Source organism: Megascapheus bottae, chromosome 18 (assembly GCF_031878675.1).
Source record: "Megascapheus bottae isolate mThoBot1 chromosome 18, mThoBot2.hap1, whole genome shotgun sequence".
Taxonomy (NCBI): domain Eukaryota; kingdom Metazoa; phylum Chordata; class Mammalia; order Rodentia; family Geomyidae; genus Megascapheus; species Megascapheus bottae.
The window spans coordinates 32,538,302-32,680,411 of NC_143526.1; the positions used below are offsets into that span (position 1 = coordinate 32,538,302).

Below are 142,110 nucleotides of genomic sequence, written 5' to 3' on the forward strand. Positions count from 1 at the left end.
TCTGGTACCGCCGTGGGTGTTAAACCCCGTCGGCTCGAGTTCGCACGTGGAGGCGGCTTGAGCGGGACCGAGGACTGGCGAAGCAGGACTGTAGGGACGCTTTGTCACCTCGGGGGCAGCTGATTCCGTAGAGCTGGCCTGAAGCCAGAGACGTAACTCCATCCCTTTTCAGTAGGTGCTTCTTGTCCCAATCGACCTCCACCCTGCAGAGCTCCCGCACGCGCTCGGGCGCCACCTCGTCTACTGTATTGATCCCCTGTGTTACCTTTTACGGTGTTCCGAGATGTGAGGCTTGAGGCTCTAAGCCAGCCGGACACTTAGAGAACCAGAGATCACTAGAAAACAGGGAGGAGGGCCGAGGCTTAGGGGTAGGGTGGTAGCCTTGAGCTGAAGAGCCCAGGCTCCAGCCCCGTGACCCACGAAAGAAGAAGAAATGCCAAGATGTCAACGTGGGTTGTTTTTTTTTTGCCAGGTATTTACTTGTCTGCCCTTGGTCATTGGAGTACAGCTAAATGTCTTGGTTAGGAGGATAAGGGGAAACGAATGGAGAAACAAAAGCAGCAGAGGTACTAGACACTGTATAATTTGTGAGTTGGGGACAAGAGGAGAAAACTGAAGGGGTGACAAGTGTCTAAAATATCTACTCTTTACCTGACTGATGTAACTGTAACCCCTGTGTACATTACTTTTATAATAATAAAGATTTTTTTAAATATTACTGTGGTCTCCTTCATTTAAGGTCTGTTTTCCTTAACCCTAACATACCTAAACTGAGCTTTTAAGTAGAAAATGAAGTGTGAGTAATGAAGTAGATTTACTATGCCTTCATTTTTTAATCCAGACACAAATGAAGATGAAAATGGTTCGTTTTTATCCTATTGTGTGACTGCTGCTGATTAGACTCCCTGTTATTGTCTAATATTTCAGAGTTCCTCGAGAGCATGTGCTTTGAGCCTGATTAACACCTCTAGAGACTTCAAGGCCAAAATGATTGTAGTATACATTCTGCCAAATGTAATTCAAAACAGACAATCTGAGACCACAGAATCAGGGCTAGAAAGTACAACACAGTTCTAATTTTGTTTTCAAAGATGCTTATTACATTTTGAAGTTCTTTGAACAATATATGCTTCTGTCCCTCAATTTGCTATGCTCTAAGCAGGCACTTAATTTGCAAATGCCTTTCTTCAGAAGAACTACCCATCTAACCCGTCTTAAAAAAAAAAAAATCCAGACAACCATTGCTCACACCCCCCATCTTAGCTCCTCAGGAGACTGAGATCTGAGGATCCAGATTCAAAGCCAAAGCAACCCCAGGTACAAAAGTGCCATAGACTCATATCCAATTAACCACCCATAAAGCCAGAAGTAACTGTGGCTCAAGTGGTAGAGTAGTAGCCTTGAGCTGAAGCGCTCAGGAGGGCCCAGGCCCGGAGTTCCCAGAGTTTAAGCCCCGACTGACAAAAACAGAAAAATAGTTTATCAACTCCAAGAGGTGTTCTACCACTTGAACCACAGCTCTACTTCCTTCCTCTTTCCCTCCCCCCCTTCTTTGTTTCGGTACTTTATTATTAAATAAGAGTCTTGTGGGGACTGAGAATGTGGCTTAGTAGTAGAGTGCTTGCCTTGCATGCATGAAGGCCTGGGTTCCATTCCTCAGTACCACGTAAATAGAAAAAGCTGGAAGTAGCACTGTGACTCAAGTGGTAGACTGCTAGCCTTCAGCAAAAAGTTGCTTGGGGACAATGCCCAGGCCCAGAGTTCAAGCCCCAAATTTGGCAGAAAAAAAAACAAAAAAAAAGTGTAATGAACTTTCCTGCCTTGTTCCTGGGATGGCTTTGAGGTCCTCAGAGCTCAGCCCCCTAAGTAGTTAAAACTACAAACATAAGCCACTGACACACAGGTTGATGGTCAGTCATTAATGGGTCCTTACAGGGAAAGTAGCACCCGCTCATAGGGACCCATGCCCCTCTCAGGGATATTTCATTGTCTCCCTCCCCCCATCCCTTTAGACTTTGAGTAAGGAAATGAGAAGCCTAAAAGAACAACCTAACTTGAAATGCTAATTTAAAGGTATTTATCCATCAGAACATATGCACATTCCGTTTGGTGACAAAATATATTCAGAATAACATTTCTGAAATTTTCTTCCAAGAAACAGACCTGTGGGGTGCCAGGGGCTCATATCTTTTTTCCTAGATACTCAGGAGGCTAACAGCCAGAGGATTGCAATATCACAAAAAAAAAATTTTTTTTTGGCCAGTCCTGGGGCTTGAACTCAAGACCCTCGCACTGTCCTTGAGTTTTCTCAATGATAGCGCTCTATCACTTGAGCCACAACACCACTTCCAGCTTCTATGTATGTGGTACTGAGGAACAGGGCTTTGTGCATGCTAGGTAAGTACTCTACCACTAGGCCACACTCCCAGCTAAGGTCTCACACACACACACACACACACACACACACACACACACACACACATATATATTTTTTTTGCCAGTCCTGGGGCCTGAACTCGGGGCCTGGACACTTTCCTTGGACACTTTTTTGCCTCTTGAGCCACAGCACCACTTTTGGCTTTTTCTGTCTGTGTGGTACCAGGGAATAGAACCCAGGGCTTTGTGCATGCTAGGAGAGCATGCTACCACTAGGTCATGCTCCCGGCCCCTGTCACATAATACCTTAATGATGTTTTGCTTAGAAGTCAAAGAAACTGGACCGGGAGTTTGGCCTGCTACTCAGGAGGCTGATAGATCTGAGGATCAAGCCAGCCTGGAACTAAAGGACCACAGACTTTTTTTTTTTTTTGTGGGTCATGGGGCTTGCTTGAACTCTGCCTGGGCAATGTCCCTGAGCTGTTCAGCTCAAGGCTACCTCCCTACCCTTGAGCCAAGCCCCATTTCCTATTTTCTAGAGGTTAATTGGAGATAAGAATCTCAGTTCCTTTTGTGCCCCCTATGGCTGTAAACCTTAATCCTCAGATCTCAACCTCCTGAGTAGTTAGGATTACTGGTGTGAGCCACCACACTTGGTCCAGTTAATCTCTAGAAAATGGTACCACAGTACCACTTCCGGCTTTTTCTATGTATGTGGTACCCAGGAATGAAACCTGGGTCTTCATGCATGCTAGGCAAGCACTCTACCACTAGGCCAAACTCCTGGCCCATGCCCTAGTGCTTTCTTAAGGCTAGCATTCTACCACTTTGAGTCATAGTACCACTTTCGATTTTTTATGTGCATGCTACCATTGTGCATGCTAGGTAAGCACACTACCACTAGGCCATGCTCCTGGCCCCTGAAAAAAAAATTTGTTTTTGGCAGTCGTCGGGCTTGAACTCTGGGTTTGGATATTGTCCCTGACCTCTTCAGCTCAAGGCTACTACCCAAACTTTGGGCCTTAGTGTTGTCCCTGAGTTCAAGGCTACTGCCCTACCCCTTGAGCCACAGTTCCACTAGAGATTAATTGGACCAAGTGTGGTGGGCTCATGCCTGTAATCCTAGCTACTCAGGAGACTGAGATCTGAGGATCAGTTCTAAGCCAGCCTGGGCACAAAAGGACCTGAGACTCTTATCTCCAATTAACTTCTAGAAAACAGGAAGTGGGGCTTGGCCCAGGGGTAGCATGATAGCCTTGAGCTGAAGAACTCAGGGATAATTCCCAGGCTGAGTTCAAGCCCCATGACCCACAAAAAAAAGAAAAATTTCTTTTAAGGTCACAGACTTTGAACTGCCTACAAATTATTTTCCTTTTTAGTATCCTTCCTTTTAAAAAAATTATTTGTTTACTTATTTATTTCTGCCATTCCTGGAGTTTGAACTCAGGGCTTGGGCACTATACTTGAGCTTCTTTTGCTCAAGGCTGGCACTTTATCCCTTGATCCACAGCAGCATTCTGGCTTTTTCTGTGTAGATGGTACTGAGGAATCAAACCCAGGGCTTCATACATACTGGGCAAGCATTCTACCACTAAGCTGCATTCCCAACTCCTATCCTTCTTGACATACAAAATGTGATGTCCTTAAAACAGGAACATCTCCATCTCTCACTTTTACCTACAGTTAATCTCCTTATCCCATTTTCCTCTACTTTCTGCTTAGTGATGTTTAGCATTTCTTCATGCTTTTGTCTTCAGAACCCTATCCTGGAAGTGTAATTTCATGAAGCCTTATATTATCGATCATTTACACATAGAAACTAGTTTCTACTGTCTCGGGGCCAGGAGTTTGGCCTAGTAGTAGAGTGCTTGCCTAGCATGCATGAAGACCCGGGTTTGATTCCTTGGTACCACATACAAAGAAAAAGCTGGAAGTGGTGCTGTAGCTCAAGTGGCAGAGTGCTAGCCTTGAGAAAAGCCCAAAGACAGTGTTCAGGCCCTAAGTTCAAGCCCCATGACTAGCAAAACAACAACAACAACAAAAAACTAGTTTATCTCCAGTGAGGGAGATAGGAAAAGGAAGGAAGAGGAAGCTAGAAACTCAAACTAGCTTACAATTTTACTTAGTATGTTTTGCTTGCCAGGGCAGCTACTGAGAACTTTCCCCCTCTCCGATCTCATCTCTCATAATTTCATATTTAAATTTAAAAAGATGAATTTCCAATAAAATTGGTATTTTAATTAGGTGCCTATCTACTCAGGAGGCTGAGATCTGAGGATCAAGGTTTGAAGCCAGCCATATTTAAAAAAAGAAATCCACCAAAAAGTTGAAATTGGAGGTGATACTCATGTAGTAGAGGGCCAACCTTGAGTGAGCTAAGGAAGAGCACTCATCCTTAATATCTTAATAAAGAGGAAAAAGCAAAACTCCAAGAACTTAAAATAGGAATTTAAAATAATAAAGATAGACAGGTCAGTAGTAGATGAAGAATACTATGTTTTAACAGTAACGATGAAAATCAAAATAAAATGACATTCTATTGTGCTAAACTTTTATTTCAACATGACAAAATTAAATGTCCAGAAATTTTTGTTTTGTGTATTTTTTAAATTTACAAAATCATAAACCTGTCTGAGAAGAATCTTATGTAAAAACAATGGAGGTTTTGGATTAAGTAGGCTTGGTAATATAATCACCATTAGACACTTCTTAGCCTTTCCCAACTGTTGAGGTAGTTCAGTAAAAAGCCCTTTGTCTCTTAATGCTTCTCTATGAATTTTAATAAGCATAAATAAAATAGAATAATTATTATGTGCTTGTTACTTCCTACAAGTTGTGTTACTTAAAAAATAAAAAGTTCCCTGTGGGGAAAGGGATTACAGCATAAAATAATCAGAAAAAGGATTCATTCAATATCATATGTCACTAGAGACTTTAAACTGTATCCTAAACTCAGCCTCTGAAAGCACAAATCCCTTTTTAGATTTTAAAAAGTAAAATCACTCATTTTTAAATGCAGAAATTTAAAGACATGTATATTCCAGTCACTGAAAGTTTACTTTTGCTGTGAGACTGGAATAGTGCCTAAGATCATACCACCAAACCACATTTCGCTCTAATTCTGCCTCAGTAGTAGATGTATATTCTGACTAAAAAGCAAGGTTCACTAGCTTTAAAGAAAGAAATGTTCAATCTTGAGCTGGGAACATTGCTGAACTGGTAGAGCATCTGTTGAGCAAGTGTGAGGTCCTGAGTTCAATCCCCATTACTGCCAAAAGGGTTCAACCCTTGCTATTGATAAATATTTAAGGCTCACTTTACAGCAGAAGGTTGGAGTATGAACTCAGCAACTGAGATCAACTGTGGTAGATCTGTGTTAATTCCCTTTCTAGGGAAAGAGTAGGCTGGAGAATAACATCAGGCCAATCAAGAATGTCAGCTTTGGAGCCAAAATATTTGGGTCTGAATCCTGGCTTTCCCATTTACTACTTATATGACCCTGGTCAGGTCATTTCCATGTTTGGTTCTGCAGCTTCTCCTGCAAAATAGAGATAGCACACATGAAGTAGTTATAAACTTAAAAGAGTTCATTAGTGATGTACTTAAATCAACTCTTTATTAACACTCAATAAAATGGTATTCTTGGGCTGGGAATATGACCTAGTGGTAGCATGCATAAAATCCTGAGTTTGATTCTTTGGTATCAAACACACAGAAAAAGTAGGAAGTGGTGCTGTGGTTTAAGTGGTAAAGCACTAGCCTTGAGAAAGCTTAAGGACAGTGCCCAGGCCCTGAATTCAAGCCCCAGGACTGGTAAATAAATAAACAAACAAATAAATAAAATGGGATTCTTTTTTTTTGATAACCTAGAAAATGACTAGTTCAAAAGTGAGAATTTTGTTGGTTACATATATGGACAAGAAGAAAATGGAGGATGCATACAACCAAACTACATTTTGGACTGAAGTTTAACATAAGTGACCACTCTTTTTTTTTTTTTTTTTGCCAGTCCTGGGGCTTGAACTCAGGGCCTGAGCACTGTCCTTGGGCTTTTTCCTCAAGGCTGGCTCTCTGCCACTTGAGCCACAGCACCACTTCTGGCTTTTCTAAGTCTGTAGTACTGAGGAATCGAACCCAGGTCTTTATGGATGCAAGACAAGCCAAACTCCTGGCCCGATCAGTGTCCACTCCTAAACATACTCATCTCTGCACAAAGGTGAAGATTTACTCTACCAGGCCATTACGGCCTGCCTTTTAGGCCAAAATACCTGCTGGCCCCAGAGATGAAGACCTCTCCTGAGCAGTGAGCATCTGAAGTATACTGTTACATCCCTCAAACCATAAAAAATTATGGTACATCATGAAGAAATTCATTTCTAAATACATCTCTTTTTTTTTTTTTTTGGTCAATCTTGGGGCTTGAACTCTGGGCCTGGGTGCTGTCATTGAGCAATTCAGCTTAGGGGTACTGCCCTACCCCTAGAGCCTCAGTGCCATGTCTGGTTTTCTAGTGGTTAATTGGCGATACAAATCTCATCAACTTTAGTGTCCAGGCTGGATTTGAACTGCTGAACCACTATCCTCAGATCTCAGCCTCCTGAGTAGCTAGGATTACAGATGTGAGCCACCAAGCCTGGCTTAGTTTCTAAAGAAATCTTAGCAGAGACATAGCAGGGAGAGAAAGGATAAAAGGATAGCAATAGATTGTTGAGGAGTGGGTGAATACAATTCATATGTACTCGTAGCTACTCAGGAGGCCGAGATCTGAAATAGTTCAACACAAGTCCAGAAAGGAAACACTGTGAGACTCTTCAATTTACCACGAGAAAACTGGAAGTGGCATTGTGGCTCAAAGTGGTAGAGTACTAGCCTTGAGTAAAAGGAGCTCAGTGACAGCACCCAGGCCCTGACTCCATGACTGACCAGAAGAAAAAAAAAATACCATTCCCTATTGGACGTGTCTATTTGTCATCTGCTATTTCCATTCTCTTTCCCATGTTCCTTTTTTGTAGTAGAGAGTTCAGCTCTGATTCTCTGCTGTATGTTTCTCCACCTATTAAGGGCCAGGATTAGACACAAACTAACCATTTCTAAGTAGTACAGTGCATCTCTCAGGGATTTCTTACCTTTTTATTTTCAGTTTACCAAGATATTCACTTAACACAAAGTAATCTCTTCCTTAGAAAGTTTCTGCTTAGGAGAAAATATTCATCACATATTTTCCATTGGAACTTTATGGATGTTCTGGTACACCTCAGTGACTCATTACATTTTTCACTATATCTGAGCATTCAGACCAAGATCTGCCCTCCTGAATTACTTTAGCCACTTCCAAGTTTAATGCCAAACATGGCAATTAAGTGGATGGAGCTGGGATCATGCTGGCATTGCCTAATGGAAAAGGAAGCCTCTGTTGTTTCTGAAAGAATCACTGTTACCTGAGGTTGCTTGCTTTGCATTTCTAGGTAGGCAGACAACCCAGAAGTTTCCTCAGCCAGCAAACTGACTGCTCAGGCTCCAGTTCTCCTACCCTCTGGACTCGGAACAGAGCCTGGGAGGCAATTAGGCGCAGAGAGGGCTCAGGGTCTTGCAGCAGATCTCTCAGTTCTACATAATAAGAAATTGGAGTTTGGAGGTGAAAAGCCCTTAGGTCTCTAGAAGTGAACACTCTAGATACCCACGGCCATCACTTTTTAATAGTTGAGATGAAGGTCTCGAACTTTTGGCTTGTGATGGCCTCAAAGTACAAACTTCCCTATCTTAGTTCCCAAGCAGGTAGAGTTACAGGTGGGAGCCACACAACCCAGCTTCTGACCTTTCTTAAGAATTAGCCTCTAATTATTTCACTGGTTAAGATGTTTTTAAGCAATGAACTATTCATGGTTTTAATTTGGTTCACAAAGTAATAATTTTGGATTGTGAGACTTGGCATTTCATTTCATAACATTTCCTAATTATAAGATGACTTAAGTGAGAATTATCTTCAGTGTCAACTCTGCAGAGTTCTGCAATTAGAGAGACTTTTCACTACCAGACAATTCTGAAAATATTTGCATGACTATAAAAGAACTCTTTTAGTAAGTGCTACCTACACCTTACAGGTCAACTGCTTATGGCATGTAGTTCAGTCATCTCTATGGTACTTAAGATAGCATTAAAATTTGTTCAAACAGCATTTCCAGGCAATGTCTTATTTTCCTGACAAATTTTAGGAACTGTCTTTGAGACATTCATTAAAACAAAGGTCATGTCCTTTTCTCATAGGAGCAATTGGACTGAGACAAGACTGGCCTTTAGCTAAAGTCACCAGTGGTTTTATTGTTGTGTAAGTCAGGGTTTGGGGATGCGAGAGTCTCTAGAGATGCCTAGTTACTGGCTTAGATACGTTCCAGATTACAGGTGGCTTTCAAAACCAAAAAGGTCATCACTTACCATTCTCTATCCATTCAGTACCCGTAATCCTGAGCTCATTGTGATCCATGTACTTTGATAAAAGCCCTAAATACAGGATAAGGTCAATGAGTCTGTGATTTGGCTTTTGCTGTTAAAAATTAAAACTTGAGGGGCCGGGAGTTTGGCCTAGTGGTAGAGTGTTTGCCTAGCACGCACAAAGATTGGGTTTAATTCTTCAATACTACATACATAGAAAAAGCCAGAAGTAGTCCTGTGGCTCAAGTGGTAATGCTCTAGCCTTGAGAAACCCAAGAACAGTGTTCAGACCCTGAGTTCAAGCCCCAGGACTGGCAAAAAAAAATTAAAACAAGTATTTAGCATTAGCAAAAAGTAGACACTTGGCTAAGTTGGCCTTTCAGTAAGTAGGCAGAATCCAAAAATGACTTCTGATTTCCTGATAGTTATCTATAGATAACATAGTCCCTTTTTCCTAGAAGTATTTTCCAGGTTGGCTTCATAAAGAATGAGATAGTTGGCTGAGAATCTGGCTTAGTGGTAGAGTGCTTTCCTAGCATGCATGAAGCCCTGGGTTCAATTCTTCAATGTTACATAAACAGAAAAAGCCAGAAGTAGAGCTGTGGCTTAAGTGGTAAAATGCTAGCCTTGAGCAAAGAACAGCGCCCAGTCCTTGAGTTCAAACCCCAGGACTGGCAAAAAAAAGGGGAGGGATACTCAACAACACAATTAGACAAAATGCAGGATAAAAGTGACTCGAAATGAAAGGATTTTCTTTGTACCTACAAACAAGACTGCTGCTCTTCTGATAGGAAGTTTTATATTCCTGGAATACACCAATGTCTGGGCTAGGATGTTCATTTTCCCCTGGCATTTTTTTCCCTAAGGGAGGAAAAATGGGGGTATAAGGCAGTGAGGTAGCAGTATTATGTCAATCAGCCACACCATCATTTTCTGGGTACCTCATGCCTAAGATAGGGAGAACAGGAATTTAATTTCATAGTGCTTATGATTTAACCTGGACAGCTTGCCCTCTTATCCATTCTGAGCACCATATTTCTTGATAGAAGTATTGTTATCAGTGTCATAGTGTACCAACTATCGGTTTTTCCCAGCACAGAAACATAATCCCCAGTGGAAAGCCAGATACCAGGATACTGTGAACTTCCTAGCCTGGGAAGTGTGCTCAGAGGAGACCACTCTGGATACTACACAGGCTAGTCAACTGGAAGAATCCTAGGAATCGTCCTGGAATTTCATAGTAGGACCCAGATTGTTCTATAGAGCATTTCTAGAAAACTGTAGATGTCTTTCCTCTTGTTTTCCTGACTTAAGCCTTCTGCCATGGTTGTGAGGAAAAAAAGATGTCATCTGGATCTTGACAGAACGAGTGGCATGTTGCCATCCTGCTGCCCAACCCATCATAGCATCCCTTGCTTGGGAGTCATTAAACATGCTCTCATGAAGAGAAAGACAATGCATTTTATCAAGGAAATTATTAGAGATAATTGTAAAGACAACTCAAGCCCATTTCAGTTCAGTCCACATGAAAGCCTTTTTTTTTGGGGGGGGGGTGGTCATGGGGCTGGAACTCTGGGCCTGGGCGCTGTTCCGGAGCTCTTCAGCTCAAGGTTACCACCCTACCTTTGAGCCCACTTCCTGTTTTCTAGAGGTTAATTGGAGATAAGAGTCTCAGGTCCTTTTGTGCCAGGGCTGGCTTTTGAACCTTGATCCTCAGATCTCAGCCTCCTGAGTAGCTAGGGTTATAGGGGTGAGCTGAGCCAACCAACTGCACCCAGCCCACATGAAAAGGTTTTTAGCAGATACGTGTAGCCTCTGGCCCAAGTTAGTAGAGCCCTAAAAGTTTACCATTCTTTTCTGTGAGGGAAGCAGCAGGGAGGAGGCTAAGTAGAATATGAATTTGTGTATCTATTGGGAAGGAACTATAGAAAACATAGATACACAATGCAAAGCAGTTCACTGCTAGTGTGAAGAGGGATGGGGAATACTTTCTGTTTTCTATATTCCTCCATTAAAAACTGTCCAAAAAAATTTTTTTAAAGTACATCAGCATGTTAGAGAGTTAAAGACTTTCTTTCTTTCTTTTTTGCCAGTCTCAGGCTTGAGCTCAGAGCCTGAGCATTGTCCTTGGGCTTTTTCGAAGCTAGCACTCTGTCACTTGAGCCATAGCACCACTTCTGGCTTTTTCTATGTATGTGGTACAGAGGAATTGAACCCTTGCCTTCCTGCATGCTAGGCAAGCACTCTACCACTAGGTCAAACTCCTAGCCCAAAGCCATTATTTCTCACATACGAAGAAGTCGCAGATTGTTTCAACTTCAGCAGGCTTTATGTACAAGGGATCTTGGCAGTACACTTCTCGAGGCAGCTTCCACTTCAGGAACTGGGCACATATAGTTAAGACTCGCCTGCTCTCCTGTGGGGGGAATAAAGATTGTCATACATCAGCACTTTTAAACATGTTTTAGCTGAGGTGACCTTTCTTCAATGAAACTCAATTCTAATGGGAAGAGCCTATAAGCTCAGAATTACTCTGGTTGAAGTGAGGGAAGGGAAGGATCCAGAATCTTGCCTTCCTCCAGCTCCCCTATATAGGACCTGGAGGGGCTCCATGAGCCCTGCAGGGTTCTGGAGAGGACATAGAAAGTACTGTTCTCAGGCAAAAGTGATAGGTATCATATGTGGTCCCAGGGCAGAGATGTGGGTGGAATCCTTCTTTCCTAGGCTCTAGAGACAAGGTTCCTAGCCCTAATTGCTGCTCCCATGCTATTTTTCTCTATCTTTTCACAGGGAAGTATACCTCCTAACTCCTATCATTCTTGGGGTATCTCTGGGTTGAAGAACTCTAGTGCTGATCTATTCCTGATTGAGATACAGGAGCAAAGCTAAACAAGTGGACCTTTTTCTGTGGTTTATTGTTCTCACAAGATGGCTCATGTATATTCAATACCACTGATGAATTGCTACAAGTATTTTTATCTCAGGTCCATGAGACATTAGGATCATGACATTTTCTTTAGGGATTTGTGAAAATAAATAATGAGTTCATATCTTAATAATAGCAATATGCACACTGCATTCCAATCAATCTCAATTCCTCTGTTCATAACTATTAAGAGTTCATTTTTTCTGTTTTTTTTTAATTGAAGAGTTCAGTTTTTAAGAGTTCATCATCAATAAAATTATATATATACACATATATGTAATATATGTATATATATATATATTAGTGCCAGTTCTGGGGCTTGAACTCAGGCCCTGGGCACTTCTCCTCAGTCTAGCTACCACTAGGCCACACTCCTGTACCTGAAATTATGTATATTTTTAAAAGTCCATCATGGGGAAGGGGGTAGGAATAGGGAAAGGGGGACAAAAACAAGAGAAGGGATATCAAGGTTCAAGAAGTAATGTACCCATTACCTGACGAATGTAACTGTAACCCCCCTATACATCATCCCGACTGCTCAACTGGTAGAGCACTAGTCATAAATGAAAAAATTGTTCATCTACTTGTTTAACAATTTGAAAATGTCTAGTAAAGCTAAAAATCATTCAGATATTCTACTGTAGGCCTGTGCCCTTAATAAGAACCCACACACGGGGCCGGGGGTTTGGCCTAGTGGTTAAAGTGCTTGCCTAGCATGCATGAAGACCCGGGTTCGATTCCTTGGTACCACATACATAGAAAAAAGCCGGAAGTGGTGCTGAGGCTCAAGTGGTAGAGCTCTAGCCTTGAGAAAGTCCAAGGACAGTGCTCAGGCCCTGAGCTCAAGCCCAGGACTGGCAAAAAAAAAAAAAAAAAGAACCCACACACATACACAGGGAAATATGTACAATAATGCTCATTGTGACGTTGTAACAATACAAAACTAAAATTGTCTAAATATTCCTGTCATCCCAAATTTTGTTTGTCATTCTTTTTTGTTGGGGGTGTTCATGGAGCTTGAACTGGGCATGGGTGCTGTCTCTTGAGCTCTTCAGCTCAAGGTTGCTGCCCTATTCCTAGGCCTAGGTGCTATCCCTGAGCTCTTTAGCTCAAGGCTACCACCCTGCCCTTGAGCCAAGCCCCACTTTCCTGTTTTCTAGAGGATCATTGGAGATAAGAGTCTAGGTCTTTCTGTGCTCGGGCTGGCTTTGAACCTTGATCCTCAGATCTCAGCCTCCTGAGTAGCTAAGATTACAGGTGTGAGCTACCATGCCTAGCTATTTGTCATTCTTGTATTAATGTTTTTTATGTCTTTTCTCTTTTTTTTGTCAATCGTGGGGCTTGAACTCAAGGCCTATGGTCTGTCCCTGAGCTTTTTTGCTTGTTAACCACTTTGAGCCATAGCATCACTTTTGGTTTTCTGGTGGTTAATTGGAGATGAGTCTCACAGACTTTCCTTCCCAGGCTAGCTTCAAACTATGATCCTCAAATCTCATTCTCCTGAGTAGCTAGGATTACAGATGTGAGCCACCAGTATATATGGCTTTGCTTTTTTTTTTTAACATTGTATTTATTTTATCCATCATGTAGTGTAGCTCTAAATCACATAAGTTCACTACTATATGGAATTCCATCATCCCTTAATATATAATTATTTGTTATGTTTTCTGTGCCAGTGACTCCTAACCCAGTATATGTGAGACCTCCCCTCGCTGCTTAATACTACCCTCTGAGGAGCCTGGAGGTGGCTAGAGGTGATTTAGAGTTTGTAGGGAAATAACCTAGAACCTTGGCTACTATAGTCTTTGCCTGATTGCCAAGGGCTAGAAAGATGGAAGTGGGGATATATAAATGCTTCCACATAGTTGTAAGCCCCACGATGCATGTTTGGGAAGCTCTGTTCAATATTTGATGGGGATCTGAAATGTTTTTATTATTATTATTATTATTATTATTTCTAGCTGTAAAGCCATAAAACTTTCCTTACAACAGGTGTCAAAGATCACCATTAATCTAAGTCATGTCTCTGAACTTGAACTTTTGATTTTCATTTTAGGTACAAGAAGGCCAGAGCTCCAGCATTCTTCTAGCATCTCTGTGGTCTAAACTTACCTTCCTGGGACCCTGTAATTGATAGTTATAACATGTTGGATTTAGGCTGCTGCTGAGTATGACGGAAGTAAGATTTCAACCTTCCACCTCTTACTGGATTAAAACTAGGAAGGCTTGGGGGCCGGGAGTTTGGCCTAGTGGTAGAGTGCTTGCCTAGCATGCATGAAGACCTGGTTTCAATTCCTCGGTACCCCACATACATAGCAAAAAGCCAGAAGTGGTGCTGAGGCTCAAGTGGTAGAGTGCTAGCCTTGAGAAAGTCCAAGGACAGTGCTCAGGCCCTGAGCTCAAGCCCAGGACTGGCAAAAAAAAAAAAAACAAAAAAAAAAACCTAGGAAGGCTTAAATGAAAAACGATAGGTAAAAACCCATTGAAGATTTAGGAGAGAAAAAGTCTTCACAAGAGAAGCCTTTCTACTTAGAAAAAAATCATATTAAGTGAAGCCAGACTCAAATGAACATAGGCACAATGGTTTCCCTCACTTGTCATAAACCTTGGACTCTCCTAGCAGAGGTTTACAATAGGGCAAAACCTAGATACATAAGGCCATATAGGATAAGGCTAAATGAAAGGACCTACAAGATATAGAAATAAGAGTTTCTATATAAGGTGTGACTGTTGTTCTTAATGTACTATGTTATTTCTCATCTCTTTTGTTGTCTCTTGGTTATCTCATATTATTATAGTATCTTACCTTGTTATCTGATATATTGTATATATGTTTATTTGTTTATTTGAAATAGGATAGGGAAGGGGGAAAACAAGATGAGGGGAGGGAAATGGGGACAAAAACATGAGAAGGGGTAGCAATGATTGTTAAGTAATGCACCTTCTATCTGGCGAACATAATGTAACCCTTATATTCATTACAAAAAAAAAGATAGCCTTTCTGACCATCAACCCCAGTACAAATTGTCTCAAGGCTATGAGTTAGTCTTTGAAGTCAAAGAAGAAAGAGTATTTGTCATCAATCAAGTTTGTTGAGCTAGGCAACACACGTAGGACTAGGTAGTAGGTTGAGTATTATAGTAAATCTTCAAAGAGAGCGCCATACATGAATTTAGCCACAATGGACCAAAATTTTCAAAATTGAAATTAAGGATAAGATTCTCTACAGTTTTCTTATGCGAAATAATGAAAAGACAGCCCTGTGCCAAAGGACAATTGAATGAGATGGCAGTACAGAGTTCCAGCTGTTGAAGAAAGAACACTAATTTTCAGAGGTTGGTCTGTGTTTAAAGTTATTTGGTGCTGAAAGCAGTTGTTAGCAGTCATCACCTGAGCTATGGCATCATTTTCATCCTGAGAATACAGCAGTAGTGGGACCAGGCTTTCCAGGACTTGTTTCTCTGCGCCCTTCTTATCTGTGGGTTTCACACACTTTACAGAGGCTCCAAAGAGGGTCATGGAGAAACGATGAACATCAGGTCTCACCTATCAAGAAAGTATCCAACAGGGTTGGAACTCACAGATCCAACTCATACTCAATTTATTAGAACTCCTCCTTATTCTTAGTTAACTACTTAGCTACATGTAGTCGAGATCAAGAGACCAAAAAAAAAATTTTTTTTTTTTTTTTGCCAGTCCTGGGCTTGAGCTCAGGGCCTGAGCACTGTCCTTGGACTTTCTCAAGGCTAGAGCTCTACCACTTGAGCCTCAGCACCATTTCCGGCTTTTTTTTTTCTATGGATGTGGTACCGAGGAATCGAACCTGGGTCTTTGTGCATGCTAGGCAAGCACTCTACCACTAGGCCAAATTCCTGGCCCCCCCAAAATTTTTTTGATCAGTTGTTGGGCTTGAACTCTTGGCCTGGGCAGTGTCCCTGAGCTCTTCAGCTCAAGGTTAGCACTCTATCACTTGAGCCACAGTGCCACTTCCAGTTTTCTGGTGGTTAATTGAAGATAAGAATCTCTTAGACTTGGGTGGGGGTAGGGGGAGGGAAATGGAGACCAAGACATGTGAAAGGGTATCAATGTATGGGAATTAATGCACCATCTATCTGGCAAATATCATGTAACCCTTCTATTAATTACAATAAAAAATATATGAAAAAAAAAGAATCTCTTAGACTTTCATGCCCATGCTGGCTTTGAACCACAATCCTCAGATCTCAGCCTCTTGATTAGCTAGGATTACAGGCATGAATCACCAGTACCTGGCTGAGACCAAATATTTATGGAGGCAGCAAAATCTGCTAGAATTTACAAATAAGAAATTGGCATAGTCACATATCTGTCATTACATAAGCTTAATTAATGGTATTAATATCTATGTTACTAAATGTTCATACATGTTCTTTGGCTGAATTTCAAAATTCCAGTCTTGGCATGTTTTGCTCCTTCAAACATGCTGGTCATTATGCTTTATGTATTTCTTTTTCAAAAGTATTTGGGATTCAGGACAAGCACTCGAATGTAGTCTCAGCTGCTCCTTGAGCACAAAGACAATGTTTTCTCTTCTTTACTCTCCCCCTCCCACATGGTAGAGTAATGGCATAGTAACTTTCCATGCCTCAAGCTTCTTTTTTTATCTGAAAACTAACAATAACACCAGCTACATCAACATAATGGATTGCTTGTAAGGATTTGTTTTGTGGTTGGTGTGTGTTTGTGTGTGTGTGTGTGTGTGTGTGTGTGTGTGTGTGTGTGTGTGTTTGTGGTGCTGAGGTTTTAGCTCCAGGTATTCATATTTACAAGGCAGGCACTTTTACTACTAAGCCACACCTCTAGTTCTGTAGTTGTTTTTCTTGAGATAGAATCTTGTTTCCTGTTTGATTGTGAGCTTCCTGTTATAGCTAGGATAATAAATGTACTTTACCACACCCAGCTCTTGGTTAAGAAGGGCTTTTTGCACAGGAAGGGTTTTGAGAGAGAATATTAGAAGTTGCTACCAAACTAAAAACTTCTATATAGAATAGAATGCACTTCTTCCTATTCCACCATTCACTCCTTGGTATGCTGATTACCATCCCCCACCCCTCCACCTTCAGCTAAGGAAGTATCTCCTCTCTCATTGTCATACATCACCAAATAAAGAGAACAGGGTCCTCATCATGGTAGCCAGGGCAGTAAAGTCCATTTTCTGGACAAGCTGCTGGAGTATCTGGATGGTCAGCAAAACAATCCTCTCGTCGACTTCACATAGGCTGTCTAAGAGACAGGGCAGCAGGTTCTTGATGTTTTCCCTCTGTGGGAGGGAAAATCACAGCACATGAGCACCTCTCTTGGAAGCATAGCATCAGATTCCAAAAGGAAGACTCCTCCACCCCCTCAGAATCTAGTGCAGGCTGGATTTCTGAGGACTCAGAATAGTCCAGGGCAGAGAAGAGAAGAGGACATAATTGCCTTCAGTATTAGTTATGTAGAGGAGAAGGCAGAGAGGCTCACAAAGCACAAGTGGGATCGAATGGGAGACAAGCAGGGATATGGACTTACCTTGCTAGAAGGAGTTACCAACTCTGGTAACTTCCCTAGGAAGGAGTATCCAGAGACTTAAAAGTTTGATTAAAGACCTTTAAAAATCCTTCCCAAAACGAATTGAGACTCTGCTCTTCTGAAATGCCAAAATGATGGGAGTCTTGGGGTTTTTAAGGTTATCTAAGTTGGCGGTAGGCGTTTACTCCTATAATCCCCACACTTGGGAGGTAGAGAGGCAAGAGAAACATGAGCTCCAGTCTAGACTGGGTTATATCAGACTGGGCTGTATGATGAGACCCTTTCTCAAAATAAAACAACACACACACCTATGTGTATATGTGTATATAGATAGATGCATATGTAAGTAGAATATGTATAAATATATGTACATATCTCTAGGTATACATGTAAGTAGGCTAAAACAACAGATGTGCATATATCCAAGCAGCCAAATTTAATATAACAAATATTTAATTATATTTAATAATCAATATATTAACTAACTTTGTTGTTTGAGCTTCAAGTATACCCAAATTTATTCATTTAATTTTGATCAGTGAAGTCAGGACATGACCACTGTCCCTGAGGTATTCTACTCAAGGAAAGCACTCTACTACTTTGAGCCATGGTTCAACTTTCACTTTGTAGGTGGTTAATGAGAGTCTCACACTTTCCTGCCCAAGCTGAAAGCTTTCAATTGTGATCCTCCAGACCTCAGCCTCCTAAGTAGCTAGGATTACAGAAGTAAGACACTAGCATCCAGCTTCCAGCCACAAATTTTTAAGTAAAAGAAACAGAGTTCGAGTGGTAAAATGAGGATTACTGGTTTCTTCTTGACAGACCTGGTTTTCTAGTGAGACCTGTGTAAAAGGAGACCTCTTGTACATGGATGCTAATGATCCATCTTAGATGGCAAACATCTTGAACAAGGGACACCATAACAAGTATATCTTCTGTACAAATTATAGATTTCAAATATGATATTCATGTCTTAAACTTTTAAAATATTTCTTTTTTTTTGTGGTCATGGGGCCTGCACTCTGAGCCTGGGTGCTGTCCCTGAGGTCTTCAGCTCAAGGCTTCTGCCCTGTCCCCTGAGCCACAGCACCACTTCCCATTTTCTAGTGATTAATTGGAGATAAGATTCTCACATTCTTTAGTTTCTGGGCTGGCTTTGAACTTTGATTCTCAGGTCTCAGCCTCCTGAGTCACTAGGATTACAGGTGTGAGCCACCGTGCCCAGCCCCAAAATATTTCATTTTTAATAGTACTTGCATATTCTCAAGGTAAAATTTCCAGTGCATAAAAGGAGGCACAGTGATTTAAAAAAAAAAAAAAAGACCTCTCCTATTCACTCCTGTCCCCCGCTAGCCAATTCTCCTCTTCAGCTATTTTCAGTTCTTGGGTATCTGGGTTATTCCCTTTGTGACTTAGGAATCAGTTACCATTTCTTTGTGTCTGAGAAGGTTGTACAGTCCTCTTAAGGCGAGAATTCTAAAGACATTGTTTCCATGACACAACCAGTCTTTCAAGCGGACAGTAGAGTACATGTTGGGCAGTCTTCTAGCCACTGGACTCTGGAGGAGCTGAAAGAGCCCAGAAATCAACCAAACAAATGACGTAGAAACCCTCTTTCCTAAAGATAGCCATCTTCCCACTAGTTCCAGATTTTCCACTTGAAATCTACACTACAGCTCACACAGAGTGATGGTTATGTTGCAGGTGCACAAGAAATATTGAGTTATGTGAGAATAGAAAAAGAATTTCAATAGGTTTGAGTCTGACAAACATGTCTATTAAATGGCTGAAATGGACACTAGGCTGTACATACACTAGGCAGCAGGTTCTACTGCTTCAAGGCTTCCTGACCACACCTAGAGGGGAGTCTTACCTCCACAAAGAAGCCTGCAGCCGTGAGTTTATGTTTGTCATTCCCTCGGTTAAGAAGTGGGACTAACAAGTACAAGATCCTATGTGCTAGGATGTGATTTCTTTCCAGCAAGGCACTGCAAAACAAAGCATCAACGTGACTCTCACGCATGCTTCACCAGGAGGCACTTTGTCAGGGTGGAGGTCCTCTGAAGTTTGTGGCCAGCTCCAGGAATTCTGGAGGGTGTGGCAAGGGTCAGGACATCTGGAAAATTTTGCCTGGCCTTATGGATATCATTGTGTATTCTCTTATGAAGTTGGTGAGTTCTCACAGCTTTAGTTGCTGTGATCATTAAACAGGAGAGAAAAAATACAATGTTAATTTGGATCGGGTGAACATATCATGACAAGAAGCCTTACTTGGCAAGGAGAAATACTCCCTGAAGATGGCACTCTCCTTTCAAAAGCGTCCACCCTTTATTCTTTTCCATAATGTTGAATTCTTGCCAGCACAATGTTCTGAGGAGGAGAGTCTTGGTAGCCTGCATGGCAAAGCTAAGTCAAATAAAAATAACATGGGTGAGCAGAATAAGGACCAGTAACTCACAAGCACTCACACACTCTACACTTGCTGGAGTGGGCCATGCACAGGCAACTGCTGAATGGTTATTCTCCCTTTTCCAGATTTCCAAAAGACTTCAAATACCCTGATAACCTGAGAGACACTTTACAAAAAGTATTGGCATAGAGGATTCTAAATAGATTTTATTTCCTCAAGAGTTTGGAAGGAAACGATTCAATAAATAGTCTGAGATGCTGAACAGATACTCACTGTTTTAAAAACAAATCTTTATTGAGATACAAACAAACTCCTAAAATGTATCCCTACAGCTTTTGAAAATCACTTATTGAATTGAGCATAGCCTCAGAGAACTCTTGAAGCTGGAGGAGCTCTTATGGATTACCTGGCTTAGACTCTTCATTGATAGGTAAGGAATCAAGCATAGAACAGAAGATTTTCTCTAGGGACAGTTAATTAAATGAATGAATGAGAACTAGAACATAAGTCTAATGACTCTTTGGATTAATTATTCCATATAGTACCATTTCCACTGAAAGAAATCCATATACCATTAGCATTAAGAGATTCTAATAGTAAATCAAAAATATCTCTACATTCAACAAAGCAAAAATGAGGACTCATTTCACTGGATAAATATTAATCTGGAGGTAGGTCTAAGCTATTTTTCTTGCATTCGTTTCTATTTAATTCATTAAAAAAACTGTCATGGTATCACATTTATTTTGCAGGGCATCTGAACCCAAATAGATTTACCTTGGTACCAAGAAAACGAAAGCCTAGGATGATTCCTGAGCATGTCATCCTGATGTCTCATGAGGGCTGGGGATTCCCTGAGACATGCTCCCTCAGAGTTGGGACCACATTTTGGCTATCCTTATGTCCTAGTTTGGCTTAATGGTCATTAAAGTCAGTGAAATTGCAATGGCCAGTACCCCAAAGGCGTGATGTCTGTTGATATTTCCTTTTCTGCATACATGCCCCTAGGGATGGAGACATCAGACATGGTGAGGCCAATGCTGTGGTGGATCTGGATGAGCAGGGTCATGAGAAGCTGAGGGAAGAGTCGGAACGTAGCTGCTCGAAGCTTGTTTCCCACGAGTACCTCATAGAGGGCATCTGTTGCCTGTGATAGAAAAGCACAGAACAGAACTGTGGGTTTGCTGGCACAAATCCTTTTGTTTTGTTTCTGTTTGATCCAGAACATACTTTCCGATTCTACTATCCCATACACGGAAAATCAGTGATAATCAGCAAAGGGACCTGGAAGAAGAGATGGAATAGGAATAGAGTGGTTATTAGAAGTGGGCTAGATGTAGCTCAGTGGTAGAACAAAAAGTACACAGGCTCGGGCCGGGAGTTTGGCCTAGTGGTAGAGTGCTTGCCTAGCATGCATGAAGACCCGGGTTCGATTCCTCGGTACCACATGCACAGAAAAAAGCTGGAAGTGGTGCTGAGGCTCAAGTAGTAGAGCTCTAGCCTTGAGAAAGTCCAAGGACAGTGCTCAGGCCCTGAGCTCAAGCCCAGGACTGGCAAAAAAAAAAATACACAGGCTCTGTTTTCAATATTAAGAACTGCAAAAAGAAGTTTGTCAATGAGTAGAGATATGACCTGTAGTAATCATAAAGAAAGCTATTAATACAATTGGCTATATACAAATAAAAGTTATCATAAAGTTAGGTGATGAATAATAATTAAAAGAAGTATCCATGTCAATGTGTTAATACAGTGTGCATGAATATGAGTATCATACAGCAAGCAGCACTGGTATTACCTGGGAGGTGATTTGGAATGGGGACTCTCCAGTCCCACTCCAGGTCGTATGCATTTTACCAAGAGCCTAAGATGATTACTCAGTGTGCACAGGAAATTTGAGAAGCACTGGTATACAGGAATGAGAAGACAAGTTGCAAAGGAGAACTGAAAATGGCCAATCAAAAAAACCATATGTACCAGGTGGTGGTGGTTCACACCTGTGGTCCTAGCTATCAGGAGGCTGAGATCTGAGGATCGCAGCTTGAAGCTAGCCTGGACAGGAAAGTCCACGAGACTCTTTTCTCCAATTAACAACTGTAATGCTTGAATTCGGAATCCTTACTCAGAAACCACCAGAGACTGGAACCAGTGTAAAAGCAAAGGAACCTTATTGCAAGCTAGAGCTTGGTCTCCTGCGTACACGGCTGCCACTGGGGATGCTGAGAGCCCCGAGCCCAGAGTTACAGCACTTTTTATACACTTCTCTGGGGAAGGTAAGGGCTTTGCTGCATCATAGCATCTTGTAGTAATCCATTACATACTGCGGGAAGGTCACAGAACAAATCTAAAACATAATTGGCATATCATAAAGCGGAAAAGAACTGAAAAAGAATTATTGGCTAAATCAAAGGGACTGGGTACTTCAAACTGGTTAGGGACATCCTGCCTTAGGCAAACGTCACCTGTGGGTTATCCTGCCCTAGGCAAACTTCACCTATGGGTCATGCTGCCCTGGGCAAACTTCACCTATGGGACCTTCTGCCCTGGGAAAGCATCACCTGGGTCATCCTACCCTGGGCAAACACCATCTGTGGGACCCTCTTCCCTGGGCAAGCATCACCTGTGGGTCAGTGGGTCATCCTGCCCTGGGCAAACACCCTTGAAGCTGCTATCTCTACTGGTTTAGAACTAGTTCAGGGTGACCTTCTGGCGAGGCCTGCTTAAAAATAACTGTTTACTGAAGTTGATTGAACTTCAAAATTAATCTAGGCTTCTCACAACCACCAAAAACTGGAAGTGGTGCTGTGGCTCAAAGTGGGTAGAAGGCTAGCCTTGAGTGAAAAAGCTCAGGGACAGTGCCCGAGTTCTGAGTTTAAGCCCCACAACTGACCAAAACAACAACAAAAACAAATATCCACAACAAACATAGGCAAACACAATTATAATGAAAACATTCCTCTTTTTTTTTCAACCTAACAGCAAGGCAAAAATGATGGCCATGATCACAGACAATGTCACCTTCACACACATCTAAAGAAAGAGCAGCTTTCTGGAGGGCAATGACTTAAATTTCAAGTACACACACTGTTTGACCCAATGGGACTTAACTTTTTTCCCCTAGTCCTGTGGCTTAAAACTCAGGGCCTGAGCACTGTCCTTGGGCTTTCTCAAGGCTAGAGCTCTACCACCTGAGCCACAGCACCACTTCTGGCTTTTTTCTATGTATATGGTATTGAGGAACTGAACCCAGGTCTTCATGCGCACAGTAAGCAAACATTCTACCATTAGGCCAAATTACCAGCCCCCCAGCAGGATTTATCTTGAGAAAACATTGGGCACGTCTATATTCATACATATGAATATATATATATATGTATTTGTTTATATGCATACACACACACACACACACACACACACACACACATGATTGAACATTTTTTTTTTTTTTGGCAGGGGTATAACTTGAACCCTGGCCTGGATGCTATTCCTGAGCTCTTCAGTTCAATGTTACTGCCCTACCCCTTGAGCTACAAGGCCACCTCCCCATTTCCAGTTTTTTGGTAGTTAATTGGAGATAAGAGTCTCAGGGACTTTCCTGTGAGCTGGCATTGAATATGATTCTCAGATCTCAGCCTCCTGAGTAGCTAAGGTTACAGGTGTGAGCCACTAGTGCATGTTTTTTTTTGTTTTTGTTTTTTTGTTTTTGTTTTACCTTTTCAAATATAAAAATATTGTTTGAGGGGCCGGGATTTTGGCCCAGTGGTAGAGTGCTTGCCTAGCAAGCACAAAGACCCCACATACATAGAAAAAGCCAGAAATGGTGCTATGGCTCAAGTGGAAGAGCTCTGACCTTGAGAAAGTCCAAGTACAGGGCTCAGGCCCTGAGCTCAAGTCCCAGGACTGGCCAAAAAAAAAAAAAAGACTGTTTGAGTTGTTTGAAAGGGGAAAAAAATCCTCAAAAATATGTGTAGAAGCCAGGTGCGGTATAATTCTCATGCTTGTAATCCTAGCTACTCAGGAGGCTGAGATCTGAGGATCAAGGTTCAAAGCCATCCCAGGCACAAAAGGGACCTGAGACTCTTATCATCAGTTAACCTCTAGAAAATGGAAAGTGGGGCTTGGCTCAAGGGTAGGGTGGTAGCCTTGAGCTGAAGAGCTCAGGGACAGAGCCCAGGCTCAGTTCAAGCCCCATGACCCCCCAACACACACACACACACACACACACACACACACACACACACACACACACACACACAAATATGTGCAGAGGCTGTATACGGCCTGCAAGGCCTAAAGTACTTACCTCAGTTTTTTCCCAGTCCCTAATTAAGGAGACCTTTATTTTCTATTTTACATATTTGTGTGTATGTGTGTGTGTGTGATTTTTTCTGTTACTCTCTTGCTATGATAACTTTTTTTTAAAAGGATGGGCCAAGGAGTATTTAAAAGATATTAGTCCATACATATTCTTACACTCTCCCAGCTCCCTCTTTGACAATGCCTGGGTGGAGAGCTATTCATATTCATAAATCCATGTCTGACTCAAGCTCTGAGAGGGCCTCAAAAGAACAATCTGGAAGGGATCATGGTGGGCTCAAATTGAAGGGGCAGAGCTTAGTGACTTACAGCGACAGCCACATAGGCCATCTTCTCCCGGTTAGGTACATTATGACATTTTTGCAGCTTCCTCAGGAGCCTCCACAGGATCCAGGTTGTGCTAGGAAGCTCAACTTCCAGGGTTCTCCACAACTCAGCCAAGTGCCTACAAACCAAAAGAGGAGTCATGAACATGCCATATCTCAAGCCCATCTCGACTACAGCCCACCTGGAATCTGTTCTGGCGCCAGCCTCTAAGAGGTCTTCCTTCCTGCTCAGTTCGTCAGGGTATCAGAAGACATTCTGATTTCATAAACTCCGAAGACTTTATTGACTCAAGCCCCCATTCTCTAGGTATTGTAATATGGATAATGATAAACTCTTTCCCTCCCTTCCTTCCTTCCTTCCTTCCTTCCTTCCTTCCTTCCTTCCTTCCTTCCTTCCTTCCTTCCTTTCTCTCTCTCTCTCTTTCTTTCTCTTTTTTGTTCTTGGTCTGTTGTGAGGCTTGAATCCTGGGCCTTGGTGCTGTCTCTGAGCTCTTCAGCTCAAAACTAGCATGCTACCACTCTGAGCCACAACCCCACTTCCAGTTTTCTGGTGGTTAACTGTAGATAAGAGTCTCACGGACTTTCACTCCCTGATTCTCAGATCTCAGTCTTCTGAGTAGTTAGGGTTACAGGTGAGTCGCAGGTGCCAGACCTGTCCTTTCTTTTTGTTTTAAGACAGTTTTTTTTTCTTTTAAAGGCCTATGTTGGCTTTAAGCTTTAAATCCTCCGATTCAACCTCTCAAGATTTTCAATATTTTTAAACAAACTTTCCAGATGATTTGCTTCAAAGCAAGTGGCTCAAGTGGTAGAGCACTAGCCTTGAGAATGCACAAAGTCAGTGCCCAGGCCCCTGAGTTCAAGCCAATTTGACCACTTCAAAGACTGGCCAAAAAAAAAAAAAAAAAGAGCTCAGAAACTGTAACTAGGTCCCAAGTTCAAGACCCCCAACCCATCAAAAAAAAGTAATATAAGGCCAGAAGTTTGGCCTAGTGGTAGAGTGCTTGCCTACCATGCACGAAGACCCGGGTTTGATTCCTTGGTACCACACACATAGAAAAAAGCCAGAAGTGGTGCTGAGGCTCAAATGGTAGAGCTCTAGCCTTGAGAAAATCCAAGGACAGTGCTTATGCCCTGAACTCAAGCTCAGGACTGGCAAAAAAAAAAAGTAATGTAAGTTTGGACTGGGAATAAAAATAAATAAGTCTAGTTGAGTTACCATACTTAGATTTTCCTCAAATCTTCTTTAACAACTTTTGTTTTTAGGACCCAGCTGAGTTCACATATTTCCTTGGGTTATGTCAGTGTAGCATCTCTATATCTTCTCTATATCTAGAATAATTTCTTTCATGACATTACTTTTTTATTTTTTATCCATTGTGGGACTTGAACTCTGGGCTTGGGTGCTGTCCCTGAGCTCTTCAGCTCAAGGCTACCATCCTACACTTGACATTACCTTTTGAAGTGTCCATTTATGGGCACTTTAAGTAGACTTTTGGATAATCCCACTTATCCTATAGATATTTTTTACTGAATTGGTTGGATTATTCCTTTATGTTTATACATTGCATTCTGACGCTCATGTCAGGAATCCATTTGTATCTTATGTCCTCTACAAGATTCTCATTACACTTTTGACTACAGCAATGTCTTACAATACTCAGAGCTGTACCCCCAATTTAATCAAAAGGCTTTACAAGCTTCTCTTACCTGTCATATGGCACTGGATGATAAAGAAGATGGGTGAGTACTATATCTGTGTACCTGGGCCTGGAGATAAACAAACTCACAGTATTTATGACTTGTTGGCGGACTTTAGGCTGGCTGATTACAGATAGCCGGGCACAGATAACTCCTATGATTTCTGGCACCTAAAGAGGAAACCGATATCACCTTAATCCTATGAGACAACAATGTTTCTGAAGATTTTGTAGTCGTTGCTGAACTGTTCTAGGGCATGGCTTTTAAACAAAATGTCTTTTTTTTCTGCCAGTCCTGAGGCTTGAACTAAGAGCCTGGGCACTGCCCTTGAGCACTTGTTACTCAAAGCTAGTGCTCTACCATTTGAGCCACAGCATCACTTCTGGTTTTTTTCTGGTATGTGGTACCGAGGAATCGAACCCAGGGCTTTTGTGCATGCTAGATGAGCATTCTACCACAAGGCTACACTCCTGGCCCAAATAAAATGTCTTCTACTTCAAAACGTTTAGCCTGGTGCTGGTGGTTCACCTGTAATCCTAACTACTCAAGAGAATGAGATATGAGGATTGCAGTTTGATGCCAGCCCAAATAAGAAAGTCTGTGAGACTTTAATCACCAATCAATCACCAAAAAGCCATTCCAGAAAATTTAACAAGAGCCTGCCACAGAAACACAAGGACTGGGCGCCAGTAATCAGCATATACCTGTCATCCTAGCTACTCAAGAGGCTGAGAACAGAGGATCAAGGTTCAAAGCCAGCCAAGGCTGAGAGTTTGTGAGATTGTTTTCTCCAATTAACCACCATAAAGCTAGAAGCAGAACCTTGGTTCAAATGGTAGAGCACTAGCCTCGAGCAAAAAAGCTCAGGGAGAGTGCCTGATAGTCCCTGAGTTCAAGCCCTATGACATCCATTAAAAAGAAAAGTTGAAGGGGCTGGGATGTGGTTCAGTGGTAGAACACTAGCTTCATAGCTGTGAGGACTTCCACCACTATCAATGAAAAATACATGTTAACAGTATATCTTTGAGTGATAGAAAATTAGATTTTCTTTTTTCAAAAATTCCTTCAATAATTATATATATACATACAGACAGATATGTAGATAGATAGATAGGTAGATAGATAGATAGATAGATAGATAGATAGATAGATAGATAGATAGATAGATAGATAGATTTTATATTAAAGGAGCAAATACGTGAGTATGCTGGGTTAGTTCCACTCTGGTATGGCACGGAAGTCCGGGCCCATCAGCCCAGGTGAAGGAAGCATTTGCTACAGGGCTTGGTCTGTTTCTCTGCTTAGATTTCCCTTCCTACCCAAAGACTCATGGCTTCAGGTCTCTGTGGAACTGTCAGTTCCTTGGAGAGTCTCCTTGACAATGTGATATAAAGTGCTGTCATCACTGACAGATATAAGAATCTGGACTGAAGGATAGGCAAGTGTAACTGGCCAGTGGAAAGAGGGAAAATCTATAGGGAGCTTTTAAGAAAGATTTTCTTTTTTCAATAAAGAAACAAAAAGGAAGGCAACATCTTTCTGCATAGTCTTATCTGCTCATAAAGAGTAACACTGTTGGGCTAGGAGTTTGGCCCAATGGTAAAATGCTCGCTAACATGCACGAAGACCTGGGTTTGATTCCTTGGTACCACATACATAGGAAAAAGCCAGAAGTGGTGCTGAGGCTCAAGTGGTAGAGCTCTAGCCTTGAGAAAGTTCAAGGACAGAGCTCAGGCCCTGAACTCAAGCTCAGGACTGGCAAAAAAATAAATAAATAAAAAGAATGACATTGTTGTGATATTACATCCACATAACCAGGGAAAGCAGGAAGATTAAAAAGCACCTTGGTTTAGATACCACTATTTAACCTCTGAATCCATCCTACAAACATTCTATGTCCGAACTTCATATATATATATATATATATATATATATATATATATATATGTCATAGCCAGGTGCCAGTAATCCTATAATCCTCGATACCCTGGAGGCTGAGATCTGAGGATCATGGTTCAACGCTCGCCTGGGCACGAAAGTCCGTGAGGCTCTCATCTCCAATTAGCCACCAGAAAACTGGAAGCAGTATTGTGGCTCAAGAGTGAAGAGCTCAGGGACAGAGCCCTGGCCCAGAGTTCAAGTCCCATGGCAGACCAAAAATAAAAGGGGGGGCAGGAGGCCTAGTGGTAGAGTGCTCCCCTAGCATGCTCAAAACCCTTGGTTTGATTCTTCGGTACCACATACATAGTAAAAACCAGAATTGGCTCTGTGGCTCAAGGGTACAGCACCAGCATTGAGCAAAAGAAGCTCAGGGATAGTGCCAAGGCTCTCAGTTAAAGCCCTGTGACTGGCAAAAAAAAAAAAAAGAAGAAGAAGAAGAATGTCAGCTGGGCCTGGTGCCACCTGTCTGTTATTCTAGGCACTAGGAAGACTAGGACAGGAGGATAGTAATTTGCACAGCAGAGTGAAACCTCCCACTTCCAAAAAATACTGAAGTTCTTTATTTATATTAGGAATACATTTGATATAATATACTTAACAGATATTTAATTGCTTCATACTAAATCCTATCAGGCTTCTTACAGCTAGTCTTTTTTATTTTTCTGTCAGTCGTGAACTTGAACTCTGGGCTTGGGCACTATCCCTGAACTCTTCAGCTCAAGGTTACTGCCCTACCCCTTGAACCACAGTGCCAGTTCCAGGTTTTTTTTTTTTTTTTTTTTGCTGGCTAATTGAAAATAAGAGTCTCACGGACTTTAGTGCCTGGGCTGTGATCCTCAGATCTCAGCCTCCTGAGTAGCAAAGATTACAGGTGTGAGCCACTGGTACCAGCCTTACAGCTAGTCTTTTACCTTTAAAATTCCAAATCAGTAAGTGTTATTTTTCCATGCTGCCATTATATTGTTTATTTGTAGTTTTAGCATCTCAATGTTTAAAAAAAATGGTGTCTCATACAGAAGCAAATTTAATATACACTGAAACATGGTAAATGATTCAGGACTCTGGGCATTCACACACAGTGAGGATCAAAGGAGGATATTCTTAGAAAGGAACACAAGGGCTTGATGCTTATGTGTATCTGCTCATATAAAATAGTATTTATCTAAATGAACTACATGAAAAGGAAACAGGTTTTTTTCTTCATTGCTTGTTTTTTCCCCTCTTTTCTTTCTGTCTTGTTTGTTCACCTGCCTTTGGGAGAGTCAGTAAGAGCACAGAAATGGAAGGACAAAGGGTAAGTGACTGTAGCATTAGTACTCACTAGACATTAGGCTGAAAATGAATCCTACAATTTGTGGATGGAGATGGGTGGAAAAAGAGAGCAAGGGAAAGGGTGACACTGTCCAAAAAGAAATGTACTTGGGCTGGGTGAGGTGGGTCACACCTGTAATCCTAGCTGGTCAGGAGTCTGAGATCTGAGGATCGAGGTTCAAAGCCAGGCTGGGCACTAAAGACTATGAGACTCCTACCTCTACTTAACCATTAGAAAATGGGGAGTGGAACTGTAGGGGTAGGGTTGTAGCTTTGAGCTGAAGAGCTCAAGGACAGTGCCCAAGCCCAGAGTTCAAGCCCCATGACAGACAAAAAAAGAAAAAGAAAATGTACTCAGACCAGAAGTGTGGCCTAGTGGTAGAGTGCTTGCCTAGAATGCATGAGGCCCTGGGTTCAATTCCCCAGTACCACATATACAGAAAAAGCCAGCATTAGTGCTGTGTCTCAAGTGGTAGAGCATTAGCCTTGAGAAAGCTCAAGGACAGTACCCAGTTCAAGCCCTAGGACTGGCAAAAAGAAAAAGGAAAAGAAAAAGAAAGAAAGGAAAAGAAATGTATTCATTAACTGACTTATGTAAATGTAACTGTAACCTTTCTGTATATCATCTTTATAATAACAATAAAAATGGATTTTTGCTGGGTGCCGGTGGCTCATGATTATTATCCTAGCTACTCAGTAGTCTGAGATCTAGGATTGAAGTTCAAAGCCAGCCAGAGCAGAAAGTCATGAGACTCTTATCTCCAGTTAGCCACCAGAAAACCAGAAGTGGCACTGTGGCTTAAAGTGGTAGAGTGCACTAGCCTTAGGCTGAAGAGATCTGAACAATGCCCAGGCCCAGAGTTCAAGCCCCACAACAGACAAGTCCCAGGGCTTGAACTCAGGACCTGAACACTGCCCTTGGGGTTTCTCAAGGCTAGAGCTCTACCACTTGAGCCACAGCCCCACTTCTGACTTTTTCTATGTGTGTGGTACCAAGGAACCACACTAAGGCACCTGGGTTTTCATGCATGCTAGACAAGCACCTTACCACTAGGCCACACTCCCGGCTCCTCTACTTTTTTTTTGTTTCTTTTTCATTTTCTTTGTGTGGATTTAACAAAGGTTCCTATCTGTGCTAGGCAAGGGTTCTACCACCGAGCTCTACTCTAACCCTTACTGTTTTGTTTAAAAACAAAACAAAACAAAACATTACACAGGACAAATGCCATCAGTCACATGGTAACCTGCTCATATTTCCAGTGTCGGATGTGATGTAGTGGAAATATAACACACACATGATTTGAAAACCCAGAAGCACTTCAAGGTTTCTCCTTCCTATTTCCTAGGGCTGCTCTCCAGAGATAACTACTTTTGCCCTTTTTTGCTCTTTAAGTATGTCCCTCTAGGTTTGGCTCAATGAGATGAAGAGCTCAGGGACAGACCCAGGCTGAGTTCAAGCCCCATGGCCCACCAAAAAAAAAAAAAAAAAGTATGTCTTGTTATTTATTTGAGAAAGGGTCTATGTAGCTCAGGCTAGCCTGGAACTGACCTACTATCAGCTTCCAAGTGTAAGTACTACAGATGTATGCTACCATGTCAGCTCTATTCCTCTATATTTTATATAATTAGGGTTTTTTTCTTTTTGTTATTTCTTGGTTTATTAATTTTTGATATATTTTAGATAAATTCTGTTGATTTTAGGCTATTATTCTCTTTCTATGGCCACCTTTAATTCTACTGAACGAATTTACTGCCTTCCTATGTGTTAATTACACCTCCCCAGAGAAATCATGCTCTTCTGGGCCATTCATTAAACATAAAGCCTCCCTGCCCTGTTTGGGACTTAGGAGCTGGTTAGAATGTGCCTCCTAAAGGAGAAATGCTTATGAACTACAAGAGGGACAGACTTGGCCAGCAGTTCAAACTCAAAAAGTGCACTTGTGCTTTTACCTTCTCAAATCGGGATTCTGCATTTTTCACCAATGTTATCAGCAGCTCCCCAGCTGCCTGCTGGCTGCAAGGATGGGGCAGATTTTTCAGGCCATCCAAGGTGGTCATTACAAACTGGCAGAGCTCAGTGGAACTGAGGAAAACTTCAAAGACCTAGAGTGATTTAGAAAAAAAATGAACTTCTAGGAGATATAGTATATAGCGAAAAAAAGAAAAAACCAAGAACAATGACTTGATTTCAAGTGAACAATCAGAGATGTATACAAAGGTGTATGGGCCTTTTATTTCAGTCTTGTTGATCAAGTAGAATATTGGAAGTAACTCACACATCCACTGCTAAAGTCTGTGCATAGTTTTTTTGTTTTTTTTTTTTTGTTTTTTTGCCAGTTCTGGGACGTGAAGTCAGGGTCTCACTATTTTTGAGCTTTCTCAAGGCTCTGCCACTTAAACCATAGCACCACTTCTGGCTTTTTCTGTGTATGAGGTATTGTGGAGTCAAACCCAGGGCTTAGTGCATACGAGGCAAGCACTCTACTACTAGGCCATACTCCTGGGCCTGTGTATAGCCTTTTATTGATCTGTATTTTGGGGCAAAACTTCACTGAGACAATTAGGAGATGCTTTATAGTATCCTAGCATAAGTAAATGTTTTGTCAGGAAACAACACACCAAAAGGATGCTATGTTACTTTGTGTTGTACTTGACAGTATATAAAGTGATAAGGATAGATATAATTTATTGGGCACTTACTATGAGACAGACAAAACTAGGTATTTTTCACATAACATCTCATTTAACTCTTACAATTGAGTTGTTCCAACTTGTGCAGGACTCCAAAGGACAGACAAGGCAAAGTGATACAGTAAATGAATTATACCTTTGGACTCTACATGAGTAAGATCTGTAGCTTCTCTCTTTCCCTTGTTAATCCTTACCATGTCTGGTACCTAGAAGATGCATCAGGGTTTGTTGAGTAATTAAGGAGTACATTAATAAAAAAGCATGTGTCTGGCTCACCTACATTAGCTTGGAAGTTCCTTTGTGTAGCAAAGAGTTTCCATGTGAAACTGGCTGGTCTTCAAGGAAGGAGAACTAATCCACAAAAATCATAACAGTAACAATGGCCTCATCAATGGTAATCAAAACCACTAAACCACTAAACTAAGAGGACAAGTGTATAAGAATCAGGAACCTGGTGTTTTGTCTACAAACTATACAGAACATACTCTCAGGACAATCTCATATGTGGGGTTTTATAAGAAAGGCATAAAATTTCTTCCAAAATGATTTTTACCATTTTACATTTCCATCAGCAAACAAATGAGATTTCCTGTTGCTCCCTGCCCTGGCCAACACTTGAAGATGCCTGTCGGCTCACTTCTAGCCATCCTGAGTACCTGGGCAATTTTGGAAGGATAGCGGTAGAATCGTTTAATGCTGTGACGGTCTAGGAGTTCCCGACATTTCTTCAGTGCTCTTTTCAAGCTCTGGTGATTTCCCTTGTCATGAGTAATATCTAAACAGACAGTATGGATTATTATTATATTATTATTATGTCCTGGCTTATTTCTTTCTTCTTGATTTTAAAAGTCTTGTTGATTTCCAGCTTGAAGTGAATCCTTGGACATTTATTTATTTATTTATGTATTTATTTTGCCAGTCCTGAGCTTGAGCTCTGGACTATCCTTGGACTTTCTTAAGGCTAGAGTTCTACCACTTGAGCCACAGCACCACTTTCGGCTTTTTTCTATATATGTGGTATGGAGGAATCAAACCCTGGTCTTTGTGCATGCTAGGCAAGCACTCTACCACTAGGCCAAACTCCTGGCCCCCTGGGGCTTTAATTTTGAACAAAAATTATGATGAGAGAAGACAAGTATTAATCTGAAGGCTGACTTGTTTCTCCTTTAGTATAGAACAATCTACAAAAAGATGAACAGAAAAAGAGGTTGTTTTTTTGTTTTGTTTTGCCAGATTTGAGGCTTGAACTCTGGGCCTGGGCAGTATCCCTGAGTATTCCAGCTCAAGGCTAGCACTATACCACTTTGAGCCACAGTGCCACTTCTGGTTTTCTGGTGGTTACTTGAAGATATGAGTCTCACAGACTTTTAGGCCCAGGCTGGCATTGAACTGTGATCCTCAGATCCTCAGATCCTCAGTCTCCTGAGTAGCTAGGATTAAGGGTGTGAGCCACTGGTGCCTAGTTCATCGTGTTTCTAGTTGTACTGATAATTGAGCTGGCCAATGCTCTGCATTTTCCCTTGTTTTTCTTATGTTTTAGTGTGACTTAATCTTGCCGGAAGTCCTTGAGTTCTAGACTAAGGACACTGTCTCTCCAGCTAGAAACTAAGTTCCCTGGGGGAATCTTCCTTATTGATTTATTGAATCAATAATCAACTGTGTTTTGTTGTTGCTAGATGTTGGATGTCTTTGGTGAGCATTGCTCATTCTTAAGAGCTGCTTGGATTGGGGCTCTGAGCTTTGGAAAACAGAGTTTTCTATTCTATGAGATGAGGAAACAACTACTTTGGGGGTGATAGAGTGGACTGCGATTTTCAAGCCCTGGAGGTGCTGAGCTAGGCATCTCCTGAAGTCTCTTCTAGCTGGAAGAGTTAAAAACAGTTCCTACTTCTCAAACTCTTCCCTCTCTTCCCCCCAAAGGCCCTTGCTCATGTCGCTCTCTTCACCTCATGTTCACCTAGCTGGTTGTTTTCTATTCCTCACATCATCTTCAGAAAGGTCTTTTCCTAATGTATGGCTGCTGTAATTTCCCCTCCTCAGAATATTTATTATTCCTAATAAGAGTTATTTCTTGACTCTTCGATTATCTGGATTCCCTATTAGACTGTTCAGAATGGGGCCACTTGGGTTCCAGTTACTATTGGTTCTCAAATAAATATCAAGTAAACAGTATGTGATGAATAAAATAATGAAGGCCCAAAACAATAGCAGGAACCTACCCAGCTTCTATCTAACTAGGTTCATAGGTCCATTCAGACGAATGGGTCTCCCTTGGTTCTTTAGTTTTAAGTCAGTATTGCCTCACCGCTGCCTATGGGCTGGATACCTTTTTTTTTTTTTTTTTTTTTTGGTCATGGGGCTTGAACTCTGGGCCTGGATGCTGTCCCTGAGCTCTTCAGCTCAAGGCTACTGCCCTACTCCTGGAGCCATAGCCCCACTTCTCGTTTTTTAGTGATTAATCGGAGATAAGAGGCTCATGGCCTTTAATGCTGGCTTTGAACTGTGATCGTCAAATCTCAACCTCCTGAGTAGCTATGATTATAGGCATGAGCCACCTTACCCAGGTTGGATACCTTTCTCTTTCTGACATAGGCTATTATTATTCTTTTTTGACTACTTCTTGGGCTTGAACTCAGGGCCTGAGCACTGTCCTTGGGCTTTCTCAAGGCTAGAGCTCTACCACTTGAGCCACAGCACCATTTCTAGGAATCCAACCCAGGTCTCTGTGCATGCTGGGCAAGCATTCTATCACTAGGCCTAACACCCAGCCTGTTTTCTTTCCTTTCTTTTGTTCTTTTCTTAAAAGTCTTTCTAGGAAAAGCGGGCTGTTGCTAGTGTTGTGCTAGAGAATGGACTCAGATCTCACTGCCTTCAGCAGTGCCTTACACTTCAGCCTCATGGTGATATGTAGCAGGTAGTGTGTGCCCTCAGCAGCCTCTTCAGCCACCTCTTTCAGTGGGTCCCCACACAGCAGTGCCATCAGAGCCACTAGATGTCCAAGTCTTTGGAAATGCAGGGGAAGCTAATTGAGAAGGAAAGAGAAAAAAATGCTATCAGAATACAGGTACATGTAGTGCCTTACATTGAAGCTAAGAAGGGAAGTCACATCTTCCTCCAAGTCAAAAGAAGTTCAAGGCTCTCTTTCAGACCATAAATCTCTGAAGGGTTAATATATATACATATATATATTATAGATATACCATATTTAGCCAGTGGTATCAAGTAGGACAAAATAACAGTAATTGAAGAGGTATTAGGTATAAAAATGTTCATTGCAACCACATTTTGAAAATCATTGTGCAACAATGGCAAAAGGAATTATAGTACAGTTACTCTGTAAAAGCAAACATTAGGAAATAAAATGAAATAATATATCTAGGGGGCCGGGAGTTTAGCCTAGTGGTAGAGTGCTTGCCTAGCATGCACAGAGACCTGGGTTCGATTCCTCAGTACCACATACATAGAAAAAGCCGGAAGTGGTGCTGAGGTTCAAGTGGTAGTGGTAGAGCTCTAGCCTTGAGAAAGGCCAAGGACAGTGCTCAGGCCCTTAACTCAAGCCCAGGACTGGCACGAAAAAAAAAAAAAAGAAAGAAAGAAAGAAAAAAGAATAAGAAAGAAATCATATATCTAGGCTGGAGATGAAGGTTAATAGGTGAGTGCTTACCTAGCGTGCATGAAGCATTAAGTTCTATGTGCAACTCTGCACCCAAAAAAAGATCAAGCATCAGAGGAATTTATAGGACTGGAAAACATGTGACTCTGCTAAGCAAAAAGCAAAAGTACATAGCAAGTAATGCCATTTTAGAAATGTATAGACTGGGCCAGGAGTTTGGCCTACTGGTAAGAGTGCTTGCCTAGCATACACAAAGACCCGGGTTCGATTCCTCGGTACCACATATATAGAGAAAAGCTGGAAATGGTGCTGTGGCTCCAGTGGTAGAGCACTAGCCTTGAGAAAGCCCAAGGACAGTGCTCAGGCCCTAAGGTCAAGGCCCAGGACTGGAAGAAAAAAATGTATGGACTGATGATGCAAACATATAAGGTGGCTTGCAAAAAGTACTAGAAAGAAAAAATAAAAATAATGAAGACAATAGGGGAACAATTAAAATGAAGCTAGAAAAGATAAGTGAAAATTTTTGTTAGCATGCAGAGTGTATAACATCCTTTGCTTGTAGTCAATCATAGCCCTAGCCTCTGCGCATACACCGGCTCATGTCTCAGTGTGCACAATGTTTTGTATAATGACTCCCATTGTACATAAAAAAAAGAAGCAAGCAGATGTGCAGAGGGAGTACAATTTTTCTGTCAGATTGAGGCAGAAACAAATTTCTCCTATGCTTTTTTAGAAACAGACACAGAAACCCTATTAGCATGTTTGTACCACCTAATGTGAGTAAACAACAACATTTGCACAGAGCTATACATGTGACCTTTCATCTACTGGATCTACGACCAGCACTGGAGATGTAAACGCTGAACAAAAAAGAACATCCCAACTGGGCACTCGTGGCTCAGGCTTATAATCTTAACTACTCAGGAGGTTGAGATCTGAAGATCACCATTCCAGCCCAGGCAGGTAAATCAAAGAAACTCTCATCTCCAATCAACTACAAGAAAACAAAGTCAGAGGGGAGCTGTGGCTCAAGTGGTAGGGAGCTAGCCTTGAGCAAATAAAGCTCAAGGACAGTGACTAGGCCCTGAGTTCAAGTCCCTAGATGGCATAAACAACAACAAAAACCCCACAGAACATCCCTGCTCATCATATAGATGACAATTTAGTTGAAGAAACATTAAAGTAAGAGTTAATATTTACTATATATCAAGTGGTGATAAATACAGTGATGAAGAAAACACAGGAAAGGAATAGGTATTGCTAATTTTTCAATAGTCAGGGAACCTGCAGTGGTATTGAAATAAGGAAGTGAGCCAGGCACATTTCTAGAAGAGTGCTTCAGGCAGAGGGAGCAGCAAGTGCAAAGGACCAAGGGGTGAGTGTTTGGTATTCTATTCTATTCTATTTAGTTAGTTAGTTAGTTAGTTGGTCATGGGACTTGAACTCTGGGCCTGGGCATTGTGCCTAAGCTCTTCAGGTCAAGGCTACCACCCAACCCCTTGAACCATAGCATAGCTTTTGGTTTTCTGGTGGTTAACTGGAGCTAAGAGTCTTACAGACTTTAGTGCCCGGACTGGCTTAGAACCGCAATCCTCAGATCTCAGCCTCCTGAGTAACTAGGATTACAGGTATGAGCCACCGTGCCCAGCTAGAATCTCACATTTTTCTACCTACACTCATTTTGAGCATTGATCCTCTATATCTCTGCTTCCTGAGAGCTAAGATTACAGGTGTGAGTCAATTACCTATACTTAAAAATAAGTATTTAAGGGCTGGGAGTTTGGCCTAGTGGTAGAGTGCTTGCCTAGCATGCATGAAGACCCGGGTTCGATTCCTCAGTACCACATACGTAGCAAAAAGCCAGAAGTGGTGCTGAGGCTCAAGAGGTAGAGTGCTACCCTTGAGAAAGTCCAAGGAGAGTGCTCAGGCCCTGAGCCCAAGCCCAGGACCGGCAAAAAAAAAATAAATAAATAAAATTTAAAAAAATAAGTATTTAAAAACTTTTCTTCACTCCTGTAATCCTAGCTAGTCAGGAAGCTGAGATCTGAGGCTCAAGGTTCAAAGCCAGCCCAGCACAAAAGGACCTGAGACTTTTATCTCCAATTAACTTCTAAAAAATGGGAAGTGTGGCTCAAGGTGGTAGCCTTGAGCTGAAGAGCTCAGGGACAGCACCCAGGTGGAGTTCAAGCCCCATGACCCACAAAAAAAACCCAAAAAAACAAAAAAACAAATTTTCTAACATTATAGGCATGAGCCAACTGCTCCTGGCTTCTTCTTCTACTTAAAAGTGTTTTAAAACATTTTCTGGGGGCCAGGAGTTTGGTCTAGTGGTAGAGTGCCTGCCTAGCATGCACGAAAACCCGGGTTCGATTCCTCGGCACCACATACATAGAAAAAAGCCGGAAGTGGTGCTGAGGCTCAAGTGGTAGAGTTCCAGCCTTGAAAAAGTCCAAGGACTCAAGCCCAGGACTGGCAAAAAAAAAAAAAATTTCTGTACTAAACACACTTATGTTCATAGTTTTTTTTTTTTTTCATCAGTTGTAGGACTTGAACTCTGGGTCTGGGTGCTGTCTCTGAGCTTTTCAGCTCAAGGCTACTATCCTACCCCTTGACCCATGGTGCTACTTCCGGTTTTCTGGTGGTTAACTGGAGATGAGTATATCACGGACTTCAATGCCTGGGCTGGCTTTGAACTGCTATCCTCAGATCTCAGCTTCCTGAGTAGCTAAGATTACAGGCATGAGCCATTGTACCTAGCATATTCATATTTCTTATTTAGAAAAACTCTAAACTATGAAGAAAAAAATTGCAACAGGTGAAGTCTAGTCCAAACACTTTGACATTATTATTTTTTTTTTGCCAGTCCTGGGGCTTGAACTCAGGACCTGAGCACTGTCCTTGGACTTTCCTCAAGGCTAGAGCTCTACCACTTGAGCCACAGCACCACTTCTAGCTTTTTCTGTGTATGTGGTACTAAGAAATCCAACCCGAGTCTTTGTACATCCTAGGCAAGCACTCAGTTGCTAGGCCAAACTCCCAGCTCTCTTTTTCTTTTTAATTTGCCCTCTTTTTTTTTCCTTTGGTTTCTTAGAGAATATGAAAAAGTCAAGTCTGTACTGATTGTTAATTCATTAGTTGGCTCATTAAAGCCAGCCCTGGATAAAATGCCCCTCATTGAACTGTACTGGTAGATTTTACTGTATACAAATTATACTTCAGGTAAGTAAAGTTACAGATCTGAAAGACAACACTCACCAGTGGCCTGATTCTATTGTTGTCTCTTTAACTGTTTTTCTGACAGCATAGATCAATAACTGCTTTATGACAGGAATCCAAACTACTCTCAAGCAATTGCAAGCCTCCTAGGACATACCACCCCAAGATGAGCTCCAACTCCATATGAACCCCTGATGGAGGGGTTGCACCCAGAGGAGGAAACCAGACTGCAGTCTTTGAGTGATGATAGGAGTTACAACATCTGCAGGATTCCTTGTAGAACCAGAAGTGAGATAATGGTCAGTTAGAACCATGGGCCAGCAAGATAGCCTGCCTGCACTGTTAGCTATGAGTCCTTCACATCCCTATTTCTTTTTAAAAAAAACAAAAAACAAAACTTCAAAGGTACCATAATTAGATCCTTTTTTATTTGGTTTTCCTACTGTGGGTACATTGAGTAATCGTTCCTCTGTTCTGCTCATGGTTCACATTTTAGGAAAAGGGCAAATATACAAATAATGCTGAATGCTGTGTTGTTGGAAGTCATGAGTAGAAGGGGAAAAGGCAGTGAAGGGATAGGATAGCTCTGGATCCTTCTTCCTCAACAACAGAAGAATTGCTCACCTTCAGGCTGAGATGTCTATATAAGCACTTGAGAACTTGGGCCATGGTAACTGTGGCCCGTTTCCTCTCATGGTCTTTGATTGACTGTAACCAGGGCTCCATGTGCTACCAAAAAAAAATAATAGGAAGTGAGATGATTTATTAGGGAGTTTGGGGTAACACTTTTACTGTTTGGAAGAAAACATGGAGAAGTTCCACATTAGGTTACTCTGATGGCTGATAACCCTAATGACAAACCAAATTGGGTTGCTTAGAGAAGAAAGTGGATGGTTGACAAGTGAGGCCTAAGAATCTGGGTAGTTAGGTCTAGATCACTTAATTTCTACATTTATTCCCTTTCATCTTAATTCTTAAATGTTCCCTGGTCACTGGCTGAAACCCTTCTATACTAAGACTAGTCAATGAGGAATAATTATAAAAAACTACTTGAGCCATTTATTGAAGGCCATTTATTCAGTTCTCACAGTAAGCCAGGTATGGTGGCACATACCTGTAATAGGAGCACCTGGGAACTTGGAACAAGATGATTGTTTGAGAACTGCCTGGGTTTCCTAGTGAGTTTGAAACTGGACTGGGCTACATACTTTTTTTTTTTTTTTTTTTTTTTTTTGCCAGTTCTGGGCTTGAGCTCAGGGCCTGAGCACTGTCCTTGGATTTTCTCAAGGCTAGAGCTCTACCACTTGAGCCTCAGCACCACTTCCAGCTTTTTTTCTATGTATATGGTATCAAGGAATCGAACTTGGGTCTTCATGCATGCTAGGCAAGCACTCTACCACTAGGCCAACCTCCCAGCCCTACACAACTTCTTATTCTAGCAGACCCTGTCTCAAATAAATAGTAAAATTATTATCTCTATGGGAAGGTGTAAAAACAAGAACTCACAAAATTTATAACAGAAGAACTTCTAAGTCATAGGCAGTGTGCAAGATTTGATCCCCTGCCTCTGACTCAATGTTGATAGATGCTTCTCAGCTATATGTTGCCTCCTACACCTAATCGCCCACATTCTCCTCTTTCACTTGCACCAGTGAATAAGTTTCCCTCCTCCCCTGATAATCTCACTTACCTTAAAGATGGTGTTAAAATTTTCCAAATGTGGGTCTTTCATCACAAAACTCTGCAGCATGTCGGAGAACGCCTGGAAAGTCTGCCTGTAGAGACCCTGAAAAGTCATGGGATCAATGAAGCTCCCTCCCTAGAAGCACTACACACTCCAAGACTCCTCTCATCATCTTGACACTTCACTCAAGGTCAGTTGTTCTTTTTCGTTTGTTTGCACAAGGCTAGCATTCTACCACTTCAGCCACAGCTCCACTTCCAGCTTTTTAATTTTTTTTCACATTCAGCTTTTTTGATGCTTTATTGAAGAATCTCATGGACTTTTCCTGCTTGGGTTGGCTTTGAACTTTGATTCTCAGATCTTGGCCTCCAGAGTAACTAGGATTATAGGCGTGAGCCACAGGCACCAGGCTTAAATCTGTATTTCGAACAGATTCCTCAGCATTTCTGGGATCATGCTAACTGAAACTAATTATATGTTATCTTCATAGGGTCATCAAGGTATGTTTAAAGCTGGCTGTGACTTGCTGCCCTCAAACAGAAGGAGGTTAAATCTTCTCTGGTAAGTATCTCACTGGCCAGTTTTGCAGCCACAGAAGGAAATGAGGTTCTCTGCTCTCAGTCTCTCTCTGCCTAGAGTTCTCTTCTGTCTTTGCCCACTGTCATTCCACTGGAAATCTTTCTCTGACAACCCACCTACAGAAGCCCCCGGTTCTCCAACCACCGTACTCTTTCACTTCTTTTCCTATTTTGGTTTTTCATAATACTAAATACTTCTTATTGGTTAACATATTTCAATTGTCAGTGGTTTGTCCGTGACTCAGAATTCGTGTTGTTTATTCAATGCTTTGTATGATGTTGGCCCTTAATGAAATGACATGTAAAAGCTGAGTATTGGGGCTGGGAGTTTGGCCTAGTGGTAGAGTGCTTACCTAGCATGCACGGAGACCCAGGTTCGATTCCTCGGTACCACATACGTAGCAAAAAGCCAGAAGTGGTGCTGTGGCTCAAGTGGTAGAGCTCTAGCCTTGAGAAAATCCAGGGACAGTGCTCAGGCCCTGAGCCCAAGCCCAGGACTGGCAAAAAAAAAAAAACTAAAAAAAAAAAAAAAAAAGCTGTGTATTGTGGCACCTGCCTATATCTAGGCACTTTGGAAGGTGGGGCAGAAGGATCACAAGGTTCATGATCTAGACACAAACAATAATCAAGATAAATATATACATATTCACACACACACACACACACACACACACACACACACACACGACTACTACCTTATTTTAAAGACAAAAGCAAAGCAAAGAAAAATGAGAGAGTACAAGATTAAGGGAGAGGACCTAGAGTATGGCCTAGTGGTAGAGTGCTTGCCTAACATACACGAATTCCTGGGTTCAATTCCTTGGTGCCATATACACAGAAAAAGCCAGAAGTGGTGCTTTGGTTCAAGTGGTAGAGCGCTAGCTTTGAAAAAAGCTCAAGGACAGTGCCTAGGCTCTGAATTCAAGCCCCAGGACTTGGGGGAAAAATTAAAGGAGGAGGAAATAGTTCTCTAATTTGATTACTTATTTTTTAAGGTCAGTTAATTTATTTGGTTAATCAGTTAATAATGGAGTGAGATAAATTCAACTGGGACTATATCTTGTAATATGAAAATGCCATTAATAAATGAATGTATGCGTGTATGCAAGGGTGGAGGTGTGGCTCAATTGATGAAAGCATCAGCTACTGAGTTTGAGTCCCAGTCTCAAACCGGAAAAAAAAAAAAACAAAACAGATTTGTTTGCCTCAGCTAGCTAGCAGCCATGATCTTTAGTTTTCAACCTCCCAAATAGCTAGGATTAAGTCATGGCTGCCTGATAACTTTAATTCATTTAATTAACCTGACGAAGGTCAAGATTAACTGAACCTACTAGATGAGATGCTAACACAGTCATGTGGGCATTACCTCTGTGTTGTGGGGCCCGCTTGGCCTGGCCCCATGCAGATGGATAAGAGCCTCTATAGGAGGCAGAGTGATTACAATTCTGATGATGAGACTGAGCAGGTCATCTCTATCTTCTGAGTCAAGCAGTAGATGGATATCTTGGTAACTAAGAAAAGACAGTTTGGGAAGAACAATTTGGGAAAACAGATTGATTTGATATCAATAAACAGGTAAACTGGCTGGTCTACCACTCTGATGGGAGAGATAAATGGCAATATTGTTGATCAGTTTGTTAAAACAGGAATGTCTCTACAAGAAGTCATTGGGCTTCTCTGGGCTCTTCTCCCACTCAGCCACAAAGGGAAGTCAAAAATTTCCCAAAGATGTCCTGTTCATGTAGTAAATCAGAGTTGTGTAATTATTATCTCTAATTTCAGAACATTTTATTACCCCAAAAGCACACCTCATACCATTTGCAGTCCCTCCACACTCGCCCTCTCCACTAACCAGGTAACCACTGATGTGTATTCTGCCTTTATGGATTTGTTGACTCCAGGTATTTCCCATAAATAAAATCAAATTGCATGTGCCCCCCTCCTCCAAAAAAAAAAAAAAGAAAGAAAGAAAACCACCAGAAAACAAAACAATATGCTCTGCCAAATGTTATTTTGTGAAATAATGAGTTGAAGAGTTAAAACTGAACCAGGGGCCAGTTCAGCCTAGTGGTGGAGTGCTTGCCTAGCATACACGAAGACATGGGTTCAATTCCTTGGTACTACATACATATAAAGTGGTGCTGTGACTCAAGTGGTAGATCTCTAGCCTTGAGAAAGCCCAAGGACAGAGCTCAGGCATTGAGTTTAAGCCCCAGGACTGGCAAAAAACAAAAAACAAAAAACAAAAAAAACCTTAACCAGAAGGCAACTCATTAAGGCCAGTTTAAGCACTGCAGTAGCTATTCTCCAAGGGAAGTAACAGCAAGCAGTCTTTGCCAACTCCTGAGCCCTTGGAACGCCACACTTGGAAACATGTGCAGGAGTCACTTTCCACTGAATGTGCTTTAGACAAAACTGTGCTCTAGAGAGTCTAGATTTTAGAGGGGCTGAGCATTGGTTGCTCACACCTGTAACCCTAGCTACATGGGAAACTGAGATCTGAGGATCGTAGTTCAAAGCCAGTCTGGGCAGAAAAAGCCTGTGAGACTCTTTTATCTCCAATTAAGTACTAAAAATGCTGGAAGTGGCTAGCCACTTCTAGAAAGCTGATATAGATGATAACCTACACATGAAATCAAAATATAGGTTTGGGCTTCCTTCCCTATCTAGGTTTTAAAAATTAAATTTTGGGGTTGGGAGCGTGGTCTAGTGGTAGAGTGCGTGTCGAGTATACATGAAGACCCAGGTTTGATTCTTCGGTACCACATACATGGAAAAAAGCCAGAAGTGGTGCTGTGGTTCAAGTGGTAGAGCACGAGCCTTGAAAAAGCCCAAAGAAAGTGCCCAGACCCTGAGTTCAAGCCCCATGACTAGCAAAAAAAAGTTAAACTTTGGAACATGTTCATTGGTTCTGGCATTGGCTTGTCTCTAACTGTGGAAACAGGATGCACATGAAAGGTGCATGTGGGTGTCACCTGAGCTCAGTGACAGTGATCAAGATCTCCTGGAGCACCGGGCCGGACAGAGAATTCAGGGGCTCTTCCTGCACCAACACCTACAGTGAAAGGGAAAAAAACTGGACAGAGTTCAGAATGTACTGACTCAGGAGCCAGAGTTGGAGAAATGAAGGCCTGCAAGAACAAGAACACACTCAATAGCCAGGTACCATTTATCTTGGTTCCACGGGATGGTAGGGAAATTTATTCTATGCAGCCAGACCCCAGGCTTCTGTTCTGTCTCTTACTAGCTGTTGGGGAGGACTCAAATAGCACATCTCAGTTTCTTCATCTGTAAAATGGGATAACAGCAACTTTTGACTCCTCTTTTACTTGTTATTGTTTTTCATTATTCAGGTAGATCCCTGAATAATGTTTTTCTCCATGGAGAGGTATTCAAATGAAAATAACTCAAAAGAACTGATAACACAGTTGAAACAACTGAAAAGTAGTTGACTAAGCCACTGAATTATTTGCAAAATCACAATACTTACATTGAGGATATGTACGATGTCAGTTATGTGGCTGTGAATAAATGACTCTGTACTTTCATCATACACTATAGTTTGGCTGAGAGATGACATAGACCTTAGAAACTTCAGCTTTTCATGTTCACCCTGAATATGTGGGAAATGATAAAAACAAACAAAAATAACATTATATGGATTTTTTTTGGTGCTGTCCCTGATGCTTGAACTGAGGGCCTGAACACTGTCCCTGAGGTATTTTTTTTTTTTCTTAAGGTTAACCTTCTACCACGAGCCATAGCTCCAATTATGGCTTTTTTTTTTTTTTGGTGGTTAATTGAAGATAAGGATCTCACACTTTCCTGCCTGTGCTGGCTTTGAACCTTGATTTTTTTTTTTTTTTTTTTTTTTGGTGGGTCATGGGGCTTGAACTTTGCCTGGGCATTCTCCTTGAGCTCTTCAGCTCAAGGCTACCATGCTTCCCATTGAGCAACAGCCCCACTTCCTGTTTTCTGGTGGTTAATTGGAGATAAGAGTCTCATGGATTTTAGAGCCCAGGCTAGCTTTGAACTGCTATCCTCAGATCTCAGCCTCCTGAATAGCTAGGATTACAGGCATGAGCCACCTCGCCCGGCTTGACATTCTATTTTTTATGATTGTAAAGCCAATATTTGTTTATTATAAAAAATTTGAAAACAATACCATAAAGTAGAAAATATAAGACACAATTCCATTTGAGAAAGTTTTGAAACAATTCTTCCAATTATACATAAATGGTATAAACTGGCACACACTGTCTGCAAAGCAAGTTTCAGTGCACAGCAAGAAGCTGACTTCACAGTGTCATATTTCACATGAATTAGGATAGCCATCTATCAATAGATATCTTTGTTCCAGTTTTGTCTATAGCTACAGCCAAATTCTTCTTTCTCAAATGAATATTAGATGCAGTAACTTGCTATGCATATTCTTTCAATTGGAAGACCAATATCCCAAATGCCCTTTCAGATCATCTCTTGTCTTGCCCACCATTCTGAGCTCTAGTCAATTAATTTCCATGCTGCCCTTTCCTGCTTCTGGACCTCGGTACTTTCTGACTCTTCTATACTTTTGCTATTATCTAACTAAAAAATATTTTTGTGGGGGCAGGAGTTTGGCCTAGTGGAAGAGTGCTTGCCTAGCATGCACGAAGACCTAGGTTCGATTCCTCAGTACCACACATATAGAAAAGCTGGAAGTGGTGCTGTGGCTTAAGTGGGTAGAGTGCTTGAAGAAAGACCAAGGTCAGTGCTCAGTCCCTGAGTTCAAGCCCCAGAACTGGCAAAAAATAATTTTGTAAAGCTGGGCACTGGTATTTCACACCTATAATCCTAGCTACTCAAGAGGCTTAGATCTGAGGATAGTGGTTCAAAGTCATCCCAGGCACAAAAGTCTGTGAGACTCTTATCTCTAATTAACCACCAGAAAACTGAAAGTGTCACTGTGGCTCAAAGTGGCAAAGCACTATCTTTGAGCTGAAGAGCTCAGGGAAAGTGCCCAGGCCCAGAGTTCAATCCCTATGACTGACCAAAAAAAAAAAAAAATATATGGGCTGGGAGTTTGGCCTAGTGGTAGTGTGCTTGCCTAGCATGCACGAAGACCTGGGTTCGATTCCTCGCGCGTTCGATTCCTCGGTACCACATACATATAAAAAAAAGCCAGAAATGGTGCTGAGGCTCAAGTGACAGGGCTCTAACCTTGAGAAAGTCCAAGGACAGTGCTCAGGCCCTGAGCTCAAGCCCAGGACTGGCAAAAAAAGAAAAAACCCAAAAAACCAAAAAACCAAAAACAAAAACAACAAATATATATATGTATATATATGCATATATATATGTAACAAAGAAATAATATATGTCTGAAACATTTGTTTGCACAAAGAAATAAACCAGATTGCTCGTAAAGAGTACTGTGCATACCTTCAGCTTACCACCAAAAACTTCCTGCATGTACTGGACCAGCCTCTCAACACTGGTCTCACTGAGGGGGCTTCCATGAGTCAAGTTCCTGAGGCTATCGGTGGTCAGGGACTCTTGAGAGAATTCAGGGAAGTCAGGGATCTCCAAATCTAATACTGCAAGAAAGACACCAGATAATGTCTTGGTACCATGACATTATAACAGCTTAGTGGGAAGGACCACTGCACATCAGGACAGATAGCTTTATTATCTGCTTTGCAGCTCTAGCACTAAGGAAAGAAAGAGGGAGGTGATGAAGAGGAAGAAGGGATGGAGCAGGGGGAGAGGAGAGACTTTTCTTCCTACCCACTTAAAAAAAAATTCCTTTCCCCTTTTTACCTGTGAGATCTGTGCTACTTGGTTCTTTTTTAATATACTCTAAATCGCTTAACTGCAAGTCTACACTTCCTGAATCACTGTCAGAAGCACAAGGGATCACCAATTCTTCCTGATCATAGATCCTAGGAACAAAGAGGAGATGAAAACAATTAGAACAGCTGCTTCTGTCTGCTCATTCAGTTGAAAGCCCAAATATTCCCTTCTCAGAGAGGTATTTAGTGATCATTGGTCTGGATATGGTAAGTAACCTCTTTTCATCCCAGCCCATAGTTACTCCCCCCCCCCCATATATATATATTGCCAGTCCTGGGGCTTGGATTCAGGACTTGAGCACTGTCTTTGGGCTTTTTTCTAGGCTAGCACTCTACCACTTGAGCCAGAGCATCACTTCCGACTTTTCTATGTATGTGGTACCGAGAAATTGAAATTGGGTCTTCGTGCATGCTAGGCAAGCACTCTACCACTAGGCCAAACTCCCTGGCCCATCCCAGAGTATTTTTTTATCATCACCAGCAATGACCTTGCTCATTTGCTTGTCTCTTATCAAAATGTTAGCTCAAGGAGAAACCTTGTGTACACGTCAGAGTTGTATCTTCAGCACCTAGAAAATTGTCAGCTTTCCAAGTGGTGAAATGAATAGGTGAAAGGATAACAATCTACTATCCTACTTTGAACCCCTTGCTTTTGCCTACTTTTAATTTTCTGCATAGCACATAACATCTTATATACCAATTGTTTATTTATTGGTGCTTAGGGTGAAACCCAGAGCCTTGAATATATTGAGTGCTTCACCATGGAGCTATTTACCTAGCTCAATTCAGGTTTGTATAATGATCATTGTTTAGCCACTTACTCCTGCTAAAATGTAGGTTCTAGAAAAGCAGGAGCCTTGCTTAGTCTGCTGTGAATATATCTTAACATCCTAGAATAATGCCTCCCACATTGGTACAGTGAACCAATGAGTCTGTTGAGTGTTTAGTATAGGTTGATTAGTGAAAAACCAAGTTACCAAACAATGGTTAGCATAAGATAACATCTCAACCTGCAGAGTAGCTAGGATTACAGGTGTGAGCCAGTGGAGTCTGGAAATCTTCTGTGAATGTAGTTTTTGGTGTTCTGTTTGTTTGTTTTTTTGTTTTGTTTTTTGCGAGTCCTGGGCTTGGGCTCAGGCCCTGAGCACTGTCCTTGGGTTTTCTCAAGACTAGAGTTTTACCACTTGAGCCACAGCACCACTTGTAGCTTTTTTCTATGTATGTGGTGCTGAGGAATCACACTCCGGTCTTTGTGCATGCTAAGCAAGCACTCTACCACTAGGCCAAACTCCAGGCCCCTGTGAATGTATTTTTTAATGATAATAAAAACAATAATACTTAAAAACAAATGGTGAAGTTTGGTGGTACATATCTATAATCCCAGCACTCAGGAGATTGAGGGTTTTTTCTTTCTTTTTGAGTATTGAACATACCATGCAAACACTCTACCGCTGAAGTTACATTTCCATATCCAGACTTCTCTTTTTTTTTTTCCCCAGTTCTGGGGCTTGAACTCAGGGCCTGAGCACTGTCCTTGGGCTTTTTCCTCAAGGCTGGCTCTCAGCCACTTGAGCCACAGTACCGTTTCTGGCTTTTTCTATGTATGTGGTACCGAGGAATCGAACCCGGGTCTTTGTGCATGCTAGGCAAGCACTCTACCACTAGGCCAAACTCCCGGCCCCTCCAGACTTTTTTTCTTAATTAGATCATGGTTTTGCAGTACTTCAAGAACATTTCTTTAAACTTTGATTATTCTTAATGCAGACTCTGTAGACATGACAAAGTAATAAATCAGGCTCTGGTCTGACATGCTCTTAAAATTAAGCTGCCAAGGGGGCTGGGAGTTTGGCCTAGTGGTTAAAGTGCTTGCCTAGCATGCAGGAAGGCCCGGGTTTGATTCCTCGGCACCACATACATAGAAAAAAGCCGGAAGTGGTGCTGAGGCTCAAGTGGTAGAGCTCTAGCCTTGAGAAAGTCCAAGGACAGTGCTCAGGCCCTGAGCTCAAGCCTAGGACTGGAAAAAAAAACAAAACAAAACAAAACAAAAAAAACCCTAGTAAAAAGGCGGAAGTGGTAGAGTGCTAGCCTTGAGCAAAAACCAGGGCCTGATTTCAAAAGGAAATAGTAACAGTATACACTCACTGAACAAGGGACAGGAGTAAGTGAAATAACGTGTGTAGCCTGCTTAGGGCCATCTGGGGCTGTGCTGAAAAGGGTCAATAATAGGAGCTACATAGTTGTGCTTGTGTTCTTGGTTATATGAGTTGCTTCCACGTCCAGTCTGTTAAATCACATGTTTGCCTCTCAGATAAAACTTTACTCATACACCAGTATGAGTAAAGAACTGTGGTAATCACCTGTCATAATTTCCTAAAAGAACAAACAACAACAACAACAACTAATTTTGGTCTTTCCTCCCAAATGGTCCCTTCCGGCTCCTTTAAAATTGGCCGGGCTGCCGAGAAAGCAGTGAGTGACAGAGCGGTTGGCCAATCTCTGAGACTGGCCAATCAGAGGCGGCCCCGTCTATAGCCCACCCCCCTTCGGCCTAGTCCAACCGCATCCGGGCGGCTCCTCGAATAGGACCGTTGCCGGACGGACGGTTCCAAGTGCTCGGGGAAGAGCGGGGGGAGACCCTGGTGCGCACACGCCAACTCTGAGGCTTGCGGCGCGCCGGGACTGGAATGACTAGGCTTGGCTGCAGGTTTGAGGCTAGGCCTGTCGAAACTGCCGAGACGTACCTGTGTCGCGTGCCCATCCCAGCAAGCAGTCTTTGCCGCAAGTCGCCGAAGTCCCCTGCGGCGGGCTCTTGGAGCCACTTTCCCGAGCGGAAGTCAGGTCGCAGCTCCGGCTCCGCGGGGACCAGCTCGGAGGAATGGCGCCGCCGGGTGAGGCGTTGCGCATGGCTCAGCAGCGAGGCCCTGCGGCCCGCTCGCCTTGGGAAGACGGGCACGGCCCGCGGGAGGCTGGTGCTAGCCACTCTGGTGCTGGCCAGGCGGGATCCCCTTCCCCTGCGGGGCAAGGGCATGGACTCGGGCTCTGTCGGGGTCGAGGTCTGACGGAGGGCTGCGAACTGGTGGCAGCGCCCGCGACCGGCTGGGGTGGGGAGGGGGGTGCGTGGCGCGGGGCTACGGGAGCCCCGGAGGCCCACGGGCGCTGCGGCCGCGCCCGGCCCGGGTCAGGCCTCCCTCATTCATGTCACTTGGGGCGGGCGGCCTGAGGTCCGTGCCACACCCTCGTTTAGTCAAATCGACCACCTGAAGTTCCTCTCTGGGCTGTCGTTTTTCCCTCTTCAGTGACAGGGACCAGCGTAACGAATCAGTCAGCTCTCGCGGGACCTTTCGAGCTTTACCTTCTGAAGTCAGACATGGGTGCAAACTTTGGGGGTGGGGGTTCCATAGCTGATTGACTATGCCAGCGCCACGTCTTGTTGCACTTTCGTTTCTCATCTCTGTGTGCTTCGTAGAGTTCAGTTTCCAAGCCTGCTTTGGAACAGGGCCATGGCACTCGGAACAATGCACTTCATCCGTGTTAAGTGGGCGACTGTGGGATGCGGTCTCCCGTCTTCACCATTGGACAGTTCCCATTGGACAGTTGAGAAGTTGGGATTGTAGAGCAGGAAGGTCTTTCCCGAAGGAAAGAGCAGGACTCAGCTGCTTCACATGTCTGGCACGCGCTGCCTAGTAAAGTGGTTACAGGTCAGGTTTTAAGTTCAAACCCTCTGCTGCCTTGAGTCCTGGTGTGTACAACACAGAAAATGCCCACCTCTGTTGCCTGTTGCTAGAAAAGTCACTGCTAACATTAGCTTGAGGTAGGAAGATTAGAATCGAACAGGAGACTGTGCTAGTACTAGTCATTCACTAGCATACTCGTGTGCCCTGACTCCTCTTTCTCTTACATCTTCCGAGTCGTTAGCAATTTGATTAACTTTGAATTAATTAGCATTACTTTGAATTCTAGCAATATTCTGGTCACTTCTTAGCACCTCCTTTGCTGTGGTCCTCATTTGGACTGTTAATATACTTGGATCATGACAGTAGTCTCTTAGTATCCTGCTTTCTGTCCCTGTCCTTTGTCCTGTATTTTTGACACAGTCTTGTCCTCCACAAATAAGCCTGTTAAAATGTAATATTCTGCTCAGAACTTGTCAGTGGCTCTCATCTGAGCCCTTACATTGGCAGACAAGTCCCTTCCAAGTTGCCCCTGCTGCCTGTCACCTCATCTCTTACTTTCTACCCTCTGCATACCTCACTCTGGTCTCTCTGATCTACAAAGACACCACATGTGTTCCTGATTCAGGCTTTGCCCCAGATTTTCTCCTTGGGAAGATTTCTTCCCAAACGACTTCTTGGTGTTCTCATCCTTTTTCAGGTTTCACAGACAATATTTGTTTTTTACTTGGGACTTCACGGACCACCATAGTTAACTAGCAGCCCTTTCTAGAAACCTGTTGTATGCTCTGGGTCCATCTAACATGGTAAATCATGTTTCTTAACTGTTTTGTGTGATGTTTTTCTTTTGTCCCTAGAACTCAAGTTCTATGAGAGTGGGGGTGTCCTGCTATGTTTTTAACACCTGAAATGGTACTTGGCACACAATAGCAATTCAAAATAACTTAGATGAATAGTCCACATTATGGAGCTCTATGTTTGAGCTTCCTACCCCTCCCTTTCCTGAACTAGGCTTGAACTTGGTCTTTTTTTTTGGGGGGGGGTCATGGGGCTTGAATGCAGCCTGAGTCTTGTCCCTGAGCTCTTCAGCTCAAGGCTACCCCCTATCCCTGGGCATTGTCCCTGAGCTCTTCAGCTCAAGGCTACCGTCCTACCCTAGAGCCAAGCCCCACTTCCTGTATTCTTCAGGTTAATTGGAGAGAAGAAGTTCAGGTCCTTTTGTGCCTGGACTGGCTTTGAACTTTGATTCTCAGATCTCAGCCTCCTCATTAGCTATGATTATAGGCGTGAGCCATCTTGCCTGGCTTTGGTCTTACATTTCTAAGTAGGAACTCTACCAACTGACCCATAACTCTCAACCCATTTTGTTTTGGTTACTTATTTTTGCCAATCCTGGGCTTGCGCTCAGGGCCTGAACACTGTCCTTGGACTTTCTCAAGGCGAGAGCTCTACCTCTTGAGCCTCAGTACCACTTCTGGCTTTTTTCTATGTATGTGGTACTGAGGAATCAAACCCGGGTCTTTGTGCATGCTAGGCAAGCACCCTACAACTAGGCTAAACTCTCAGCCCCTGTTTTGGTTATTTTTGAGGTGAGTTCCACTTTTATGCCTAGACCTGCCCAGATTAATGACAAGCCCTTACCACTGGGCCCAACTTTTGTTAATTGGAGTGGGGGATCTTGTCAACTTTTTGCAATTTGGGGGGCTGGCCTTGAATCACAGTCTTTCTGGCCTGCACCTCCTGAATAGCTAGGATTACAGGCATTGAATCATTATACTTAGCAGCTTTCCCCTTATGCTATCCTTGTATTGTGATCTTCCAAGTTCTCCCAGGAGCTGGCATTGTACCCAGCCTGGTTTTTTTTTTGTTGTTGTTTTTTAAGAACTTTTACACTTAGATTAACACACACAGACTTAAATAGATCAAATGTTCATATAAGAACAGATCTCTACTGTAGGCATCTCTTTTATAACATTCTTTTTTGTCTTTTCCTTTTTGGTACTGAACTTAGGACATTGCACTTGCTAGACAAATGCTTTGTTTTTTGCCACTGACTGAGATACATCCCAGGCCTTCTTTAACATTCTTAAAAAAAAAAAATTGTAGTGTGAACTCGATAATGTTAAACCTGGCTTGTCTATGTGCAAGGTACTCTGGTCCCCCTTCTTTTGTAAAATGGGACAGTGTCTTTTTGGTGCTGGTCCTGGGTCTTGAACTCAGGTTCTAGGTTCTGTCCCTGAGCTTTTTGCTCAAGGCTAATACTTTTTTGGATTTTTGGTGACTAAACGGAGATAATAATCTCATGAGCTTTCCTGCCTGTGCTGGCTTTCAATGGTGATCTTCAGATCTCAGCTTCTAAGTACCTGGTGCCTGGCTAGAACAATGTCTTGTTTAAGAAAGTCTAGTTCAAACTGTATACGAGCTATAGGCAAAGGTGTTTAGGCCATTAATGTAAGTTGTGATTGCTCATTAGTGCTTTTAACTTGGGTAGCAGTCACCTAATATGCTTTATTCTAAGCAGCCCAACAAAGTGTTTTTGTTTAGTGTTTTACATGAAGAAAACAAATTTTATCATTCCTAACTTTTTCCTGTCCCCCATGGCAGCAGAAAGTGGGGAGTCATTTTTCTTTGCATTTATTTGACAAATATTTGACAAAATATTTTGAATGTGCCAGGCAGTTTGCAAGAATTGGAAAGATTGGGACTTCCAGCTTCACAGAGAAGTCAGGCCTCATGCTGTTATAGTTGTGAAGGACAGATTACTATAAGGGAATGTGACAGTGGCCCCAATGATGATAGGAAATGTAGCTGATACATTCCAGCACTTATGTAGCAGTCTTTCTAAGGTACTCTGAGGATGATAACGTTTGCATCCCACTTTGCTTGAGGAAACCGAGGCACCAAATAAATTTTCCATGGTCCTATGGTGAATAAGTGGCAGAGCCACGATTTCATGGTTCCAGAATCCACATTCTTGTCTGCCTTATTGTACTAGGGGCCTATCCTAAGGGAGGGCCTTTTAAGGGATACTTGAGCTGAACTCTCAGAAAAGATTAAGCAAAACTATAGTGGTGAGAAGCAAAAAAGTTGGAGCCTGGAGTGTGGCTTGGTGGTAGAATGCTCACCTAGCATGACCAAAGCCCTGGGATCGATTCCTCAGAACCACATACACAGAAAAGCCAGAGCTGGTGCTGTGGCTCAAGTGATGGAGTGCTAGTCTTGAGAAAGCTCAAGGACAGTGCTTAGGTCCTCACTTCAAGCCCTAGGACTTGCAAAAAGAGGAGGGGGGAGAGAGAAAGAGAGGGAGAGGGATGGAAAAAAGTTGTGGGTGGAAAGAATGTGGCTTCTTGGGGAAATAAACTACAGTTGGCTGACAAGACATGGTAAAGATTTAGCACTACCCCAAGAGACATAGGACCTGCACATCCTCTCAGAGGGAGTGGTGAGAGTTCTTTACTTTAGATCCCCAGAGCCTACTGGGAGGACTGTCTTCCATCAGGTGGTCTATTCTGCAGTCTCCTCTGGAAGCTAAACCTTCCAGTTCCTCCCCCTCTTTCCACATGATTGCTTTCCAGACCTTGACCTTGGTATGTGTTATCATTGGGACTATGTGTAGAACTTGAGAACAGTGTGGACTGTATTTAATAGTCATTTTCTTCTAAGGTTCAAGCACTGCCTTCCTGTTGGCCCTTACAATCATAGCCTGTACCCGGGCGCTGACACCCACTCACTACCTCACCAAGCATGATGTGGAGAGACTAAAAGCTTCACTGGACCGTCCTTTCACAAATTTGGAATCTGCCTTCTACTCCATTGTGGGACTGAGGAGCCTTGGGGCACAGGTGCCTGATGTAAAGGTAAGGCCACTTTTGTCTTGCTGGTCAGTGACTTAGGACAGCTGATTCCTTTGCTGTGTTTCTTTGTGTGCTTTAAAACAAATTTGCTCACTTGAGAATAACCAAAGTTATTTTAATATATGACTATTTCCCTCTGACAGATTTCTTTTTGAGTGCTCTTTTTAGTGGAAAGGAAGTTCAGGGTGCAGGTGCTCAGGTGTTCTAAACAGTGACAGCCATGGCATCAGACTATTCTGATATATTTTGACTTTGGGTAAAGATCATGATTAAAATCGTGTGTGTGTGTGTGTGTGTGTGTGTGTGTGTGTGTGTGTGTGTGTGTGTGTGTATACACATGCACCTATGCCTATTGTAGTCCTAGAACTCAAACTGGGTGCTGGGTGCTGTTTTGAGCTTTTGTGCTCAAGGCTAGCACTCTGCCACTTGAGCCACAGCTCCACTTCTGGCTTTTTGGTAAGACTCTCACAGACCTTTCTGCCTGGGCTTGTTTTGGAAAAGTACTGTAAGGTTTTAGCCGGGGAGCCATCTTTTCTGACTGCTTGCTACACAGTTTAGTTAGTCATTCAACATGTAGTGGGTTTTTGCTATGCTCTAGACATAATGCTAGCTATTTTGTTGAATCAAAACAAGAGCCCCTTCTGTCTTGGAGTGTACAGTGTAAAAGCAGAGGCATTCTTATCAGTTAATTAGATGACCTTTGTTATAATGGCACCTCAAGAAGGTGAAATACGCAGTTTTAACTAGGTAGCCTCCATGTCTGTAATCTGGTCAGGGAGGGCTTTCCCAAGGAAATCTTGAATTTAAATCCCACACTGCATCACTGTAAGCTACAGCTCTGTGAGGACAAAACTTATGTATTTGATTTGTAGTGTCTCGCAGGACTTTTGGTGGACACTTAATTGTTTATTCTGTGAAGGAGGAAGAGAACAATCTGAATCCTAAACTGAAGCTGATTAACCAGGTACTTAGAAGAGGAAATAGCTGGAGCAAAGGACTTGTGTTAGCTCCTTTCCAGAGAGATTAAGAGGAGGCTTTGTGGGGAGAGGAGTGAGGCTAGAGAGCAAGGCTGGGGCCAAGCCACAGGCCTAGGCCGCCTCAGTAAGGATTTTAACCTTTCTCCAAAGTGTAATTGATTTTATTTTTGTGCCAGTCCTGGGGCTTGAACTCAGGGCTTGGGCGGTCCCTGAGCTCTTTTGCTCCAGGCTAATGCTCTACTACTTGAACTACAGCCCCACCTCCTGCTGTTTTTGGTGGCTAATAGATCAGAATCTCATGGATTTTCCTGCCTAGCTTGGCTTTGAACTGTGATCAGATTTCAGCCTCCTGAGTATCTAGGATTGAAGTATGAGCCACCAGTGCCTGGCTATAATTGATTTTAAACAGCAAGTACCATCATCTAATTTGTATTTTGGAGCGATTTCTCTTCTTCTTTATGGAGGATAGACTGTGACGCTGTAAGGCAAGACTGATGCATATAGCTGCAGAAGATAACAGACAGACCAGGCAGACTACATGGATGGATGGTGGGTTATTCCATAAGGTAGGAACTCCACAGGGGAAATTGGCTGTGCAGGAAGGAACATGAATTTGGTCTTTGTGGTGCTGAGCTCATAGTACTTTGTGAGTTGCGTCAGTGGCTGGAGGTACAGATCTGAGAATTGTCTGCATGGGTTTTGGAAGAAGACCTGATTAGCGAAATTGCCTGGGAAGAGAGAGGTGAATGAGAAGGGGACGTGAGAGGACACTGCAGTAGAGACTGACAAGAGGTTGGACCAGCCAGGTGTGGTGGTTCATGCCTGTAATGCTAGCTACTCAGGAGGCTCAGATCTGAGGATTGGGGTTCAAAGTCAGCACAGGCACCTCCAATTAACCACTAGAAAACCAGAAGTGGTGCTGTGGCTCAAGGGATAGGGTGGTAGCCTTGAGCTGAAGAGCTTATGGACAGTACCCAGGCCCAGAGTTCAAGCCCCATGACCAACCAAAAAAAAAAAAAAGAGGTTGGAACTGGGATGGTTGCTGCTGAGGTAAGAGAACCAGGGGAGAGGGTAGCTCAGTGGTAGAGTGCTTACCCTGAGTTGGATGCCCTGCACCACAAAAAAAGGGCAGATGGAGAGAAAGAACAGAGGAGTGTGATAGACTTCTGGAAGTCAGTGAGAGCTAATCCTCGGAATGAGGACGTGCTCTGCTTGTGTGGTGTTGAGAAGATGTACTGGAAACGACAAGGGATATGGTGCAGAGCTCTGGCCAGGGTGGTAGAAGCACAGTGTGAGGAAATGTCAGGAAAGAACGTGAACGAGAGCAGAATGAGTCAGGTGCTGTGTTTTCTGTAGGAACCTGATTAGGCTCTGTAGAGGAGGAAAGTACAGGAAAGCATGCTCAGGAGGATGTTGGGGTACTTGAATTTTAAAACATGGGACCAAAATCAGGGACTGTGCAGGCTGGCGATGAACACGTAGGGAGTGATCTTCAGCCTTTGGTTGGGAAGATGTCTTGAAGTGGGGAGGGTGGCGGACTAGCCTTGAAAGGTCACTGAGAGCCCTTAACACTCTGCTAGTAAAACCATACTGCCAAATACCACTGAGTGCTGGATCCCTGTTCCTTGATTTGATTACAAAGAGATAGAGGTTGTGTAGCTCAGACTGGTGGTCATCCTGCTTGCATTTGAATTCTGAGTTTTCCTAGTTAAGAGCCATGTGATCTTGGATAGGTTACTTTTCCTCTCTGGTGCCTCACATTTCTTGTCTGTGATCTAAAGTGCCTAATACATAGGGTTATCTGAGAATTTGAGAAACCCATATGAAGCGCTTAGAATGTGACATATTTTAAGTGCTCAGAAAGAGATTATTTCATCATTAAAGCACCAGAGGGCGACAAAGCCTATCTTCAGCTCATTGTGTTCTACAGCAAGTATTCCACTTGTATGAAGTAGTTTTCTTCTTTGAATCTCTAATTTATGCTAGCTGAAGTACTTTGTTTCTTTCCCTTCTCCCTCAGGCTTCTTCCAGTTGTCTGATTGAAACTTGTTTTATCTGTTTTGAAACTTGTTTATAGATCTTATTTGTAGCATTTTCAGAAAGCATTTTGTTTGGAGAAACACTTTTTGGAATAGAGAAAAGCAGCAGTTGTTGCTCAGCCCACTGTGCCCTGCCCCCATCCTGTTCCCCAGGGATGTTCATTGATTTTTTTTTTTTTCCTTTTCAGTACTTGGGATTAAGCCCAGGTCTTGTGCATGTTAGGCAAGTGCTCTGCTGGGAGCCACTCTGCCACTGAACTACACTGCCAATTCTTTTTTCTTTTTCTTTTCCTATATGTATGTGGTAGTACTGGGACTTTAACTCAAGACCTGATACATTCTCTTTCGTCTTCTTCACTTATGGCTGGATGTTTTACCATTTGAGGAACACATCCATTTCTGGCTTTTTGGTAGTTCATTGGAGATTTAAAAAAAAAGTCTGTCAGACTTGTCTGCTCTGGCTGGCAACAAATTGAGTTCCTTACATCTCAGCCTCCTGAGTAGTTAGGATTGCAACTGTGAACCACCAGTGTCCAACTAAACCTACTTTTAATTGGTTTTCTTGTAATGTAATTTTATTTATTTATTTTTTGTCTATTGCCAATGTGTATCTTTTTTCTTTCCATATTTTTTATTGTAATTAATAGAAGGGTTACATTATATTCACAAGATAGAAGGTGCATTACTTCACAAACATTGATACCCTTTCTCATGTCTTGGTCCCCATTTCCCTCTCCCCATTGTAATGTAATTTTAAATAGCTGAGTTTTTATACTATTTATAGAAGTTACATTGCTAGACATTACACAAGCACCCTCTAGCTTATTTACAGTTTCCAGACTGACTTGACTTTGACAAAATCTCAGTGGAGATCCAAGAACAGTTGGAATCTGGAGCTTCTGTTACTTGCAAACTTTGTTAACTCCTACTTACCTGTTCAAGCCTCAGTTTGTTTTTCTTTTAAAGATGGGTGTGGGAATAATAATTTCTACAGAGGATAAAGTGCTTGTTTCCTTCAGGGGTCCAAAGATTCAGGTGTCTCCAAGCTTGCTGCTCTGCGTGGGCCGTCAGCGGGCGGTTATGGGTAATATAGTGTCCTATGAGAAATAACTGCTTAAAAACCTGCCTCAAGCTGTCATGGCTGCCTAGAATTGTGTTTATTGGGCCAGGAGTTTGACTTAGTTTATCACTCCAAACATCTTCACTTTGTCCATTCACTGTGTATACTACCACTTACGGTTGACTTTCTCTCTCATTTAGAAAGCATGCACCTTCATCAAATCTAACCTTGATCCCAGCAACGTGGATTCCCTCTTCTATGCTGCCCAGTCCAGCCAGGCCCTTTCAGGGTGTGAGGTGAGTCTAGGCTCCTACACAGGTTCCTAGTTTTCTGTAAAGCAAATCTTTTGAGGGTAGGAATCCATCAAGGCTTAGTGATACAACTCTGAAAGAGTTGGGCATGCCTAACATGCCCAAGACTCTGAGTTTGATCCCCTGCCACTGCCAAGCCAAAAGCGAAGTGAGATTGTTTCACAGGTTTTAAGTGGAGGGGGCTAACAATCAGACTGTCTACACTGTGTATGGTGGGACTTTTGGCTTACAGCTTAGTAGGCTGAGATCTGGAAATCTAGGTTTGAAGCCAGACAGGGAAACAAATCAGAAAGACTTTTATCTCTAGTTAACCAGCAGAAAGCTGAAAATGGAGGGGTTGCTCAGGTGATAGAGTACCAGCTTGAGTATAAAAATGCTTAGCAATGGGGCCAGGAGTTTGGCCTAGTGGTTAAAGTGCTTGCCTAGCATGCATGAAGACCCGGGTTCGATTCCTTGGTACCACATACATAGAAAAAAGCCGGAAGTGGTGCTGAGGCTCAAGTGGTAAGCTGTAGCCTTGAGAAAATCCAAGGACAGTGCTCAGGCTCTGAGCTCAAGCCCAGGACTGGCAAAAAACACTTAGTAAGAACATAAGGACCTGAGGTGTTTTTTTTTTTTTTTTTTTTTGGCCAGTCGTGGCGCTTGAACTCAGGGCCTGAGCACTGTCGTTTGGCTTTCCTCAAGTCTAGAGCTCTACCGCTTGAGCCACAGCACCACTTCCAGCTTTTTTCTATATATGTGGTACCAAGGAATCGAACCCGGGTCTTTGTGCAAGCACTCTATCACTAGGCTAAACTCCCGGCCCAAGGACCTGAGTTTTTAAGCCTTAGCTTAAAAATGCACATGCGTACACAACAAATGCAGTTTGTTTTCCCGTTGCATTTTCATGAATTATAAATAAGCTTTTCTTTCATTTGTTAACTTCTGAACTCCTTTTAACATTTAAAAGTTTGGCTTATGCCTAATGGTACCCTCCTATAATCCCAGCATTTGGGCGAGTGAGGCAAAAGGATAATAAATTCAAGACTAACGTGGGTTACATAGTGAGATCCTGTCTCAAAAACAAACAAGTAAATATAATTTAAGGGCAGAAGGTGCATCTCGGATTTCTGGGTCATGTCACTGAACATAGGAGAACTATCTCAGTAGAAGAAGTGTTGCACTGACACTGTGAACACTGCGTTCCGGGGGCCTAGGATTTAGAGAGGCAATGAGCTGGTGCTATGTAGGAGTGACTGGTGTGCATGTCACACTTTTCTGAAATCTCTGCCTGCCAATCCTTTCCTAGATCTCTATTTCCAATGACACCAAAGAGCTCCTCCTGGCAGCAGTCAGTGAAGACTCCTCTGTTACCCAGATCTACCATGCAGTTGCAGCTCTCAGTGGCTTCGGCCTTCCCTTGGCATCACAGGAAGCACTTAGTGCCCTCACTGCTCGTCTCGGCAAGGAGGAGACCGTGCTGGCGTGAGTTATCACTTGGCATGCTTCTTGGACTTCTTCTGTGGCGGGTACCATCTCATTTGTTCAGCAGCTGTTTCCTGACACCTACTGTGTGCCAGGTGCCTTGCTAGAACTGGATGACTTTGTGCTGAATCAGACAGTGAGATCCCTGTCTTTGAGCTCACATGAACAGTCTTCCGCAAGCTGCTCAGGCAGGAGGCAAGTGTGGAGGAGGCAGCCTAAACTCACTGCTGAGTGGAGATACTCTCAGCTTTTGGGAAGAGAAAGTGGGGGCAAGGTGGCTAACCAAAGAACTTTGGAAGATATTGGCAGTGGGGGCTCCATGAGGAAGGGCTTTCAGATGAAGTGTGAGATACGGCATGGGGTGGGTGTGATCAGGTGGCCTTGGATAAGGCTCTGTGCTTCTCAAAAGGTGTGGGGGAAGAAGAGAGACTTGAGTGATTCCTGAGATTACAGATAGAATTTTGTTAATGAATTTAAAAGTTGTAATATGTGTTGGTTTTTCACTTCTTTTAGTATTTATTTTGATACAAAATAATATCAGAATATTATTATTTGATAATCCCCTTTGGTGGAATGCTTTCCCAAGATGTCATTGTTAGTGCCTTGATCTGATGCTACCTACTTAGAAAAATAAAAACGAAACAAAAGCTGGTCGTGCATGCTAGGCAAGCCCTCTACCACTGGGCTAAACTCCCAACCTCTGGACTCTTACTTAGTTTTTCTGTGATGGTGAACGGGCTGTTTATCCCCTTCCCCATTCACACACACACAAAACCCTCAGTGTTTTCACCCCAAGACTAAGACCCACCTCAGAGTATAATGGTCAAGCTAGCAGGATGCCTTTTATTTTTATACTGCCCCAGTTAGGGAAATCTGATGTAAATAAGAGCTCGTAATAGACTTTCTATACTTAAGAGGAGTTACTCTAGGAAGTATATGTTCTCTTGGAAATATTTATAGATATGAACAAATCATCTGAAAAGATGTCATTTCAGTATCATAAATCAATTCTTTTGCTCCTCTACTTAATATTACTAGTGAGACAAGATCTGCTTTCTTAGTGTTTGGATATAGTAGAAGGAAATTTCCTGCTTGAGAATAAATAATTGAAGTCAGTGATGAAACTTTTCTTAAGCTAAGTAATTTCATTTTAAACATTCAGAGGTTGTTACCAGCATGATAGAATAGAAAAACAGTATTTTAATTGAAAAGGTCTTTCTAAGCATCTTAACAGCCTATTCTGAGCTTAGCATTTCTCATGGGCAGATGTAGGATTTTTTTTTTGTCTTGTTTGGAAATTTGGGTTTCATTTTCAAGTGCATTATAGCCTCCCATAGGAGTCATTGAATGCCCATGGGGCTTCTTTCTTCATGCTTTGTGACTCCTCTGTCTTCCAACTTGTCATTTTAATGGAATTAGTTTTCCATGGAGGGAATCTAAATTGGTATGATCGTGATGTAAGTAGACAGATTCTTGCTCTGAGTTTCCTGACACATGGAACTGGTAAGTGGTGCCCAGTCATCTCTTAGGAATTCAGGAACCATTCTGGGCTTTAGGCAGTTGTCAGTTTCACCACCAGGGGGCATCAGCTGTCCTCATTTCATCCAGAAGCACTGAAAATACTTTCTAAATTTATCTGTGTCTTGAGAATAGAATTGAATAAAAATGTTATATACTTACACTTACCACATTTCATTTTAAAAAGATTATCTTACAAATATACACTCTAGCTAGGCATGGTGGCTCATGCCTGTAATCTCCTAGCTACTCAGGAGGCTGAGATCTGAGGATCAAGGTTCAAAGCCAGCAGTCCTTGAGACTCTTATCTCCAATTAACCCCCAGAAAACCGGAAGTGGTGCTGTGGTTCTAGGGATAGGTCAGTAGCCTTGAGCTGAACTGCTCAAGGACAACACCCAGATCCAGAGTTGAAGCCATACAACCGGACAAAAACAAACAAGCAAACAAAAACACTTTATTTTTTTCTGGCCTGGGGCTTGAACTCACCACCTATCTCTGTCCCTGTGACTCTTCTGTGCTCACAGCTAGCACTCTATCACTTGAGAAATTTATTAGAGATAAAAGTCTCATGGACTTTCCTGCCTGGCTGGCTAGCTTTGAACTATGATCCTCAGATGTCAGCCTTCTGAGTGTAGCTAGGAGTACTGGTGTGAGCCACCAGAGCCCAGCCAGAAATATACTCTTAAGTGCAGAAAAGCATATAAATACATCATAGAAAAAGAGTTGCAGTATTGATATGTGCTTGAGCCATGAGCTTATCTCAAAAACATGCTAAAGAACATGGAAGAGGTCTCTTGTTGGGGGTTTGTGATATGGTTCGGTGATAGAGTTCTTTCCAAGTGTGTGTGAGACTGAGTTTGATCCGCAGTACCTCACCCAGTCCATTTGTATCCATCTCTCCGGATATCCAGAATAGATAAGTTCATGGATTGATGATCTCCTAGGGCGGCGTGACTGGGGGAAAGGGGCGCAGAATGAGAAGAAACTGTTAAAGGCTGCAGGATTTTATTGTGATTGTAGACACTGAATGTAGTTAAGTGCCACTTTAAAGTGAATTCACTTTAAAATGATTGGTGGTGTTTTGTGTAAATTTCATCTTCATAAGGTAAAATCTGATGACATTGTAAGAACCAATTAAAAATGGTTATCAACCGGAGACTGATTAATAGGCCATGCAGTACTAAGCTATTATTGGTAAGAATGAAGTATCTTTAAATGTGTATTTATGAGGAAAGATGTAAACAAGAATAGATGGCTTAGGACCAAGTCTTTGGTTTCTTCCCTCTCACTGAGTGCACGGGGGTGAGTGGCTTGTAGGTGTCCAAGTGGATGGTGGTAGCATATGTTCACTGAGTGCTTCTTCATGTCTATTGCTTTGGTTTTAGAAAAATTGCTCCAGATTTTACCCAGCAGTCTACAAATGTAGATACAGTATATCTTTGGTCTTAAGTAAGTAAAGCAGAAGATGGACAGGCAGCCAGCTTTGGCCTCACTTAGCTAGTAATATATAATACAGGGGTTGCCAGATACATTTATAAGCTTAACTGAGCTTTAATTCAGTATTCTATTCTTAACCTTCCAGAATGGTCCAGGCTCTACAGACAGCATCTTACCTATCCCAGCAGGCTGATCTGAGGAATATCGTGGAGGAGATTGAGGTATGAATCTGTTTTACCAGAGAGTATCCCAGTTCCTGTCTTTGGGACCATTTAGGAGCATCTTATACATAGGCACACCTGTTTGGTTATAGCAATTACACCTGTTTGGCTACAGCAATTACATTTATTTTCATAGCCATGGCGTACTTGTGTTCTTTGTATAAGAGCAGTATACTGGGCCAAGAGTTTGGCCTAGTGGTAGAGTGCTTGCCTAGCATGCACGAATACCCGGGTTCGATTCCTCAGTACCACATACATAGAAAAAAGCTGGAAGTGGTGCTGAGGCTCAAGTGGTAGAGTTCTAGCCTTGAGAAAGTCCAAGGACAGTGCTCAGGCCCTGAGCCCAAGCCCAAGACTGGCAAAAAAAAAAAAAAAAGAGCAGTATACTGTTGGGAATTTCTGTGGGCTAATGTTGCATCAAATTAGGCAACAAATCATTTTTCCTGTTTGGTCTAATAGTCTGGAAGTTTTAGAGATGAATGATCCTAAAATTCAAATACTTCTTTGTGGCATTTACTGCTTTGTAATCTTAAGTAAGGTGTTCAGTGGCTCTGAGCATCAGTGGTTGTAGAAACAAGTGAGAGCCTAGTATGTAATAGGTTCTCAGAGAGTGGCCACAACAGGGTTCTTGTTATTGTTGTTTCTTTTATGCTGGTACTGGGGTTTGAACTTGGGCTTCATGATGCTTAGATTTTTTCACTCATGATTGACACTCTACTACTTCAGCCACGCTAGTCTGGCATTTTCACTGATTAATTAGAAATAGAGGATCTTTACTGAAAAATTACCAAGTGACTAGAGGTGTTTTTCAGATTTAGAGTAAGGGGGCTTTATATATCTCATTTCTATGTTCACCTAACTTCCAAAATGCTGCCATTTTGTTTTGACAGGACCTTGTTGCTCGCCTGGATGAACTGGGGGGAGTGTATCTGCAGTTTGAAGAAGGACTGGAAACCACAGCCCTGTTTGTTGCTGCTACTTATAAGCTCATGGACCATGTGGGGACAGAACCGTCCATTAAGGAGGTGCCTATCAATTCTGTGGTGTGAAATCCTAAAGCATTGTCAGCTTTTATCTTCTCAGAGTAGCTGTTTTCAGAGAGGGATGTTCAGATAACACTGAGTATTGTTATTCGGTGCCTTGAGTTAGATATTGCGAATAAAAAACAAAGATGCAATTACTACCTCTAAGTTGTCAAGGCCAGGTCTAAATGAGGGACATGCATATTGAAATCATGGCCAGAAGGCCAAGTGTATTACACTTGTCTCATCTCCTTTTACCTCCTGACAGCTCTTCCTGCTTGTCTGGTGAATGCTTTCCTCTTTAGTGGTCCTACATATCCACTTGGTTTAAGAACTACCCTATTCTGTTCGCCAGGCACTGGTGGATCATGCCTGTCATCTATCTACTCAGAGCGCTGAGATCTGAGGATTGTGGTTCAAAGCCTGCCCAGACAGGAAAGTCCGAGAGTCTCTTATCTCCAATTAACTACCAGAAAACTGGAAGTGGTCCTGTGGCTCAAAGTGGTAGATCACTAACCGTGAGCAGGAGAGCTTGGAGACAGCATCCAGGCCCTGAAACCCCAAGACCAAAAAGCCCAAAACAAAACACTGCTTGTTTTTCTTTCTCATCCTTAGCAGTGGCTAAATCTCAGTTGATGTCAGCTGATTGGCATAATTCCTTGAGAGACTGTGTCGATTACCAGCCCACCAACTGTGAATTCTTTCTTTCAACTTTGAGAGGAGCTTGTTAATCTGAATAATCCTGCCCCCCTTTTTAAAATTGTATGTAAAGTCTTTGAGTACGATCTTCATAAACCTTGTATGTGAGGTCAGTAACTTTGATCTAAAGTACTTAAATATAAGCTGCTATTATTTAACTTTTTAAAAAAAGAAGCTTGTGTTCAAAGTTAAGTTTTGTTTTGGTCTTTTTGGCAGTATTGGAGTTCTGGGTCTGAACTCAGCTTTGTGCTTGCTTGACTAGCATTTTACCACTTGAGTCAGTTATGCCTCCAGCCCTGATTTTTGCTAATTATTTTGGAAATGGAGTATAATGAACTTTTCTTTCCTGGGCTAGCTTCAAACTGATATCCTTCAGATCTCAATCTCCTGCTTTACTAGGCTTATAGGTGTTAGTAATTAATGCCAGGTTAGGAATTCATTTCCTTCCTTCCTTTCTTTTTTCTATTTTTTTTTTTGGGGGGGGGGTCAGTCATGGGGCTTGAACTTCTGGGTTTGAGCTCTGTCCCTGAGCTCTTCAGCTTACAGCTATCACTTTCCCATTTGAATCACAGAACCACTTCCCATTTTCTGGTGGTTAATTGGAGATGAGAGTTTTATAGACTTTATTGCTGGGATGGCTTTGAACTTCAATCTTCAGGTCTCAGCCTCCTGAGTAGCGAGGATTATAGGCATGAGCCACCAGTGCCCCACTAGGAATTCATTTTTTTTGTACATCATTAATTTTGTGGAAAGTTTCTTTCTGTTTTTTTGTTGTTGTTTTTTTGTTTGTCGGTTGTGGGGCCTAAACTCTGGGCTTGGGCACTGCACTGAGCTCTTCAGCTTAAGGCTCATAGTGCACTTCCACGTTGAACCAAAGCACCACTTCCAGTTTTCTGGTGGTTAATTGGAGATAAGAATCACAAGGGCTTTCGTGCCAGGGCTGGCTTTGAACTTTGATCCTCAGATCTCAGCCTCCTGAGTAGCTAGGATTATAGGCGTGAGCCACTGGTCCCCAGTAGAAAGTTTCTTTAAATAGCAATTGTCTTGGATAATTTTAATTAGCTGCATATTTTTTTGCAGAGGATATGATTTAATCATTTGTACATCTTGCCTTTTCCTTCATCTTTGTGTAGGCAGTCTAGAAACCAGACTGTCTTTTAATGTCTGTGGTGGGTTAAAATGTGGGAATTCAGTTTTAGGGCACAAATTATTTGGGTTTCTTCTATATACAAGTCATCTGTTGATGAATTAGTAATGTTCTACCTGTAAAACTTAAAAACTTTTTTGCTTTATTCCCAAGCTGTTACTAACCAGGTATTTGGCTGGAGTCATTTTCTGTCAGTGCTTTTGACACAACAATTCTGGTGAACGGTCACCTGTTTTCACGTGTCGACATCATAGCGATGGAAAAATGTAATAGATACAATTATAGAAAATTATTTTATGTCAGCTGTGAATAACGCTGTCAGAAACAAGGGAGCTCTTTTGTTAGTTGGTAGGTTTTTTAAAACCACAGCTAATTGAAGTGGAAAATGTTTCCTCCTAAGCAAACAGACTCTAGGACTTTTAATAAATGCCTTTTAGGTTTCACTTGTTTTTTAAAATTGCCTTTAGTTTCTCCTCTAAGCTGCCTATTACTTCTTAATGGGGAGTTATTTTAGTTTCTTTCTACTGTACATTTAGGCTGTAAAGTTTCGTCTCATAAATGTAAATTTTGGGGAGTTTGGCCTAGTGGTAGAGTGCTTGCCTAGCATGCACGAAGACCCGGGTTCGATTCCTTGGTACCACATACTTAGAAAAAGCCGGAAGTGGTGCTGAGGCTCAAGTGGTAGAGCTCTAGCCTTGAGAAAAATCCAAGGACAGTGTTCAGGCCCTGAGCTTAAGCCCAGGACTGGCCAAAATAAATAAATAAATAAATAAATAAAATTAAAAAAAAAAATGTAAATTTTGCCCCAATTTACTACTTAGAGGTAGGTTAGGAAGGAAGGTAGTTTAACAAGAAGACTTTGGGGATCAGGAAAAACAGAATGTAGCAGGACCTTGGATTTGAATTTTCCTTTTGGTATATTTCTTTTCTTTTTCTGATATTATTTGTGACAGTTATTTAATGTTTTAGCCTGTTTTCTCTTTAGAAGATATTAACAGTACTAGCCTTTTGGAAGCAGCGTATTATCCTAATGCCTGGCACATGAAAGTGTTTAATGAATGGCTACTGTTTAATTCATATCCCCCCCCCCCCCGCTTCCAGGCTGGCTGCAAACCTTTATTTTATTTAATATATTTTTCATTGTAATTAATTAATAGAATGGTTACATTTTATTCGCCAGATAGAGGGTGCATTACTTAACATTGCTACCCCTTCTCATGTTTTTGTCCTCATTTCCCTTCCCTCACCCCATCCCTTAATTCATTTTATAATATGCTTGTACACCTCAGTAGTTATCTGAAGTGCCTTATGTTTATATAGCAGGCATTCATTATAACCTGCATTTAACAAATAAATATGTGAATTTCAGTTTATAACAGGATATAGGAAAACAACCTCAATGCAGATTTCAAGTTTAAATACAGCATATTTGCTCTTCCCATTCTACCAGCTAATGGTGGGAGCTGTTGGATGAGATGTCCTGACAAAAGGAATGTCTTGAACCAATGGAGAGGAAGGGAGGGGGGATCCACTTCTGTCCCATTGAGCTGCATGGTGAGATCTGAGCCGATTTTCTTGTCTTTCAGGATCAGGTCATCCAGCTAATGAACACAATCTTCAGCAAGAAGAACTTCGAGTCACTCTCAGAAGCCTTTAGTGTGGCCTCTGCTGCTGCTGCACTGTCCCAGAACCGCTTCCACATGCCAGTTGTGGTTGTGCCCGAGGGCTCCGCTTCTGATACTCATGAGCAGGCTATCCTGAGGGTATGCTTTCTAATGCAAGGCTTTCAGAAATCTGAAGACCATGCTGAACATTCACGAGTGGTCCTGGGAGGACATGCTCATAAGTTTAGGGCAAGCTTATTTTCCTTAGCCTGTTCATGGATACATGATCATTAGAGACTAGACACAGAACCCTTCAGACTTATTAAAAAACAAAACAAAACAAACCCCCACTTTTTCCTAGAGGATTTTCTGTGGCACAGGCTTTCAGTAAATTAAATGTAAGCAACTCTCATTTCTGGCTCTATAACTCCAGATGTAGAAAGAAATCTTACTTCTAAAATGGATTTCTGCTGAGGATATATAGCTCAATGGTCAAGCACTTGGCTAGCATATGCTAGGCCCTGGATTCAGTCTCTGACAGCATCATCATCATAAATACATTTCCCATGGCCAAAAACTGTCCAAATGAATTGTTTTAAGACAGGTGTTTTTAATACCTGAGTGATTCATTGCTTATATGTTAAGGAGAAATGTCTTCCTCCCTAGTGTTATCGTTTTTGCTTCTTCCTGGCATAGCCCTGCCTCCCTCAGTAGTGAACAGAGCAAATCTTGTATACATGTCTAGAAGTTTCATCTCAAATGAAACATTTTTTGTAGCTATTATTTGTAAATCAGTGATAAACTAAGCTCACCAGAAAGAATTTGCATTTTGTTTATATTGAAAGTTTGGGGCCACAGGACAGTCCTATTGTCCTACAAGTTCTGTTTTGATGGCCCCTTGTGCTTTAAATTGTCTGTCTCCTGCAGACAGTTCATATTACTTCCACAAAGGCTGAGATGGGAAATAAACATATTAATGTCATTCACTGTGAGTCACAGCACCTAGGAAAACAAAATAGGAAAAGGATTGTCTCTGAAGCTGAAGTGCTAATCACTTAACTGCCAGTCTTAACCTCTCTTGGCCTCATTTTCATCTGCAAGGTCAGTATTTTGTAGGTGGGAAGTTTTATGTAAAGACATTGTGTATTTCTCATATAGTGGACTTTCAACAAATGAGTCACTAAGGTTACCCATATTTCTTCATTTTTCCCATTGCCCTTCCTAGAGTTAATTGCAACAGGGGATCAGAAAGAAGGAAACATATAAGCCAGATGTGATAGCTTACGTCTGATCTCAGCACTTGGGAAACCAAGGCAGGAAGATCAATGTTCAAAGCCAGCATGGATTAAAAAAGAAAAAGAGAAGAGGGGCAGAGAGTGTGGCCTAGCGGAAGAGTGCTTGCCTAGCATTCATGAAGCTCTGGGTTCGATTCCTCAGCACCACATATCCAGAAAAAGCCTGAAGTGGTGCGGTGGCTTAAGTGGCAGAGCATAGTCTTAAGTAAAAAATGTCCAAGGACAATGCCCAGACCCTGAGTTCCCTGTGTTCAAGCCCCAGGACTGGCAAAAAAAATAAGAGAGTGAACAGAGACCAGGGATCTTCCCCCCTTCTTTTCCCCCCCAACCCCCCGGGTTTCTAATCTAATCTCTAAAGACTGAAAGAATTGGGCAAGGTCACGCTTAGGATCCTTTCAGCTCTGGCATTTTTAATCAAAATGTGCCTTTCTCTGCTAGGCAGCAGACCCATGTTTGGTAGAGCTTGCTTCTTGTTGATAAAGCTCCCCAGAGACAAACCTCTACTCCCTCTTGTTGCTAATTATTTTGCTTATTCATTTATTTGTTTATTCATTTATTTTCAGTTGCAGGTCACCAATGTTCTGTCACAGCCCCTGACTCAGGCCACTGTGAAGCTAGAACATGCCAAATCTGTTGCTTCTAGATCCATTGTTCTCCAGAAGACATCTTTCACTCCTGCAGGGTGAGTCTTAAGCATCAGATATGTGCAACACACTCAGCTATGTATTTTGAAAGTTAGTCTGAAGTCAGTATAACAGATTAATATGAGTATTACTGAAGTGGTAAAACTAAATTTGCCCAAATTTGGTAGAAAAGAAAAAAAATGCTGCAGTTCAATGTAAGAAAATTTCTAAAATAATTTTGGTTTGCTCTTTTCTTCCTTGTCAGTTTCTAGTTCATCTGTCTTGTCATTTTGATATAAGTGATTATTTTAAAATTGAATATCTAATACTTTTGTCCAGTGTGTGGATATGGATAGAAAAAAATCAGAAAGGAACAAAAAGAAAATATAAATTACCCATAATTCTATCACCTTGAGTTAACTACTGGTAAGGTTTTATAGTCATTTTTGTTGTTAATGTTCAGTCTTTTTTCTGTACATATAGATCCATTATTTTATGTTTTTTGTTGTTGTTTTTTTGTGCCAATTCTGGGGCTTGAACTCAGAAATTGGGAGCTATCTCTGAGCTTTTTTATTCAAGGCTATCATTCTACCACTTAAGCCATAGCTTTACTTCTACCTTTTTGGTGGTTAATTGAAGAAAGAGTAACAAGCTTTTCTTCCTTGGGCTGCCTTTGAACTGTGATCCTTAGATCTCAGCCTATTGAGTAGTTAGGATTACAGGTATGAGCTACTGGCTCTTGACCTAGATGCATTTTTTAAATTAAATTTTTATTGTACTTGGATAATAATGTATCAGAACATTTTTCCAAAAGATTAAATATTTTTTACTCTCATTTTTAACCACTGTATATTAAAATTGCTATCCAGACTTGTTAAAAATTAAGGTTGTTTTTATGTGAAATTTTGTTAAGTTTCAAGTTAGCAGGTTGAAATCGGGAGGTTAGAATATTAAAGAGAAAATTAATTTCTTCTGCAATCAGACTCACAGAATATGTGAAATTCAAAAGCCAAATTATTTTTTAGATGAGATCACTGAAATAGTAAAAGGGACTGGAATTTCTCTGTATAGTTAGAGATAGTAATTTTCTACTTTGTTTACCATTTAAACTAATTCCTTTTTAAAAATAAAAGTAGGTATCTGAAATTGGATAGGGAACGGGGGAAAACAAGGTGAGGAGTGGGGGAGGGGGGAAGGGAAATGGGGACCAAGACATGTGAAAGGGTATCAATGTATGGGGATTAATGCACCATTTATCTGGCAAATATCATGTAACCCTTCTATTAATTACAATAAAAATATATTTAAAAAAAGCTAAAAAAAAATAAAAGTAGGATATATCCTTTTTAGGAAATTTAAGATTTGAAAATACAGACTTAATACTACTCCCCCCCAAAAAAAATCACTCCATAACTATGTTATCCTATTCCAACATCTTTGAACATTTGAGATTATTTCTTTTTATGCTTCCTTATTATTGTCAAACATAACTGGGGGCCAGTGGTCTTATTCAGTGGTAGAACTCTTGCTTACCTCCATGTGGAGGCCCTGGGTTCTATTCCTAGCAGAAAACAAAATAATTGGGATATTATAAATTTACCTGTTTTAAATAAAATTAATGGTAACTTTCCAAGGAAGTGGAATTTTAAGGTCTGAGGAGAAAACAAAAGAAAAGGAACGTTTGAAACTTAGAGGAAATATGGTTTGGGGAAGTTGTGAAGTTTTCCATGCTAAGTAATAGTGAGCTGGGGCATGCGGAGTAGTAAGAAGGCCGCAAGGCGCAAGGCGTGGCGCAGCACTCAGGGACACATGAGACCTGCTCCGAGCTCTTGCTGACTCCACTGTCACTCTTCACAGGGATATTTTTGAACTAAACTTCGAGAACGGAAAATTTTCTAGTGGTTATTATGACTTTTCTGTCAAAGTTGAAGGTGACAGTCGTTATATTGCAAACACTGTAGAGGTAAGTGTTCTTCTTTTTTTTGGCCAGTCCTAGGGCTTGAACTCAGAACCTCAGCACTGTCCTTGAGCTTTTGCAAGGCTAGCGCTCTACCTCTTGAGCCACAGCACCACTTTTGGCTTTTTCTGTATATGTGGTAACAAAGGAATTGAACCCTGGGCTTTGTGCATGCTAGATAGGCAAGCACTCTACTGGTAGACAAACTCCTCATCCTATAAGTGCATTTTCTTATTTATATATTCAAAGAAATAACAGAGGCACCCATGTGAATCATCTGGTGTATTGGCTTGTCTTTGTGCCCAAGCTAGTGGGTGACTACCTGAGGAAAAAGATAGGTTTGAACTGTGCTGTCTGACAGACTTACCAAAGACAGTTAGCAACTTGATCAAAGCTTTTTCTTTATTGATCAGTTCTTTTCAGTTATTACTTTGGATTACTGTTTTTCTTTTCTTTTTGGTTGTTGTTGTTCCTAGTAATTGGACCTAGGACCTTGTATATATGTCACTGAACTGTATCTCTAGCCCTTGCATTACTGCTAGGAAGTAGAGCTGGGGTCTGTCCCAAATGCATAGTTACTCAGGAGATTCAGAGGATTGAAGTCTGGGCAGGGAAGCCCAGGAGACTCCATTATTCTCCCAAATAAGTCACTCATATGATCGTGTAGCAGTGATGAGCAAGCAAGACAAACAAGTATGAGGCTCTTAGTTCAAAACCTACCACTGCCAAACCCCCCAGCACTATGAGGAAGTAGAGAGCTGGGGATGATGCAGTGGTAGAGTACTTCCTTATTGTGGCAAGGTCCTGGTTTGAATCCCTGACACTTTAAAAATCAGGATATAGAAATTTTTTTTTGCCAGTCCTGGGGCTTGAACTCAGGGCCTGAGCACTGTCCTAGGGCCTTTTCCTTAAGGCTAGTACTCTGCCACTTGAGGCCACTCTAGGCCAAACTCCCGGCAATTTTTTATATATATATTATATATAATTTTTTTTTTTAATTTTGGCCAGTCTGGGGCTTGAACTCAGGGCCTGGGTACTGCCCTTGGACACTTGTTGCTCAAGGCTAGTGTTCTGCCACTTGAGCCACAGTGCAACTTCCAGCTGTTTCTGAGTATATGGTACCGAGGAATCGAACCCAGGGCTTTCTACATGTTAGGCAAGCACTCTACCACTAGGCTACACTCCTGGCCCCTAAAAAATTCTTTAAGTTGGGCACGGATGGCTCATGCCTGTAATTTTAGCTACTCAGGAGGCTGAGACCTGAAGATTGATGTTGGAAATTAGCCTGGGCAGGAAAGTCCATGAGACTCTATCTCTAATAAACTACTCAAAGAAAGCCAGAAGTGAAGCCCTTCTAGCTGAAGGGCTAGGGCACTAGGCTTGAGCACGACAAGCTCGGGGACATTGTGTTCAGGCCCTGAGTTTGGGCCCCAGGACCAGCCAAAAATAAATTTATAAAATAAAAAATAAAAATAAAAAATTCTCATAAATTCACAGATGCATAAATAATGTTGAAAGTTTTGCATAGTAGGATCGGTATGTTTAGAAAAGTGCTGGATGCCATTTGAGTGGTAAATCACATTGAAGGACACATACATGTGAGGGAGGTTTTATGGATAAATACCAGAGAAAAGCTGGGCATAGTGGCTCACATCTGTAATCCTAGCTACTCAGGAGGCTGATATCTGAGGATCTTGGTTCAAAGCCAGCCCAATACATGAGACTCTTATCTTCAGTTAACCACCAGAAAGCTGGAAGTGGCACTGTGGCTCAAGGGTTAGGGCAGTGACCTTGAGCTGAAGAGCTCAGGGACAACGCTCAGGCCCAGAGTTCAAGTCCCATGACCCCCCCCCTAAAAAAAAAAGAAAGAAAGAAAGAAAAAAGAAAAAAAATTAGCAGAGAAAATTTGTAATCGCTCATAATAATTGTGTTTCAGCTTTTTAACTGAGGTTTGTTTGAAGACCCACGCAGTTCTAAGGACAAAATGCTAAGTAAGCTTCATTATCTGGTAGCATGTGAAAACAAGGCATTTCACTTTACTGCTTTTCCCAGATAATTGAAGGCTCCCCTGCCGGCACTGTGGCTTTTACTTTGATCCTTTGTTGATTTAAGTGTATTATAGATAAATTATACTTTTTGCTACTTTCTTGAATCAGTATAAGTATATTGTAAATGAATTACACCTTTTACTACTTTCTTGAACCATGGAGCATGATTGAATCCTGTGTGCTCAGAGAGTCATGGGTCAGTATTGAACCCTTTGAATGTCCTGATCTTCTTGTCTCTGTTATTGCCATGCCCTTTGCCAGAGGTGATTTCTCTTTTTTGGATTCCGTCTACATTTATTCATTGTCATTTTGTAAGAAAAATAAGCTGGCCTTTCATGTTCATCAATTCATACAACATAGTTTAAATCAGTGTGTTTGTAATATATCATGGGTATTGATTTTGCCCTATAGCCTACGATCCATTGCTGTCATTTATTTTGATGTTCCTATTTTCCTGGTACTTTCTCTGAGAACCCTCAGCTCTTTGTGAGAGGAGTAGGCATCTAGAAAGCCTGACCTTTTCAGAAGTTAAGACATTACTTAACATAGGCAGATGAAGCACTTGTTTTAAAGTTTGGTAGATAGGAAAATGTTTTCTAGAGCTCCAGTCATTATGCCTCATGTCTGACCTTTTGTACAGGAGACATCTGATCCATTCACTGTAATAGAATTTGGGTAGAAATTATTTTTATGTGTTTCTCCCTTGAACTTTTTTTTTTTTTTGTCAGTCCTGGGCTTGAGCTCAAGGTCTTAGCACTGTCCTTGGACTTTCTCAAGGCTAGAGCTCTAACACTTGAGCCTTCAGCACCACTTCTGGCTTTTTTCTATGTGTGTCGTACCGAGGAATCGAACTTTGGTCTTTGTGCATGCTAAGCAAGCGCTCTACCACTAGGCCAAACTCCCGGCCCCTCTCCCTTGAACTTTTAAAATTCAGATTCCTTTTTTGCCAGTCCTAGAGACAGAAACTCAAGGCCTGGGCATTGTCCTTGAGCTTTTTCAAGGCTAACACTACCCTTGAGCCCCAGAACTACTTCTGATTTTTTCTTTTTTTTTTTTTTTTTTTTTTTTTTTTTGCCAGTCCTGGGCTTGAGCTCAGGGCCTGAGCAATGTCCTTGGACTTTCTCAAGGCTAGAGCTCTACCACTTGAGCCTCAGCACCACTTCCAGCTTTTTTCTATGTATGTGGTACCAAGGAATCGAACCCAGGTCCTCATGCATGCTAGGCAAGCACTTTAACCACTAGGCCAAACTCCCAGCCCACTTCTGATTTTTTTCTGTGTATGTAATACCAAGAAATTGATCCCAGGGCTTCGTGCCTGCCAGATAAGCACTTTACCACTAGACCAAACTCCTGACCCCAAATACAAATTCTTTTAATGTGAGCTTCCTTCCTTAAGTGGCTATATTTATATCATAACACATGAAAGGGAAAGTTGTCCTCAAACTCCTGCAACTTCTTGCTCCTACCCTCCTTATATTGGAAATAACTCTCCAGCTACAATGTCAGATTCAAACTTAAGGCTCTTAAGTCCTTCCTTCCTTCCCTCCCTCCCTTCCTTCCTTCCTTCCTTCCTTTCTTCCTTCCTTCCTTCCCTCCTTCCCTCCTTCCTTTCATCCCTCCTTCCCTCTCGCCTCTCCTTTCCTTCCTTTCCTCCTTCCTCTCTCCTTTCCCTCTTCTTCCTTCTTTCTCTTCCTCCCTCCCCTCCCTCTTTCCTCCTTCCTCTCTCCCTCCCCCTTATTTCCCTCCCTCCCTTCCTTCTTTCCTAACATCCTGCTTGCCTTCCTGCCTTTCCTTTCCCTTCCCTTTCCCCCCTCCTTTTTTTTATTGGTCAGTTGTAGGACTTGAACTCTGGGCCTGGGCATTGTCCCTGAGCTCTTCAGCTCAAGACTACCAACCTACCCCTTGAGCCACAGTGCCACTTCTCCCTCCTTCCTTTCTTCCTCCCTCCCTCCCTCCTCCTTCCTTCTCTCCCTTTCTCCCTCCCTCCCTTCCCTCTCTCTTTCCTTCCCTCCCTTCCCTCTCTCTTTCCCTCCCTCCCTTCCCTGTCTATTTCCTTCTCTCCCTCTTTTCTTTTCTTTCCCTCTCTCTTCCTCTTTCTCTCTTTCTGTCATCATGGGGCTTGAACTCAGCCTCAATACTCTCCCTGAGTTTTTGTTTGCTCAAGGATAGCATTCTACCACTTTGAGCCATAGCTCCTCATCCAGTTTTTGAGTGGTTAATTGGAGATAAGAATCACATAGGGACTTTCCTGCCCTGGCTGGCTGTGAACCAGATCTCAGCCTCTAAATAGCTAGGATTACAGGCATAAACTGGCTTCCTTTTTCTTTCTGCTTGTTTCTTCCTTTTAGTCAGTCACCAGTCTTGCTCATCCTCCTTATGTTTGTCTTTTCAATGAGTCCTTTATTTTTGTTCTATTAGGTATTGTCAGATTGTTGTTTCTTCATATTCTTAATTAGTAAATCAGTTTTTGATAATCTGATAGTTGTGAAATGGTATCTTGTTGTTTTAAGCTTTTCCTTGATTCCTAGTGAAATTGAACATTTATTGACCATTTATATTTCCTTTTGTATTAATTGCCATTCATCACTTTCAGAAATATCTAATCCAAGGTCATGAAGATTTACTACTATAACAATTTTATAATTTTATCTCATACACTTAGATTTCTGGTCAGTATTGACTTAATTTTTGTGTATGGTATTTAATGGGGGGGGACCAACCCCATTCTTATGCATGTGAATGTTCAGCTGTCCTGTCATTTGTTGAAGTCTGTTCTTTGCCCATTGAATGTTCCTGGCATTCTTGTTAAAACTGAACTGCATATATACATGTGTATGTATATATGTGTATATATGTGTGTGTGTGTGTGTGTGTGTGTATAGATACATGGATAAATTCTAAAGTTGGAATTCTGTTCAGTTAATCCATATTTTTGTTCTTAATGCTAGTACCACACTGTCTTGATTAATAACAGCTTGGCTTTTTGTAACATCAAATCTGGTGTTTGTCCAAGTGTTTCTGTGGGTGTTGGAGAAATTGTCTAAGTAGGAAATGGCAAAACCGACTAATAGCTGTTGTTCACACAATGATAATAAGCTTGTATTGAGGCCATTTGCTGTCTTTTTCCTTCCTGATGATGGAGCAAACATTTTCAAAATCTCTCCCCTCTGTGTATGTGTTCATGTCTGACTGCTGCCATATATGCAAGCTGTACTTTGTAAGTTTAGTAATGGCCGCACTTAGAAGCTGGCAGCTGCTCAGCAAGTCCAGTTTGCTTTCCCCAGACAGATCCGACATTGGTCAGATTGCATTAATGGTGGCTTCATGTGGAAACCTGTAACAGTACTCATTGACATTAGACTGCCTATTGGGAAGCATGGATTTTATAAGCTTTCATTAGATTAATTGACCTTAATTCACCATCATTTTTGACAGTAGTAGCTAAACTAGAAGGTTGTTTCTCTTAACAAAAAAGCCCTGCATTTCCTGGTGCTAAAACATTTTTTGAGATATGTGTGGCATACAGTATAGGCAAATAAAGTATTGGCAGGATTTTGCATAAAGATAAAAAAAGTCTCTTTCCTATTATGAACATTAATCCATAGTGTTGGCTTCAAAGAAGAAGCAGATAGTCAACAGGGATTTTACTCAGAACTGTTTAAAATGAGGCTTTTTACCATTCAGTGTGCTTTAAAAGAGTGGCATAAAAACACTTTTCTATTGAGTATTTGCTGAGGAGGTACATTAGTAGTGAGAGTTTAGAAGCAAAAGCATTTGTTTTCAAGTGTTCTGTGTTCATCAGTAGCACTACAGTGCTCCAGTGCAGCAAAGAAGGCTGTTACTTACGTCCTCTCCCTTCCTTACCCCCTTCCCCTCGCTTTCCTTTTTATCTTCTTTCTTTTTTTTTGCTTGTGTATTAGCATTGAGGCTTGAAATTAGGGCCAAGGCTCTCCTTTAGCTTTTTATTCAAGGATTACACTCTATTTGTGTCACAACTGCTCTGCTTCTGGCTTCTTGCTGGGCACTAGTGACTCATGTCTGTAATTCTTGCTATTCAGGAGGCTGAGATCTGAGGATTGTGGTTCAAAACTAGTCTGAGCATGAAAAACTATAAGAGGTAGTGCTGTAACTCAAAGTGGTAGAGCACTAGCCTTGAGCTGAAGAGCTCAGGGACAGTGCCCAGACCCATAGTTCAAGTCCCATGACCGCCAGAAAAAAAAAAAAAAAAGAAAGAAATGAATCTCATGAACTTTTCTACCGGGGCTGGCTTCAAAGAGAGATCAGTCTCAGCTCTCAGTCTCATAATTAGCTAGGATTATAGGCATGAGCCACCAGTGCTCGTTATCTTGTTTTGTAGTTGTTGTCTTTTTTAATTGTTCCATAGTATTTCAGGTACCATTACTTAGTATGATTTCTATTAATGGACATGTAGGTGGAATAGTGATTTACAAATCATTGAATAAGTCCTTAAGAGGAAGAATGAAGAGGGCATAATCTGGTTAAAGTTCATAAAGATTACAGAAACATTCATATTAAGTCAGATTGTTTTACATAGGTTAGAGTTTTGCTCATTTTCTACTTCTCTGCAAATTAGAGGGTGCTGAATTCTTAAAATGTCTTCCTTAGGGCCTGGAATGTGGCTTAGTGGTAGAGTACTTGCCTAGCATGCATGAAACCCTGGGTTTAATTCCTCCGTACCACATACATACACAAAAGCCGGAAGTGGTGCTGTGGCTCAAGTGGTAGAGTGCTAGCCTTGAGAAAGCCCAAGGATAGTATCCAGGACCGACAAAACAACAACAACAACAAAAAAACCCAACCTTCTTTCTTAGACTTCTTGCTGTGGGGCTTTCCATTCCATCCACTCTTCAGTCAGGGGCCGCCTCCAGTGGTTTTAATTACAGTATCTTCCCCTGCATTTCCACATTCATAGCATTTTGAATCTAATTATAGAGCTGTGGCTTACCTATGAGACAGAAGGAGCACCTCACCATCCCTGTATGTCCCCTGCATCTGTCCATGCACCTTAGGAGAGGTAGAGATGCAGCTTTAGCACTCGGCTTGCTAGACGATAGTGGGCCAGCCAAAGCTTTTAGGCTGCTGCTTCGCTTCAGCTTTCTGCTGGCTTGTCTTCAAAGGACATGTTTCTGGACTGAGCTTCAACTGCTAAGCTTGCTCTTTACCACTTGTTTTTTTTTTTTTTTTGCCAGTCCTGGGCTTGAGCTCAGGACCTGAGCACCACTTCCAGCTTTTTTCTATGTATGTGGTACTGAGGAATCAAACCCGGGTCTTCATGCACGCTAAGCAAGCACTTTAACCACTAGGCCAAATTCCCGGCCCCACCACTTGTTTTTTTTTTGGCCAGTCCTGGGGCTTGAACTCGAGGCCTGGCACTGTCCTTGGATTTTTTTTTTTCCTCAAGGCTAGAACCCTACCATTTGAGCCATAGCACCACTTCTGGCTTTTTCTATGTATGTAGTACCGAGGAATCCAACCTAGGTCTTCGTGCTTGCTAACTCTACCACCAGGCCAAACTCCCAGCTTAAGGTTGCTCTTAAGTCCTGTAAGTTGTGAGGCTGTTTGGATAGCCCAAGGAGAAACAAAGTAGAAGCTCCTAGCTCTTGTTGGGTGAGGATTTCTGTACTACCGTCTGTCTTCTACTTCCTCCATTGTCATAACTACCCAGTTGCCAAGACTCATTGACAGGTAGTGATGCTAAATATCATTCTGCCAATAGACAACCATATATTCTAATAGTAAAGTGGTAGTGTCTTTACAGATTCTGAATCTTAGCATTCAAAAAATTAAGCAGGGGGCTGGGAGTTTGGCCTAGTGGTAGAGTGCTTGCCTAGCATGCACCAAGACCTGGGTTCAATTCCTCAGAACCACATACATAGAAAAAAAGCCGGAAATGGTGCTGAGGCTCAATCTGTAGAGTGCTAGCCTTGAGCAAAACAAACTCAGGGACAGTGCCTGGGCCCTGAGTTCAAGCCTGAGTTCTAACTCAGGACTGGCAATAAATAAAACAACTGAAGCAAAACAGACACCTTGTTCAAATTGGCAGTTAAGGATGTTTTCACCAAGCAATTAAATGACAATAGAAGAGGAGGTCAAAAGAGTTATTCTTTATCCCTTCCTAATTTTTTCTTTTCATTGATTTGAGGCTATCATACTTTGACACAGCATTTTGCTAAAATGCTTAAGCTCTCCTTCATCTGTTTACTCTGCCCTCCCTCTCTGCTTCATCTTGTATACCAGTGGATCCGGGAGGATTCCCTTAAGCACTGCAGTCAAGTGTGTCAACCATGTTTGCACATAAAAGCACCTTGGATTTGCATAATTTGTGCATTCAAACTTAGATTTTTAACTTAGAAATTTCCAATGAATAAACTTACGTACTTTCTCTCTCCGATATTTATATTGCAATCTAGCTTATAAGTTTTTTGTTTACTGGCTTTAGCTCTCCTCTTTGTGGAAATATTTGTAAGGAAAGAGTCAAGATAGACTGTCTTGTGCTAACAATGAACTCCAAATTTCACCAATGTCAGACAACTGAATTTTACTAGTGCCTGTGCTAGGTGTCTTTAGGGGTCAGCCAGAGGCTCTGCTTCATGCTGTCTTAGCCCAGGAACTGAGCTGAATGCTCCCCCTACCTCTGAACCTGTGTCTGTGCTAGAGAACAAAGTCTTGCACACTTTTAAAGCTTCCACCCAGAAATGACTGCATTCTTCCTCAGCCAGAGCAAGTCACGTGACCCACCTGACTCCGTGTGGGCAAGGGGGTAGAATTCCATCACATGGGCAGAAGACTGTAGCCACGTGTGTAGTTGCATACCTATAATCCCAGTACTTGGGAGGCTAAGGCCAGCCTGGACTGTATAATGAGATCTAATCAAGCACATGGTGGATTTTGACTATGTGAGTTTGAATCTGGCTACCATTGTTTACTAGCTAAGAACAAGCAGCTTAATAACTAGTCTTAGTCTCTAAGGACTTGTGATCTTCCAAAAACTTCTGCTGTAGGATTTTCTTTTTTTTCCATGCCTTTGCTTACCTTTAGGACTAAACTGCTTTGGGCTGAAAATGCAGCCCAGTGATAGAACACTTTCCTATTGTATGTAAGGCCCTAGGTTTGATCTCTAGCATTGCAAACAAAAGTAGAAAATTTTGGCTGTGTGTTGTTCATTACTTGTATACATTCCAGTTGACTTGGTGAATGTTTTCCGGTTCTTGCTCTAGCTCAGAGTCAAGATCTCCACTGAAGTTGGCATCACAAATGTTGATCTTTCCACTGTGGACAAGGATCAGAGCATTGCACCCAAGACCACCCGGTAAGTCAGATGCCACATGGGCACTAGGGGATCCCGTGCCCTAAATCTGAGAAGAACCTGTCTAAGCATTGTGTACCCCTTCATCTGATACTTACTTCTTTTTAAAAGTTGATCATGAAGTTTCAACTCACAGCCTGGGCACTATCCACGAGCCTTTTTTTTTTTTTTCTTTCAGTCCTGGGGCTTGAACTCAGGGCCTGCAGAATGTCCTTGGGCTTTCTCAAGGCTAGAACTCTACCAATTGAGCCATAACACCACTTCTGGCCTTTTCTGTGTATGTGGTATCAAGGAATTGAACCCAGGATTTCGTGCATGCTGGGCAGGCACTCCACCACTAAAGCCAAACTCCTAGCCCTTCCTGAGCTTTTTTATTCAAGGCTAGTCTTCTACCACTCAGCCATAGTTCCACTTCTGGTTTTCTATTGGCTTACTGGCGATAAGAGTCACAGATGTGGACCGGGAGTTTGGCCTAGTGGTTAAAGTGCTTGCCTAGCATGCATGAAGACCCGGGTTCGATTCCTTGGTACCACATACATAGAAAAAAGCCGGAAGTGGTGCTGAGGCTCAAGTGGTAGAGCTCTAGCCTTGAGAAAGTCCAAGGACAGTGCTCAGGCCCTGAGCTCAAGCCCAGGACTGGCAAAAAAAAAAAAAAAAAAAAAGAGTCACAGATGTTTTGGCTCAGATCTCAGCTTCCTGAGTAGCTAGGATTATAGGTATGAGCCACCAGTGCTTGGTCCAGGTGGCATTTCTGTTTCAGTAGCAACCGATTCTGTACCTCAGAATTGAAGAAGTTCTCTTTCTAGTGTTCTTCAGGGATTAGCTAAGCAAATTGGCAGGGGGTCAACTGTGTTTAGTCCGCAAGTTTGTTTCTTAGTGAAGGAAGCAGTATATTAACTTACATTCTACTACAGTCTTGTATCACATTCCTGAATTTACCGTTAATGGCCTCATGGCAGCTCTTTCTGGCTCATGGTGAGTTTGAAATTAGTTGGAAACCTCCTAGGTTCTTAGAACCCAGAAGGCAAATATGTTGCCCTTAGGCTGCCATTCTCCAAGGGCTTCCGCAAATACCATTACTGATGAGTCACAGTCCTGTCCTGCTGAATTCAGGCGAGTCTTCAGAATTGCTAATTTTTTTGGTCCATAGTAAGGTTTTGAACTCAGGGCCTCATGTTTGCTAGGCTAGTGCACTACCATTTGAGCCTTGTCTGAGCCCTTTTTGCCTTGGTTACTTTTGGGGTGGGAGGGGGAGGTCTCATATTAACCTTGGGCTCGCTTGGACTACAGTCTTCTTTAGCCTCCCTCCCTAAAAGCACCATGACAACCTTTTTTCTTTTTTGGATCATGGGGTTCTGTCCCTGAACTCTTCAGCCCTACCCTTGAGCCAAGCCCCACTTCCCATTTTTCTAGAGTTAATCGGAGATAAGAGTCTCAGGTCCTTTTGTGCCTGGGCTGACTTTGAACTTTGATCCTCAGATCTCAGCCCTCTGAGTAGCTAGGGTTATAGGTGTGAGCCACCACACCTGGCCATCACAGAGGTGGTTGGCGGGGAGACGGGTGTACACTTGGCCTTTTCTTAGAGATACTTTCTAGGTCTATGTAACTATGTGATTTTGTGATGTCTTTTTTTCAGGGTGACCTACCCAGCCAAAGCAAAGGGCACATTTGTTGCGGACAGCCACCAGAACTTTGCCCTGTTCTTCCAGTTGGTGGATGTGAACACCGGTGCTGAGCTCACCCCTCACCAGGTCTGGGAAAAGCCTCCCTCCCCACCTCAGTTCTCCTGGCCTGTGAGCCTCCAGAGGGTCCGGGTGCTATAAACACACGTGGGAGAGGGAGAAAATGCTCCTTCCTGATCCTGCACCCTGATAGTCCTTCCCATTCCCCTACATGTTCCACGCCTCTCCCACTGTTGTGACCCTTCACTTGGCATATGTGCCACTATTTGAAAGATGTATTTATCGAAGTGCCGGTGACTCATGCTTGTAATCCTAGCTACTCAGGAGATGAGACCTGAGGATTGCAGTTCAAAGCCAGATCAGGCAGGAGAGAAGTCAAAAGTGAAACTGTAAGTGCCAAAAAAAAGGAAAGGAAAGGAAAAAATGGGATAGCACCTAGGCCCTGAGTCTAAGCCTTCCAGTACTGGCACCAAAACATAAAATAAAGATGTATTTAAGGCAGATTGACACTTTAGTGACCCTTTCATAAAAACATATATATATATTTTACCCCCACCCCTACCCTGGAGCTTGAACTCAAGGCCTGGGCATTGTCCTTGAGCACTTTTGCTCAAGCTAGTATTCTTCCACTTGAGCCAAAGCACCACTTCTTGCTTTTTCTGTTTATGTGGTTCTGAGGAATAGAACCTAGAGCTTCATGCATACTAGGCAAGCAATCTCCCTGAGCTCTTCAGTTTAAGACTAGTACTCTTGAGCCACAGTGCCACTTCCAGCGGTTAATTGAAGAGTCTCATGGGCTTTCTTCCTGGGCTGCCTTTGAACTAGAATCCTCAGATCTAGACCTCCTGAGTAGCTAGAATTTCAGGCCTGACCTACTGGTGCCCAGTCTTTGATCTTTTGTTGTTGCTGTTATTGTTGTCCAAGTGTATGTAGTTACACTTTTTCTGTAGATCTAACATTAATGAGATGACCATGGCTTGTGCCTTATGATCAACGAATTAGAATTAACCTACCTTGAATCTCTAGAAAGAAAAGCTCTGAATGGATACTAAGTTTTCCTATAGTTCTAATGTATAGAAACCTTAGTTTCTTGTGAGATCAGACCCAGTATCTTTTTTTTTTTTTTTTTGCCAGTCCTGGGCTTAAGCTCAGGGCCTGAGCACTGTCCTTGGATTTTTCTCAAGGCTAGAACTCTACCACTTGAGCCTCAGCACCACTTCTGGCCTTTTCTAAGTATGTGGTACCAAGGAATGGAACCCAGGTCCTCGTGCATGCTAGGCAAGCACTCTACCACTATGCTAAACTCCCGGCCCCCAGACCCAGTATCATTATTACAGAATATTATTAGCTACTATTTGTTAGCTAGCTAGTATATAACCAGATTCTATATGTTATGTATTGCTTACATTATTACAGTTCTGCCATATGTAGAACGTTAATCTTTTGCCTTAAAGACAAATCACAGTTCAAGGAAGTTAAGTAACCTTGGTAATAAGTAGGGTAGCCAGACAGCTCTTCTTTACAGCTGGCCTTACTCCATGACACTGAGCTGCTCTGCCCCATTAGAACTCTACCTGGCTTTTTACACCCAGGCTTCTTCTACTAAATCTTTAGGGGCACTGGGAAATTGAACATGGGCCTCTTTCAGTTCTGCCTTGTTTCCCTTCTTTTCACCCTCTGATGAAGAAGTTAATTGGGCAGTAAAGTGGCCAAAAGACTTGCAGAAAGAAGAAACTGCAACAATAGCAAAGAGCTTAAATCATCCACGAACTGAGCATTCAGCTTTTAACCTGTAGAGAATTGGCAAGGCCCCTAGGTTACATTTCTTTCCTGATACCACCAAGTTGTCTTTGAGCTGGAACTAGGGTGGAGTAGCTACTCCTTCCATTCTCTAGAGCAAGTCTGGCAGATCTAGCACTACAGTGATGAAAGAGCTGGCAGTCTGGCTGATTCTGTTTTGGGCCCACAAAGAGTTTGCAAACTGATTAAATTGTATTATTGTTACATCTAGACATTCGTCCGACTTCATAACCAGAAGACTGGCCAGGAAGTGGTATTTGTTGCTGAGCCAGACAACAAGAATGTGTATAAGTTTGAACTAGACACCTCTGAAAGAAAGATTGAGTTTGATTCTGCCTCAGGCATCTACACTCTCTACTTAATCATCGGTGATGCTACTTTGAAGAACCCAATTCTCTGGAATGTGGTATGTGCTGTGGTCAGACACAAAAGACTCCTTTCAGGGACATAGGGGCTCTTCCCCTGAGGCCAGGCATTGGGTTCTGTCTCTAAATCATACCTAGCTTCGCATATGGTAGGTGCTTGATAAACATTGATTAATGAAACAAATGTGAACTTGACAGCATGAGTCTAGTAATCTGTAAATTCCTGTCAATGTTATACTGAATGTTACAACCAGTACTGTGGATAAGACCCTGGCCTTTGAGATCTGGTATAGCTTTATGGGAGGGATAATCCTTGAGTTCTGGTAATGGTTCAGGAACTGCAAAATGTGCAAAATGCTAATAACCCGAAGACTTCCATTTATATAAGGATTTATACCTTACATAGTGCTCTTCTTCTGCACACCTCTTTTGATGGATGTGATGGCAGAAACAGATTAAAAGCTATGTGGTTTGTGGCCTGTGAGCAAGGGGGATGTGGGGGGCTGTTGGAGCCCTGAGTCGGGAGGCGGGGGAGAGAAGTCGGTAATAGAATGGAGATATGGTGGAAGCCAGATTGTGTCCTCAGGTTGTGGCTGGTCCTCCTGCAGAACAAAGGACAGCTGACTCTGCTCCTGTTGTGTTTAAGCCTCCTTTTCTTCAGGCTACTTTTGATGAGAGTGTATTTTCATTTCTTTCTTTTTTTAACGTGGCTGAATCACACTTCCTGGGGACACCAGGCACTTTGTGATTGCAACTGTAGCAGCCAGTGTACCAGTGAGAATCTTTGAATCAAGTAGTTATGGGGGGCTTATTTTTCCATACTGGTAGAAAATTGGAACTGGTGCTCTAAAAAGCATTTCCAACAAGTATTTATTTTGTTTTTGAAATTTTTACTGCTTCAATTTGTTACCTAATGGGTCCAAAGTGATTGGGCTGCTTAGAGCTATTTCAGCACGGGTCTAGATGAAAGCAGGGACTATCATCTTAACGAGGCTTTTACTCCCTTCCCTGCTTTGTGCCTTTAAAGACTGTCCTTGTTTTTCAGGCGGATGTGGTCATCAAGTTTCCTGAAGAAGAAGCTCCCTCCACTGTTCTGTCACAGAACCTTTTTACTCCCAAACAAGAGATCCAGGTATATCTCAAAGACCTAATCTACTAACCCAAGGAAGCAATGGGGGCTGTGCGGAAGGGAAGCAAACCTTTAGCCTGGAGGACAGATCTTAAAAACAAATCAATAGGAAAAAAATCCCTAAGACTTGTATCTCTAACCAGGAAAAAGCCAGAAATGGTTGTGACTTTAGTGGTAGAACACCAACCTTGAGCAGCAAAAGCTAAGCAAGGAGTATGAGTCCCTGAGTTCAAGTCCCAGTACTGGCATAAGGAAGGGAGAGAGGTTGGTTCAGCATGAACAGTGTGTTACAGTGCCTGAAGCATAGTCAAAGAGCTCTACATCATGTAGCCCTCACTGGAAGCCCATGGCCTTCCCCATCTCCAGCTCTGAGCGGGAAGCTGAGACAAGGAGTGGTAAAGTTACGTAAAGCACCTTGCTCTGATCTCACAGCTGTGCAACTGATCTGTGGCTACCCAGTCTCTCCTTGATGGCTTCTGCTAGATTACTCTAGCTATATGAGTTTCTCAAATTGCTCAGGAGAAAAACATCAACAATACTTGCCCATCCTTGTGGTTTTAACTCTGGAAATGAGGCAGAAAGGATAAGGAACAAAGTTTGTTTAGGGTATTTCCAGAGTTGTGGCTGGAGGGGAGGAGGAATTTGGGGTTAGAGCTATCTATATTAGAAGCAAGGCTTCAACATATGGCCTAGGAACCTAGAAGGTCTCTGAAGTTGAGTCCTGCCTCAGATGTTTACCCAGGCCATCTTTAGGACTGGGTGCCCTCTTTGCTGCAACCCAGATGCCTGCAACTTAATGGGCTTTAGCTTCCAATTGACAATGAGTTTGACCTAGAAAAGTTGGCAAAGCATTAGCTAGGACCACCACGTCATCCTTGGAAAGGGAGACCTTTGGTCAGAAACCATTGACAAGAGGCATAAGTCCAAGTAGCCACTTGTTGCCAGGTGCTCCCTTTGAGAGCATTTCTTGCTGATGTGCCTTCTCTCCGTAGCACCTGTTCCGGGAGCCTGAGAAGAGGCCCCCCACGGTGGTGTCCAACACCTTCACGGCCCTGATCCTCTCGCCTTTGCTTCTGCTCTTTGCTCTGGTGAGTTGCTGTAATTGGCATGGGCAGCATGTGTCTGGTGCCAGGTTTGGCAGATGTAGCCTTTCCAAAGGAGGCTTTGTGTTCTGGCCTTAGCATGCCTCCAGAGGGGTTGTCACTTGGGAAAATTCTGTCTTTCCAGTATGCATGAACATTAAAGCCATGGGGCTGCTCATTGGATTAGTCTTGGTAAGGTATGTATTGTCTCTTTTTCAAGTTCTAATGTCTTCTTAATTTATTTCTTCTTATTATGCAGTGGATCCGGATTGGTGCCAACATCTCCAACTTGACTTTTGCTCCTAGCACAATTATCTTTCACCTGGGACATGCTGGTAAGTGCCCCCGGCTGCTAATTTGTTTAACCTCCTCTGACATTTTGCCGGCCTGCACAAAAGCCATGTTAGTAGACCCACAACCTATTAACTGTAATGACTTAATAGCATAACATTTCCCTCTTCCTCCTGGCCTTTTAGGACAGTTAATATGATGATAAACCTGTTTGGTTCATCAGCTTAGAACAGCTGTCATTATATTGAGCCTCATTGTACTAGGAGGCTGTTGGCAAGCCATTTACCCTCACTTAATAGCCCCGTTTGCTTCCAGAGATTACTCACTTAGCATATCTTTACACTGAGCCATCTTCCTTAATGAAGAATATTAATGCAGTTTCCGAAGGTTATCTTTTCCTCTCTGCATTGATCTTCATGTTTGCTCATGGACAGTAATAGAAAATAGTCGCTTCCATAGTCAGACACACAATCCTGCATTGGTAACCGGGAACTTTGGACCAAAATGGCCTCAATAGTAAACCAGTTGAGTTTCTGAGACTTTGACCCTGTTGGATCTATGTTGCCTTGCAATTCACTGAGATGTCACTGTACTTTAATTCCGCGAGTCATGATCTCTGCATCATAGCCTGTACCTTTTGGAGGGACCCTTAGATGAAGCCCTTATACTTCAGGCTTTCTTTTTTTCCTGAGGAGAAAGAGTCCATAGCTTTGATCAGATTTTCAGAGTCCCTGACCTCAAACTAGTTAAGCAGCCCTGCTATAGTTCATCTATCATCCTCTGGCAAAAACTGATAGCATGACCTTTCCTTCTAAATAAATTACTAGACTTGAGTGATAGCTCTCCTGGGTTAAACTGAGCAAGACCTGTATATAAATTTGTGTAATCTTGACTTTTTTGCCAGTGTGCTTACTGTGCATGCTTCTTTGTTTGGTTTTCTTCACAACTCTAGGGGAGGGTGTATAGAGCAGAAATGATCACATTTGACAGGTGAGAGAATTTGGAATCATAAGTGGTTGGTAAGGGCAGAGCTGTACCAGAACCCTAAGCTGTCAGTGCCAGCACCAAACCCTTTTTGCTACACCTTTCTCATCAGTCCTTCTTGCTTTGAACTGCAATCCTCAGTTCATAGCCTCCTGAGTGGCTAGGATTATAGATGTGAGCCATCTGCACCTAGCTTTATATGAAACAAAAGACAGAAATAAACTATGCAAGTTACTCGTGCTCTTAATGCTAGCTACTTGAGAGACTGAGAAAGGTAGATCATGGTTTAAGGCCAACCTGGCCACAAAAGTTTGAGATTCCTTCTAAATCCATAGTTGGGCACAAGGCAAGTGCCTGTCATTCTAAACTGTGCAAGAGGCTAAGATTGGGAGGATAATGGTTCCAGGGTAGCTGAGGCTGAAAAATTAATAAGAATTTGGATGTGATGGCACACATCTATCATCCCAGTTATGATAGGAACATTAAAATAAGCAGATCACAGGGAGTGTGGCCTAGTGGGTAGATTGCTTAGTTAGCATGGACAAAGCCCTGGGTTTGATTCCTCGGTACCACACATACACAGAAAAAGCTAGAAGTGGCGCTGTGACTCAAGAGGCAGAGTGCTAGCCTTGAGCAAACAAGTGCCCAGGCCTTGAGTTCAAGCCCCAGGACTAGAAAAGAAAATAGGCAGATCACAGTTCAGGTGGAATGCCCAGTTAGGAAGTAATATCATGTCTCAAAAATAAGTAGCCGGCTGGGCGTGGTGGCTCATGCCTGTAATCCTAGCTAGTCAGGAGAGTGAAATCTGAGGATCAAGGTTCAAAGCCAGCCAAGGCACAAAAGGACCTGAGACTCTTATCTTCCAATCAACCTCTAGAAAATGGAAAGTGGGGCTTGACTCAAGGGTAGGGTGGTAGCCTTGAGCTGAAGAGCTCAGGGACAGTGCCCAGGCCCCATGACCCACACACATACACGCATATAATAATATTGGCCAGGAGTTTGGGCCTAGTGGTAGAGTGCTTGCTTAGCATGCACAAAGACCCACGTTGGATTTCTCGGTACCACATACATAGAAAAAAGCCAGAAATGGTGCTGAGCCTCAAGAGGTAGAGCTCTGACCTTAAGAAAAAGACCAATGACAGTGCTCAGGCCCTGAGTCCACACCCAGAACTGGCCAAAAAAAAAAAAATTAAAAAAAAAATATATATACTAAAATAACCAGCCGGGCACTGGTGGCTCACACCTGAAATCCTAGCTACTCAGGAGGCTGAGATTTGAGGATCATGCTTCAAAGCCAGCCCAAGGACTAAAGTCTATGAGACTCTTCAGTTAACTACCAGAAAACCGCAAGTGGCACTTTGGCTCAATTTGGTAGAATGGTAGCCTTGAGCTGAAGAGCTCAGCGACACTGCCCAGGCCCAGAGTTCAAGCCTCAGGACCGACAAACAACCAGTGGATAAAAGGACTGCAGTCATGGGTCAGGTTCTAACTAGGCAAGCACAAGGCCCTAAGTTAAAAACTCAGAACTGCCAAATAAAGTAAAACAAAAAGCAGAGAAATAAGTGTAAATAGGACCATGGATCAAGATAAATATATTGAGTTGTACTTTCTAATATCAGGTAAAAGAGTTAAAGTAAGCTGGTCTATATATATATATAAACCTTTCCATGGCACTGTCACTGTTTACTTGTCTTGATGTCATGACATGTCTTCTTGTAGCCATGCTGGGGCTCATGTATGTCTACTGGACTCAGCTCAACATGTTCCAGACCCTGAAGTACCTGGCTATCCTGGGCAGTGTGACATTCCTGGCTGGCAATCGGATGCTGGCCCAGCAGGCAATCAAGAGGTAAGGATGAGAGTGAGTGGAAACTCCAGGGTGGGTTAACCCAGCTCAGAGACCAAGGTGTTGTGGCAGGACTTATCCTTAGGACAAGGCTGATACTTTCATCCAGCCCGGCACTGAAGACAAGATGTTTAAAGTCAGGACAGAGCCCCCATGGTTAGCTGAAAATGTGTGAAAACCACAGTAATTGTTGTCCCTGCACATTAGAATAAGTGGTAAATGTGGGTTAAAATACATGCTGTAAGGTTGTCTGTTTGCTGGCTATATAAAAATTCCCTTTTTTACTGCCATAGAGAGCCCAACCCTCCCTTCTTTCAGGCCTGTTAGAGTGGCGCCCTTGTGACCCCTGTGGTGTCCAGAGCTTTTTTTTCTTCCTTTGGTCTGTGTTCTGCCTGCAGAAGGTGTGGGGTTTTGCAGAGGCCCCCAGCAGAGACTTTCTGCCTGGGAGCTCCCAGATCTGCCCTGGGAAGCAGAGAGCCTGAGAGTCACACAAGTAAATGGTCAGCCCTTCATGTGATAGCGGCTTGCTGGCAGCTGGGCTTTCAGAAAAGACTTGGAGGCAGATTAAATGTCACATAGGTGTTTCTCATTGATTTGGCTTTATTAGAGCCTAGGTGATTTTCAGCCACACAAAGACCAATAAGAAAAGGCCAGGAATTCTTTCACCCTTGGAAGAAATTATTTCTAGACATTCCCTGCTTTCTCCCTCCAGGCCTTCTCTTAGAGGTTTGTGACTCAGCAGCATGCCTTCCAACATGGCTGCCAATTAGGTCTGTCAGATCCTCGATGCCTTCTCAGAAAAACCATTTACTTGTGAGAGAAGTAAAGGTTTTGCTTCCATCCAGCTCCATTGTGAGCTTTCAGTGCGTCACCATGGGGCCCAGCGCAGACATTCTCCTTAGCATCCCTGTAATAATCTGGGTCCTACCAGAGCTCCCCTTAGCACAGCAGCAGCTCCCCTTCACTCCCCTTGAATGACCTTTACCTGGCTGTTGGGTTTAGAAAGAGCTGGGAACTTGGCAGTTTCTCCAGAACAGAGCCTTATTCCCTTGCAGCCACCAGTCTCAGCCCCAAGGAGCCAGAAGCCTCTCTTCTGGAAGTTACCCACAAGATGAACACTATCAAGGGGTGAAGGGTAGAAGCCATTTGCTTTAGAATCCTGCTCAACAGGAGTTCCTAACCTGAAATCTGGAATTCTGGGGGAAAAGACCCAGAATTCCCCAAGGATCAATGAGGTCCTCCTCCTACCCTCTCCTCTACCCACTTCTCCTGTACTGAGGGTCAAACCTTCAGTGCTGTAGCCATTGCAACCCCGGAAAAATGAGTGGCTCTAATGGAAGCTCTGGTTGGATTTTGCCATTTCTCTCCTCAGCTTTGTTTCTCTTCTCACTGTCCTGTCTTGATTCTCAAACACTCTTTCCTTTGGCAGGATCGCTGCAGAGCAGAGCAGTAGATTGGCAAAATATAGGACACTACGGTAAAGATGAAGGGCGGGCTCACCCAGGAGCAGGCGCCCTTTCCCCTCCTGCCCACCTCATGCATGTCAGTGGAGATTCAGCCCACTCATTCCTTCTCCCTCCCTATGCCAAAGCCTAACTGTGGGGTTACTTTTCAATTTGCTGCATTGTGGTTGTAACTGGACCGGGGCCATAGATTCCTGAGTAGCCTAGTTGCTCACTGCGTACAGCAGCTCTGTCCTAGTCTTGACTATTTTCCTTGCTAATATCTCACGGGGGGGAGGGGGGGTCTCTACACAACAGCCCCTCTCCATTTGTAGAAGAGCAGAGAGGAGGGTAAGTGGTTTGGACTCCATCCAAACCACTTGCATTTAAGAAATGGTGATCCCATGGCAAACCCTGGCACACCTTATTATGGCTTCTAGGCCTTTCTATAGCATTAGTGTATTTAGGCGCTGTGTGAGATTAAATTATGAATGGCTTGGAGCCAGGAGTTTGGCCTAATGGTAAGAGCGCTTGCCTAGCATGCATGAAGACCCAGGTACCGTTGGTACCACATACATGGAAAAAAGCCAGAAATGGTGCTGTGGCTTAAGTGATAGAGCACTAACCTTGAGAAAAAAAACCAAGGATAGTGCTCAGGCCCTGAGTCTAAGCCCAGGACTGGCAAAAAAAAAAAAAAAAAAAAAAAAAAAATTATGACTGGCTGATGGCCACAGCTAAAAGCAGCACAATCCAGCTTCCTAGAGCTCAGTAGGGTCCAAGACCGTCCTCGTATAGAATAGTACCCACCCCTACCCTCTCCGGGGCCAGCCAGTCACAGTTTACCTGCTGCCTCACGACCTGCTCCCATATATATTAGTTAAGGGGTAGAATGCTAGTCTTGGGCAAAAGAAGTTCAGGGACCAGTGCCCAGGCCCAGAGTTCAAGTCCCTTGATTGGCCAAAACAAAACAAAGTCCCTTTATCAAAGTCTTCGGCTGGCATTGAGCCTGTGTGGCAAAGTTTACCGCACAAGGCCAGCCCAGTCAGAAGGGAAGGGGATATTTGAATTTTCAGATCATGTCTTATCCCATGCCTTGGAAATGACTCTTCCTGCCAGAGCCATCTTAGTTTTATCTTGTGAAAATAAGAGCGATCAAGGGCAACCTAAAATTTAGAGCCTTTTCACTGATGTGTACACATGTGCTGGGTCACCTCAACTCATTATAGAAGGAAATTGCACTTTGACTGTTGCTGTTTTCAGATTTAAGTGAGGTGTAATCCACATACAATAAAAGTATAATCCTTTAAGTGTCCCTTCAATCAAGATAGACTGCTTCTATACTCCAAAAGTCTCCAGTGTCCCTTTTATAGGCAGTCTCTCCCCACTCTGATACCCTGCTATATCCATTTGGTTTTTATCCTAAATTGTAGTCCTCTGAGATTTGCCTTCAAAACTAGCTGTATGTTGAGCTCTTTCATTCTCCTCTGGCTTGTTTTTTCCCTTTCCATTTAGCCTCATATTGTTGATCATTTGTACACTTGGGACTTAAGAGGCTGGAGCCTGCGTGTCTCTGTGGCTGAGCGCTCCTAAGCTGAGAACAGACATTAATTTGAGCAGAGCAGAGCTTCTTGGCCATGAACTACTGCCCCTCTGTTGTTCTCAATCCTTACTCCTGCTGTCATCTCTCCATGAGCATTTCTAAACATGCGCATTGAGTATCTCCAGGAGCCTCTGAATCCTGCAAGGCATTAGAAGCACTCACTTTGCCTTGGGATTTGTTGCATGCCTGTGCATTTCCCTGGAAACTGTTGTTGGTGGTGGCGGCGTTGTTGGCTTGGAGCCTGCCATTCTTCCACACTGAAATCATCACACTAGCCCTCACCACAGGGTCCAGCTGCCTGCTGAGAGTGGTGGGTGTGTCTGTACTCTAGTTCTGCTGTCACCCCCCCTGCTTGCAGTCTGTTGATGGCCATTGTCATTTCTTTCCCATCACTTCTTAGAGTGCATTGGCACCGAGGAAAGAGGGGTAAAGTGATAGAGGTTCTTCCCCTCTCTTAACGTTGTTCTGTGGGGGCCAGGCTTGGTGGTGCATGCCTGTACTCCCAGAACTCAAGAGCCTGAGGCAGGAAGATCATAAATTTGAGACCAGCCTGGACTATATAGAGAAACTATGACTCAATTAAATTTTTTTTTCTTTTAAAATTGGATGTGATGGTTTACATCTGTCATTCTAACTAATCAGGAAGCATAAGTCAGTAAGACACAGTTTAAAGTTAGCTCAGGTTAGAAGTTAGAGAGACCTGGGCCCAGGAGCATGGCCTAGTGGTAGAGTGCTCGCCTAGCATGCATGGAACCCTGTGTTCAATTTCTTGGTACCACATACACAGAAAAAGCTGTGGCTCAAGCGGTAGAATGCTGGCCTTGAAAAAGCCCAAGGACAATGCCCAAGGTCCTGAGTTCAAGCCCCAGGACTGGCAAAAAAAAAAATCGCAACCAACAAGCCAGCTGTGGTTGCTCATGTCTATAAAATGGGGAGGCATAGAAAGGAGGATCGTAGTCTGAGCCAGCCTGGGCAAAAGTGTGCAACCCTATCTATAAGATAAACGAAGTGGGGGCTGAGGGTGTGTTTCAGGTGGCAGAGTGCTTCCTCTCCCACTTATTCGGACCCCAGTAGCACCGTTTTCAGGAGCCACTGTATGTTGGAGCTGAGTGCTGAGGCTGGCGTGGGTAGGCACAGCTACCTGGCAGGCGGTGGGGCAGGATGTCCTCTTCACCCTCTAGAAGGACAAGTATTGGTTGGCAGGTGTGGGGTCTGGAGGTGAGCCTGTTTAGACTCTAGTCTCTATTTTTCTGGTTGAAGTTTACGTCTTTGGCCTTGTGCTGTGAGAGGTGTGCCCGGAGTTTCCTCATCCCCTTCTTAGTGTCATCAGGTTCGCTTCATTGATTTGAAGTCAGCGTCAGTTCTGTTACGAGCGAGTGTCTCCCTTCGCTTGTGAGACATGGAGGGTGTGAATGTGTGCACACAACATAGCACCACTCATCAGATGTTCCGCGTGAGTGGTGGGGAGGCCTGGCCTCCGTGGCCACCACCTAGCAAGTGCAGCATCCGTCATTGGAACTTTGTCTCTCTTTTCTTTCAGAACAGCACATTAGTCCCAGGATAAGGATGGAAAAACTAAGAACTGAAATGAATGGCGAAGAACAGAGGCAAGAGCAGTTCACAGTGCGCCAGGAGGAATGAAAACAAACACTTTATTTAAAAGAGACGTTAGATCTGGTTACTTTTGCTTGTTTTTTTTTTCAATTTCTTTTCTACAGAGCTGATCCCATGAGCCCAGATCATCTGTTCCTTGGCATGATGCCTTAGCAAGATGCTGTGAATGACCTGAGGTACCCAATGTTACATTTGAAAAGTTGAAATCTGTAATCAGTTTGGAAATAAAAGGAATGATAATAAGAACAAAGGCCTGGTATGACCATTTTCTAGACTTCAGGGTGCTGGCGTGGTTGGGAGCATATGAGGGACTTAGCTGGGCTTGGTTGCTAATCAGATGATGAGGGTGTTTCTGTAGCCTCTTTCTTGGCTGGTCCTGGGGCTTGAACTCAGCACCTGGGTGCTGTCCCTGAGCCTATTTATGCTTATGGCTAGTACGCTTCCACTTGAGCCACAGTACCACTTCCAGCTTTTTCTGATGGACTCTTCTGCCCGGGCTGGCTTTGAGCCATGATCTTCAGATCTCAGCCTCCTGGGTAGCTAGGATTCTAGGCATATGTCCACTGGTGCCCAGCAGTGAATACCTTCGTTTCTTTTTTTTCTTCTTTTGTACTGGGGGTTAAACTGAGGATGTTATATGTGCTAAATAAGTGCTTTGCCACTGAGCTACATTCAGACTTTATGTAGCTTTCTTTTTTTTTTTTTGGCCAGTACTGGAGCTTGAGCTCAGAGCCTGGGTCCTGTCCCTGAGCTTTCTCAAGGCTAATGTTCTACCACTTGAGCACTTGAGCCACAGCACCACTTTTGGCTTTTTCTGTGTATGTGGCACCAAGGAATTGAACCCAGGGCTTCATGCATTCTAGGCAAACGTTCTACCCCTAGGCCAAACTCCCAGCCTCTGTAGCCGTATGTATTGGTCTTTCTCTACCCTTCACTCATACTACTAGACGAAGGAAAAGCCAGCTTCCATCCAGCTTTCTTAGCAATGAGAACCCTGTGGTACCCAGCTGGGTTGTTTTCAACGTTCTGCTGCCATGACAAAATGACAAAATACCACAAACCGTACATATATTTATTTTTGCCAGTCCTGGGGCTTGAACTCAGGACCTGGGCACTATCCCTGAGCACTTTTACTCAAGGCTAGGACTTTACCACTTGGCTATAACACCACCTCTGGCTTTTTCTGTGTTATCTGAGAAATTAAACCCAGGGGCATCATACATGCTAGGCAAGCACTCTACCTTTAGGCCACACTCCCAGCCCTATCTTTTTCTTCTCACAGGAATGGGGAGTACCTGGCCAGTGTGTTGCATAAGGCCCCTGCACTATAATTACAAGTGCTTCTGACTTAGGATATTTTCATTGCACCATGTGTTGGGACCCCATCTTCAAGTGAGGGAAGCTGTGTTGTTATCAGCCTCATTTCCTGGATAGTGTTAGCAGGAGCCCATTGAGCAGTTTGTACTAAAACTATGTTGGCCTGACTGTTTAAGTCACTGAATTTCCCAGCTTGCATTCCTGAGTGGTCTGGAGTCTTAAAGGCACACAAGATCACTGCTCCCCTGTTTCCCCCATCCCAGTCAGGCCCCAACTCTGCCTGCCTTGTAGTGAGTGACCTGGGTGACTGAACCTGACGCTGGTCAAGCACCAGGCTGTTTCCTCCAGAGGCTTTTTGTTAGGGGCAAATGAAGTCATAGATGAGAGGCTCTCTGTGAACTCCCAAGTTAATATACCCATAAGGGATCATTGTTAAAGTGGCAAGTCCCTTGTTGATTAAGCATTTCTTTGGGTGGGGGGGATAGCGTGAAGTCTTAAGTACCCACCCTGGGAGTGGGAGTTCCCAACACCTCTGAGGAGAGAGGTTATTGCTTTTAAGATGCCCTTAGTGTGGTTAATGGAGAGAAAGCCATGTGCCGTTGCCATGATTTTCCCTCCCTCCCTCCTTTTCTTCCTCTCTCTAATTGCATTCACCTCGAAAACCACAAGTAGCAGCAGGTCCCAGCAGACACTATTACATTTGAACAACTAACTGGATGTTGGGAGACCCCTGCGTTTTTGTTTGTTGGGACAGGGAAAGGAAAGAGATGAACAGGCAGGTCTAGGGGAAGGAGTCTTGGGTTGGTCCCAGTGAGTCCCCATTCAGCTACATTCCCCCTTCTTTGTCCCTGAGATTTGGCAGGTTGCCATCCTTCCAGCCTCTAGGTGAAGTAGACCGCTGGCCCTCGATGGTGGGTTCTCCTCTGGAGGGGCTTTTGTTTGTCATAGTTCTTATTGTCTCTGTGGCTGGTTCCCACACTTCACATTCTTCCCCCCCCCCACCCCGAGCTCCCCCGGGGTGTGGGGTGGGGGAGCAGGTGAAGGGCACAGTTACCGAGTCTCACACCACCTTTAAGATGCTGTGATTCTTTTTTTTTTTTTTTTGCAGGTTTGTTTGTTTGTTTCTAGTTCTAGGGCTTGAACTCAGGCCTGAGCACTGTCCTTGGGCTTTCTCAAGGATAGAACTTTACCCTTGGAGCCTCAGCACCACTTCTGGCTTTGTTCTTCTATGTATGTGGTACTGAGGGATTGAACCCAGGTCTTCGTGCATGCTAGACAAGCATTCTACCACGAGGCTAAATTCCCAGCCCCTTTTATTGCACTTTTAATCCAAACCCGACCGCCCACATCCACACTGCATGTTGTCTGGTGGTGTTAGGTTCAATTTACTTAAAGTAAAGTAAATGCATAAATCTTAAGCATACAGTTTTGGGAAGTTTTAGATAAAACTATGCTGAAATAATCACTCCTCAACTCAAAGTATAACCTGATGGGCACAGCAAAGAGCTCATGGGTTCTGGCAGGTGGCATGTGGAGGTTGGTGATGTATTAGGTTGTTTGAACCAAATAAAATGGTTCAGCAAAAATAGGTAAGTAGCCACCAATATAGGGGCCTCTAATGAATAGTTCTACCTTGTTGCATCCTTTATAGTAAAAAAAAAAGTCCAGAAAGAAGCCAGGCACCAGTGGTTCATGCCTATAATCTTAGCTACTCAGGAGGCTAAGATCTGAGAATAACAGTAGGAAGCCAGCCTAGGCAGAAGGAAAAAAAAAGTTCTTATCTACAATTAACCAGCAAAGAGTTGTAAGTGGAGCTGTGGTTCACAGTCTTGAGCAAGAAAGCTAAGGGGCGGGGGGGGGGGGGGGGGGAGGGGCGGGGCGGAGTTTGGCCTAGTAATAGAGTGCTTGCCTAGCATGCACAAAAACCCAGTTTGATTCCTCAGTACCACATACATAGGAAAAAGCTGGAATTGGTGCTGAGGCTCAAGTGGTAGGGCTCTAGCCTTGAGAAAGTCTAAGGACAGTGCTCAGGCCCTGAGCTCAAGCCCAGGACTGGCACCCAGAAAAAAAAAAAAGTTAATATTGAATTTATTTGTATTTGGATATTCGAAATTTGATAGGGAAGGGGGGAAAACCAAGACGGGTGGGGGGTGTGGGTGGGGGAGGGAAACGGGTACCAAGACATGTGAAAGGGTATCAATGTATGTGAATTAATGCACCTTCTATCTGGCAAATATCATGTAACCCTTTTACTAATTACAATAAAAAAAAAAAGTTAAAGGATAGTGTCCAGGTACTGAGTTTAAGCCCCAATGCTGCCAATGCTGACCAATAGAAAAATAATAGAACCTAGGGAAATAATTGTATGTTTTCTAACAGTCACAGTAAGTAAGTTAACAAAAAAAGTGAGGGAGGAGGGATGAGGAATAGCTTAACTGTAGAGTACTTGTTAGCATGCATAAAGGTCCTGAGTTTCAAACCTTCCCAGCACTGTGTGCCTTCACTAGCTTTGATCTGTGATCTTTAGATCTCAATTTCCTGAGTGGCTAGGATTATGGGCATGAGCCACCAGTGCCCAGTTATTTTTATTAATCAGTCATGGAACTTGAACTCGAAGCCTGGGTACTGTCCCTGAGCTATTTTGCTCAAAGCTAATGTACTACCAGTTTGAGTCACAGCTCTACTTTCAGTTTACTGGTAGAATTAAAGATGAGTGTTTACTGGTAGAATTAAAGATGAGTCTCGTGGGGCATGGTGGCTCATGCCTGTAGCCCTAGCTACTCAGGAGGCTGAGATCTGAGGATCAAGGTTCAAAGCCAGCCCAGGCACAAAAGGACCTGAGACTCTTATGGGGCTTGGCTCAAGGGTAGAGCAGTAGTCTTTAAGCTGAAGAGCTTAAGGACAGTGCCCAGGCTCAGTTCAAGCTCTATAACCACCACCCCCCCTCCCAAAAAAAAAAAGAGTCTCACAGATTGCTGCCTTGGCTGGCTTTGACCATGGTCCTCAGATAGCCTCCTGAGTAGCTAGGATTACAAGTGTGAACCACAAGCACCCAGCACTTTATTTTATTATACTTTATGATAACCCTATGGGAAATGTTAACTGTATAAACATTTTAATTAGACTGAAAATAAAAGCAAACTGAAACACAGACCAGCATGGAGGACTTTTATTGTATTTAAAAAGGAAAAAGTAGGTCAGATCTGAAATTGGATGAACTGGATCTGGTTGTATTTGGACTCCGGGTGGCCCAAGCCTTTGGCAGAGCCTTCATCCATGGTAGTTCCTGCTGCAGAGAGGAAGAAAAAACTTAGTCCTGCAGGGCACAGTAAGGGATAAAGGAAACTAGAACTGGTGGTGGGGGCTGGCTGGCTGGGTTCCTAGCTTGTGTGTGTCCGCAAATTGGACCTGTGTCTTACTCCCTGTCCCACCAACCAGCTCCCTGAAACATGAACCAGTCAGCCACTTCCCCAGACAGCTTCAGCCAACATCCTCCTCCTGAAACTCTCCACTGATCACAGTTCAATCGCTGACTGCAAAAAGGTATGCAAGTCCTGCTTACCCCTGTGCAGCGTGCAGGGTAAGTTCTGCTTACCCCTGTGCAGCATGTGTGCGATGGGCGCAGAGGCTGCCTCACCCTATGCAATGCTGAACCCTCCCACCGAGCCCGGCATGTGACAGTGACTGGGAGACTGCCAAGGGGTGGGAGGAAGGACACAGGCATGGGGGGCTCAAATCTCTCTGCTGTATTGTCTTTTTTTTTTTCCTTTCCCTTCCTCTTCCTCCCCCTCTCTTCCTTCTTTCATTTTCTTTCTTCCCTTCTCTCTTTCATTTTCTTTTTCTTTCTTAAAATTATTTTCAAACGTGTTTTTACTATAGATCCTTTTTTTTTTTTTTTTGGTGGGTCTTGAACTCTGGGCCTGGGTACTGTCTCTGAGTTCTTCAGCTCAAGGCTTCCCGCTCTACCCCTGGAGCCAAGCCCTACTTCTCATTTTCTAGAGATTAATTGGAGATAAGAGTCTCATGGTCTTTAGTGTCTAGGCTGGCTTTGAACCAGTATGCTCAGATCTCAGCCTCCTGAGTGGCTAGGATTACAGTGGCCACCGTGTCTGGCCAGGTCTGTTCTTCAGAGAGCTGTGAAGCCGCTGGCTTGGAATTTTCAGAACAAATTGACTTTCCTACAATCAGCCCTTTGTGGGGCCTCTCCCTTAGTTTGAGTGGCTTCTAGGAGCACAGTAGGTGGATGATAACCTAAAGCCAAAGTGAGAGGCTGGGCCCATTTTTTTTAGAAGCAATATTTTTCATAATTGTAGAGTTTGGAGCTGTAGAGGCGATCAGAGCTCACCCATTCCTTTCCAAAAGAAAATTAGATGAGCTGAGTGCAGTGGCTCCCACCTGTAATCCTAGCCACTTTGGAGTACCAGCCCGGGTACTAAAGACCATGAGACTCTTTATCTCCAATTAACCAGAAGTGGTTCTGTGGCTCAAGTAGTAGGGCGGTAGCCTTGAGCTGAAGAGCTCAGGGACAGCGCCCAGTCACAGAATTCAAGTCACAGGACCAACCAAAAAAAAAAAAAGTTAGATGAGCACCTACTGCTGTGGGCAGGGAGCTGGTGACAGAATCAGGTTCCATCCTGCCTGTCTGCCTGGTTTTCCCCTTGTTGTCTCTCTGTGGCCTGCTGTTGTCCATGTCTGCACAGGCTGATCTGTTGAAATCCCTGAGCTCTAGGTTTCTAATTAGGTTGGGAGGATGGAGAAGGGCACGTATAGAGCACTGGTTTGGAACCAGCGTAGCAGAGCCCCCACAACATGTCGGTGCTCAAGTTCAAAATCGGCTCTGAAACACAAGTTTTCCTCCAAGACTTTTTCTAGCATGAGAGTCTTATGTGAAGACGTACAAGGGCCACAGAGCCAGCCTGGGCTCACCAGTCCCTGGGAAGCCATAGCCCCATCTCTGCCTCACTTTCCCTCTTTTGAGGAATCATGGATTGTACAGGAAGGGTTCAGAAGAAATATCATCTCTGTTTGTGTGACAAAACCTCACACCAGTGGAGAAGGAAAGTCCCTTTCCTGTCCCCTGAAACTCTCACAAAAGGAAGTTTCTGAATGGTACACACACACACACACACACACACACACACACACACACACACACACTACCTATGCTTCTGCAGTAGGGCCTCCAGGATGCCCTCCAACGCCATCCGCTTTTGATCTGCCCACACGTAGTCCAGCTGCCGGCCGGGCCGCAGCTTTGCTCCTTGCCCCTGGCTCTTCTCCCTATGTGGTTACAAAGAGAGCTGGGGTTTCTGTGGGGTGGGATGGGCAAGCAGGGGGCCATCCCTGTGCTGGTGGACTCTTTCCCACCACGGAATGATCGAGCAACATGCAGGAAGGTCTGTGCGGTACTATGGAGGTAAAGAGTGTAGCACCCAAATGAACACTGCTGTGAAATTCTCCCCAACCTGGCAGATGCCACGTTTTACCAAGTGACTCAATGTCCTGCCTGCCACTGGCTCACCAGTACTGGGTGTACTGCCAGGGCATATTGTGTCTATCACCTGTGTGTGAAAAAAGGCCAGTGGCATGAAAGACTGAGGAACTCTTCCAAATTAAAAAACCAAAGACGAATGAGAAGCCGGGCACTGGTGGCTCATGCCTGTAATCCTAGCGACTAAAGAGGCTGAGCTCTGAAGAGCTTATCTCCAGTTAAACGAGCAGAAAGCCAGAAGTGGAGCTGTGGCTCAATGAGAGTGGGAGGTCCTGAGTTCAAGACCCAGTACCAACACAGAAACAAAAATTTTGAAAACTAACAAGATATGACAACTAAATGGAACCCAAGATCTTGCATCAGGAAAAGAACTCCTTCTATAGACGACATTTCGGAATAGCCAATAAAATGGGAACATGAACTCTGAGTGACAATTGTGTGATTATATAGGAAGGAAGATGTGCTAGGTGTTAGGAGGTGTGTATAAAAGTACCTGAGGGAAAAGGGTCATGACAACTGCAGAGACTCTAAAAACTCATGAAAACAATAGGCCAGGTGTGTGTGGTGGCACACACTTGTGACCCTAACTATTCAGGAGGCAGAGATCACAGTTCAAAGCTAGCTTAAGCAAAAAATTGTTGAAGTCAGGTGCAATGGCTCACACCTGTAATCCTAGCTACTCAGGAGGCTGAGATCGGAGGACCGAGGTTCAAAGCCAGCCTGGTGCTAAAGACTGTGAGAATCTTACCTCCAATAACCACCAGAAAACTGGAAATGGTGCTGTGGCTCAAGGGGTAGGGCGGTAGCCTTGAGCTGAAGAGCTCAGGGACAGTGCTCAGGCCAGAGTTCAAGTCCCACAACTGAAAAAAAAATTGTTGAGACCCCCATCTCAATCAATTCTCTTACTATGATGAAATATTCCTGTGAGCCAAGCAATGTGGGAAACAGGTAGAAGGACCATGGTATGAAGCCAGCCTGGTAAAAATTGAGACCCTATTAAATGATTACCTAAAACAAGATCTAGAGGTGGGGGGTGGGGAGTGACTCAAGTGGTAGAGTGCCTAGCCAGCATGAGGCCCTGAATACAAACCTCAGTACCACCAAATAATGACAACAGCAACAACAATAAACGTGCATATGTGTTTGTACATGTATATATCCATATATTGGTCTATAGTAAGTAAATATGGTAAAAAAAAAAAAAAGGAATTGTTTAGTAGTGGATTGTTGCTGTAACACTATTCAAAATAAGAACTTTAAAAAAAATGTGTAAGGGTCTGGGATGTAGCTCAGTGACAAAGCGCTTGCCTAACAAGTGCAACATCCTGGGTTCAATCCCCAGTACCAAAAAAGAAAAGACAAAAAAAAAAAATACAGTTTAAAAAACAAAACAAAAACGCCCAAACCAAAAGAAAAAATGCATAAGTTGTGACGTGAGGCTGAGTGGATGCTAGCCCTGCCAGCTGCGGTTGTGGGCCCTGTGCAGCGTGGGAGCGACTGTCTCTACATTGCTGGATTGTTTTGAAGATCAGAGCAGAAACCAGGAAGAGCGGCTGGCCCTACCACGGTTTCCTGGTGTCTGGTACAGTGTTCAGTGTAGGGGTGGGGCCCTTAGGCCATCAAATGCTAACAATGGTCACTGCTATTGTTACAGTCAGAGCTTGGAATGGGGACAGGCACACGGCAGGTGTAGGGGTGAGTGGACACGCACCACGCTGTTGTACGCTCAGAATGACAGCTGCTGTGTCAGGAAAGAGACCTCCCGACTCCAGCCTCCCCATGGCTGACAAAGAAGGCAGAAACCACAGGGACTTCCGCTCACCCCTGTTGCCTGTTCATGATGTCCTGGAGCAACTTCCGGGCGGACAGCTGGCCCAGCACCTTCCGGTAGCTGTTGCTGAAGATGGCGTCTGCATAGCGTCGCATCCTGTGCAAAGGAGTCAGAGGTTGGGGTGCAGACCAGGTGAGAGGACAGTGTGGGGGGCACACTTACCCTATGTCTTCAGTGGTCCTCTGTTGCCCTGTGTCCCCCTCCTGCCTCCCAGAAGGACTCAGAGCCTGACTGAGGGACCTCTTGGGGGCTTCTAGTCCTCCCCTGGGATGGGGTGGAAGTCCTGGAGGCCAGTGGCTGGCTCCATCCAGTGTCCCCCCGCTGCTGTGGCAGGGGGCCCTGGGAGTGCCACCGTCCGGGGCTGCTCACCTGAGGGGCAGTGAGGGGGGCGGCGAGCCGTGGGAGCTGCTGCTGAGAGCCAGGATCACGATGAAGAACACCCAAAGTGGCATCCTTCAGCCCTGGATGGCACCTACAAAACAGCAGGAGGAGATGCAGAGGCTGGGGTGCAGCGCTCGCCACAGGGGTGCCCTTTGCCTGTTGGGCTGAGCCCTGGGCTCTGGTCTCTGTAGACAAGCCTCAGTCCTTGTCCTCTGGAAGTGGTGGGATGAGACAAAGAATGCAAACTGAGCTACATCTGGATGCAAACTCTGCCTCTTGCCAGTCTCCATCTGTGAAATGGGTATGATAGAGCCGCTCACTAAGTCCACCAGGAGACCAGTGACAGGGACGGAACTACTCTTCACTCTGCCGTATGAGAGGTGAACTCACGCCTCGGTACGTGAGGGTGGCTTTCCCTTAGTGCTTCCCACTCTCACCCCACTCCACCCCATCTGGACCAGGGTGGCACTGCCATCACTGAGCAGGAACAGGGCTAAGATCTCTGGCTCTGTCAGACGAATGTGAGTTAAACTTGGCTCTGTTGCTTACTAGCTGTGTGTCCCAGGGTAACTGGTCACACCTCTCTGGGTCTTAGTTTCCTCAGTCATGAAATGGAGATGAAACCTATAGCTATGAGTGAGGAGCAGGTGACATGAGAGCCACCTGAGGGAGGCACACAGAGAAGTGTCTAGGATCTTTGTTGCGGTCACCTCCTACCGACCCACTTGGAGGCAAACCTCAGCTGTGTCATTTTGAGTGCTGTTGGAAGGAAGAAGGAAATGAGAAGTCTTGCTTGAGAGTTTTAACCCCCAAAGGGATCTGAGAGCCCTGGCAGCTGATGTGGCATAATCTTCTCAAAGATCACGTACTTTCCTCAATTGGGGCCTGTTGACATTGTGCTTGGAATTAGGGGATAGACCGGCTGCAGGGAAGACGAGACTGATGCCATCAGACCTGCCCTAGTACCAGTGGTTGATCTGTGCCACTGAGAAACCGGGTCTTCTCACCCAAAAGAACTATCCCTTCCCTCTCCTTCTCTCCCTTCCCCCCTACCTTCCTCCCTCCCCACCCCCTCTCTCTGTAGGATGTATAAAAGGCCCCACCCGTCCTGGAGAGGGCAGTACCCCTCCATTGCTATGATGGCCCCAGGGGCTCTACTTGTTCTTTCTGTTGCCCACTGCGGGGTGGGCCTATAGCTATGAGCTGCATGAGTGGTGGGCGGGGAATCACTTACTTTTGCAGACTCACGGGTCTTCTTGGGGAATTGGCCCCTGTCTGCAGACAATGTGCTCTCTACTAACCCAGGGACACCTCCGCTGGCAGGAAGCACCCAGGAGGAACTGTCAACAGCAGCCTAAGGTGCTGGTACCTCCCGAGCTGATGCCAGAGGTCAGCCCATCTAAGACTGTCCCTACCCCTGGGCAGGCCTCTAGTTCCTGTTGGGGGAGCATTCACTGTCCAGAAAGACATTACCTCTAAGTCATTCTTACTTGATTTTCTTATTTTTAGTATTTGTAATACTTGGGGTTGAACTCGGGGCTTTGCAGAAGGTATATGCCACTTGAATCATATCTCCAGCTCATTTTTGCTCTAACTCTTTTTTCAGATAGGATGTCATGCAATCTTGATTTATTTTATTTTATTTTATTTGTGGGAGGGATGATGGAGGGCGTGGGCTGATTTGGAACTCTGGTCCTCCTGTTTTCCACTTCCTGGATTGCAGTGTTAACCACCACACCCAGTCCCAAACCAGTCTTATTCCCAAGCCGTTCTCACTGCTAGGAAGATTTTCTCATGATACCACATCCTCAGTGCCTTACTTTGCCAATACAGTCATGTACTGAATAACAACATAGTGGTTAACCACTGGTCACGTATACAGCTGTGGTCCCATAAGATAGATACCTTAGCCTCAAAAACAAGAGTCCCAGGTTTAGCTCTGGAGAGAGCAGAGAGCCCAAGCTTCTCAGCAAAGAACTGAGGAGATCCTCATCACAATTGGGTGGCCACGCATTCTACAAACTTTGCCCCATCACAAATCACCTGATTCGATGGTTGCATTTTTCAGCCTAGCCATGCATGGCCGGCCTTGCTTAGCCTCTGCTGTTCTGGTAACATCTGTTCTAGGGTGGCCTCTTTCTGTCCACTCACTGTGCCTGTCACCCAAAGCATGTACACCCCTCCTCCCATGCCAGGCCCGTTAGCTTTGGCCCCGTTGTAGGCTCTGCTCCTTAGGCCAAGGACCTTCAGCCTGTCCTCTTCTTCATAGCCTGTCCTTCCCCTCACCGTTCTTACACCCAGCTCCTTCCTCCTAGCTACTCCAGACTATCTCAGCAGAAGGGGAAGGTTTTTTGTGTCAGGTGTGGGACTGGAACTCAGGACCTGGGCACTGTCCCTGTGTTCTTTTTGCCCAAGGCTAGTGCCCTACCACTTTAAGCCATAGCTCCACTTCTGGTTTTCTGCTGGTTAACTGGAGATGAGTCTCACTGACTTTGCTGTCCTGGTCGGCTTTGAACTGTGAGTAGCTAGGATTATAGGCCACCTGCGCACAGCTTAGAAGGGGAATTTGCTAAGCAAGGAGATCTTTGGAGACATGAAGGACCCTTGACTTAAGCCACTGCATTTTGTATTTCAGTGGCAGCCTGGTTTCTTGGCTTTTCTTTACTGCTCATCTTGGAAAGGTTTGCACATCTCTAAGCCACTGACTTCCTTGCTCTGCTGCTCAGAATTTTGGCTTCTCCTCTTGGCCTCTACTCCCTCAGCCTCCTTTGCTTCTACCCCTCTCTCTAGGGCTGGTATTAGTAATGGGACCCCAGAGCCTTGCTGTCCCATCCAGGTACCCCACCCCTGCCCTCTAGAGCAGGCACAGCAGTGCCATTTCACAGCACAAGCAGCAAGCTCAGAGAGGAAAAGAAAGGACCTTTTCCCTGGTCCTCCATCAAATAAACATGGGAGCGAGCCCTTCAGAATGGCCCCCAATTCCACGCAGCTCAGCCGGCAGGTTGTCAGCTACAATGTCCTATTCACAGTGTATTCATGGCATCTTTGAATTCATCACCTGCACGTGGGAAAGGCTCTGAGCAGACAGAAGCTTTGCTCTTTGTCCCTGGGCCTCTGTGGAAGTCAAAAGGGAAATAAACAGGAACACCTGCTGGATTGCACCTTCTGCTCTAAACACCCAAGGATTTGGGAGGCCAGACCTGGTGGGGGCACAGTAGCACTGCTCATTCCAAATGAGGGTAAATAATCACCCAGCTTGGTCAAGCAAGAGGCTCCACATTTGCTAGAAATCATGTACCCCAGGGTGGGTCCAGCCATAGCAGCCACTGGTGGGCAATGAGAACTGATACATACCTGTGGGATGGGAGGGGGCTGCCAAACCCTTCTGGGAAAAAGATGGGGACAGCAAGCTAAGGATAAAAGAGCCATGGACTGTCACATTTCACATGACAACCTAAGGAGGTAGAAGTTATGGGGTGAAGCGTGGCCCACACCCAATAGCCTGACTGACGCATCTTGTGTGCCACTGGGAGCTTTTTAGAGCTTAAAAGTCCTCATGATAAGTATCAGCTTGCTTTTTTTCTTGTGTGTGTGTGTGTGTGTGTGTGTGTGTGTGTGTGTGTGTGTGTGTGTGTGTGTGTGTGTGTACTGGGGCTTGAACACAGGATCTGGGCACTGTCGCATGGCTTTTTTGCCCAAGGCCAGTGCTCTACCAGTTGAACCACACTTCTTCTGGTTTTGTTTTTGTTTTTGTTGGGTTTTTTGCCAGTCCTGGGGTCTAAACTCAGGGCCTGGGCATTGTCCTTGAACACTTTTTGCTCAAGGCTAGCGCTCTGCCACTTGAGCCACAGCACCACTTCCAGCCTTTTCTGTGTGTGTGGTACTGAGGAATGGAACCCAGGGCTTTGTGCATGCTAGGAGAGCACTCTACTTCTGGCTCCCGGCCCTACTTCTGGCTTTTTGAGATATGAGTTTCACGGACTGTCCTGCTGAGGCTGGTTTCAAACCTCAACTCCTCAGATCACAGTCTCGAGAGTAGCTAGGATAACAGATGTGAGCCACTGGTGACTGGCTCCTGTGGGCCTCTGTGATTAGATATATTTGATTTACTTGGACTTGGCACAATTGAGCTGTTGATCCTCCTTATCAACTGACACCTTTGCCCGTTTGCCTGCCACACATGCTAGGAGAATTCTACAAACATGTACCTTGAGCTAATAACAGAGGTCAGATCTCAAGCAGCCAAATGAGCAAAACTGCTATGAAAACCTGGAGAGGGAGGGCTTTTACCTTTGTCAAATATTCTGCTTTGGAAGTGAGAATCCCAAAAGAAAAGACACCTTCATTTGCTGTGTACACTGTTTCTCTGAAAATGTTCCACGTCAAAGGAAATCTATGTTTGTGTATTTTTGCACCACTTGCCTGGCAGGCCAGTGCATGACCACTGAATTACCAAATCTATAGCCCCAACTCTAAGATTTTAATGAAGAAATATCCTGAGCTGTCATTCAAAAGTCTGACATTCACATACTTCTAAAAAGGAAGGTAGGGTGGAAAAACCAAACACGTCAGGATTATGTGAACAAGCCTCAGGGAATAGGCATGGGGTTACAAAGGACTCTAAGAACTGACAATTACATCTAAAACGTAAGTAAGGAGTGTGGCTGCAATTGAACAAGAAAGCAAATATCATCCATTTCTGGGCAATTATGTTAGCTCAATTGTGAGCGGTCAATGAGTCTCAATGAACCGCACAGCTGCTTGGTTTCTCTTCCATCCATATCAAGATCACATGGACAGGAAAGACTCTAGCCACCTCTCAGCTTACCCCCCAGAAACCTGCCCACCCCACTCCAGATGGAGCACACTGAGACTTTCCTTGCTTGGGATACACGCCTGCAGCACCATTGCTTGCACACTTCTCAATGGTGCATGCACAACAATGCCAACATGGCACTAAATCCTGTCCTAGAGCTTCTCGTGAAAAGATATATTGAACCCAGATTGGGGCCCCAAAACACTCACCAATCCATGGGCAAAGAAGCTGATGATGGGCCTTTTGACTTGGTGTCTCTTTGCAGGCGAGAATGTCAACTTTTCTTGCCCCAATCCAGCCCTTTCCCCCGGGTCTCTCCCCTCTCACCTCTAATGTGACAGGTGGTCCCTCTGCTCCTCTGGTTTCAGGGCCCTCCGGCAGGGTGTTCGCTTCGCTCCAGCGGCTGTGTGCGTGGCACTCCCATTTATACCTCCATTTTCCTAAGCGTCAGAGCCAATTATCCACAAGTCACCCAAAGCACCATTTTTAGCATCACACTGACAAACCCTAACCATGGAAAGCGGTTTTGGCCCCTGCTAATCAAAACTCCTATAGGACTCACCCTTTATCTTTTCTGGGGGACAGGGGATAGCAAACACAGAGTATACAATGTTGTATTATTATTCTGAGACAAATAGAGGGCATAACATCGCTACTCTAGGAAGATGTTAACATGCAAGTTTTGCTTGTTTTCCCAGATGAATGAGCCTTTGAAGAAGTTCATATAATTCTGTTCTGTCTGTAACTTTATTTCACTTCAGGGAAGGCAATATTATCAATAAGTGTTTTTCTCCCCTTCAGGAGGAAAAGGGTTGTCGGTCTCCCTTGTCATCCAATTATCTGAGTTTTCTTCTATTGATTTAGCTCTGCTGCCATCATAGGCTGATTCTGACAGCTGACCCGGGAGCAGCTGCTGTCCTGGGTCTAGACAGAGACCATTAACAAGTGAGAGGAAAGAAAGGAGAGACCTTGGGAGAACTGCTGTGTTTCTAGATTTTTCTAGCCTACAGGCTAAGAAATCTTCAAGAATGATATAATAATGTATGAGGCAGAAACTCTGATTTCCCAGAGGCTCTGGTGGAGAAGTCAGAGTTCCCCCGGCCAGAGGCCAGACACCAACCCCTCTCCCGGGCCTGTCAATCACCACCTCTGTGGCCTGTGCCCAGTTACTTTTCTTTCTTTGTCCTCAGCTTCTGGAAACTGGGAAATAGCCATAGACCAAATAGCTACTTTCAAACTTTTTTTTTTTGCCAGTCCTGGGCTTGAGCTCAGGGCCTGAGCACTGCCCTTGGACTTTCTCAAGGCTCGAGCTCTACCACTTGAGCCTCAGCACTTCTAGCTTTTTTTTTTTCCTTTTCTATGTATGTGGTACCGAGGAATTGAACCTAGGTCTTTGTGCATGGTAGGCAAGCACTTTACCACTAGGCCAAACTCCCGGCCACTCAAACTTTTTTGTTGTTGTTTTGTTTTAAGTTTCCTTTCCTTTCTTTGGAATTTTGCCTAACCACAGTATATAAAACAAATTATTAGCCAGGCACTGGTGACTCACACCTGTAATCCTAGCTACTCAGGAAGCTGAGATCTGAAGGCTGCAGTTCAAAGCCAGCCCAGGCAGGAAAGTCTGTAAGACTCTTACCCTCCTAAAAAGCCTGAAGTGGAGGCATGGCTCAAATGGTAGAGCACTCCCCTTGAGCAAAAGAAACTCAGGGACAATGCCCAGGCTCTGAGTTCAAGCCCTAGAATCTGCACAAGAAAGAAGGAAATGAAGAAAGAGAGAGAGAGAGAGATATGGTGGGGGGGGGGAGGGAAGGTAGGAAGCTGAGCCAGGAAGATTTCAGGAGCCCTCAAGTTGTAAGCCAGCCTGGGTCACAGGGCATGCACACTATCTCAAAATGAAATGGAACCAATGTGGATAAGAGCCTGCCCGCTGATATTCCTCTACAGGTCACAGTTGGAAACCAGTTTCTGAGGATCCTCCTAAGTATTGACATTTTGTGACTTTGCTCCTTAGGTACACTGAGCCATATTCTGGGCACAGAGTCAATATGGGCACACCCACAGGAAGTCAGGACTAAGTGACATGTCATGCTCCTGGCCTGAGCATGGAGTAGAATGACAGCCAGATCTCCAGGGATTAAGAATAAAATGATAAACATTTATCAAAACAAGAACTACAGCAAAAAAAAAAAGAAAGAAAGAAAGAAAAAGAGGGGGTTGACAGGTCACAGCAGCAGATGAGAGGCAGAGCAGCTGGGGACCGCCCTCCCCTGCTTCTTTCCCTCCCCTCCCTCAGGCAATGGGCTCTGATTCATCTGGGAGGCTGTTGTAGCAAGATGGGGCTGGCTGAGGGCTGAGCTTGCAGAGGGAACTCTGGGCCAGTAGCAGAGGCTGGACTCATGAACTGGCCAAAGAAACTGAGATTCAGAAGTGTGTGGTTCAGAGAAGCTCAGTCTCCATGTTATTGTGCCAGACCTCCTATGGCCCCAGACTCCCTGTGGGTATCATGGGACAGACAGCTCAGCTCCTGAGGCTGCAGAGTGAGGAGATTGTGACACGCATGTGAGGTACAGGCTTTGCAAACTAGCTTTTATCATCACTATTCTGACTGTTGCCATAAATGAGACAAGAGGCACAGTGGGTCACAGTCGCCTAGGCACAGGGTTGGTTAGTAGTGTGACCAAACTCAAAGTGAGGACTGGCAAACTCAGAGCCCATGTTACAGCTAAGATTCTCCTAAGAGAATACTAATCCTAATGCTTCTGAAAAACAACCTTGGCTGGGAGTTTGGCCTAGTGGTACAGTGCGTGCCTAGCATTCACGAAGACCGGGGTTTGATTCCTTGGTACCACATGCATAAAAAACCAGAAAGTGGTGCTGTGACTCTAGTGGAAGAGCGCTATTCTTGAGGGAAAAGCCCAAGGACAGTGCTCAGGCCCTGAGTTCAAGCCCCAGGACTGGCAAAGGAAAGAAAGACAGAAAGAAAGAGAGGGGGGGGGGGAGGGAGGGAAGGAAGGAAGGAAGGAAGGAAGGAAGGAAGGAAGGAAGGAAGGAAAGAGAAAAACAACCTTGAAGCCAGGCACTGGTTCAAAACCAGCTTTGGCAGAAAACACAATGAAACTTATTTCCAATTAGCCACCAGAAAACCAGAAGGGGCACTGTGGCTCAACGTAGAAGCACTAACCTTGAGCAAAAAAGGAACAGTGTCCAGGCCCAAGTTCAAGCCCAGTGACAGGCTGGAGTGGTGGGGGAGGGGAGAAGCTCACTGGGCTAGGAGTATGGCCCAGTGGTAGAGTGCTTGCTTGGCCTACATGAAGCCCTGGGTTTGATTCCTTAGTACCACATACACAGAAAAAGCTGGAAGTGGTGCTGTGGCTCAAGGGGTAGAACACTAGCCTTGAGAAAGCCCAAGCACAGTGCCCAGACCTTGAGTTCTAGCCCCACGACCCCCTCCCCCACCACACACCTAAAACTAGCCAGGTGCTGGTGGCTCATGCCTGTAATCCTAATTACTCGGGAGGCTAAGATCTGAGGATTGTGGTTCAAAGCCAGCCTGGGCACTAAAGTCCGAGAGACTCTTACCTACAATTAACCACCAGAAAACTGGAAGTGAAGCTATAGCTAAAAGTGGTAGAATATTAGCCTTTAGCTGAAGAGCTTAGGCACAGCACCCAGGCCCAGAGTTCAAGCCCTACCATAGCAACAACAAAAAGCTCCCTTTTCCCTCTCTCCCTCCCTCCCCCCCTTCCTCTTTCCCTTTTCCACCTTTCTCTTTTTTTGTGTGTGCAAAGCTAGGCAGGATGCTCTATACTGAGCTGCACCCCTAGCCCTTGCTCACTTGCTCTAAGTCTCTGGTTTCATGGGTTTTTATGAACACTCACGCTGCACCATCATTGCCACAATCGCATCTCATCTCAGACTTGGGACTCACTCATGTCCTCTGTCTCTATGGTTGTTCTGTGGCACAGAATCCCCATTGGCGGAATCCTACAATAGGTACTCCTCCATGCCAGGCTTCTCTCACTCACATGTTATTGAGATGTCCCATGCTGACCGGCCAGTCATCAGTTTCTCCTTTTTATTCCCTTGCACGGATGCATGACAGCTTGCGTACGCATTCGCTTTGATGGACATTGAAATGAATTCTTATTAGGTCTATTAAGAAAGAACGCGGCTGTAAACCTTTACAAATACGACACTAGAACCCGACATGGTAGCTCACCTGGTAATTGTGATCAGGAGGCTGAGACCTGAAAATCTCAGTTCAGCCGAGTTCAAGTCCTTATGTATGTATACACACACACACACACACACACACACACACGACTTTTGAGAGGATCGTGGGGGTGCAGTGTATATAGTATGCCTTGGGGCACTAAAAAATCAAATGGCTGTGTCATTTCCATTCTCACAATAGTGACAGAAAGCTGTCCTGCCAGCTCTTCAATGTGCGTGTGTTTCCTCATCTGCAAATCCCCACAGAACTCCTAATCACACCTCCAGAGTCTGTTGGATTAGGTGTCCACCCCTGGGGCTGGTCCCATTCTTTCATTAGGTTGTGAGTTGGCTTCTTTCTCCTATGCTGGTTTCTCTTGAGCTATATGCACGGACACAGTACCTATTCTCAAATAATTATGGGAGGCAGCAAAACATCGTTATAAATGCTCTAAGAATCATGGAGAAAAGAAAAGCATGGAACTGAAAACTGGTCATGGGACAGGATCAGGGAGGCACCCAAAACAGGATCTTCAGTTTAAGATTTAGACGTGATGGGGCCGGGAGTTTGCTCTAGTGGTAGAGTGCCTGCCTAGCATGCACGAAGACCTGGGTTCGATTCCTCGGTACCACATACATAGAAAAAAGCCAGAAGTGGTGCTGAGGCTCAAGTGGTAGAGCTCTAGCCTTGAGAAAGCCCAAGGACAGTGCTCAGGCCCTGAGCTCAAGCCCAGGACTGGCAAAAAAAAAAAAAAAAAAAAAGATTTAGATGTGAAACACAGCTCTGGCCCTTGTAAGCTGTGGGATTCTGGGTAAGGCACTTAATTTGGTGTGGGGGGGAGCTGGGGGGAACTCAGTTATCAAGTCTGCACAATGGGAACAACCATGCTTACCTCCCAGGTTGTTGTGGATGAGAAACAGGTTGAGTCCCCAAGGGTCATGGAAAATGGTGGCTGTGATTATAGTTAGTGAAGAGCTGAGCTCTGAAAGCCAGGCGGAAAGGTAGGGGGATCAGGAAGCCATTCTTGATGACAAGGAGGGTTTTGTTTTTGCAGTGGATTCCTAGAGGTATCAAGAAAGAAAGGAGAAGCAGTAGAGAGAGGCAGAAAGAATCCTGAGAGCTGGTCACTGGTGGCTCAGACCTGTAATCCTAGCTACTCAGGAGGCTGAGATCTGAGGATCGAGGTTCAAAGCCAGTTAAGGCATGAAAAGTCTGAGAGACTTTTATCTCCAATTAATAATCAAAAAGATTTGAGCATAAAAAAGTGCTCAGGGGGCCAGGAGTTTGGCCTAGTGGTAGAGTGCTTGCCTAGCATGCAGGAAGACCCGGGTTCAATTCCTCGGTACTACATAAATAGCAAAAAGCCAGAAGTGGTGCTGAGGCTCAACTGGTAGAGCTCTAGCCTTGAGAAAGTCCAAGGACAGTGCTCAGGCTCTGAGCCCAAGCCCAGGACTAGCCAAAAAAAAAAAAAAAAGTGCTCAGGGACAGAGCCCAGGACCTGAGTTCAAGCCACAAGACTGGCACAAAAATAAAGAGTCCTGAGAATGAGGGCCCGGCTGATTCCCACCCCACCAAAGCCTTGCCTGGTTCTCTAGGAAGTGGTGAGAACCCCTTGCTCACTCCCAATGTAGGGTGGCTCTTTCCCAGCCCCACTTTAATCCAGTGTTAATTAGTGATGGCTGCTGTTTCTAGGGGCTGCAGAAAGAAAGCACCCCAGAGAAAGACAAGCTCTAAAAGGCCCCAAAAGGCTGGGCCAGCGAGGCTCTGGTGAGAGGGAGACAAGCCATACATTTGTGTTGCAAATTTCCAGTGTGTGTGAGCCAGCCATTCACACAGGGTAACTCAGGGAGAGCGAACCCACAAAGGAGGCCTGTCAGCAGCCTCAGACCCTGCTTTGTAAGAGCAATTTCATAGCCCTGCCTGAATTATGGAAGTATTCCCAGACCCACAACACCGGAGAGGGGACGGGAGAGGCCTGAACTCCAGATTCACTGAGTCCCTCACCCCTCACCCTCCATCCCCCACATCAGGGCTTGTGTTTATGGAGTCCTGAGCAACAGATGTTACTTGGATGCTCCCAGGTGGTATGTCAGAGTGAGGCCACTAGGGGTCAGTCGTGTGGCTGAAGGCAATTTCACTTGATTTCCTTGGGGCTTTGTTTCTACCATTCTTCATGGTCCTACCTGAGAAGAAGGGTCAGAAAATGGCTAGCACTCTACCACTTGGGGCCACAGCACCACTTCCGGCTTTCTGGTGGTTCATTCTTACAGACTTTCCTGTTCAACTGGCTTCAAGTCATGATCCCTCAGGTCTCAGCGTCCTGAGTAGCTAAGATTACAGGCATGATCCACCAGTGCCTGGCTATGGATGTGGTGATTTTTATATGAAAAGTGTCTTCCTTTAAGCCCCTTGTGATGTTCACACCAAATCTGATTTATCTTTGAGGCCCATGAAGGTCCACAAAGCAGACGCAACCTTAGTCCTGGGCATGGGAGTAGGGATGGAGGTAGAGGAGGATATTTGGGGAGTGGGGTTGTAAGAAGTACAGAATCTAGGGTTCTACCCAGAACCAGCCACTAAAACCTCATGATTCCAATCAGGAAAGAAGATCATGTCTGCAGGAAGCCGGGAGATGGCGCTGTCGCCCAGTTGTTGGCTTTGTTAGGCTTTGCTACCAGTTCAGGAGGCTCTGTGTGAAGGCCTTTGTTTCCTTTGATCCCAGGAACCAGGACAGGCTTGTCACGGCTCCCACTCAACATCTCCCTACCTGGCAGCTTTCTCTTTGCAGTTCCTGTCCCAGGTTTTCCGTCAAAAGAGCTTTGTAGTTCCTTCAGCCCAGCCCCTACTTGGGGATAGCAAGGAGAAGTTCCATCATCCAGGCAGTCTCACTCTGTGGCCACAGAGCAGTTAAGGAAAGCCCGAGTTTCCCCTACTAGGACCCCAAGTGGACTAGAATGCTTTCCCTGCATCCCCCAAATTCCAAATACAAGGCTGTGACCAGCTTTCTGTTCAGGTCCCATCACCACTCAGTCATTTAGAAGGATCTGCTTGTCCTTTGCCAGACACCAGTTGCTAATGCTTGTAATCCTAGCTACTTGGGAGGATCAAGGTTCAAGGTCATCCTCGACAGAAGTGTTCACAAGACTTCACCTCCACAGAAAGAAACTGGGTATTGTAACATATGCCTATTATCCCAGCTCCAACAGGTGGGCCAGGTTCTGGAACACACCTAGGCAGGAAGAGAGACCTTATCTCAAAAACAGTAAGTGCAATGCTAGGTGCGGTGGCTCATGCCTGTAATCATAGCCACTTAGGAGGCTGAGTTCTGAAGATCACAGTTCAAAGCCATTCTGAGCACTAAAAAAGTCTAGGAGACTCTTATCTCCAATTAACCATCAGAAAACCAGAAGTGGCACTGTGGCTCAGGGGGTAGGGCGGTAGACTTGAGCTAAAGAGCTCAGAGATAACATCCAGACTCAGAGTTCAAGTCCTAAGACCGACCCCCCCCCCCAAAAAAAATAGGTGCAAGCCAGGTTCCAGTGGCTCACGCCTATAATCTGAGCTACTTAAGAGGCTGAGATCTGAGGATCATGGTTAGATGCTGGCCTGGATAGAAAAGTGCCCTTGAGACTCTTATTTCTAATTAACCACTTAAAAACTGAGGTAGTGCTGTGGTTCAAAGAGGTAAAGCACTATCCCTGAGCACAAAGAGGTTCTGAGATAGCACACAGACCCTGAGTTCAAGTCCCATAACCGACCAAAAAAAAAAAAAATCAATTTAGTGATGTGCGGCTCATGCCTGAAATCCTACTTACTCGGGAGGCTGGAATCTGCTCATTGTGGTTCACAGCCAGCTTGGGCAGGAAGGTTTATGAGACTCTCAATGGAAGTGAAGCTGCAGCTCGAGGGGTAGAGCACAGCCTTGAGTGAAAAGGCTAAGGCACAGTGTTCAAGCCCTGAACTGAAGACCCAGTAAAGTACTAGCATAAAACAAACAAACAAAACCAGTGCAAAAGAGGTCTACAGGCATGGCTCAGCAGTAGAGCACCTAGAGTTCAAACTCCAGTACTCTAAACAACAACAAAAAATCCAATGAGTTACTACATCAAGGTAGTGACATCAAATGCTTGCCATATGTCCAGTCTTACTCAGACCCCGAGTGGGAGCCAGGATGAAGGCAGACCCTGTGCACACTGCCCTACCTCAGAACCCTCGGCTGACCTCTGCCAGCCCCACCACAGCTGCCTTCCCGTGGGGCATTCAGAGGGTCTGTGGACCCTGTCAGCCGGGCTGTTGAATGTGATCTGTAGGTCAAGGGCCTGGAGCGGCACATGCTTGTAACGAACTCTCAGTTACCAGCTAAGTGGAAATTGGGAAGATTGAGGCTTAAAGCCAGGCCTGCGCAAAAGATTAGTGAGATTCCATTTTTTAAAAAAAGACTTCCTGGCACTGCTGGCTCACGCCTGTAATCCTAGCTGCTCAGGAGGCTGAGATCTGAGGATTGAGGTTCAGAGCTAGTCAGGGCAGGAAAGTCCATGAGACACATCTCCAATTAACCACCAGAAAACTGGAAGTGGCGCTGTGGCTCAAGTGGTAGTGCACTAGCCCTGAGCTGAAGAGCTCAGGGACAGCACCTAGGCTCAGAGTTCAAATCCCATAAATGACCAAAAAACTAAATAAATAAAAGACAATCTAGACATAGTGGTACACGGATGTCATCCCAGCTACTCAGAGAACAGTCACTGTCGGATACCAGTTTAGATAAAAAGCACGAGACCCTATCTGAAAAATAACTAAAGCGAAAAAGGAGGAGGAGGAGGAAGAGGAGAAAAAAGAGAGAAGAGAATCCATTAGAGAGCTAAGCTGTTTGCTGTCAACTTTGCCTCCACTGTGCAGATGGGGAGAAGGGAGCCCAGGTTCCATGACCATGCAGTCCCTGAAATCAACACCAATTTTAAGTCATAGGACCCCTGTACTTTCTTCAGAGTCTCCAGGTGATGAATCCTCGTCTCGCTAAAGAGCAAACAGATCTGAAGATGGTGTGTGGGTGTGTGGCAGTGTGTGTAGTGTGTAAATGTAGTATGTGCAATGTGTGGGGATCTATGGGTGTGTGGGGACGGTGTGAATGTGTGTATAGGTATATGTGTTGAGTGTATGTGAATGTTTGTATGGTGAGTTAGTCAGAATGAGTATGTGTCTCTGTGCATAGTGGGTGTATTGGATAATGTGTGCTTAGTGTGTCAGGGTGTGTTAGAGTATGTGTCTAGGTCAGGAGGGTACAGCCAACAGCCCCTGAAAGGGAGCTCGGGTTGTGACTCAGTGGTGCAGTACACACTGAGCCTGTGTGGGGGCAGGGGCGGGTGGGTTCCACATAGAACTCAACAGAGAAAGAAAAAAACAGAACAGTCCCGTAGTGGGGAGAGAGGGGTGGGGGAAAGAGGGGTGGAGGAGAAAGGCAAGAAAGATGAACGTGTGTCTTTCTCACCACCTCACCATGAGACACTTTGAAGCAAATCCCAGCTCCCATATCATTTCATCTGTAAATATTTCAGCAAGTATCTAAAAAAAAAGATAAAGACTTTCTATAACATAGTCACAATCCCATTATTACCCCTCAGAAAAACCGAAAAATGATTCCCATTAAGGGAACCAGAGGAGGGCAATTTGACTAGAGCTTGGAACGGAAGCAGACTTACTGAACTTAAGCTGCTCTTGTCACAAAACCATGGTAAGGAATTTAAATGTTCCCAAGATAATTACAGCCAAGGCGAACAGAGGGATTGGAAATGCAGATTTGAGAAGATTTGAGAAGTTTGTCGGCACTGAAAGGAAAATGATATTAAAAAAAAAAGAAGAAGAAGAAGATGGACAGGTTTGCAGAGTACAAAAGAAAAAATTCTCTCTTTTCTAAATTCCCCAGCCAGGGGCCTTTAGTCATCAGTGCAAAATAGGAACCAGGTCTAAAGTGACACAGAGCAGATAAAAATAACACCAGGAGGAGGACTGAGAGTTTGGCCTAGTGGTAGAGCGCTTGCCTAGCATATATGAAGACTGGGGTTTGATTCCTCAGTACCAAATACATAGAAAAAAAGCCGGAAGTGGTGCTGAGGCCCAAGTGGTAGAGCTCTAACCTTAAGAGAGTCCAAGGACAGTGCTCAGGCCCTGAGCTCAAGCCCAGGACTGGCAAAATAAATAATAAATAAGAACACCAGGGGGAATTGCTAACTGTAAAGAGGTAGACGGAACTCCATCCTAGGCTTTCCTACCAGCTCACCTAGCACGCAGCGGCTCCAGTGACACACTGGCCAGTATAAACCACTGTGCACTAACTATCCAGTATAAACCACTGTGCACTAACTATCCAGTATAAACCACTGTGCACTAACTATCCAGTATAAACCACTGTGCACTAACTATCCAGTATAAACCACTGTGCACTAACTATCCAGTGCAGCAGCCACCGTTCTCCTGGGCATCAGGACAGCTGTTTCTAAGTCCAGCTCCTTGAGGAACTTGCTCTGCAGCCTTGAGAAAGTTGGTTCACCTCTCTGACCTGCTCTGTGAAATGAGGGCATTCCATGGAAAGGCCTTAAGATTGCCTCGAAGTTCTGAGTTATCTGGTTCGATGAATACCTAATTTTAAAAAATGACATGTCAGCTGGGCGAGGTGGCTCATGCCTGTAATCCTAGCTACTCAGGAGGCTGAGATCTGAGGATCAAGGTTTAAAGTCAGCCGGGGCACTGAAGTTCGTGAGACCCTTATCTCCAATTAACCTCTAGAAAACAGGAATTGGGGCTTGGCTCAAGGGTAGGGCTGTAGCCTTGAAGAGCTCAGGGACAGCACCAGGCCCAGAGTTCAAGCCCCATCACACACACACACACAATGACATGTCTCCTGGGCTTTAGAAAACTAGTTACTGTGAGTTAGGAAGCTATTACATTGAACATCTGGACAGTGCTCCAGTAATCTAGATGCAGGGTGCCATGGAGGCATCATGTGTTTCTTGGGCAGGTTAGTGTTTAGAAGTCACCTGGGCTGCCCTTAGCTGACCAGCCCAGAGGAAAATCAGAAGGCAGCCCTCTAAGACCTCTGGGGAGCCACCACCATAACATCGTGTGCAGAGCCAACCACACAGGAGCTGATTGTTTAAGGCCCAGAGAGCAAATTGTACGAATAGGTTAAAATGACAGCTGGGGAATGGGGAGGGGAAGTGGGCTGAGAAAGTTAGCTGAGTGCTAATGGCTCATACTACTCAGGAGGCTGAGACCTTGTGGGTTTCAGCTTAAAGCAAGCCTGGGCAGGAAAGTCTCAGTTATTTCCAATTAACTAGCAAAATGCTAAATTAGAGGCACCACTCAAGTGGTAGAGTACCAGCTATGAGTGAAAGGCTCAGCAACACCATAAGACTTTGAGTTCAAGCTCCAGTACTGGCACCTAAGGAAAAAAATGTTAGGCTGGTGGCTCATGTCTGTAATCCTAGCTACTCAGAGATCTGAGGATCATCGTTTGAAGCTAGCCCAGGCAAGAAAGTCCATGAGACTCCTCAATTAACCCCAAAAGAAAGACCCCAAAAGTTGAGTTGTTGGCTTAGGGACAGTACCCAGGCCTTGAGTTTCAGTCCCAGTACATATTAAAAAAGTTAAGATTTTGTCATATTTTTCTCTTTCTCTACATACACATATATGCTTATATGTATATATATGTGCACTTGGATATTTCTAGACTGTATATACCATCATGCATCTATAAATGTTATAGATGGTTACCCCTCTCTGAACTACTTACAACTAATTTCCAGGCATCTTTCCTTTTTACCCTAAAATGGCGTTGTTCCCAAGATCATTCACTTTACAACCTCGTCATAATTTAATTCTGTTATCCTCTTTATACACTCAATTCATTTGATTCTAGGAGAGGCTCCCTAAGGGCCAGGCCAGATCTAACTCACTGCCCAGCTGTGCATGGCACCTAGCATGGCATCTTGCCCATATTGGGCACTCTTTTTTTTTTTGCCAGTCCTGGTGCTTGAACACTGTCCTTGGGCTTTCCCCAAGGCTAGCACTCTACCACTTGAGCCACAGCACCATTTCTCATTTTTTTCTATGTATGTGGTACTGAGAAATCCAACCAGGTCTTCCTGCATGCTAGGCAAGCACTCTACCATTAGGCCAAACTCCCAGCCCCATAGTGGGCACTCTTCAACTATGCATTGATGGCAACCTGGGGCTGGGTGGGGCAGGACTCACGTGAATACTCTGCAGCCCCTCCCCCACACCTGCATTCTTATTCTGCAGCGATGCCATTGTCTGCCTACTTTGATCTGGAAGATCTCACTGAGCTCTTATTTCTTGGCATCTGTCCTTTCCAAGGCCTCCAGTCCTGGCCCTTGTTCAGCTATATTCTTTTTTCTTTCTGCTAGTCCTAGGGCTTGAACTCAGGGCCTGGGTGCTGTCCCTGAGCTGCTTTTGCCCAAGGCTTGGCCATTTGAGACACAGCCACTTCCAGCTCCCTTGGGGGTTAGCTAACTGGAGAAGTCTTGTGGACTTTGCTTCCTCGGATGGCTTCCGGCTGTGATCCTCAGCTCTCCGCCTCCTGAGTGCTAGGATTACAGGTGTGAGCCACTAGTACTAGGCTCAGCTATGCTCTTAATGGGCAGCTGCCTTTCCCTTGATCCTGGGGCACCTGTTGGTGGCACCTGTGGCTAGTGAGCTCTATAAGGAAGGTCTCGTGTTTGCCTGCATGCACTTGTAGGAACCTCTGACTTCTGCCTTGGAAAGTGCTCTGTGAGTCTTTGCCACAGACACCCCGTACCTTACAGTCCATGGGGTGAGGTGTGTTAGGATCTTGCTAGAGGAGCCTGGGGAGGGGAGCTGTTGGGGCCAGGGCAAGTTGGAGCTGGGGCTCCCCACTCACAGCAGCCAACTTGGAGCCCAACCAGCAGCACCCACTCTGCCTAGGAATTGAGGAGGAACACTGCACCCCACACCTCCTGAATCAGGAACTGGAGGTTGAGCCGAGCAGTGAGTGACTAACCTAGCCTCCGGTGCTTCCAGCGCCTGCTGAGCTTTGCCATCCTCTGCATGTAGCCCACCTCACCAGTTTACAAGGAGAAATGTGCTGGGTGCTGATGGGCCACGCCTGGAAGCCTAGCGACACACACACACACACACACACACACACACACGCACACACACACACAGATAATAATAATAGTAAAAAAGCCAGAGGTGGAGCTGGGGCTCTAAGTAGGACCAGGATGCTATGAGTTCAAATCGAAGAGTTGGCACAAAACAACAAAACATAAAATTTAAAAAATATATAAAGAGGGGATGTATGGACCCCAGAAAGAAAGGTCGTGACACTTCTCACCCAAGGACCTTCTCTGCTCATTGCCATTCATCTACAGCTTGCTGGTATTTGTTTCTTAAAAAAAAAAAAAAGGGGGGGGGGTGCTGGGAGTTTGGCCTAGTGGTACAGTGCTTGCCTAGCATGCACTCAGACCCTGGTTTGATTCCTCGGTACCACATACATAGAAAAAAGCCAGAAGTGGTGCTGAGGCTCAAGTGGTAGAGCTCTGGCCTTGAGAAAGTCCAAGGACAGTGCTCAGGCCCTGAGCCCAAAACCAGAACTGGCAAAAAAAAGAAAAAAAAAAAAGGCTTATGCCTGTAATCCCAACTACTCAAGAGGCTGAGATCTGAGGTTCAAAGCCAGCCCAGGCACTAAAGAACCTGAGATTCTTTACCTCCAATTAATCATTAGAAAATGGGAAGTGGGGCTGTGGCTCCAGGGGTAGGGTAGCCTTGAGCTGAAGAGCTCAGGGACAGTTCCCAGGCCCAAAGTTCAAGCCCCATGACCCACAAAAAAAAAAAAAAAAAAAAAAATTCAGACTCAAAAGTAAGTGTACCACAGGCTATTCAGTTACCATGGCAACCTGGCAACTATCTAGAAAGAAGCCAGTAGGATTATCTTAGGGTCTCATTGACACTAAAGTAATTGTGAATTTTCCCTCTGAGGGTCATTCTGCCTATTTGTGGCCTTCCTCCTGTCCTTTTCCTTTCTCCTTGTTCTGTGTGGCCCTTTATTCCCCACTCATCTCATTAAAAGTAACATGTGTTGTAATTGTTCTAGGTTTGCCAAGGGGCTGCTATATTCTTTGAAACGAATAAGAGCACCAGGAAGAGGCTAGTGAGAGCAAGAAGGCTGCCATGTACTGCCTTTGAATCCTTGGTACAAAGATGGTAATTGATCTTTTGGCAAAGCATATGCATAGAGCCCAAGACTCAAAGGCACAAGCCAGGCTCATACCTGAAATCCTTGCTATTCAGAAGGCTGAGATGTGTGGGTCATCGTTCAATGCCAAACCAGGGCGAAAAGTTTATGAAACTATTATATCCAACTAGTAAAAAGCCAGAAGTAAAGGTGTAGCTCAAGAGGTAGAGTGCTAGTATTGAGTAAAAAAGCTAAGGAAAGCTGGTTGCCTGTAGCACATATCTGTAATCCTAGCTACTCAGGAGGCTGAGATCTGAGGATCAAGGTTCAAAGCCAGCCTGGGCACTAAAGTCCGGAAGACTCATCTCCAATTAACCACTAGAAAACCAGAAGTGGGGCTGTGGCTCAAAGGGTAGAGCAATAGCCTTGAACTGAAGAGCTCAGGGACAGTGCCCAGGCCCAAAGTTCAAGCCCCACGACCTACCAAAAAAAAAAGCTGAAGGACAGTTCCCAGGCCCTGTGTTTAAGCCCCACTGTTGGTATGCTGGTACACACACACACACACACACACACACACACGCACACACACACACACACACACACACGCTGGAAGTGCAGCTGTGGCTCAAGTGGGAGAGCACTAGCTTTGAGCACAAAAACTCAAGGACAGACAGCACCCAGGCCCACAGTTCAAGCCCTCTAACTGGCAAAATAACAACAACAAGACCCAGAAAGGGAAATGCAGCACTCCAAACTTACTCTCTGTATCTGGCTTATCTTATTCAAGATATCTTAGGGATTTCTAGGCATTTAGACTTGTCTCAGCCTTCTGACTGCTAGGATTACAGCTGTGTGCAGCCATGCCTACCCCACTTCACATTTTTTTAACATTATTTTATTTTTGTTGATTGTGGGGCTTGACATCAGGGCCTGGGTGCTGTCCCCAAGCCTCTTTGTGCTCAAGGCTAGCACTCTAACAATTGAGCTACAGTGTCACTAGCCCACTTAAGTTTTTTTAAACACAGCTGCATATTCCGTGGTGTAGATGTACCATCTACTTAAACAGTTCTTCACTGCTGGATATTTGTAGTGCTTATTGGCTTTATACTATTTATTTATTCATTTATTTAATTTTTTTTGTCATTCGTGGGGCTTGAACTTTGGGGCTGGGCACTGTCCCTGAGTGATTCAGCTCAAGGCTACCACTCTACCCATTGAACCACAGTGCCACTGCCAGTTTTCTGGTGGTTAATTGCCTGGGCTGGCTTTGCACCTCGATCCTCAGGTATCAGCCTCCTGAGTAGCTAGGATTATAGGCATGAGCCACCAGTGCCCAGCTGCCTTTTACTATTTTTATTCCCAGTTCACAGCTGGAAGAACTGTGGTTCTGAAAAGGACATGACCTGTGGGTGTTCCTAAAGTAAATGTTGGAATCTGTAGGCATTGCTTAGCTGCAAACTATTTTAAAAAGGAAAGTTATGAATTCCCTGTATAAAGTAAAGCATAATCCAGAGACCCGATTTCTTCTCTTCTCCTAATGGTGGCTTACCTGAGTTAATTTCTGCTCACTTTGCCTAATGCCTGATTATGTAATTAACTAATCCTTTGTGGAAGTATTGCCAATCTCTCTTCTTTTCAGGGACTGCTTCCCTCCTACCAGCAGCCCTCAAAAGGACAATACACATAGGAAGCACTGGGGATTCGGCAGGTACTCATGCTTGTTGAATGATGAGTGAGGAAGGAAGACACTAGGACTGTGACAAGTGAAGACCTAGCTATGACATTTATTAGTATACTACCAGTCCTAGTGGTAGGACTTAATTTTTCTAGGCCTTAATTTTCTCAGCTGTCGAGTGTAAACACAGGACCCATAGGCCTGCTTTGAGGCTCAAACTAGTGAATATAGGCCCTGTGTACAGCCGGGGCTGGCTTAGACCATTCTTAAAGCCCAAGAAAGTAGCCAGGCTGAGGTCATTGGAGGCGGGTGCTGAGAGGAGTATGATTCAAGTTTCAGTGGCCAGGAACAGATCTCTGTACTGACTTCATCCAACTTCAGAATAGAGATGCTGAAACCCAGTTTGCATCTCCCTCCGGCAAACAGTCTGACTTAAAGTCCCTCAATAGGAAAACACTACATAGTTAAAAGGCGCCTCTGTTATTGAACTGGGAAAGTGCCTTCCCAGGACAAGCGAGCTAATCCCTGCCAAATGAGGTTTTTGCTCGAGCTGTGTATAATTGAATATTAGTGTGGATCTAACCCAGGGAGCAAACTGTGCTGTCAGAGCCACGTTTAATGGGGCATTTAATAATTGCAAAGATAATTAATACCTCTGTACCCAATCCTACCACATGGAAAATACTTCAGAGGGATGAGACTGTGGATTTACTACAGTTTGGACAGGGAGGGGTAAGCCTAGGCCTGGGCCTTTGCTGTACTTTCCTCCTACAGGTTGAATTTTAACCTCCTCTGAGAAGCCTTCTGTGATTGCCCAATGCAGGGTCCAGTCTTTCTCTTGGGTCCTCCTATCATTTGGCACACACACCAGAGGGAATTTTCTCTCACTGTGCTTGTAGAGGTGTCTCTCAATCCAGCAAGTTTACAATAAAGTTGAAGTATCACACTTCCTTTTTTTTTCTTTTGCCAATTGTGGGCCTGGGCACTGTCCTTGAACAATTTTTGCTTAAGGCTATCACTCTACCACTTGAGCCACAGTGCCACGTCCAGCTTTTTCTATGTATGTGGTACCAAGGAATTGAACCCAGAGCTTTGTGCATGTGAGATGAGCACTCTACCACTAGGCCAATTTTTTTTTGTATGCATATGATACTAGAGATGGACCCCAGGCCCCCAAACATGTTAGACAATCACCTTTAGCACTTGAGCCACAGCACCAGCCACCACTCTACCATCCTTCATTCCATCTTAAATATCACCTCCTTAGAGGTGACGTTTCTTCTCTCATTACCCTTCACTTCATTGTAAGTTCTGTGTTATTTATTTTTTTCTCATGGTTCCTCTTCTTTCCTCTCAATACACCTTACGGCTTATATTTATCTATATAATGGATTGGTGAAGATGGCAGACATGCATCTCTAATCAGAAAGCATAAAATAAAGACCCACCTACCCACTGTTGTATTTCTAGTGTCATAGTGCATAATCCACAGTAGAGACTCCATAAATACTGGTTAAATGAATGTGTGTTTTGATCTATTTCAGATAGTGGAAGATTAATGAATGCAGAATGAATTATTTCTGCTTTTGTGTCTTCCAAGAGAGAGCAAGCTCCTTGAAGGTGAGTCAAGTCTTCTCTCCCCACCTTCCCCTAGTACTGAAGATGGAATCCAGGAATTTGTGCAGGTTAGACAAGAGCTGCACAGTGAAGCTGCTCCACAAGCCCGGGGTAGTGTTCTGTTCTCCTCCTCCTCCTCCTCCTCCTCCTCCTCCTCCTCCTCCTCCTCCTCCTCCTCCTCCTCCTCCTCCTCCTCCTTCTCCTCCTCCTCCACTTCCTCCTCCTTCTTTTCTTTTTCCTGGGTCATGGGGCTTGAACTCTGGGCCTACACACTATCCCTGAGCTCTTCAGCTCAAGGCTGCTTCCCTACACCTTGAGCCACAGCCCCACTTCCCCTTTTCTAGTGATTAATTGGAGATAAGAGTCTCCTGGTCTTTTGTGCCCAGGCTGGCTTTGAACATCTATCCTCAGATCTCAGCCTTCTGAGTACCTAGAATTACAGGTGTGAGCCACTGCGTCCTGCAGTATTCTTTTCTGAATTCAATTCCTAGCAGCCAACCTCTCCTCCATGGATTAGTTATTTATGCAGCATGATAAATTACTTTGGAACTTAAGATCTTCAAGCAGTAGCATTTATGATTCATAATTTCTGCACAATTGTTATAACTTCTATGGATCAAGAATTTGTGAGAATTGGCAGGTGATTCTATTAGAGATTTTAGTCAGCTGACCTGAGACTGGAAGATCCACTCTGGGGTTGGCTCATGCCTTTGGCTGGCAAGCTGGGGTTGGTTGTGAGATGATTTCTTGGGAGCCTCTCTATCAGCCTGCCATCCCCTTATAATCTGGGGTGTCCCAGGAGAGTCCACAAAGGAAGCAAAGAGGAAGTTGCAATGTCTTTGCCCATTGGCTATACTGGTCAGCTCTCCTGGGCGAGGGAGGAACTACAGAGGGAACGAATATCAGACGTGCAAAACCAACCCAGCCCAGGCAAGGGCTGGTTACCACACTCTGCCTACTAAGAGGGTCTCCTATTCCCTGCCCATTCTCAATCAGACATTTATCAGGATATGTGTTCATCCTTTTATTGTGTCCTTCCAACAGATTTTCACCTCCACGGTCGCTGGACGGCTTTTGATGCCTCTGTGCAAACACCTCCCCTTGCCCTGTTGAGTCCTAGCTCGGGGCCTGGCACAGAACTGAAGCTTCTAGAAAGGTTCGCTGGAAAGCACCGAGTGACAAAGAGCTTGCAAACGGGAAGGATCGGGATCTCTGTCCCTCAAGTCCCTGGGCGCGACTGGAACCCACAGAATGGGAGACAGACGTCCATCCATGCTAGTGGCAAGCCACTCACCGAGGCCCTAGCAACGGGGGCGGGGCCAAGTCCGCCGGTTGCTCCGTACACGTTACTTCCGGGCACTGGACGACTACTTCCTGGGGAGCGGCCGGCGGCACTGGAGGTGAGCGCTCGGGGGCGGCTGGCAGGCCTGGGCCTCCCGGCGGGGTGCGGCGAACGGTGTCGGGGTGCGGGGGGGAAGCGGACACCGGGGCCCGGGCTGTGTTGGGGGCTGGTGGGCGAGGAACCCCTCGGGACCCGGGGAAGGTTCGTTGTTGCCGCTGAGAGGCTGAGTTTCCGGCCGGCCGAGGCCTGGCCTGGTGTCTCCGGGCCTTGGATGCTCGGCCTGGCCCGGAGCTCGGGGCTCCTCGCGGCCACGCCCGCCTTGGTTTCGTCCGCCCGGACTTCGGATCCCGGGTGGCCCTGCACTGCTGTCGAACCTTGCGCTGGTGTTCGGGTCCCTTCGCTGTAAAATGGGCGCATAGACCCTGTGTGCTGAGTGGAAAGTGCTAGGGTGCTGTGTGTGTGTGTGTGTGTGTGTGTGTGTTAGTAGTTTAACCAGGGTCTAGGGTGCTGTGTGTGTGTGTGTGTTAGTAGTTTAACCAGGGTCTAGGGTGCTGTGTGTGTGTGTGTGTTAGTAGTTTAACCAGGGTCTAGGGTGCTGTGTGTGTGTGTGTATGTGTGTGTGTGTGTGTGTGTTAGTAGTTTAACCAGGGACTAGGGTGCTGTGTGTGTGTGTGTGTGTGTGTGTGTGTGTTAGTGAGTAGTTTAACCAGGGTCGGGTGCTGTGTGTGTGTGTGTGTGTGTGTTAGTAGTTTAACCAGGGGCTAGGGTGCTGTGTGTGTGTGTGTTAGTTTAACCAGGGGCTAGGGTGCTGTGTGTGTGTGTGTCTGTGTGTTAGTAGTTTAACCAGGGTCTAGAGTGTTGTGTGTGTGTGTGTGTGTGTGTGTGTGTGTGTTAGTAGTTTAACCAGGGTCTAGGGTGCTGTGTGTGTGTGTTAGTAGTTTAACCAGGTCTAGGGTGCTGTGTGTGTGTGTGTGTGTGTGTGTTAGTAGTTTAACCAGGTCTAGGGTGCTGTGTGTGTGTGTGTGTGTGTGTGTGTGTGTGTTAGTAGTTTAACCAGGGTCTAGGGTGCTGTGTGTGTGTGTATGTGTGTGTTAGTAGTTTAACCAGGGACTAGGGTGCTGTGTGTATGTGTGTTAGTAGTTTAACCAGGTCTAGGGTGCTGTGTGTGTGTGTGTGTGTGTGTTAGTAGTTTAACCAGGGTCTAGAGTGTTGTGTGTGTGTGTGTGTGTGTGTTAGTAGTTTAACCAGGGTCTAGGGTGCTGTGTGTGTGTGTTAGTAGTTTAACCAGGTCTAGGGTGCTGTGTGTGTGTGTGTGTGTGTGTTAGTAGTTTAACCAGGGTCTAGGGTGCTGTGTGTGTGTGTGTGTTAGTAGTTTAACCAGGGACTAGGGTGCTGTGTGTGTGTGTGTGTGTGTGTGTTAGTAGTTTAACCAGGGACTAGGGTGCTGTGTGTGTGTGTGTGTGTTAGTAGTTTAACCAGGGACTCAATTTAGCACTTCAGCGCCTGGCCTGTACTTCTCCTGAGCTACATCTCCAGACCCTTTTCTCCGTGCCCCTACTGCAGTGACTTTCTTAGGCCTTTCCCTGACATCTCACTTGCCCCTCCTCCTTCCTGGGGTGTGGGATCACCATTCTCACCCCTGGCTTGACATTTGGTGTGCACCTGCACATTTGAGTAGTGGAGGTTGTAAGAAGGTCCATGATAGGGACTGCATGCAAAGGGTACTCAGTAAGTATTTGTCTGGAGAAACACGGCCTTAACCGGAGTTCTGGACATTAGGGAACAAGCCCCACAGAGGTCCAGTAACTCCATGAAATTATTTCCTGTGTTAAGTAATGAGCATGCACTTATTATTCTGGTACGGGTGTTCAATGAAAGCCTCTGTCCAGGGTTGGAGGCCCAGCTCAATTGGTATTGCACTAGCCAATGAGTGAAAGCATCAGTCAGGTACCAAGTTCAGGTCCCATTCTAGGTACTACAAAAGAAGACAGTCAGGCACCTGTAATCTTAGCTACTCAGGAAGCTGAGATCTGAGGATTGCGGTTAAAAGCCATCCTGGGCAAGAAAGTCCGTGAAGCTCCAATTAACCACCAGAAAACCAGAAGTGGTGTTGTGGCTCATGTGGCAGAGCAGTAGCCTTGAGCAAAAAGAGGCTCAGGGATAGCTCCCAGGCCCTGAGTTCAGGTCCTGGAACTGACCTCCATTCCCCCCCCCCCAAAAAATTGATCTGTTGTATTACATACACACCCACATGTAGGTGGCTACAACTGAAAGATTCAGGACATACTACTGCCTGTTCCTACTGATGTGATACATTCTAGTGTGTTCAGTTGTCATTTATTAAATGAAGTGAGGTCTAATACACAGGAAGTGCTGGTTGCAGCCCCTTAATGGTTTCCTTGGCTGGAAAATGGACCACAGTCTGTAGCTGGAAACCTCCAGTGGGAACCAGAAGGAAGCCCTTTGACTCCTCACTGTCATTTTGCTAGGCAATCCTTAGGGAGGTTGAATACTCTCAGCCTCCGTTTCCATGCTGAGCATTCATGCTCAGTGATTCTGAAGTGAAAGATGTCCTCTGCTGGGAGGTGGAGGCCTGTGACTGGGAGTGGAGTCTTGGATTGAGACTTGAATCACACTTGTATAATTAGAAAAGGAAAACCTAGGGTGAACCAATAGAACAGTGATACTCACAAGACAATATGTTGGAACTTTACAACTTGGAGGAGGGTTGGGGGAGGGAAAGTGGAAGAAAAATGTGGGAGGGGTAACAATGTTTAAGAAGAGTTGTACACACTAACTTGCACTAACTAACCCTCCTGTACATCACCCTGACAATAAAAGGAAAACCAAGGGGTTTGGAATCTGGCTTAGTATTAGAATGCTTACCTAGCACGTATAAAGCCCTGGGTTTGACTTCTCAGTACCATCTGAACTGAATAAGCCAGAAGTGGTGCTGTGGCACAAGTGGTAGAATGCTGGCTAGCCTTGAGCAAAAGAAGCTCAGGGACAGTGTGCAGGCCCTGAGTTCAATCCCCAGGTCTGGCAAACAAAGGAAAACCTAGAAATAAGTAGAGCACAGAAGTGCAGAGGGAATGAGGAAAGTAGATGAGAGTCTTGAAGCCAACACAGACTCACCATTTTGTTAAGAACTTTGCACGGCCAGCCTTTTACACCTGTGTTCTCCAGTAGGTTGCCTTCAGCTACATGTGCCTATAGTTAACTTCTTAAAAGTTCTTCTGTGACTGCAACTAAGTACTCAAGCCATATGTGGCTGGTGGCAGCTGTTTGGAGAGCACAAGTCGAGAACATACTATTATGGAAAGCTCTATTAGACATACTTGATCTTGCCTTAAGTCTAGAGAAGAACATTGAAGGGGTAGATTTTCCTTCTATATTGTTTCTATTGGACTGCAAAGAAATTAAAGTTCAGGACTTCTTCATCTTAGCTGCATCTATTCACATTTTCTGAAGTCCTCTTGGTCTTCAGTTAATGAACTCAGTTTGGTTATAGTTGCAGTGTTTTCTACAGTTATTTACTTGTTTCCATTAGTGTTGTATTACAAAGACTTTGCCCTAAGACTGATGACCCGGTGTACATACCCTTTTCAGTGGTACTTTAGTGAAGAGGCCATGAGGGATTGCCTGTACCAGCGAACAGCTTCCTCATTGTGGGATACTAGTTGTTTCCTGTTCTCCAGCATTAGATTGTTTCCGTACTCTAAATTATAAGAAGTTTTTCACTAAAGGATATAATCACTTCTATGATAATTGTTATATATTGCCTAATTGCCATTTTGACAAAAGCCTACATGTGTTATAGCTTTGAATAGTGCAGTCTTTGGCTGTTGAGAGCATCAAGTCTGGATGAGGTCAAGAGATCATCCTGGCATGTAGCTATTTGGTGATAGGTGTCGGGCTCTGTACCTGCCACATTCTGATGCCCAGGGCTCGCCTATCACCTCAAGTGTTCATAGTAACATCGCTTTTAGCAACATTAAGTGGGAGTATACATAAGTGCATTGGCTCATTATAGCCTTGGGCGTGAATCCTGGGGCCTAGGGCATTTAACCGTGGGGTGCTACTAAAGTGAGTGTGCTCTCTTAGGCTGCAGCCTGCAGGTGCTTTCTATAAGTGGAAGGCGCTCTGGCAGGAGTCTTGGAATTCACTTCTGAGCCAGTTTAGGAGCCACTCCAAACAGCCTGCCTGAGTCTGAGCCTTACACCTTGTGTTTGACCAAAAATGGTATTAATGAGTGTGAGGTGCCACCTGATTCACTGCGCTTGGAATCCTGTGCCGTTGGGTTCTTTTCAGAACTTAGGCCCTTCCTGAGAGGGTGAAAATCTGCCAGCTCTATGGATTTGGGAAAAACTGGGCCTGAGGCTTTGAAGGCAAGTGGCAGCTTAGACAGAGGTGATGTGAAGAGTGGCCACTCTGCTGGCACATGACCCATGGCAGTGAGCAGGAGAAGGGGAAATGGAACATGTTTGTATAAGCCCCACTGTTCATGTAGTACGTCTTTTTGTTGTTGTTACCCGTCATTCTTTATGTTGCAAAAACATTACAAAGCAGAGAAACATCACAGCCAAGGCAGAATTAGATCTCCCAGTCTATTGTGGCCAGAGCCATCCTATAGAAATGAAGTACTTGTACACTTCAAAATTGTTCTAGTAGCCACATTTAAAAGGTAAAAAGAACTGGTGAAGTTACTTCATTTTGTTGGATTAAAAATATATAAGCTAGGTACTGGTTGCTGATGCCTGTAATCCTATATTCAGGAAACAGATCCAGAGGATCATGGTTCAAAGACAGCTAGGGCAGAAAAGTCTGTGAACTCCATCTCCTGGCTAGGTGCCCATGGCTCATGCCTGTAATCCTAACTTCTCAGGAAGCTGAGATCTGAGAATTGTGGTTCAAAGCCAACCCCAGCAGGAAAGTTCATGAAATTCTTATCTCCAAGTAACCACCAGAAAACTAAAAGTAGAGTTGTGACTCAAAGTGATAGAGTGCTAGCCTTGAGCATAAAAGCTCAGGGTCAGTGCCCAGGCCCTGAGTTCAAGATCCATACAGACAAAAAAAAAAGAGACTCCATCTCCAAAATAGTCAGAAGGGCTACAGGCATGGCGCTGGTGTCAGCTGAGCAAGCAGAAGGCCCTGAGTTCAGGTGTGGGGTGGGGAGTATACACATCGTAAAATTTATATTTATATATAGATAGATAGATATAGATATATAGATATATATATATATTTTTTGGCCAGTCCTGGTACTTGAACTCAGGGTCTGAGCACTGTCCTTGGGCTTTTCAAGGCTAGAGCTCTACCACTTGAGCTACAGCACCACTTCTGGCTTTTATCTATGTATATGATACGTACCGAGGAATCAAACCCAGGCCTTCATGCATGCTAGGTAAGCACTCTACCACTAGGCCAAATTCCCAGCCCCACATTTAACATTTTACCGTTTTTAAGCATAAAATTCAGTGACATTGCAATATTCTGTAACCATTACCATTCTCTTTTCAGAACTTTTTTGTTCTCCCCTACAAGAACTCTATACCCATTAGTAACTCACATTTTAGCTACTTAGGATACTGAGATCTGAGGATCATGTTCAAAACCAGTAAGCAAGCAAGTCTTTCAGACCATTAGCTCTATTAAACTACTCAGAGAAAGTCAGAAGTGTCTCTGTGGCTTAATTGATAGAGAAAAAAAACATACTCACCTTTTTTTTTTTTCCTGGCCTCTGTGCTTTCTGTCTCTGAACTAGTCCATTCTGGAAAGGACATGGAAGCGCACTATCACTTCTCTTCTGAACTAGTCCATTCTGGAAAGGACATGGAAGCACACTATCACTTCTCTTCTGGCCTTACATATTTTTGCACGTGTGCATGTGTGTATGTGCAGGCGGGACTGTCTCATGTGCTACTTTCCCTTTGCACGTAGACACTGGCTGTGGAGAGGTGAATGAGGAAATCTCAGGCGCTGGTGGATTGACTGGGCCATGGCCTCTGACCTGGACTTTTCGCCTCCTGAGGTGCCTGAACCCACTTTCCTGGAGAACTTGCTTCGCTACGGACTCTTCCTGGGGGCCATCTTCCAGCTTATCTGTGTGCTGGCCATCATTGTGCCTGTCCCCAAGTCCTACGAGGTGGTGAGTCCTTCCCCTCCCTCAGCTTCTCTCAGTGCAGGGCTGGCTTGGGTATTAAGTAGGTGTCACTACAAGCAGGATTGGCAGGGGCCAGGCCTCGCCTTACTTCTGTAATGTGTTCTTGATTCCCCAGGTGGTTGGTTGAACTGCCTGACTAATGCTAGGTTTGTTTGCTCAGCCATTGAGGTTTGTTTATTTGTTTCTTTGCTTGCTTATTTATTTTGAGACAGTTTTGCTGTGTTGCTCACACCAGCCTGGAGCTCTGGTTCCTGCAGCCTTCGCCTCCCCCCAGGTGATGGCATTCTGTCAAGATGTTTTTAGGGCCTGCTTCATCTCAGATTGCTGGAAGATAGGTCCTCTGTCTTCCAGAAGCCCTTTCCCTTGCAGGGAAGTCCTATATAAAATCAGTACACACCAGGCTGGAGCGGTGGTTCAATGATACAACACCTGCCTAGCAAGTATAAGACCCTGAGTTCAAACCCAGATACCACCAAAACAAAACAAAACAATAATACTCACATTTGCTCCCATAAGATGTACAAGGTAGCCAGGCTCTGGCTGAGATCTGAGGATCATAGTTCAAAGCCAGCCTCAGCAAGAAAGTCAATGAGATACTTTTTTTTTTTTTTTTGGCCTCCTGAGGCTGTGGTTCAGGGCTTGGGCACTGTCCCAGGCTTGAGCTTCTTTTGCTCAAGACTAGTGCTTTACCACTTGAGCCACAGCGCCACTTCTGGCTTTTTCTGTGTATGTGGTACTGAGAATCAAACCCAGGGCTTTGTGCATACTAGGCAAGTACTCTACCACTACGCCATGCTCCTGGCCCCTTGATGAGATTCTTATTTCCAATTAATTACATTTACACAAGTGGAGTTGTGGTTTAAGTGGTAGAGCACTAGCTTTGAGTATAAAAAAGTTCGGGGGGGGGGGGCAGGAGTTTGGCCTAGTGGTAGAGTGCTTGCCTAGCATGCACAAAGGATTCAATTCCTTGGTACCATATACATAGAAAGAATAGTGGTGCTGAGGCTCAAGTGGTAGAGCTCTAGCCTTGAGAAAGTCCAAGGACAGTGCTCAGGCCCTGAGCTCAAGCCCCAGGACTGGCCAAAAACCAAACCAAAACAAAAACAATAACAACTACAAAAAGTTCAGGGGCAGCTCCCAGGCTCTGAGTTCAAGCCCCAGGACTGGCACCACCACCAGCAAAAAAACTACAAGATATGGATGTATAAGTGGAGGACCTGTTCTTGCCTTGGGGGAACAAGAATGAATAGGTTCCCTAAGGTGAATCTTTCTGCCCTTCCTTCCTTCCCTCCCTCCCTCTCTCCTTCCCCCCTCCCTCCCTCCCTTTCTTTCTTTCTTTTTTTTTTTTTTTTTCTTTTTTCTCTTTTGCCAGGCCTGGGCTTGAGCTCAGGGCCTGAGCACTGTCCTTGGACTTTTCTCAAGGCTAGAGCTCCACCACATGAGCCTCAGCACCACTTCTGGCTTTTTTTTTTTTTTTTTTTAACCACTAGGCCAAACTCCCGGCCCGATTTCTTCCTTTCTTTCTTCCTTCCATCTTATTTATTTTTATTGGTTGTGGGGCTTGAACTCTGGCCCTGGGCACTGTCCCTGAGCTCTTTTGCTCAAGGCTAGTGCTCTACCACTTTGAGCCACAGCTCCACTTGTGTTTATTGAGTAGTTAATTGGATATATGAGTCTTGTGGGGACTTTTCTGCCCAGGATGGCTTTGAACCGTGATCTCAGGTTTCAGCTGCTTGAGTAGCTAGTATTACGAGTGTGAGCCACCAGTGCCTGGCCCTTCTTCTACTCTCACTTTTCCCTCTCCTACCCTTTTTCTCCTGACATTGATTTGTTGGAGAAAGGCTATAGATATGCACACAGAATTGGGCTGATTGCTTCTCAGTGGAGTCAGTCTGAGTGTTCCCCAGTGACCTACCCCCAGAAAGTCCTGTCTAGAGGCCCAAGTCCATTCCTGTCAGGTCGTATGGTGTGGACACTTAGGGCTGGTGCTGTGTCTTCGCTGTTGCTGTGCCACACCTTTAGAGATTCTCATAGGTTCAGGTGATAGCAGATCCCCCTTCCCCCCATTATCAAATCTTTCACTTAAGTGGCTTTTACATCATTGATGAGCCAGTGTGTTCTGACTTGGCCGGAGTTGTTCATTAAAGACCTGTTTCCTCATCCCCTGCATGTTGTTCAGTTCTTTTTTGAAATGTGGGATGAATGCTTGTTTTTTTTTTTCCCTTGGTAAATTTTCAGAGTAGGGAGGTTTAGCCCTAGCAATCTTCAGTATTGCTCAGTAAAGCTTTGGTTTGTCACACGTCTCGTCTTTGACTGTTTGTGTTTTTCCTGGGTTCAGATTGTATAGTTCCTGCCTGGAATTGGTCATTTTTCCAAAAAGCTTGCTTCTTTTAGTATCCATTAAATGCTATTCTAGAAAATAGCAGTGACCACAGTTAGAATTCTACAAGTGATCAAAGGAACAGAGCTCTGACCAGAGATAGTAATTAATTTTTTAAAGACGAGTTGGAATTCATACTGTGCACATTCATTCTAGTGCACATTTAAGGTTATGCTAACGATATGAAGAAAATGACTTATTGGATATACCCTGCTGTATTAGAGGTCCCCCAAACCACACCCCTAGATTCAGTGATTTATTTAGCACTCACAGCTATGATGAAATTGGAGAAATCTCATCACAGTGGAAGGATACTAAGCAAAATATTAGTGGAGGGAAAAGACATGTGGGGCAGAAGGGAGGACGGCAGCACGGCCCTCAGAGCGCTGCCCCATGACAGGTATACTTCACTTCTTAGCTAAGAAGCTTTTAAAGACTCGGTGCCCAGGGTTTTCACTGGGGACTGGTTCCATAGATCTGCCTGCTACATTCCCTAATTCCAGACTTCCCCAAAGCAAGCAGGTGTTCAGCATAAACCATACTGTTTGCCCTGACGGTTGAGACACAGTGAGCCCCTCTTATCAGTTCAGGAAATTGTGGGAACCATGAGGAATCCAAGTTCCCAGATGCTAGCCAAGGGCCAGCCATACAGGAGCAGGCTTTGGTAAGGGTAACAGTGTGTCTTTGTGCAGACTTGCTTCTGCATGCCTCCAATATATTGGTTATGGTTTTAAAGTAACTATGTCATATTTTAGTTCCAACAACTTTCACTGAAACTTGAGATTCATTGTGGTTCTTTTTGGCAGTAGTGCAGTACAAGGTGCTATGCTAGGCGATCTTTTCCTCTCATGTTTGCTAGTGAGGTTATCTTACTTCAACCTGTACTTTTCACACTTTTTATTTAGTGTGTGTGTGTGTGTGTGTGTGTGTGTGTGATGGGGCTTGAGCTCTTCAGCTCAAGCCTACTGCCCTACCCCAGGGCCTGAGCATTGTTCCTGAGCTCTTCAACTCAAGGCTACTGCCTAACCCTTGAGCCAAGCCCCACTTCCCATTTTCTGGAGGCTAATTAGAGATAATAGTCCCAGGTCCTTTATGTGCCCAGCTGGCTTTGAACCTGGGTCCTCAGATCTCAGCTTCCTGAGTAGCTAGGATTACAGGCGTGAACCACCACAGCCAGCTAGTTGGTTTTTTTTTTTCAAATAATATAAGATACTTATAAGCAATATCTCCAGAAGTCAAAGCATATAATAAAGTCTATTCATAGAACTTTTCTTTAACTTCATCATCTTCCTCCCTCTTCCCTTACCCACCACAGAGAGAATCATTTTTATTATTATGGTTTATCTTTATTATTTTGATTTTTTTTTTCAGCCCATGGCCTCATGCATGCTAGGCAAGTGTTCTATCACTGAGCTAAGCTACACTCCCAGCCTGCTTGAATTTTTTTTTTTTTTTTTTGCCAGTCCTGGGGCTCCTGCTCAGTTCCTGGGCCTGTCCCTGAGCTTCTTTTGCTCAAGGCTAGCACTCTGAGCCACAGTACCATTTCTGGCTTTTCCTGTGTATGTGGTACGAGGGGATTGAACCCAGGATTTCATGCATGCTAGGTAAGCACTCTACCACTAAGCCCCATTCCCATTCCTTGGTGTTTATTTATTTATTTATTTTCCAGTCCTGGGGCTTGAACTCTGGTCCTGGGTGCTGTCCCTGAGTTCTTCAGCTCAAGGCTAGTGCTCTACTCCTTGAGCCACAGTGCCACTTCCTATTTTCTGGTAGTTAATTGGAGATAAGAGTTGCATGGACTTTTGTGCTTAGGTTGGCTTTGAACTTTGACACTCAGGTCTTAGCCTTCTGAGTAGCTAGGATTACAGGCGTAAGCTACCAGCACCTGGCTGGTTTTAGCTTTGTTTTAAACAAGCAAATATATGTGTGTGTCTTCTGTGTGTATTCATACTCATTCATATTCTACCCTTTGATATATAAAAGATAGCATACCCCTAAACATAGTTTTGCACCCCCTCTTTTTTCTTAATATATTCTGTCCAGTATACTCTGGAGACCCATATATGTCGGGGATCTCTGTGCTGAAGAGATCTTGCTTGTTTGGCAGAGTGGGTGGTGAGGATTACTGATGCTGTGGGGAGTCATATGAAGGAGCATGGGTGGAGTGGGGGTGGGAAGCCTGGGAGCTCTTTCACATTGGCAGGGGGATTTGTAGGTCTGTAGCAGGCCAAGTGTAAGCAGCATTTGGGAGAGAAGCCAAGGAAAAAACATGGAATAAGGAGAGGATCTGGGACAGAGCCCTGAGGAGTCCAGCATTTAAGGGACAAGCAGAGGGCAAGAAAGTGGACATGGGAAGTTCATAGCCTTATTCTCGTATTTTGAGAAAGAGTTCCATCACTGGAGTTTTTCCTCCACAGTTGTAATCACACTTTCTTTCTTTCTTTCCCTTTTTTTCTTTTTCTTTTTTCTGTTTTCTTTTTTTTTTTGTAGTCGTGGGGCTTGAACTCTGGGTCTGGGCACTGTCCCTGAGCTCTTCAGCTCAAGGCTCTGGTTCTCTAGTGGTTAATTGGAGATAAGAGTCTCATGTTCTATGAGGGGTGGGGATGGGGGGGAGGGAAATGGGGACCAAGACATGTGGAAGGGTATCAATGTACGGGAATTAATGCACCTTCTATCTGGCAAATATCATTTAACCCTTCTATTAATTACAATAAAAATATATGAAAAAAAAAGGAAAAAAGAAAAAGAGTCTCATGTTCTTTAGTGCCTGGGCTGGCTTTGAACCTTGATCCTCAGATCTCAGCCTCCTGAGTAGCTAGGATTACAGGTGTGAGCCACCATGCCTGGCTATAATCACACTTTCAACATAGTCCCCATGTCCTTGGGTTCTTTCCTCACCAACATGCCACACTGGTGGCTATTAGAAATAAAAGTGTTTTCATGGTCACTGGTCACTGGTGAAGCTGCTTTTAGTTCTAAGTTCTGAGGGGGAGGTGATGACTATTCTTGTTTTATGAGCAGGGGTAGAGTCAGGAATCCTCTTTCTTCCTGTTATTAAGCCTTCAAGGTAAGCATCTGAGGCCTGGTTCAGTCCTATAAAATTAGAGGACTACAAAATTGTGGGGGGGGGTGGAGGGGGGGAGGCAGGGTTGGCCAGTCCTAGGCTTGACCTCAAGGCCTGGGCCATATCCCTGAAGTTTCTTTATGTTGAAGAATAGTACTCTATCACTTTAGCCACAGGGCCACTTCTGGCTATCTGAATAGTTTATTGAAGGTAAGAGTCTCTGGAACTTTTCTGCCTAGGCTGGCTTTTAAACCATGATTCTCGTGTCTCAGCCTCCTGGAGGTAGCTCGGATTACAGGTATGAGATACTGGGGCCTGTTTGGTTTTTTTATTAAAGAATTTATTGACATTGTGTTTTACATCATATTTCGAATGACACATTTAACAAACAAGTATTCAAGAAGGGAATCTATGTACAATCCATCGGCACTTAGGTTTTAGAACATAATTAAAATTAGGCTGAGGGTTTGTATGTCATAGATACATATTAATCTATGTCATAAAACATTGTCTATAGAGTCATAAATTTTTATGTCTGTGTAGTTGTGTTTATATTTCCAATGCCATGTCCATAGCATCGGGTATGCAAATATTGAGTCATCACTCTTGTATTGTTTGGATCTAATAGCCACATATTAAGGATACCATGGGCCTTTTGTTCCTTTGGTCTTGACTTGTCTCACTCAATATGATTCGCTCTAGATTCATTCACTTCCCTGTGAATGCTAGTATTTTATCTTGTCTGTTGGCTATGTAGAATTCCATTGTGCGTGCGTGTGTGTGTGTGTGTGTGTGTGTGTATCACATTTTTTGTATCCATTCATCTGCAGTAGGGCATCTGGATTGTTTCCATCGCCTGACTATTATGAATAGTGCATAGATGAACATAGCTGAGCAGGTGTCCTTATCATATCTTGGGTTATGGTGTTCAGGATAGATGCCCAGGTGTGGTATGGTGGAATTGTGGGGAAGGTCAATTTTCAGTTCTTTAAGAACCCCCCACACTGCTTTCCAGAGTGGCTGAACTTGCTTATAATCCCAACAGTGCAGGGTTCCTTTTTCTCCACAACCCTGCCAGCATCTGTCATTGTCTGAGTTCAAAATCTTGGCCATTTTAATTGGGATAAGGTGGTATCTTAGGGTTATTTTTATTTGCATTTCCTTTATGACCATGGATGATGAGCATTTTCTCATATGCTTTTCTGACATTTTAACCTCTTCTTTTGATAAGTCTCTCTTTAGTTCCCTTGCCCATTTAGTGATTGGTTTGTTGGGTTTGGGGGATTAGTTTCTTGAGTTCCCTGTAGATACTGGATATTAAGCATTTGTCTGATGTATTAGGGTCTGGGTTTTTTGAGAGGTGTGTGTGTGTGTGCGCACGCACGCATGTATGCACACACTTAATCTCAGAGCTTCATGCTCTCACTTGGCTTTTTTGCTTAAAGCTGGGCCACACCCCCCATTCTGGCTTTTTGCCTGCTAACTGGAAATAAGAATCTCTCTGATTTGCCTGCCTGGGTGATTTGAACCTCAGTCCTCAGATCTCAGCCTCCTGAGTAGCTGGGGATTACAGGAGTGAGCCACCGACAGACCTGGCTTTTTTGGGGGGGGGAGGGGAGGAGGCTTGAACTCTGGGCCTGGGCGCTGTCCCTGAGCTCAAATCTACCACTCTACCATTTGGGCTACAGCACCACTTCTGCTTTTCTGGTGGTTAATGGTAGGTAAGAGCCTCATGGACTTTTGTGCCTGGGCTTGCTTTGAACCTTGATCCTCAGATCTCAGTCAACTGAGGATTACAGGTGTGAGCCACCAGTGCCTGGTAACAATCTCATTTTTTATTTATTTATTTATTTATTTTTAATTAATTTATTTTTTGACAGTCATGGAGCTTGAGCTCTGGGTCTGGGCGCTGTCTCTGAGCTCTTCAGCTTATGGCTACCGCCCTACCCCTTGAGCCACAGCACCACTTCCAGTTTTCTAGTGGTTAATTGGAGATAAGAGTCTCATGAACTTTAGTGCCTGGGCTGGCTGTGAATCTTGATCCTCAGATCTCAGCCTCCTGAGTAGCTAGGATTATAGGCGTGAGCAACTGCGCCTGGCTAGTCTCATCTTTTAAAACATAAATATAGCACATCTCATTTTTGTTTATTTTGTAGTTTTAGGATATAGGGTTCATACAAGGGAACTGTCTTCATAACTGAAGCTCATATCTTTAGCTTTAAATAAAATGTTCAACAGCAAAACATTCAGTATCATTAATCCAACTTTACTGCGTGAGGGCGGCAAATGGCCATAGTTACACGTGAGTTCTGCTGCCAGCTTTACTCTGTGTGTCCCCGCGAGGCAGCCTTCTCTCCTGCCCAGCTCCTGACTGAACAGACGGGAGACACAATATTCTGTGTGTGAACAAGATGACAAGATGGCTAGTGCGGAGGCTGCCCTGCAAACAGGTTGTACCTGATAACTAGCTGGGATTTGGAATTTGAGTGTGGAGCACAAACAGGGACTTCAGCTTGGGAACGGGGAGGAAGGGAGTCCCAGGGGTAGGAGCAGGCAAGGTATTGGAAGAGGGCAGGAGGCAGGAGTGGGGGCAGCAGAGAAGTTATAAGGAC

General features: G+C 44.0%; 4 protein-coding genes across 6 annotated transcripts in view; 2 read left to right on the top strand and 2 right to left on the bottom strand.

The window, feature by feature from the left end:
* Positions 1 to 4,925: 4,925 nt before the first annotated feature.
* Positions 4,926 to 50,127, bottom strand: Mroh8 (maestro heat like repeat family member 8). The gene is made up of 24 exons (XM_090352319.1): positions 49,630 to 50,127; positions 46,857 to 46,978; positions 46,479 to 46,633; positions 44,551 to 44,673; positions 44,036 to 44,115; positions 42,427 to 42,571; positions 40,489 to 40,584; positions 39,423 to 39,527; positions 34,856 to 34,991; positions 32,626 to 32,744; positions 31,229 to 31,381; positions 26,036 to 26,196; positions 24,312 to 24,447; positions 20,645 to 20,835; positions 19,550 to 19,684; positions 19,152 to 19,266; positions 18,706 to 18,846; positions 16,866 to 17,030; positions 15,122 to 15,277; positions 11,099 to 11,221; positions 9,567 to 9,666; positions 8,809 to 8,874; positions 7,815 to 7,983; positions 4,926 to 5,914 (listed from the first exon to the last, which is right to left on the bottom strand). Exons 1-23 carry the CDS (start codon positions 49,914 to 49,916, stop codon positions 7,838 to 7,840), a joined length of 3,156 nt encoding a protein of 1,051 aa, XP_090208445.1. The 5' UTR covers positions 49,917 to 50,127; the 3' UTR covers positions 4,926 to 5,914; positions 7,815 to 7,837.
* Rpn2 (ribophorin II) lies at positions 49,522 to 95,248 on the top strand. Of its 2 annotated transcripts, XM_090352317.1 has the most exons (18): positions 49,522 to 49,776; positions 54,223 to 54,416; positions 58,690 to 58,785; positions 60,089 to 60,264; positions 63,366 to 63,441; positions 64,332 to 64,466; positions 67,896 to 68,072; positions 69,772 to 69,890; positions 71,689 to 71,794; positions 81,075 to 81,166; positions 82,800 to 82,914; positions 84,857 to 85,051; positions 86,056 to 86,142; positions 87,132 to 87,227; positions 87,481 to 87,556; positions 90,216 to 90,345; positions 91,772 to 91,819; positions 94,925 to 95,248. In XM_090352317.1, exons 1-18 carry the CDS (start codon positions 49,764 to 49,766, stop codon positions 94,935 to 94,937), a joined length of 1,944 nt encoding a protein of 647 aa, XP_090208443.1. In that variant the 5' UTR covers positions 49,522 to 49,763; the 3' UTR covers positions 94,938 to 95,248. The 2 variants fall into 2 exon arrangements, with proteins under 2 accessions (XP_090208443.1, XP_090208444.1); XM_090352318.1 differs by lacking the exon at positions 91,772 to 91,819 and having other exon boundaries at positions 49,525 to 49,776.
* Positions 95,249 to 99,462: 4,214 nt separating this feature from the next.
* Ghrh (growth hormone releasing hormone) lies at positions 99,463 to 104,089 on the bottom strand. The gene is made up of 4 exons (XM_090352848.1): positions 104,007 to 104,089; positions 103,629 to 103,733; positions 101,476 to 101,595; positions 99,463 to 99,604 (listed from the first exon to the last, which is right to left on the bottom strand). Exons 1-4 carry the CDS (start codon positions 104,087 to 104,089, stop codon positions 99,586 to 99,588), a joined length of 327 nt encoding a protein of 108 aa, XP_090208974.1. The 3' UTR covers positions 99,463 to 99,585.
* Positions 104,090 to 127,971: 23,882 nt separating this feature from the next.
* Positions 127,972 to 142,110, top strand: part of Manbal (mannosidase beta like) — a 21,609-nt gene continuing 7,470 nt past the window's right edge. The window contains exons 1-2 of one of the 2 annotated variants that reach the window (XM_090352327.1): positions 127,972 to 127,993; positions 133,832 to 134,039. In XM_090352327.1, coding sequence (XP_090208453.1) covers positions 133,890 to 134,039 — 150 coding nt within the window. In that variant the 5' untranslated portion in view covers positions 127,972 to 127,993; positions 133,832 to 133,889. Of the gene's footprint in view, positions 128,014 to 133,831; positions 134,040 to 142,110 lie in introns of both variants that reach the window. The other variant, XM_090352326.1, reaches the window with a different exon arrangement.

What these genes read in the sequence shown, in the direction of transcription:
- Rpn2 (XM_090352317.1), top strand. An exon ending in ATTGCACCCAAGACCACCCG is followed by an intron (nt 81,167 to 82,799) that starts GTAAGTCAGATG and finishes TCTTTTTTTCAG; the next exon opens with GGTGACCTACCCAGCCAAAG. An exon ending in GCCCAGCAGGCAATCAAGAG is followed by an intron (nt 90,346 to 91,771) that starts GTAAGGATGAGA and finishes TTCCTTTGGCAG; the next exon opens with GATCGCTGCAGAGCAGAGCA.
- Mroh8 (XM_090352319.1), bottom strand. Translation starts at nt 49,916, where the DNA reads ATGCCCTTGCCCCGCAGGGGAAGGGGATCCCGCCTGGCCAGCACCAGA. An exon ending in ACATCGTACATATCCTCAAT is followed by an intron (nt 44,116 to 44,550) that starts GTAAGTATTGTG and finishes CTTTCACTGTAG; the next exon opens with GTGTTGGTGCAGGAAGAGCC. An exon ending in ATCCTTCCAAAATTGCCCAG is followed by an intron (nt 31,382 to 32,625) that starts GTACTCAGGATG and finishes AAATCACTCTAG; the next exon opens with GTCTTTGAAGTTTTCCTCAG.
- Ghrh (XM_090352848.1), bottom strand. Translation starts at nt 104,089, where the DNA reads ATGCCACTTTGGGTGTTCTTCATCGTGATCCTGGCTCTCAGCAGCAGC. An exon ending in CCCCCCTCACTGCCCCTCAG is followed by an intron (nt 103,734 to 104,006) that starts GTGAGCAGCCCC and finishes TCCTTTGCACAG; the next exon opens with GATGCGACGCTATGCAGACG. An exon ending in ATCATGAACAGGCAACAGGG is followed by an intron (nt 101,596 to 103,628) that starts GTGAGCGGAAGT and finishes GTAACCACATAG; the next exon opens with GGAGAAGAGCCAGGGGCAAG.